The sequence below is a fragment of the Salvia splendens genome, chromosome 12 (assembly GCF_004379255.2).
Source record: "Salvia splendens isolate huo1 chromosome 12, SspV2, whole genome shotgun sequence".
Taxonomy (NCBI): domain Eukaryota; kingdom Viridiplantae; phylum Streptophyta; class Magnoliopsida; order Lamiales; family Lamiaceae; genus Salvia; species Salvia splendens.
Window position 1 is genome coordinate 17,810,495 of NC_056043.1, and position 144,179 is coordinate 17,954,673.

Genomic DNA, 144,179 nt, shown 5'->3' on the forward strand with positions numbered 1-144,179 from the left:
TGGATTTATGAAATTGACCTCTTTCTTCGTAGAGTAAATCTGCCGGCGAAGGTCTATTATAATAAGGTTTACTGTTGTTAAATTTTTTTCCTTTGAAAATTTTATTTATTTTGAGAGGGGAGTTATTAGAATCTTTGAAAATATCTTCTAATTTTTCAACAAAATTATCTTCCTTTTCAGAGGAAGAGTAACTTGATTGCTCAGTACTTGACTCATGGTTTTTATGAATAACATTTGTAGTTGACTTACTTGATTCACCAAGATTTTCAGAGAGTTTTTTAAGAATGTTCTATGTTTTTGAATTAAAAGAAATATTCTTATTTTTTAAAATTTCATTACTTTTGAAAAAAGGTTTGGAAGTATCATTAAGGATACTTTGTCTGTTAGCAGGAAAGTTATTTGAAAAAATAGTATTTAATTGATTTGCAATAGTATGAAGAATCTGGTTTGCATAATTATTTTGTTGAATGATTTTTCGGAATTCTCTATTTTCTTCAGGGTCATTTACTTTAGTTCGTTTGAAAGGGTCAGCAATAATTTCCCCTTTGGAAGTTTATATTTTTAAGGATTGAAGAGGGGGATGAATTGCTGTAAAAATATCATTATTTTCAGAAGAACACCATTTTGTCATAAGGTTTGAGCCGACTTTAATAGCCGGTTTTTTAAAACAATTATACCATCCTTCCGAGGATAGGTATATTGCAATGAAATCATAGAAAAGGAAATTTGTTTTAATTCTCATCATTTCTTTCATCCACTCATTTTTTATTTTATCTTTAACTTCATCTTTTAACTTATTGAACCATTTTTCTTTTTCTTTGTAGACTGGGTTGTTTAATTCTTCGTTCAAATAAACCATATCAGGTTTAAATTCTTTATTACAAGTTATGACCATAGTACTTCTAGTAGGTGAGTAAGGATCACCTATATTTTCTTCCCTAGTTAAATTTGGTTGAGGTATGGGGGTTTTGAAAGTCCAATTTCTTTCTGAAGTGCTAGGCATATCAGAACAGGAGGCTCTACTACTTTCATAGATAAAACTCCTGATGTTACTGGAATTTGAGAAAGAATTTGTTCTATCAAATTTGACTATTATAGTTCCATCAGGTTCTTCAATGATATCTGATGGTTCAGTTTTCTCTAAGTTTCTAGGGGCTTGTGGTCCTTTTATGATAAACTGACTTGGAATTGTAATCTCATTCCATTTAAGTCTTTTAGGAGTATAGGTGGTAGGTTGTTCAGCATCAACCTGTAAGAGGATGGTTTCTCCTTTTGAGAAAGGATTCCTGCTGAATTTAGGATTTAAGTTTGAAGACATAAGTCTAAGATAGACCCTAAACATGATTGCAAAATTTTTACATTCATGAAACTCATCTCCTTGTATTTGGACATCAAGGATGAGACTCTCAAGAATCATGGGATCTGTAAGGTCTACAGAGAAATTAGGAGAACAATTAAAGTATATAGGGCCATTACATATGTTGGTTTGAACCATCGCTAAAATAGATGTTTTATATTTTTTGAGTCTTCCATCTCTTAGAGTAATATATATGGGAGAATCAACTCCTATGTGAACCAAGGGTTTGACAACAATTTGAGCAAGACCAAAATGGGCATATCTATACTTCTGTTCCCTGTATCTCTTTATAGATTCTCTATTAAGGAGGGGAAACTTTCTGATTGTTGCAATATGCTTCTAGTCTCTTCATGAGTTCTTATAGAAAAGGCAGTTTTAAAATCAATGAGACCTATATCATAGAAATTTTCTACTTTTTCTTTAGGAATAGTCCAATTTGAATAATCAATAGGGGCATGTATCTCACTACTTGAGACAATATTTTTGTCATTCTTATTCTTAGTACTGGATCTTAACAGATTTCTAAATCTACTGGCCATATATAAAAAGAGATAAAGACTTGGATTAGGAATTGGTTTAGATGGAGAAACTGGTCGCAGGGGAACACTATGCGTGGAACACCTAGACATAAGGCTTGCCAACCGTCTTATAAGCTTACCAGACCTGAATTCCAACGTTTCTCTTACCAAACTTATTCTTAAGATCACTCTTATCATCTCTGTTTTAAATATTAAGCTAGTTGAATTCAAAAAGCTACTAACATCCATTACCGCCATCGAAATGGCTCTGATACCATTTGAGCTTGAGTTTTGATTAATTTTGATTAGATCAAGAAATCCTATGATGTTCACCTTGTTGTTAGAACACGTATTGGCAACAGCCGTGTTGTGTAATAACGTATTGGTTTTCACCATATGATCTATGATAAAGTTTTGATAAATTATTCCATTATTAAAAGACATATGAAGAAGAGATAATATATGCAGTATGAAAGTAGTTTGCATAATGAAAGAAAGTGATATTAAAAAGTAATATGAAAACTCACTTTGGATTAAAACTTGGAAGGTAAAAGAGGGAAGGAGGGAGAAGAGCAATGGTTCTGAGATCAGTAACCGGTGTCCTTCTCTTCCTAGAAAACCTCTTATTTATAGCCAACAACCCTGGCTACATAGGAGTACAGTATCTTACAGAAACGTAAGCAATGACATAAAACACAATAATTTACATAGTGGAACAACTATTACAAACAGTTATTTACAAAAGAGTGGCTACGTGGTTATTTCTTCTGAAGTAGCCGTCATTCTTGACTTTTGAGGACAGAGCTTTTGAAGAAGGTGGCTCATGAAGCAATCATGCAGCCAATATGAAGTTAATTCGCTGAATCTTGTTTTTACAATACTTGATGTATTGACAACGTCTCCATTCTTCATTATTATGGTAGAAATCCATATGATGACTTCTTCTCATTCGGTATTTGTACATTTCTTCCAAACATCTTTCTTCATTAAGAATTGCTGCCTGGAGCCATCTGAGTTCTGATCTAAAATCGAATCTTTGAAAAGGATGCATTGGTCAGGCTGCAGTAATAATGGAGATAATTTTGAGAGTTCTTTTCATCCTTTTAATTCTATTGACTCTATGAAAAATGTCATCAATGGTTTCTCTAAGAAATGGAAAATCCACTTCTTCCGGAGGGACTTCAAGAATAATCTTTGTAATCTCTGAAAGGGAGATGACCATTTCGGTATCAATCTTGATATTTTCAATGAGAAACCTAGAATAGGCTTCAGTATTCTTCTTTCTAAAGAAACCTGTCATCAAAAATCAAAGCGGTCCTTACCCCAATAGGATCAGAAGAGACCGATTCTTCATATTTGGATTTTGAAGAGACAGACTTTTGAGCCATAAAATCGAAGAAATCTCTCTTGATATGTTCTGGAAGATTTTCCAGAAAATTATTTGGCTCTGCAATACTGGCCTTCTTTGTTCTTTCTGCCTTGCTTTTCTCTTTCTTGTCCTTTTGGAAAATCACCTTTTCACCAGTGGTAAAAAATTGTTTGACAGCAGATTCAGCTCCAATATGATTTTGGAACTTAGCCCACCATTTAACTTTATAGACCCTTGTCAAGGAGAAAGGAGTAGGACCTGGAAAGATTTTATCAAAATTGAAATCCCAGGAAAAAATCAAAGGGACTTTGAACTCCGCATGGAACATGATGAATTTTTGGAAATTTTTTAGAGTAGAATATTCAGCAAAAGTATGAAACCCTTGTTGAACATCAGAGGGAAGAATTTGGATTGAAGATCCCATTTTCCTCCACCAATCAGAGAACCAAACATGGAACTATTTTTCACAATTATGATGAAAGCTTATGAACCAAGAGTGATTATAATATCTCAATAAGAAAGCTCTGAACCAAGCATTCTTATAATCGATATAATTGTACCCTTGAGCAGGGTGGTTAAAATTTTTGAATTCATTGAGGCCACCAAAAGTGGTTGTGGTAAGGACTCTTTTGATAATACATTTTAAATACTCAATTTCTTTGGATCTATTGTAAATATAAGTTATTTCAACTGAGTCAGAGTCAATTAGAATAAACTCATAGTACTTCTGATCTTTTAAACAATCATCAGATTCCCAGAGTTGGGAAGTATTTGAAAACCGGTTCCTTATGAAATCAATTTGAGAGGGTTTGGCAGGAAACTCAGAGAAAGGAGTCGTCCCACAATCTTCATGCCAGTCTTTAGAGAAGTACTTGAACTGATCAGGCATGTTAGGTATTTGAATATTGGTGGATTTTGGATTGTTTGAGGTAAGAACAGTTTTATAAGGTATTTCAAGGGCGTTTTGAAGAGGGGAAAACCTGTTAGAGAGAATTTGATTGGGTTTTTGAGGAATCGTCGGGGTCGAGGAAGAGATCAGGGCTTTTGAGGCTGCTTTTGAAGGGAAGACTTCATAGTCTTTGATACTTTGTCTTTTGGATGTCCTAGAGTCTGTCATTGTGACCTTGAACAAATTCTCTAGTCAGAAAATCAGGTAGAGAATTGTTTTCTCATCTAATGAACTCAATTTCAAAATCAAATAGGGATAAAATGGATTGCCATCTGGCAAAAATGTGTTTTGAAACAATATTTTGGACATCTTTGGTAAGGACTTCTTTTGCGGATTTGCAATCAATCCTTATTAAGAATTTTTTGTTGTAGAGGTCATCTTGGAATTTTTGAATGCATAAAACAATGGATAAGATTTCTTTTTTAATAACGGAATAATTTATTTGTGCATTATTCCAGATACCCGAATGGTACCTGACAAGGTTTTCTTTTGAATCTATTCTTTGTTTTAAAATTCCTCCATAACCAATGTTTGAAGCGTCTGTTTCAATGATCAATAAGGCTTCTGGATTGGGGATGCCAAGACATGGAAGAGTCTTGACTTGTTGTTTGATAGTTTTGACAACTTTAGTATGTTCTTCTGTCCAATCAGAGGGGTTTTTCTTAAGCCTTTGATAAAGAAATATAATCGCATTGGACACTCACTATATATACAAAATACAAAATCTACACATAAAATACGCACACAACAACGTAATACACAAACTATACACAAAGTATTAACACAAAATACACATTGAACACACTATAAATTAAACAAACGGACTCAGTACACTGAACACAAAACACACACATTATACACAAAGTATAAAAGTATAGAACATTTACATATGAGATACACAAAATATACACAAAACACATATTACACATAACACAAAATAAATACTACATGGCACATAATATACTATACACACAATATAAACAAGCCAAATTACAAATGAAACACACACTATAAAAAAAAACTACATGCACTACAAACACACAACTCAAAACATTGCAACTATACACAGACCAAATAAACTTATGCCCAAAACACACACACACACACAATACATACACTACACATACTATTCACAAAATAGACACATTATACACACTTTAGACATTTTACAAGAAAAAGCAGACAACACACTACACTAAACACACACTGACGCACTACACAAAATACACACGTACAGAAAATATACTCATAGCACACACTATAACCAAACTATAAAAAAATACAGCCACTAGACACACGTTATACACAAAATAAAAGCACAATACACACATAATTTCACACGAAAACAAACAACATATACACACACTACGTACATTGCACATAATACACACGCTATACACAATATATAAACACAAACTATATTCACAAAATACACACAATCACGTTGCACACACACATTATGCACACAATTACATTGCACACACTATACACACACTGCACTTACTACTCTAAATCCTAAACAAAATATGCATTACGCACTATATATAAGATACACAGAACACACATAGTTTACACACAATACCCACGCTATACTCAAAACACATACTTCACATACTATAAAAAAACAAACAAACAAAATAAACTATACACAGAATACGCAGACTATACACACTAAACACAAATAACACACACTAAACATTATACTCAAAATACAAACATCTACACATACAAAACACGCACCGTACATACGCTACAAAAAAACACACACTATACAGAAATATAAAGTATTATAAAATACATGTGCATAGCACACTTAAACACACATTATACAAAAAATACACGCATTAGACACACACTATACACACAATACACATTGCATAAATTATAAACAAAACAAACGGACTAAATACACTATACACAAAACAGACTCACTAGAGAAAGTATACACAAAATACACACACTACTCACAGAATACACTGCGCATACTACATACTACATACTACAAATTGTACACACTATATACATACACTATACACAAAATACAAGCATTAGCCATGCACAAAAAAAATACGCACTGCACACAATACTGAATGTGTAACACACTGCTTACATTATAAAAAAAATACAAATAGCTACACAAACATATATAACAAAAGACTAACACTATGTACAAGTATATAAATATGCACACTCTATACACAAAATATGCACACAACACATAAAAAAAACATATGTCACACACAATAAACACAGTATACACAAAATATACGCATTGGACACTCACTATATATACAAAATACAAAATATACACATAAAATACGCACACAACAACGTAATACACACGCTATACACAAAGTATTAACACAAAATACGTATTGAACACACTATAAATTAAACAAACGGACTCAATACACTGAACACAAAACACACACATTATACACAAAGTATAAAAATATAAAACATTTACATATGGGACACATAACACACGAGACACAACATACACAAAATACATGCACTGTACACAAAATATACACAAAACACATATACACATAACACAAAATATATACTACATGGCACATAATATACACACTATACACACAATATAAACAAGCCAAATTACAAATGAAACACACACACTATAAAAAAAAAAAAACTACATGCACTACAAACACACAACTCAAAACATTGCAACTATACACAGACCAAATAAACTTATGCCCAAAACACACACACACACACACACTATACATACACTACACATACTATTCACAAAATAGACACATTATACACACCTTAGACATTTTACAAGAAAAAGCAGACAACACACTACACTAAACACACACTGACGCACTACACAAAATACACACGTACAGAAAATATACTCATAGCACACACTATAACCAAACTATAAAAAAATACAGCCACTAGACACACGTTATACACAAAATAAAAGCACAATACACACACATAATTTAACACGAAAACAAACAACATATACACACACTACGTACATTGCACATAATACACACGCTATACACAATATATAAACACAAACTATATTCACAAAATACACACAATCACGTTGCACACACACATTATGCACACAATTACATTGCACACACTATACACACACTGCACTTACTACTCTAAATCCTAAACAAAATATGCATTACGCACTATATATAAGATACACAGAACACCCATAGTTTACACACAATACCCACGCTATACTCAAAACACATACTTCACATACTATAAAAAAACAAACAAACAAAATAAACTATACACAGAATACGCAAACTATACACACTAAACACAAATAACACACACTAAACATTATACTCAAAATACAAACATCTACACATACAAAACACGCACCGTACATACGCTACAAAAAAACACACACTATACAGAAATATAAAGTATTATAAAATACATGTGCATAGCACACTTAAACACACATTATACAAAAAATATACGCATTAGACACACACTATACACACAATACACATTGCATAAATTATAAACAAAACAAACGGACTAAATACACTATACACAAAACAGACTCACTAGAGAAAGTATACACAAAATACACACACTACTCACAGAATACACTGCGCATACTACATACTACATAGTACAAATTGTACACACTATATACATACACTATACACAAAATACAAGCATTAGCCATGCACAAAAAAAATACGCACTGCACACAATACTGAATGTGTAACACACTGCTTACATTATAAAAAAAATACAAATAGCTACACAAACATATATAACAAAAGACTAACACTATGTACAAGTATATAAATATGCACACTCTATACACAAAATATGCACACAACACATAAAAAAAACATGTCACACACAATAAACACAGTATACACAAAATATACGCATTGGACACTCACTATATATACAAAATACAAAATATACACATAAAATACGCACACAACAACGTAATACACACGCTATACACAAAGTATTAACACAAAATACGTATTGAACACACTATAAATTAAACAAACGGACTCAATACACTGAACACAAAACACACACATTATACACAAAGTATAAAAATATAAAACATTTACATATGGGACACATAACACACGAGACACAATATACACAAAATACATGCACTGTACACAAAATATACACAAAACACATATACACATAACACAAAATATATACTACATGGCACATAATATACACACTATACACACAATATAAACAAGCCAAATTACAAATGAAACACACACTATAAAAAAACTACATACACTACAAAAACACAACTCAAAACATTGCAACTATACACAGATCAAATAAACATATACACAAAACACACAAACACACAAAATACATACACTACACATACTATACCCAAAATAGACACATTATACACAACTTAGACATTTTACAAGAAAAAGTAGACAACACACTACACAAAACACACACTGACGCACTACACAAAATACACACGTACAGAAAATATACTCTAAGCACACACTATAACCAACTTATAAAAAAATACATACACTAGACACACGTTATACACAAAATAAAAGCACAATACACACACATAACTTAACACGAAAACAAACTGTATATACACACACTACGTACATTGCACATAATACACACGCTATACACAATATATAAACACAAACTATATTCACAAAATACACACAATCACTTTGCACACACACACTATGCACACAATTACATTGCACACACTATACACACACTGCACTTACTACTCTAAATCCTAAACAAAATATGCAATACGCACTATATACAAGATACACAGAATACCCACGCTATACTCAAAACACATATACTTCACATACTATAAAAAAACAAACAAACAAAATAAACTATACACAAAATACGCAGACTATACACACTAAACAAAAAATACACACACTAAACATTATACTCAAAATACAAACATCTACACATACAAAATACGCACCGTACGTACGCTAAAAAAACACACACTATACAAAAATATACAAGTATTATAAAATACATGTGCATAGCACACTTAAAACACATTATACAAAAAATACACGCATTAGACACACACTACACACACACTACACATTGCATAAATTATAAACAAAACAAACGGACTAATACACTATAGACAAAACAGACTCCATAGAGAAAGTATACACAAAATACACACACTACTCACAGTATACACTGCGCATACTACACACTACATAGTACAAATTGTACACACTATATACATACACTATACACAAAATACAAGCATTAGCCATGCACAAAAAAAATACGCACTGCACACAATACTGAATGTGTAACACACTGCTTACATTATAAAAAAAATACAAATAGCTACACAAACATATATAACAAAAGACTAACACTATGTACAAGTATATAAATATGCACACTCTATACCCAAAATATGCACACAACACATAAAAAAAACATATGTCACACACAATAAACACAGTATACACAAAATATACGCATTGGACACTCACTATATATACAAAATACAAAATATACACATAAAATACGCACACAACAACGTAATACACACGCTATACACAAAGTATTAACACAAAATACGCATTGAACACACTATAAATTAAACAAACGGACTCAATACACTGAACACAAAACACACACATTATACACAAAGTATAAAAATATAGAACATTTACATATGGGACACATAACACACGAGACACAATATACACAAAATACATGCACTGTACACAAAATATACACAAAACACATATACACATAACACAAAATATATACATCATGGTACATAATATACACACTATACACACTATATAAACAAGCCAAATTACAAATGAAACACACGCAGTATAAAAAAAACTACATGCACTACAAACACACAACTCAAAACATTGCAACTATACACAGACCAAATAAACTTATACACAAAACACACACACAAAATACATACACTACACATACTATACACAAAATAGACCCATTATACACACCTTAGACATTTTACAAGAAAACGCAGACACACACTGACGCACTACACAAAATACACACGTACATAAAATATACTCATAGCACACACTATAACCAAACTATAAAAAAATACAGACACTAGACACACGTTATACACAAAATAAAAGCACAATACACACACATAACTTAACACGAAAACAAACAGTATATACACACACTACGTACATTGCACATAATACACACACTATACACAATATATAAACAGAAACTATATTCACAAAATACACACAATCACGTTGCACACACACACTATGCACACAATTACATTGCACACACTATACACACACTGCACTTACTACTCTAAATCCTAAACAAAATATGCATTACGCACTATATACAAGATACACAGAATACACATAGTTTACACACAATACCCATGCTATACTCAAAACACATATACTTCACATACTATAAAAAACAAACAAACAAAATAAACTATACACAGAACACGTAGACTAACACACTAAACATAAAATACACACACTAAACATTATACTCAAAATACAAACATCTACACATACAAAATACGCACTGTACATACGCTACAAAAAAAAACACACTATACACAAATATACAAGTATTATAAAATACATGTGCATAGCACACTTAAAACACATTATACAAAAAATACACGCATTAGACACACACTATACACACAATACACATTGCATAAATTATAAACAAAACAAACGGACTAAATACACTATACACAAAACAGACTCATTAGAGAAAGTATGCACAAAATACACACTGACGCACTACACAAAATACACACGTACAAAAAATATACTCATAGCACACATTATAACCAAACTATAAAAAAATACAGACACTAGACACACGTTATACACAAAATAAAAGCACAATACACACACATAACTTAACACGAAAACAAACTGCATATACACACACTACGTACATTGCACATAATACACACGCTATACACAATCTATAAACACAAACTTCCTTAGCTTAATAAGATTTTGAATACAGGTTGAGATATTAAATTTTGTAAAAAAAAAAGAAATTCAATCCAATTCAAAACAACCAGAATCACTTGCCATAGACCTATAGCCCGAAAATTCTTAACAAGAAATAAAAGCATATCACATAGACAGTTAATACATCAGTTACCTTCTCAACCAAGCAAGGTAGAAAGATGGGTTGCCTCTGCTTCTGTCATAGTGTAGCCCTCATTTTTCAACAGATCCAGAAGCCTGGGATGAAATTTAAGTACCTTATCAAAGTTACAGAAGCTCAAAAGTTAAGAAAGGATATGAGATAGTTTAAATATGATAGATAAGAATTATCAGAACATGTATATACACCTGCTATAACATCATTAGAGAGCTAGATATTGGAGAATCAATAAAAATTTGTAATTTTAGCAAATCCACAAACAAGCAGAATAAACAAATGTTCTAATTGAGAATACTCATCAAATATGCTACCACTCATTTCCTTTTCAGTGAATTCAGTGAGCTTTAATTCAGTGAGCAAAGCACACAGGCATGCTGACAAAAAAACCGATTAATAAAATCCTATTTACCATTAATAAGCATGATGTGTTGGATTCACAAAACCTTAACACAAATTAAGAGTATATCTAAGACTTCAATCACCTCTCTTCCCATGGAGGAAGAACCTGTATATCATAAACAAATCGAAGGTTAGAAGAAAATTTCAAGTTACACAATCAAAACCAGAATTTATGTTGAAAGAACCTTCTGCAACATCTCAATGCCATCAATTTGACATCATAATGTTTGAGAAGTAAGTAAAGTCACTTACTAACATCTATAAAGAATGTAACATATGATCACATGCAAAAAAATTATATAAGCCACACAGATGCCAAAACAAGTCGAACACTAATGGTCTAACAATTTACTCAAACCCAAAAGCTGAAAAAAGTTCTAAAAAGTTGTATGAAGGCCTCCTCTGTGGTATAGAAAAGCTAATCCCACAAAATTAATAAAGAAATCTTACAAGAGAAACGAAACCTCAAAATGAAAACTGAAGATCTTGAATGCGCTCTATATGCAATTCTTCGAATTTGAATCGGCAAACAATAATCATTTCCCTGTCATCCTGCGAGAGTAACACTAAGTTAATAATCTACTTTTTTGGCATAAAAGATACGGGCACTGTTTGCAGCCTGCAGCTACCAAAATATTTGCACCTTATTGCCCTAAAAAATAAATCTGTACCAACCTTGCTGATCAAAACTCGTGACTGAATATCGATGTCTTCAATAGACAAGATGGATTCTTGCATGGATCCCTTGTTAGGTGCCAACTCTCTAAATATACAGGACATCAATTAAAATATACATTATGGTTCAGAAGAAAGATATTAACCACAGAAAACATACGAAGGTGCATTTCTACTTTCATGCCAAGATTCGCGGTAACCATGACCGTTTGGTTTTGCTGTCTTTAGGATGCTTTCTGCCGTGATGCTTAACAAAACATATCCACCAGATTCATAATTATCTGCAATGGATATGTGACACGAGAAAAATCAATAAAATGATATGGAAAAGTGAAAAAAAAATTAATATATTTTTTATTAAGAGATAAGTGAGTTAATGGAAAGTATCATAATACCTTGAAAAGCTCAATATGGCTTCAGTTGTTTGCTAATAATAGCTAAATCAGAACCTTGTATATCTCTCAAATTCTTGGATACCTATAATGGGAGAGATATAAAATAGATGTGGTGCAATCTAGCAGCTAAAAGAGTTAGCAAGCCTCAATCAAGTAATAAAAATTATGGATGTCCATACCGTTTCTTGTCCACAAACCCTCAATACATTAAAGTATGCTTCAGCCGCTTTACGAACATTTGCTGATTTATCCTAGCGTCTGTGAGAACAGCTGAAATACATGGTAGTGGTAGACACAACAAAAGATGAGGTCAACAATACTCAAAACAGAAGTTGGAAAACCAAATCGACTACAGACCATTTTATTGGGATGAGCATAGCTAAGTATCTAAGGTACTCAATGACCACTCACGCATATGTAAAGCTATTGGCTTTGAGGAATTCGGGATTTGTTAAATGATCCCAAGTATTTATAATATTGGGATTGTGAATCTCAGTTAGTTAGCGCAAGAGACTCTTAATAAACTAATAACTAATAGTATAAGAAAGCACCAATTGTGGATAAAGTAGCAACAATCAAATTTTTGTTAGTGTCGTGTAGACGCCCTTTTATAGCTCCAAATAGATCTCCTAAAACAAGAAAGAAAAGAGGGCACGTCATGTAGATAATTATTTACTCCATATACAAAATTTGAGACTAGTTTTTTCAAATTTTCGACTGACGTACCAGTTCCATCCAGCAGAACACGTTTGTTCACCTCTTCCAGTAGATTCCAAGCGGACCTAGAAGAAGATAAAGTCAGATTGATGGCATGCCCTCTTATAAATCATTCAAAGATTTGATGATTAACAAACACATACTCCATATAACAAACCTTCCAATCAGAACTCTCTAAAAGAAAGTGGGGTGATCTTTTTTATTGATATCTTCACATGGAAGACAATCCATGCCACCAGTCACCGCAGATGATGTAGAATAAGTTACTTTAACAACCTTCTTTGGAGTGCAGATGCCTGCAATACTGTATTTGTAAATTTGAATTGAAGAACAAACTTATATTGGGAAAACTGACAGTTTTACACCAAAAAGAATTTACCTCGTAGTAAAGCAGGTTTAATGCAGAAATACCTTTACATCTACCAGAAAAGCAAAAAACAGTAAATTCATGTTCACCAGATGCAGTTAATTCCTGGATGCAGCACCTGAACATTTTTCTCATTCCAGCCAGGAATAACACAGTAAAAGGATCAACATCTCAACAGATGGATCCAAATTCGTTTGTTATTCAATCTGGTCTTCAAAGACATAATAGCTGAAACAAAAAACTTAGTAGCAAGATAACAATTTTGAAAAAGCAGCCCAATCTGCCAATGCAATTCATACAAAAGAATCACAGTAAGCGCAATACTCTAACATCAAAGAACCAAAGACAACATGTATATAATAGTAATATCTAGCATTTTTAGAAAAGACCAATAAATAAAGGAGTATATAAATATTCACCAGATGAAGCAAAGAAAATATCAAGAAAAATAAAAATAAAAAGGCATGATATGAGGATTAATCTACTACTTAGGTACTATTTCGCTTCAAACAATGGCAAAGGAATGGATAAAGGTTTATCTTGAAAGCAAAAGAAAAATTCAAAACAAGCAGATTTCTTGACTCCATAAACTTGTAAATAATGGATGGACAAATAATAACTAAGACAGAACATTACCATGTACTTAAGTTGCTAAATCTATAAAATATTTAAGTATATTAACTAACCAGAAAATAGAAAAACAAACAATTTCTTAAACAGGAGCATATTAACTAACCAGAAAATAATTCCTCAAGAAATACAAAGGAAGGATAAAATTATATTGAAAAATGATCATCTATGAAATGATCAAAAGACACCAATTGACTTACAAAAAAAGTGGGCTACAATGAACCCACGATGCAAAACCATAAATTAGGGGGGGCATACAAAAACTAAGAGTGAAGCACCTACATAGATCTCCAAAAGTTAAAACAACTATCAATCGATTAAGTAAGACTATGCAAATGCTTTCAAACAATGTCGTCAAACTATGCAACATAACATTCTTACAGAAGGAAGATTCACTACATCAATAATATAAGAACAATACATAATTAAAAGAAAAAATAAACAAGATAAAACAGATCAAGATATAATACATTCGTGAGCTTGATCAAACATTTAACAACCAAATCGCAGAATTTCTGGTTTCTGATTGCTAGAGACTCATTTGATGCTGGAGAAGGCCATCTTAATGGATCCAAAGGTCTTAACAGATTTATAAGAACAACAAATGATGAATTACGCTATGCATTATCCTGCACGTGCAATCCGGCCCCACAACAACAATTATATTCACAAGAGAGGAGAAAAACTAGCAATGCTTGCCTCATAAGTTTTATAGTGATAGTTACCAGAACCTTTAACATCAGAGCATTAAAAGCTCTCAAAAGTTGACTTCCATCATCCATCCGTGGAACCCTATCATCCAAAAGCCATAGCAACAGTTTCGTGTAAGATGAGACTAGTACTCTCCTTATCTCCTTATGCAAGCCTCTTGTTCTAAAAAGTCTGCAACAAAAGCAATACCAACTTCAGACCTCAATTAACACACAAATAATAAAAATCATGACATGACTCTTCAATTTTAGGCGCTATAAGTTTTTTAGGTCAAAATAATAATTGCCTTATTCACCGGGCATGAAACTAGTTAATCAGCATCATTCTGTATTTCTTCCATTGTGCTGCCCTTGGGGTCAGCAGTTGCTTAAGCCAATTCATTGCACACAACTTTCATCCCTTCAACAACATATTGGCAAAAAACAAAAATAAGTTTCTCAAAAGATAGCTATAATTGCCCAAATAATGTAGAAATGACATTGGACAAACAAAACAGAATCAGAGATATTGTCAGTAGAAAAATTATGAAGAAAAATTAGAAAAATAGATAAATAAAGTTCCAATTCAAGCAATAAGAACATTACTAATACAATTTTGAAGAACAAATAATTATATGAGATCATGTGAACATACAAAATGTAAAGGCTATGCAAAGGTCTTAACAAATACGCAATTTTTAAAACATTTTTAAACATCACTAACCAACATCAACCACTTAGCAATGCAGTCTTGTTAGATCTTTAAAATAAAAGGTCAATCAAAGTTACAGAAGATCAAGAGTCGAGAAAGGATACGAGATAGTTTAAATATGATAGATAAGAATTATAAGGACATATGTATTCACTGGCTGTAACATCATTATAGAGATAGATATTGGAGACTCAATAACAATTTGTAATTTTAGCAATTCTAGAAACAAACTGAATAAACAAATGTCCTAATAACAAGTGTCCTGAGAACACTCATAAAATATGCAACCACTCATTTCTTTTTAAAAAATATCATTTGATAAATTCACACAGCCAAGCACATGGGCATGCTAACTAAAAAAACAAACAAATTAATAAAATCCTATTCACCTTTAATAAGCATGATGTGTTGAATTCACAAAACCTCAACACAAACCACTTTAAAAGTATATCTAAGACTTCAATCACCTCCCTTCCCATGGAGGAAGAGCCTGTATATCATAAACAAATCGAAGGTAAAAGAAAATTGCAAGTTACATAATCAAAACTAGAATTTATGTTGAAATCACCTTTTGCAACATCTCAATGCCATCAACTTGATTTTTGAAGTCAGCACTTAGAGCCTCCGATGCAGATCCTCTCGAAAGTATTTCATGACATCATTCTTTTTGAAGTAAGCATAGTCCCTTACTAAAAATCTATAAAGAATGTAGCATATCATCACATACATAATTATTACATAAGCCACACAAATGCTAAAACAAGTCAACACTGATGGTCTGCTACTATTTACCCAAACCCAAAAGCTGATAAAAATTTGCAAAAGCTGTATGAAGACCTCCTCCGTGGTATGGAAAATCTAATCTGATAAAATTAATAAATAAAATCTTAAAAGAGAGCAGAAACCTCAAGATCTTGAATTTCCTCTACACGCAATTCATCTAATTTGAATCTGCGAACAATAATTCTTTCTCTGCCATCCTGCGAGAGTAACACTAAGTCAATAATCTACTATGCCGCCTTAAAAGCTACAACATTGTGTGCAGCGTTATCAAAATAATTGCACCTTGTTGCCCGATAAAATAAATGTGAACCAACCTTGTTGTGACTGAATGTTGATGTCTTGAAAAGACAAGATAGATTCTTGCTTGAATCCCTTGTTAGGCACAACTCTCTAAATAAACAGGACATCAATTAACAAATACATTATGGTTTAGAAGAAATATATTAACCACAAAAAACATACTGAAGGTGCATTTCTGCTTCCATGTTGAGATTCGCGGTCGCCATTTCCATTAGATTTTGCTGTCTTTAGGCTGCTTTCCAACGTGATGCTTGACGAAACAAATTCACCAGATTCATAATTATTCTGCAATGGATATGTGGCACAAGAAAAATCAACATAATGATATGAAAAAGTAGAAAAACAATATAAATTTTTTATTAGGAGATGAGTGATTTAATGGAAAGTAGCATGAAAAGCTCCATATGGCTTCAGTCGTTTGCTAATATCAGCTAAAGCATAATCTTGTATATCTCTCAAATTTTCGGATACCTGTAAGGCGAGAGATATAAGATAGGTCTAGCACCATCTAGCAGCTAAAAGAGTTAGCAAACCTCAATAAAGTAATAAAAATTTTGGATGTTCATACCGTTTCATGTCCACAAACCCTCAATATTTCATTAAATCATGCTTCAGCCTCTTTATGAACATCTGTTGATTTATCCTAGAAAGGTAACCAAGAAATATCCTGAGACATAAAGTTGGCACAAACAGCTACCTGAAGAATATCAACTTTGAATAACAAAATGCCGTAATAGCAGATGTAGTGGGTTTGATTAGCTTGATTGCATCATGAAACTCAGCTAATCCAGCAAGTTGTCTTGATAGCCAATCAAATTTCGCCCCTCTGCGCCTACTTTAGCCTGTGAGAATAGCTGAAATATATGGTAGCAGAAGACAACAACAAACGATGAGGTCAGGGATACTCAAAGCAGAAGTTCGAAAAACACTATTTTACAAATCGACTACAGACCATTTTATTGGGATGGGCAGCACAAGGCCAAGTGTCTAAGGTACTCAATGTAAACTCACGCATATGCTTTCTGTTGTCGCCAAGGCATTTCAAAACATCTGAAAGAATGCCCTGCATGGGCCACATTCATGTAAATGATCAAGTTTTCACAAGAGCTATGTACATGACAGAAGAGTTTCAATATTGTGATTTAAAGGTATAACTATTGGCTTTGAGGAATTCTGGATTTAATAAATGATCCCAAGCATTTATAATATTGGGATTGTAAATCTCAGTTAGTTAGCGCAAGTGACTCTTAATAAACCTATAAGTAATAGTATAAGAGAGTACCTAGCTTAATTTCTGCTGTCCCATTGTGGTCCCAAGAGCACCAATTGTGGACAAAGTAGCAATTATCAAATTTTTGCTACTATTGTGTAGACGCCCTTTTAGAGCTCCAAATAGATCTCCTAAAACAAGAAAGATAAGATGGCACATCATGTAGATAATTATATACTCCATATACAAAATTTATCAAATTTTCCCTTTTAGAGCTCCAAATAGATCTAATAAAACAAGAAAGATAAGATGGCACATCATGTAGATAATTATATACTCCATATACAAAATTTATCAAATTTTCCACTGAACATACCAGTTCCAGTTCACCTCTTTCAGAATTTGGTTACATTTTTAATAGATTCCAAGTGGACCTAGACAGAAGATAAAGTCAGATTGACGGCATGCCCTCTTAAATCATAAACATATTTGATGATTAACAAACATAAACTCCATATTACAAATCTTCCAATCAGAACTCACTAATCCTTTTAACAAAGTGGGGGGGATCTTTTAAACAGTATCTTCACGTGGAAGTCCATCCAGGCCACCAGTCACCACAGATGATGTAGAATAAGTTACTTTAACAACCTTCTTTGGAGCTGCAGATGCCTGCAAAGAGTAATATTTGTAAATTTGAATTGAAGAACAAGCTTATATTGGGAAAAATGGCAGTTGCACTACATAATTAAAATTTAAGAAAAAAAACTAGATATAATACCTTTGGAGCTTGATCAAACATTTTAACAACCAAATCAGAGAAATGAAGATAGACGTCTTGATGGATCCAGATTTCCTAACAGATTTATAAGCACAAGAATTGATGATGTACGTTCTGTGTTATCCTGCACGTGCAATCCAGCCACACAATAGCAATTATATGCGCAAGAAGAGAGGAGAAAAAACAAGCCAAGCTTGCCTCATAAGTTTACAGAGATAGTTACCAGAATCTTTAACATCAAAACATTCAAAGCTGTTAAAATTTGACTTCCATCATCCATCTCCGGAACCCTATCATCCAAAAGCCAGAGTAACAGTTACGTGATGAGACTATGAGAGGACTCTCCTTAAATGCATAAGCAAGCCTCTTGTTCTGAAAAGTCTGCAACAAAAGCAATAACCACTTCAGACCTCAATTGACACCCAAATAATCAAAACCATGACATGACACTTTAATTTTAGACATTATTACTTAAAACATCAGACTAATTACCTATATCATAGTATTCAGGACATATTTACAAGATCTTGAAAGGCACCAGTGAGGCGGAAGTCAAAAGTCTTCTCAACTTGCATGAAAAGATACCAATTGTGCGGACCTCACAGAAACAATGCCTAAGTGGTATGTCAAAAATAGCATAACAATGTCTTATTCGCCATGCGTGAAACTACCCTATCAGCATCTTTCACTATGTCAAACTAAAATCACAACTCTTATTTACACAGTTAACTCTAACAGCTGTTGGGTGTCAGATCTATTCCAATCCTAATTAGAAAAGGAAACAAAACATAAAGATGGCATTTGTTCAATTTATACATCAACGATCAGTCCATAGAATGAAGCAAGTTCGGCTAGTTCAGTAACATCCTCTTTCCTCTCCCACCATTTTGAAGCTTTCTGAAAATAAAATACAAAAATTACGAATAAAAGCCTTCAATAAATTATATTTTGAATATTTTTAATAGGTAAAAGACAAAGATAGGCCACTTACCACCGCTTACTAAAATCCTGACTTCTCCATCGACTTTAATATATCAACTTGATCAATAAGGTCCTGGGGAGCTGATAGGGAAGATTTCTTAGACTCATAAAAGGCAGCCAGAAATCTAAGTCTCTAAGGTAAAACAACACGAAGGTAAAATATCAGTATCATTTACAAAGGCAGCTTCAATTCATTAAAGCTTAAGATGGTTGGTCAGAATCAGTGATGCACATAAATTGCGGTTCACACAAAACCTAGAACCTAATCAAGGAATGGGTTAGGCAAGGGGGTAGACAGATTCGACAAAAGTAAAAGACAACATTGTATTACCTCGACCTTTGGCTACGTGGTGACTTGACAACATTGGCAAGATGTACACTCAAGCCAAGTATCTAAGGTACTCAATGTACACTCATGCACATACGTTTTGTTGTCACCAAGGCATTTCAAGACATCTGAAAAATCTGAAAGAATCCCTTGCACAAGCCACATTCGTGTAAATGAACAAGCCTTCACAGGAGCTATGTACATGAAAGAAGAGTTACAATATTGGGATTTAAAGATACAACTATTGGCTTTGAGGAATTCCGGATTTAATAAATGATCCCAAGTATTTATATCATTGAGATTGTAAATCTCAGTTAGTAAGCGCAAGTGAATCTTAATAAACCTATAACCTATAGTATAAAAGGGTACCTAGCTTGACTTCTCAACTGGATGTCCCATTGTAGTCCGAAGAGCACCAACTGTGGACAAAGAAGCAATTATCAAATTTTAGAACAGTCGTGTAGACGCCCTTATAGGGCTCCAAACAGATCTCCTAAAATAAGAAAGATAAAAGGGCATATCATGTAGATAATGATATACTCCATATACAAATTTTGATAGTTATTTCAAATTTTCTACTGAACGTACCAGTTCCAGTTCTCCTCTTCCAGAATTTTGGTTACATTTTCAATAGATTCCAAGTGGACCTAGACAGAAGATAAAGTCAGATTGACGGCATGCCCTGTTAAATCATAAACAAATTTGATGATTAACAAACATATACTCCATATTACAAACCTTCCAAACAGAACTCTATAAGCCTTTTAAAAAGTGGGGGTGACTTTTTCACTTATATCTTCACGTGGAAGTCCATCTATGCCACCAGTTAAGTTACTTTAACAACCTTCTTTGGAGTTGCAGATTCCTGCAAAGAGTAATACTTGGAAATTTGTATTGAAGAACAAGCTCATATTGGAAAAATGACAGTATCACAACATCAATAGAATAAGAATACTACATAACTAAAATTTATAAAAAAAAACAAGATATAATACCTTTAGAGCATGATCAAACATTTAAAAACCAAATCAGAGAACTTTAGGTTTTAGGTTTCTGATCTGAAGATGGACATCTTGATGGATCTAGAGGTCTTAACAGATTTATAGGCACAGGAAATGATGACGTGTATTCTGCGTTATCCTGCACGTGCAATCCGGCCACACAATAGCAATTATATTCACAAGAAGAGAGGAGAAAAAACAAGCAATGCTTGCCTCTCATAAGTTTACAGTGATAGTTACCAGAATCTTTAACATCAGAACATTCAAAGCAGTTGCGATTTGACTTCCATCATCCATCTCCGGAAGCCTATCATCCAAAAGCCAGAGAAACAGTTCCTTGATGAGACTATTAGAGTACACTCCTTAACTGCATAAGCAAGGCTCTTGTTCTGAAAAGTCTGTGACAAAAGCAATAACCACTTCAGGCTCAATTGACACCCACATAATCAAAATCATGACATGAACCTTCAATTTTAGGCATTATTAGTTAAAAGGTCAGACTAATTACCTAGCAACGTTGCCCAGTGCTTGAATAGCTTTAAATGCATCAGCAATAATTTTTTCCTTTTTTCCTTTTTTTGCTTTTTTCATTTTTTTCTTTTTTTCCTTTTTTTCCTTTTTTTTTATTTTTTCTAGGAAGGGTTCTCTTGCCAAGGTTGCCCATCGCTTGAATAGCTTCAGCTGCAACAACAATATTTTTTTCTTTTTTTCCTTTTTTTTCCTGCAGTAACATTTACATTCGTGATTCCCTGCAAAAATCAAAATGTTGTGCAGGCAACACCAATTACATTTTCACAATATTAACACCAAAAATATATTCTGCAAAAAGTCAAGAAAAACCTTAATTGAGTTGTGGACTTGTGGTCAAGGAAACCCATAGCATACCTTCTTTAATGTATGACAAACTTTCTGAAAAAATCGTCAAGAGAATTCTTTTTGGTTGAAGCAAGTTCGGCAAGTTCAGCAACAACCCCTTTCCTCTCCCACCATTTTGAAGCTTTCTGAAAATAAAATACAAAAATTATGAATAAAAGCCTTCAATAAATTATTTTTTGAATATTTTTAATAGGTAAAAGACAAAGATAGGCCACTTACCACCGCTTACTAAAATCCTGACTTCTCCATCGACTTTAATATATCAACTTGATCAATAAGGTCCTGGGGAGCTGATAGGGAAGATTTCTTAGACTCATAAAAGGCAGCCAGAAATCTAAGTCTCTAAGGTAAAACAACACGAAGGTAAAATATCAGTATCATTTACAAAGGCAGCTTCAATTCATTAAAGCTTAAGATGGTTGGTCAGAATCAGTGATGCACATAAATTGCGGTTCACACAAAACCTAGAACCTAATCAAGGAATGGGTTAGGCAAGGGGGTAGACAGATTCGACAAAAGTAAAAGACAACATTGTATTACCTCGACCTTTGGCTACGTGGTGACTTGACAACATTGGCAAGATGTACACTCAAGCAAAGTATCTAAGGTACTCAATGTACACTCATGCACATACGTTTTGTTGTCACCAAGGCATTTCAAGACATCTGAAAAATCTGAAAGAATCCCTTGCACAAGCCACATTCGTGTAAATGAACAAGCCTTCACAGGAGCTATGTACATGAAAGAAGAGTTACAATATTGGGATTTAAAGATACAACTATTGGCTTTGAGGAATTCCGGATTTAATAAATGATCCCAAGCATTTATATCATTGAGATTGTAAATCTCAGTTAGTAAGCGCAAGTGAATCTTAATAAACCTATAACCTATAGTATAAAAGGGTACCTAGCTTGACTTCTCAACTGGATGTCCCATTGTAGTCCGAAGAGCACCAACTGTGGACAAAGTAGCAATTATCAAATTTTAGAACTGTCGTGTAGACGCCCTTATAGGGCTCCAAACAGATCTCCTAAAATAAGAAAGATAAAAGGGCATATCATGTAGATAATGATATACTCCATATACAAATTTTGATAGTTATTTCAAATTTTCTACTGAACGTACCAGTTCCAGTTCTCCTCTTCCAGAATTTTGGTTACATTTTCAATAGATTCCAAGTGGACCTAGACAGAAGATAAAGTCAGATTGACGGCATGCCCTGTTAAATCATAAACAAATTTGATGATTAACAAACATATACTCCATATTACAAACCTTCCAAACAGAACTCTATAAGCCTTTTAAAAAGTGGGGGTGACTTTTTCACTTATATCTTCACGTGGAAGTCCATCTATGCCACCAGTTAAGTTACTTTAACAACCTTCTTTGGAGTTGCAGATTCCTGCAAAGAGTAATACTTGGAAATTTGTATTGAAGAACAAGCTCATATTGGAAAAATGACAGTATCACAACATCAATAGAATAAGAATACTACATAACTAAAATTTATAAAAAAAACAAGATATAATACCTTTAGAGCATGATCAAACATTTAAAAACCAAATCAGAGAACTTTAGGTTTTAGGTTTCTGATCTGAAGATGGACATCTTGATGGATCCAGAGGTCTTAACAGATTTATAGGCACAGGAAATGATGACGTGTATTCTGCGTTATCCTGCACGTGCAATCCGGCCACACAATAGCAATTATATTCACAAGAAGAGAGGAGAAAAAACAAGCAATGCTTGCCTCTCATAAGTTTACAGTGATAGTTACCAGAATCTTTAACATCAGAACATTCAAAGCAGTTGCGATTTGACTTCCATCATCCATCTCCGGATGCCCTATCATCCAAAAGCCAGAGAAACAGTTCCTTGATGAGACTATTAGAGTACACTCCTTAACTGCATAAGCAAGGCTCTTGTTCTGAAAAGTCTGTGACAAAAGCAATAACCACTTCAGGCTCAATTGACACCCACATAATCAAAATCATGACATGAACCTTCAATTTTAGGCATTATTAGTTAAAAGGTCAGACTAATTACCTAGCAACGTTGCCCAGTGCTTGAATAGCTTTAAATGCATCAGCAATTATTTTTTCCTTTTTTTCCTTTTTTTGCTTTTTTCATTTTTTTCTTTTTTCCCTTTTTTTCCTTTTTTTATTTTTTCTAGGAAGGGTTCTCTTGCCAAGGTTGCCCATCGCTTGAATAGCTTCAGCTGCAACAACAATATTTTTTTCTTTTTTTCCTTTTTTTTCCTGCAGTAACATTTACATTCGTGATTCCCTGCAAAAATCAAAATGTTGTGCAGGCAACACCAATTACATTTTCACAATATTAACACCAAAAATATATTCTGCGAAAAGTCAAGAAAAACCTTAATTGAGTTGTGGACTTGTGGTCAAGGAAACCCATAGCATACCTTCTTTAATGTATGACAAACTTTCTGAAAAAATCGTCAAGAGAAATCTTTTTGGTTGAAGCAAGTTCGGCAAGTTCAGCAACAACCCCTTTCCTCTCCCACCATTTTGAAGCTTTCTGAAAATAAAATACAAAAATTATGAATAAAAGCCTTCAATAAATTATTTTTTGAATATTTTTAATAGGTAAAAGACAAAGATAGGCCACTTACCACCGCTTCCCAAAATCCAGAGTTCTCCAGCGGCTTTAATATATCAACTTGATCGATAAGGTCCTGAGGAGCTGATAGGGAAGATATCTTAGACTCATAAAAGGCAGCCAGAAATCTAAGCCTCTAAGGTAAAACAACACGAGGGAAAAATATCAGTATCATTTACAAAGGCAGCTTCAATTCATTAAAGCTTAAGATGGGTGGTCAGAATCGATGATGCACATAAATTGTGGTTCACACAAAACCTAGAACCTAACAAGGAATGGGTTAGGCAAGGGGGTAGACAGATTCGACAAAAGTAAAAGACAGCATTGTATTACCTCGACCTTTGGCTACGTGGTGACTGGATAAAATTGGCCAGATGTACACTCAAGCCAAGTATCTAAGGTACTCAATGTACACTCATGCATATGCTTTTTGTTGTCACCAAGGCTTTTCAAGACATCTGAAAAATCTGAATGAATCCCTTGCACGAGCCACATTCGTGTAAATGATCATGCCTTCGCAGGAGCTATGTACATGAAAGAAGAGTTTCAATATTGGGATTTAAAGATACAACTATTGGCTTTGAGGAATTCCGGATTTAATAAACGATCCCAAGCATTTATATTATTGAGATTGTAAATCTCAATTAGTAAGCGCAAGTGAATCTTAATAAACCTATAACCTATAGTATAAAAGAGTACCTAGCTTGACTTCTCAACTGGATGTCCCATTGTAGTCCGAAGAGCACCAACTGTGGACAAAGTAGCAATTATCAAATTTTAGAACTGTCGAGTAGAGGCACTTATAAAGCTCGAAATAGATCTCCTAAAACAAGAAAGATAAAAGGGCACATCATGTAGATAATAATATACTCCATATACAAAATTTGATAGTTATATCAAATTTTCTACTGAACGTACCGTTACAGTTCTCCTCTTCCAGAGTTTTGGTTACATTTTCAATAGATTCCAAGTGGACCTAGACAGAAGATAAAGTCAGATTGACGGCATGCCCTCTTAAATCATAAACAAATTTGATGATTAACAAACATACACTCCATATTACAAACCTTCTAAACAGAACTCTATAAGCCTTTTAACAAAGTGGGGGTGACCTTTTCACTTATATCTTCACGTGGAAGTCCATCTACGCCACCAGTTAAGTTACTTTTACAACCTTCTTTGGAGTTGCAGATTCCTGCAAAGAGTAATACTTGTAAATTTGAATTGAAGAATAAGCTCATATTGGAAAAATGACAGTATCACAACATCAATAGAATAACACTACATAACTAAAATTTATAAAAAAAACAAGATATAATACCTTTAGAGCATGATCAAACATTTAAAAACCAAATCAGAGAACTTTAGGTTTTAGGTTTCTGATCTGAAGATGGACATCTTGATGGATCCAGAGGTCTTAACAGATTTATAGGCACAGGAAATGATGACGTGTATTCTGCGTTATCCTGCACGTGCAATCCGGCCACACAATAGCAATTATATTCACAAGAAGAGAGGAGAAAAAACAAGCAATGCTTGCCTCTCATAAGTTTACAGTGATAGTTACCAGAATCTTTAACATCAGAACATTCAAAGCAGTTGCGATTTGACTTCCATCATCCATCTCCGGATGCCCATCATCCAAAAGCCAGAGAAACAGTTCCTTGATGAGACTATTAGAGTACACTCCTTAACTGCATAAGCAAGGCTCTTGTTCTGAAAAGTCTGTGACAAAAGCAATAACCACTTCAGGCTCAATTGACACCCACATAATCAAAATCATGACATGAACCTTCAATTTTAGGCATTATTAGTTAAAAGGTCAGACTAATTACCTAGCAACGTTGCCCAGTGCTTGAATAGCTTTAAATGCATCAGCAATTATTTTTTCCTTTTTTCCTTTTTTCGCTTTTTTCATTTTTTTCTTTTTTTCCTTTTTTTCCTTTTTTTTTATTTTTTCTAGGAAGGGTTCTCTTGCCAAGGTTGCCCATCGCTTGAATAGCTTCAGCTGCAACAACAATATTTTTTTCTTTTTTTCCTTTTTTTTCCTGCAGTAACATTTACATTCGTGATTCCCTGCAAAAATCAAAATGTTGTGCAGGCAACACCAATTACATTTTCACAATATTAACACCAAAAATATATTCTGCGAAAAGTCAAGAAAAACCTTAATTGAGTTGTGGACTTGTGGTCAAGGAAACCCATAGCATACCTTCTTTAATGTATGACAAACTTTCTGAAAAAATCGTCAAGAGAAATCTTTTTGGTTGAAGCAAGTTCGGCAAGTTCAGCAACAACCCCTTTCCTCTCCCACCATTTTGAAGCTTTCTGAAAATAAAATACAAAAATTATGAATAAAAGCCTTCAATAAATTATTTTTTGAATATTTTTAATAGGTAAAAGACAAAGATAGGCCACTTACCACCGCTTCCCAAAATCCAGACTTCTCCAACGGCTTTAATATATCAACTTGATCGATAAGGTCCTGAGGAGCTGATAGGGAAGATATCTTAGACTCATAAAAGGCAGCCAGAAATCTAAGCCTCTAAGGTAAAACAACACGAGGGTAAAATATCAGTATCATTTACAAAGGCAGCTTCAATTCATTAAAGCTTAAGACGGTTGGTCAGAATCGATGATGCACATAAATTGTGGTTCACACAAAACCTAGAACCTAACAAGGAATGGGTTAGGCAAGGGGGTAGACAGATTCGACAAAAGTAAAAGAGAGCATTGTATTACCTCGACCTTTGGCTACGTGGTGACTGGATAACATTGGCCAGATGTACACTCAAGCCAAGTATCTAAGGTACTCAATGTACACTCATGCACTATGCTTTTTGTTGTCACCAAGGCTTTTCAAGACATCTGAAAAATCGGAATGAATCCCTTGCACGAGCCACATTCATGTAAATGATCAAGCCTTCACAGGAGCTATGTACATGAAAGAAGAGTTTCAATATTGGGATTTAAAGATACAACTATTGGCTTTGAGGAATTCCGGATTTAATAAACGATCCCAAGCATTTATATTATTGAGATTGTAAATCTCAATTAGTAAGCGCAAGTGAATCTTAATAAACCTATAACCTATAGTATAAAAGAGTACCTAGCTTGACTTCTCAACTGGATGTCCCATTGTAGTCCGAAGAGCACCAACTGTGGACAAAGTAGCAATTATCAAATTTTAGAACTGTCGTGTAGAGGCACTTATAAAGCTCGAAATAGATCTCCTAAAACAAGAAAGATAAAAGGGCACATCATGTAGATAATAATATAGTCCATATACAAAATTTGATAGTTATATCAAATTTTCTACTGAACATACCGTTACAGTTCTCCTCTTCCAGAGTTTTGGTTACATTTTCAATAGATTCCAAGTGGACCTAGACAGAAGATAAAGTCAGATTGACGGCATGCCCTCTTAAATCATAAACAAATTTGAAGATTAACAAACATATACTCCATATTACAAACCTTCTAAACAGAACTCTATAAGCCTTTTAACAAAGTGGGGGTGACCTTTTCACTTATATCTTCACGTGGAAGTCCATCTACGCCACCGGTTAAGTTACTTTTACAACCTTCTTTGGAGTTGCAGATTCCTGCAAAGAGTAATACTTGTAAATTTGAATTGAAGAATAAGCTCATATTGGAAAAATGACAGTATCACAACATCAATAGAATAACACTACATAACTAAAATTTATAAAAAAAAAACAAGATATAATACCTTTAGAGCATGATCAAACATTTAAAAACCCAATCAGAGAACTTTAGGTTTTAGGTTTCTGATCTGAAGATGGACATCTTGATGGATCCAGAGGTCTTAACAGATTTATAGGCACAGGAAATGATGACGTATATTCTGCGTTATCCTGCACGTGCAATCCGGTCACACAATAGCAATTATATTCACAAGAAGAGAGGAGAAAAAACAAGCAATGCTTGCCTCTCATAAGTTTACAGTTACCAGAATCTTTAACATCAGAACATTCAAAGCAGTTAAAATTTGACTTCCATCATCCATCTCCGGAAGCCTATCATCCAAAAGCCAGAGAAACAGTTCCTTGATGAGACTATCAGAGTACACTCCTTAACTGCATAAGCAAGGCTCTTGTTCTGAAAAGTCTGTGACAAAAGCAATAACCATTTCATGCTCAATTGACACAAAAATAATCAAAATCATGACATGAACCTTCAATTTTAGGCATTATTAGTTAAAGGTCAGACTAATTACCTAGCAACGTTGCCCAGTTCTTGAATAGCTTTAAATGCATCAGCAATTATTTTTTACTTTTTTTTTCCTTTTTTTGCTTTTTTCATTTTCTTCTTTTTTTCCTTTTTTTAGGAAGGGTTCTCATGCCAAGATTGCCCAACTCTTGAATAGCTTCAGCTACAACAACAATGTTTTTTTTATTTTTTTTCTTTATTTTTCCATCAGTAACATTTACATTCGTGATTACCTGCAAAAATCAAAATGTTGTGCAGGCAACACCAATTAGATTTTCACAATATTAACACCAAAAATATATTCTGCGAAAAGTCAAGAAAAACCTTAATTGAGTTGTGGACTTGTGGTCAAGGAAACCCATAGCATACCTTCTTTAATGTATGACAAACTTTCTGAAAAAATCTCCAAGAGAAATCTTTTTGGTTGAAGCAAGTTCGGCTAGTTCAGCAACAACCTCTTTCCTCTCCCACCATTTTGAAGCTTTCTGAAAATAAAATACAAAAATTATGAATAAAAGCCTTCAATAAATTATTTTTTGAATATTTTTAATAGGTTAAAGACAAAGATAGGCCACTTAACACCGCTTCCCAAAATCCAGACTTCTCCAACGGCTTTAATATATCAACTTGATCGATAAGGTCCTGAGGAGCTGATAGGGAAGATATCTTAGACTCATAAAAGTCAGCCAGAAATCTAAGTCTCTAAGATAAAACAACACGAAGGTAAAATATCAGTATCATTTACAAAGGCAGCTTCAATTCATTAAAGCTTAAGATGGTTGGTCAGAATCAGTGATGCACATAAATTGCGGTTCACACAAAACCTAGAACCTAATCAAGGAATGGGTTAGGCAAGGGGGTAGACAGATTCGACAAAAGTAAAAGACAGCATTGTATTACCTCGACCTTTGGCTACGTGGTGACTTGACAACATTGGCCAGATGTACACTCAAGCCAGGTATCTAAGGTACTCAATGTACACTCATGCATATGCGTTTTGTTGTCACCAAGGCATTTCAAGACATCTGAAAAATCTGAATGAATCCCTTGCACGAGCCACATTCGTGTAAATGATCAAGCCTTCACAGGAGCTATGTACATGAAAGAAGAGTTACAATATTGGGATTTAAAGATACAACTATTGGCTTTGAGGAATTCTGGATTTAATAAATGATCCCAAGCATTTATATCATTGAGATTGTAAATCTTAGTTAGTAAGCGCAAGTGAATCTTAATAAACCTATAACCTATAGTATAAAGGGTACCTAGCTTGACTTCTCAACTGGATGTCCCATTGTAGATCGAAGAGCACCAACTGTGGACAAAGTAGCAATTATCAAATTTTAGAACTGTCGTGTAGACGCACTTATAGAGCTCCAAACAGATCTCCTAAAATAAGAAAGATAAAAGGGCACATCATGTAGATAATGATATAGTCCATATACAAAATTTGATAGTTATTTCAAATTTTCTACTGAACGTACCAGTTCCAGTTCTCCTCTTCCAGAATTTTGGTTACATTTTCAATAGATTCCAAGTGGACCTAGACAGAAGATAAAGTCAGATTGGCGGCATGCCCTGTTAAATCATAAACAAATTTGATGATTAACAAACATATACTCCATATTACAAACCTTCCAATCAGAACTCTATAAGCCTTTTAACAAAGTGGGGTGACTTTTTCACTTATATCTTCACGTGGAAGTCCATCTATGCCACCAGTTAAGTTACTTTAACAACCTTCTTTGGAGTTGCAGATTCCTGCAAAGAGTAATACTTGTAAATTTGTATTGAAGAACAAGCTCATATTGGAAAAATGACAGTATCACAACATCAATAGAATAAGAATACTACATAACTAAAATTTATAATAAAAAAACAAGATATAATACCTTTAGAGCATGATCAAACATTTAAAAACCAAATCAGAGAACTTTAGGTTTTAGGTTTCTGATCTGAAGATGGACATCTTGATGGATCCAGAGGTCTTAACAGATTTATAGGCACAGGAAATGATGACGTGTATTCTGCGTTATCCTGCACGTGCAATCCGGCCACACAATAGCAATTATATTCACAAGAAGAGAGGAGAAAAAACAAGCAATGCTTGCCTCTCATAAGTTTACAGTGATAGCTACCAGAATCTTTAACATCAGAACATTCAAAGCAGTTGCGATTTGACTTTCATCATCCATCTCCGGAAGCCTATCATCCAAAAGCCAGAGAAACAGTTCCTTGATGAGACTATCAGAGTACACTCCTTAACTGCATAAGCAAGGCTCTTGTTCTGAAAAGTCTGTGACAAAAGCAATAACCACTTCAGGCTCAATTGACACCCAAATAATCAAAACCATGACATGACTCTTCAATTTTAGGCGTTATTAGTTAAAAGGTCAAACTAATTAAATACATCATAGTATCCGGGACATATACACAAGATCTTGAAGAGGCACAAGTGAGGCTGAAGTTAAAGTCTTCACAATCTGGTAGAAATGATAACAATTGCAAGGATATCATGGAAACAATGCCGAAGAGGTATGCCAAAAATAGCATAACAATTGTCTTATTCTCCGTGGATGAAACTAGCCTATCAGCATCTTTCACTATGTCAAACAAAAGACAAACTTATTAAACCAGTTAACTTTAGCTGTTGTTGGGTGGCGGATCTATTTCAATCCCAATTAGAAAAGGAAATAATCGCAAAACATAAAGATGACATTTGTACAATTTTTACATTAACAATCAGCCCCATGAATGACAAAGTCAAATAAGTACTCAAAAACACGTCTATTATAATTTTTATGGGCATAGAAATTTAAAAAATAATGTAACACAGTTTTGGACTAACCGGTTTAAAGGCAATAAGAAGCGACAACTGGCCAAAAAATGGGCTCTCGGAACCCTAGCAAGGTTGCCCAGTGCATGAATAGCTTTATATGCTACAACAAATTTTTTTCTTTTTTCCCTTTTTTTTCTTTTTTTCTTTTTTTTCTTTTTTTCTTTTTTTCCTTTTTTTCTTTTTTTTACTAGGATTCTCAGTCCCATAGGAAGGTTGCCCAGCTCTAGAATAGCATCAGCTGCAACAACAATGTTTTTTTCTTTTTTTTTCCTTTCTTCAGTAACATTTACATTCGTGATAACCTGCAAAAATCAAAATGTTGGGCAGGCAACACCAATTACATTTTCAAGATATTATCACCAACAATATATTCTGCGAAAAGTCAAGAAAAACCTTAATTGAGTAGTGGGCTTGTGGTCAAGAAATGCCATAGCATACCTTCTTTAATGTATGACAAACTTTCTGAAAAAGTCTCCAAGAGAAATCTTTTTGGTGGAAGGAAGTTCGGTTAGTTCAGCAACAACTTCTTTCCTCTCACGCCATTTTGAAGCTTTCTGAAAATAAAATGCAAAAGATATGAATAAAAGGCTACAATAAATTATTTTTTGATTATTTTTCATAGGTAAAGAACAAAGATAGGCCACTTACCACCGCTTCCCAAAATCCGGACTTCTCCAAAGGCTTTAATATATCAACTGGATCGATAAGGTCCTGAGGAGCTGATAGGGAAGATATCTTAGACTCGTAAAAGACAGCCAGCCAGAAATCTAAGCCTCTAAAGTAAAACAACCCGAAGGTAAAATAGCAGTATCATTTACAAAGCCAGCTTCAATTCATTAGAGCTTAAGATGGTTGGGCCAGAAACAGTGATGCACATAAATTGCGGTTCACACAATCTAGAACCTAATCAAGGAATGGGTTAGCCAACGGGGTAGACAGATTCTACAAAAGTAAGAGACATCATTGTATTACCTTGACCTTTGGCTACGTGGTGACTTAACAACATTGGCCATTGTAAAAGAGTACCTAGCCTGACTTCTCAACTGGATATCCCATTATAGTCCCAAGAGTACCAATTATGGACAAAGTAGCACTTATCAAATTTTAGAACTGTCGTGTAGACGCCCTTATAGAGCTCCAAATAGATCTCCTAAAACAAGAACGATAAGAGGGCACATCAGTAGTTAATAATATACTCCATATACAAAATTTGATAGTTATTTCAAATTTTCCACTAAACCTACCAGTTCCAGTTCACCTCTTCTAGAATTTTGGTTACATTTTCAATAGACTCCAAGTGGACCTAGACAGAAGATAAAGTCAGTATGCCCTCTTAAATCATAAACAAATTTGATGATTAACAAACATATACTCCATATTACAAACCTTCCAATCAGGACTCTATAAGTCTTTTAACAAAGTGGGGGTGATCTTTTCACGTATATCTTCACGTGGAAGTCCATCTATGCCACCAGTCACTACAGATGATGTAGAATAAGTTACTTTAACAACCTTCTTTGGAGTTGCAGATTCCTGCAAAGAGTAATACTTGTAAATTTGAATTGAAGAACAAGCTCATATTGGGAAAAATGACAGTATCACAACAACAATAGAATAATAACACTACATAATTAAAATTTATAAAAAAACAAAATATAACACCGTTGGAGCATGATCAAACATTTAAAGATTTCTGATCTGAAGATGGACATCTTGATGGATCCAGAGGTCTTTACAGATTTATAAGCCCAGGAAATGATGGCGTATATTCTGCGTTATCCTGCACGTGCAATCCGGCCACACAATAGCAATTATATTCACAAGAGGAGAGGAGAAAAAACAAGCCATGCTTGCCTCTCATAAGTTTACAGTGATACTTACCAGAATTTTTAACATCAGAACATTCAAAGCAGTTAAAATTTGACTTCCATCATCCATCTCCGAAAGCCTATCATCCAAAAGCCAGAGTAACAGTTCCTTGATGAGAAGAGTACATTCCTTAACTGCATAAGCAAGGCTCTTGCTCTGAAAAGTCTGTGACAAAAGCAATAACCACTTCAGGCTTAATTTACACCCAAATAATCAAAATCATGACATGACTCTTCAATTTTAGGCGTTATTAGTTAATAGGTCAGACTAATTACCTAGCAATGTTGCCCAATGCTTGAATAGCTTTTTACGCAGTAGCAATTATTTTTTTTCTCTTTTTCCCTTTTTTTTCCTTTTTTTCCTTTTTTCTCTTTTTTTAGAAGGGTTCTCAGGCCCTTAGGAAGGTTGCCCAGCGCTTGAGTAGCTTCAACTGCAACAACAATGTTTTTTCCTTTTTCTTCCTTCCTTCAGTAACATTTACATTCGTGATAACCTGCAGAAATCAAAATGTTTTGCAGACAACACCATTAACATTTTCACGATATTATCACCAACAATATATTCTGCGAAAAGTCAAGAAAAACCTTAATTGAGTTGTGGGCTTGTGGTCAAGAAAAACCATAGCATACCTTCTTTAATGTACGACAAACATTCTGAAAAAAACTCCAAGAGAAATCTTTTTGGTGGAAGCAAGTTCGGTTAGTTCAGCAACAGCTTCTTTCCTCTCACGCCATTCTGAAGCTTTCTGAAAATAAAATGCAAACGCCACATTAAATTATTTTTTGAATATTTTTCATAGGTAAAGGACAGGGATAGGCCACTTACCACCGCTTCCCAAAATCCAGACTTCTCCTAAGTAGGCTTTAATATATCAACTGGATCGACAAGGTCCTGAGGTGCTGATAGGGAAGACATCTTAGACTCATAAAAGAAAACCAGAAATCTAAGCCTCTAAGGTAAAACAACAAGAAGGTATAATAGCAGTATCATTTACAAAGTTCTGGACTAACCGGTTTACAGGTAAATAAGAAGCGACAACTGGCCAAAAAATGGGCTCTCGGATCCCCAGCAAAGTTGCCCAGTGCTTGAATAGCTTTAAATGCATCAACAATTATTTTTTCCTTTTTTTTCTTTTTTTGCTTTTTTCATTTTTTTTTCCTTTTTTTTCTTTTTGTTCTTTTTTTTCTTTTTTTTAGGAAGGGTTCTCATGCCCTTAGGAAGGTTGCCCAGCACTTGAATAGCTTCAGCTGCAACAACAATGTTTTTTTCTTTTTTTTTCCTTTTTTTCCTTCCTTCAGTAACATTTACATGCGTGATAACCTGCAAAAATCAAAATGTTGTGCAGATAACAACAATTACATTTTCACAATATTAACACCAACAATATTTTTGCGAAAAGTCAAGAAAAACCTTAATTGAGTTGTGGACTTGTGGTCAAGGAAACCCATAGCATACCTTCTTTAATGTATGACAAACTTTCTGAAAAAATCTCCAAGAGAAATCTTTTTGGTTGAAGCAAGTTCGGCTAGTTCAGCAACAGCCTCTTTCCTCTCCCACCATTTTGAAGCTTTCTGAAAATAAAATACAAAAATTATGAATAAATGGCTACGTTAAATTATTTTTTGAATATTTTTAATAGGTATAGAACAAAGATAGGCCATTTAACACCCTTTCCTAAAATCCAGACTTCTCCAAAGGCTTTAATATATCAACTGGATCAATAAGGTCCTGAGGTGCTGATAGGGAAGATATCTTAGACTCGTAAAAGACAGCCATAAATCTAAGCCTCAAGGTAAAACAACACGAAGGTATAATAGCAATATCATTTACAAAGCCATCTCCAATTTATAAGCTTAAGATGGTTGGGCTAGAGCAGTGCTGCACATAAAATTGCGGTTAACGCAAAACCTAGAACCTAATTAAGGATTGGGCTAGGCTAGGGGGTGGACAAATTTTGAAAAAGTAAGTGACATCATTAAATTGGCCTGATCCTAGGCTACGTGGGGAGTTGACAACATTGGCCAGAAACATTGTTCAAATGCCAAACAAAGACTTAAGCAGAGTACACATACCATCAGCTACACTCTTAAGTGGGTACAGAACCCACAGCCTAAGGAACAGGTTCTGGTCTTGGCTCCTTAACCTGCTCAGACCTGCCAAATGGAATATGCAAGATATATTGATCTCAATCATAAGAAAATTTAATTTATACATGTTGCATTATAAATAGAGACTGAGAGCTGCATGTGTCAAATAACAACTATAGCATAGAAGATCAGCATCCACAAGTTGCATAAATATTGAGACATTAAACCGAAAGAACATAGATTCGTATAGAATCAGACTGAACTAAGACTGAAGCACCTGCATAGATCATAGATCTCCAACAGTTAAAACAATAACTATCAAATCGACTATGTAAGACTATGCAAATAGTGATCATCAAACTATGCAACATAAAATTCATACAAAAGGAAGATCCACAACATCACAATATGATAAAAACACTACATAATTAAAAAAGATAAAACAAGATAAAACAGATCAAGATATAATACCTTAGTGAGCATGATCAAACATTTAACAACCAAATCAGAGAACTTCTGGTTTCTGATTTCAAGAGTTCATTTGATGGAGATGGCCATCTTGATGGATCCAGGTCTTGACAGATATATAAACACAGGAAATGATGAAATACATTCTACGTTATCCTGCACGTGCAATCCAGCCACCCAACGGCAATTATATTCGCAAGAAGAAAGGAGAAAAACTAGAAATGCTTGCCTTATAAGTTTACAGTGATAGTTACCAGAATCTTTAACATCAGAACATTCGAAGCTCTTAAAAGTTGACTTCCATCATCCACCATTGGGGATTACTATCATCCAAAAGCTGGAGCAATAGTTCCATGATGAGACTATCAAGAGTACTCTCCTTAACTGCATAAGCAAGCCTCTTGTTCTTAAAAGTCTGCAACAAAAGCAATAACAACTTCAGACCTCAATTTTAGGCGTTATTAGTTAAAAGGTCAGATTAGTTACCAGCATCATAGTATTCATGACATATTTACAAGATCTTGAAGAGGCACCAGTGAGGCTGAAGTCAAAAGTCTTCACAACCTGCTAGAAATGATAACAATTGTGAGGATCTCATGGAAACAATGCCGAAGAGGTATGTCAAAAATAGCAGAACAATTGTCTTATTAGTCAGGCATGAAACTAGTCTATCAGCATCTTTCACTATGTCAAACTCCTAGATTAAGATGTGATTCGAAGACTACCGATTCACAATAATATTCAGAAATTATCACACTATTCGGTTCTTTGGACAACGTTTTTCAGAAGCATCAATGAACAAATCTGAGCAGATATTTCAAGGACATACCTATCTTTTGAAAAAGCATATTCTATGATTTCCAAAGCTTCATTTCCCAACACCAGTGTAAGCCCGTGGCATTGTAGTCTATCTGTGTGGATTTCAGGAAGGCCATAGTTCTCCATGAGAGAAAAACAATATAAATTAGTAGAAAGTTAACACATCTATAAATTATTAAGAGATAATGGGTTCAGGAAAAATAGCAAATCAGTTTGGATAGTGGTGTTGATTATAGACAATTAGTAATCAGTACATAAAAGTTTGAATACCGATTGAAAGTTGGGATCAACTTTGCTCAGCTGGATCAAACATGTGGGCATTAAAAACTAATTACCATAACCAAAAAGGAAAGGAACAATGAAGTCATTAATGATCTTTCCCTTCAAGTTTATGAATATATAAATCATCTCAACAGTTTACAATGAATGTCTTGCCTTGACAGACAACAACTTGGAACAGATTTGAGTCCAAAGACATTCTTTCCATCATTTAAGTATATTCTAGAGTATACACATATAACAGCAAGTTCAACAAATACAAGTTGTTCATAACCGCTAAAAGAAATTTTAGATGTAGCATGCCCTCCATGGGAAATGAGCCTTAGAGTGAACAAAATCATGATGGATAAATTAACCTAGGACTCTAGTCAGTAATAAAAGCAATACCTAAATATGTAGACACTCTTGCAAACTAGAAAAAAAACCCTATATATACCAACACAGAAACAAATCACGATACTTCCATTCAATTTACAATTCAATTAGGGAGAAAGATGAGAAGAAAAAGGAGAAAAGACCACGATGGGAGGGCGGACGGGGACGGGTTCGCGCAGTTGGCGGCGGAGGCAAGGCCGCGAGTCAGCAGCCACGCGACGCTGCCCACGAATCCGGACCAGCGACCTGCTGCAGGAGACGACGGCGTCTGATGATGGCGAGTAGCAGCCGCGGCGGGGACCAAACTCCGAGACAGCCACATCCTCGGCTTTCTTCTCCGGGCAAGCAGGCCGGCGGCGTGAAATCTGCCAGGGCTATGACTCTTGGTGTGGGGAAAACACGAGTCGATTCTGCCGATTGAGATATGGATATGGAGATGGAGATGCCCGTTGGGGGAGGGGAGATGGAGAGGGATATTTTTAATTTAATTTAGGGTTTCTAGGCAATTTTAATTTATGGAGTACTACTCTTATTTGGGTTTATTTGTATTTTATGGAGTACTACTCTTATTTGGGTTTATTTGTATTGGAATTTTAGTTTATGGAATGTAAATTGGGCTTTATTTGTTTTGTAATTGTGTTCGATTTTATGATTTGGAAGCATTTATAAAAATATATACTAGAGTTCTAAATTTGGTGGTATGGGTAATCATTATATTTGTTTTAAAAATTAGGTTTTAATCTGGACTATTTTTTATTTGACTTTGTATAAATATATTTCAATTTAAATTCTTCTTTGTAATTAAATTTATATATTATTACTTTGCATTTTATTTGAGTCAAAATTAGAATTATGCTAAAGAGCTTAATTTGTTCTAACTGAACATTTATTCATCATTACAATACTTCTTTTTGTAAGCTAAATGAGAACACAAATATCTAATTTTTTAATTTTCATCTTATATTTATTCAACTAAAATATTTAATATTTCATCAATTCCATAAAAATAAAGATACCATTTTTTTATCCAGACACAAATAAAAATATTTCATTTTCATTTATAGAAAATTCTCTCCGACTCATTATCTATATATCAATTTATTTACTTATTTACATCTTATTTAACTTGATGAATTCAATAACAAATTGATGAATTCAATAACAAAGTAGGAATTTTTCTAGGCCTAAAAAAACAAAATTGAAGGATTATTGTTGAATTAGTAGGCAACCAATTCTATATAAGTGAATTTGTAAATCTGAAAAAATCTATATTCACACTTATACAGACGTCATATGCTCTATATGACATAAAATATGAATATGACTAAAAGATGGTTTCAAACTTTCGATATGTGTTGTAATGAACATAACTTAAAATGCTGGATTATATTTGTGTATATTATTATTATGTTTTGTTTTTATGAGGAATAGAATAGATGTGGCAAAAATGAAACCTAATAAGTATGCCTAAACATCCGAGGTCCGGCCCAATTGCTTCGAAATTCTCTCAATATATTTAGGCCCAGCCCCGCATATATGCAACAACAATTTTGCCTTATACAAATAATGAAAAATAAGTAAATTCACAAATATTACGACACACTAATGTTGTTTTTATAATAAACATGAAATTAAATTAAAGAATATATATATATATATATATATCAATTTTGTAAAGGTTGAATTATAATAAAAATAAAATATTAGTATAAAGCAACATTTACATAAATTAGTATTATTTATTGTGATAAATAATACTCACTCCGTCCCATAATAAGAGTCACATTTTGTCAGTCCGTCCAACAGTAAGAGTCACATTTGAGATAAAATCATATAGGCGTCATTCTAGCTATTACAATCAAAGAAAAAAAACTATAATAAGTGGAACAGAAATCACAATGAAAATAATAAAACAAACCGAGCTATGATTAGTCGAGTCGGGAAATCCCTCTTTCCGCAAGACAAATTGTGTCGCGGCTACTGTGCTCGAATTGACGTATTGTTTCAAAGATAAAACTCTCTTAGCATATAGTAACACCTCAAACCCGCTAGGCATCGACAAAATTGATTGAGCTCCGAAAATCTAGCAATACAATGCTTCTGAAATACTGTCACGACCGCACTTCCTAAGGATAGAAAGCACGGTGGATCGCGACTAGTGGGGGAATTAAGAAGCGGGGAAGAAGGGGTAGCAATCAAGGAAGTACGACATATAGATCAAAAGACGAAGTTCCATTATCAAATCAAAGTTTCAAATCACGAAGTAACATAGTGTGAATGACATAGTTCAACAACTTAAAGAAAAAGTAAATAATCTTAAGACTTAGAGTAGCGGAAGCAATTGAGAGTTTGACTACTACTATGTATGAGGACACAGTAGTAATCGGAACATTAATAAAAATCTTGGCTCATTGCTCAACATCCTCCGCCTCCCGTCCTCGCTCAACCTGCACATAGGGAAAACATAAGCAGGGGCTGAGTACTTGATGCACCCAGTGAACTCATACCCGAAATACATTTATCGTTTAAGTTATGTCAAGCCATCATTGAGTAAAACTCGGGTTTTACTTTAAAAGGCCGAGAAACACTAAAATCATTCCTTAAAATAGTCTCCACGCAGACAAACATCATCATCCATCATATACCATATCTGAACCATCATGTGAAACGAGAATGTGGCCACAAACTCGATCACTGGACCGGTCGACCTAGAGGACGGCTCACGATCCCCATCAGTGCACTAGCCTAAGTAGGGCTTAGCCCCTACTTAGACCCGAATTCGTTAACCATCAAAGTCTAGTAGAACTTTATTCTAGTATACAAATCAGATAGGCAATTCAAAAACATAAAATACGGCATGACATAATATTTAAAACCACCCTTATTTCACCATAAACATATCATTTCAAATAAAAGAGATTAAGTAATAAACCCCACCTCAAAAGCTTAGAGTTTTCCTTAGTAGCTTCTCGTTCCGACCTTAGCGGCTGTGCGAACCACCTTTTCAGAAAATACATAAAGTACCCATCAAATCTCGGTAACGAAGATATTTAGAATGCATGCACTCTAAGTAAAATCTTTAAATTCATTTTCTCAGTTTTTCGTGCATTTTCGATTATTCGGCGACCGCCCAAGGCGTCGCGTGCGACGCCGGTCGGCCGCTTACGCTCGTTCTTTCCTCCGTTGGCTCTTCGTATTTTCCATGACGTCGAAAAAAAAAATTCTAAAATTTAATTAAGCACATAATTAATTTATCGCAATTATTTCTCTTCGTAAATATTTTTTTTACTTCGCACTTAGGGTAGTATTATCCGCCTTTCGAAATATTCCGGGATTTAATTAAATAATTTTCCGCGGTTTAATTTAATTGACGGCCCAAAGTTTTATTTACTTAGCCCACCTTATTCCTCCAATTAAATTTAGGAAGCCCCAAATAAAATTAAAGAGTCCCAACTAAAATAGCCTCCCAATAAAAACAAGGCCCACAAAAAAAAAAGAACAAAAGAGGCCCAACTATCACTCTACCCTCTCCACACCTCTCTCTCCCTATCTTTCTCAATTAATTAATTAGGAGCCCAATTCTTTCCAAACAAATGGGAGCAAGCCCAAGAAGCTTTTCTTCTTCTTCCTCTCCCTCATGGCCGACGCCCTCTTCAAGTGGAGACCCTCCAATCTCCAACTTCTTCACCTTCCACCTCCCACAATTAATTCTACAAAATCAAGAGTCACCCATGTTATAACTTATGTTCATTCATCTTTCCTCTACTTTTCTACTTCAACATTTCAAGAAAGAAAAAAAAATTGAGAGAGAGGGCCGAGAGATATAGTGAGAGCCGAAAGAGAAGGAAGTAGGAACTTCTATCATTCTTGCTCCTCCACCACCAAGTTCAATCCTTCTTCAGGTATAATCTCTTTTCAATCCCCAAAACATGAATTTTTAGTACATATATATTTCCTACATCATTTCACAATTCACCTTCCACAAGTAATTCCAACAATTTAACAATCAACATAATCGAACACTCGCTGTATGTAATCGAAAGTCCGAAAGAACATAACTTGGTAATAAAAACATACCTCGCGGGACGTTCGGGTTAAGTACGGGGCTGCCCGGAGGGAATCGGGGCTTTTTCGGGTCGGCGGTGGGGACGCCCCTGGGCTATCCGACCACCGACGGCTCGCTGTAGACGTCAGCGGTGGCTGGTGAAGCCGGCTAGAGCAGAGGAGCTCGATGGCAACATCAGCGTCACGTCTTCCCGGCGAAACGGTAGTAGCGTCGCGTCTTCCCGGCGAGACAGCGGTGGCGTCGCGTCTTCCCTGCAGCAGTGGCCTCGTGTTGCCGACGGCGAGCGGTCGGCTGAAGTGGAGCTTGTCGGAGTTTAGTTGAAAGGCGATGAGATTCGTTGGAGAAGGCAGCACCAGCAGCAACGGACGGCGACAGTAGTGACGGAGGAACGGCGGCGTGGAAGGAATTGAAGAGACACCGGCGGATTTGGATGAAATCCACTGGTTTACGTTGGCGAGAGAGAGAGAGAAGGAAGAGAAAGATAGGGAGAGAGAGAGAGGTGTGGAGAGGGTAGAGTGATAGTTGGGCCTCTTTTGTTCTTTTTTTTTGTGGGTCTTGTTTTTATTGGGGAGCTATTTTAGTTGGGCCTCTTTAATTTTATTTGGGGCTTCCTAAATTTAATTGGAGGAATAAGGTGGGCTAAGTAAATAAAATTTTGGGTTGTCAATTAGATTAAACCGCGGGAAAATATTTAATTAAATCCCGGAATATTTCGAAAGGCGGATAATACTACCCTAAGTGCGAAGTAAAAAAATATTTACGAAGAGAAATAATTGCGATAAATTAAATATGTGCTTGATTAAATTTTAGAAATTTTTTTTTCGACGTCATGGAAAATACGATGAGCCAACGGAGGAAAGAACGAGCGTAAGCGGTCGACCGGCGTCGCACGCGACGCATTGGGCGGCCGCCGAATAATCGAAAACGCACGAAAAACCGAGAAAACGAATTAAAAGATTTTACTTAGTGTGCATGCATTCTAAATATCTTCGTTACCGAGATTTGATGGGTACTTTATGTATTTTCCGAAAAGGTGGTTCGCACAGCCGCTAAGGTCGGAACGAGAAGCTACTAAGGAAAACTCTAAGCTTTTGAGGTGGGCTTTATTACTTAATCTCTTTTATTTGAAATGATATGTTTATGGTGAAATAAGGGTGGTTTTAAATATTATGTCATGCCGTATTTTATGTTTTTGAATTGCCTATCTGATTTGTCTACTGGAATAAAGTTCTACTAGACTTTGATGGTTAACGAATTCGGGTCTAACTAGGTGCTAAGCCCTACTTAGGCTAGTGCACTGATGGGGATCGTGAGCCATCCTCTAGGTCGGCCGGTCCAGTGATCGAGTTTGTGGCCACATTCTCGTTTCACATGATGGTTCAGATATGGTATATGATGGAGAATGATGTTTGTCTTGTTAGGGTTTTGTATATTATAGAAATCACCTTTCGAGTGATTGGATACTGTAAAACTCTACTTGTTATTTTCCAATGAATAAAACAGATTATTTTTGTCATAATGTTGTTATGTTTTACATTTAATGGTTGTTAATTGCATATTTAAATGTGTAAGAACGTAACAAAGTCTAAGTCTTTGTTCTAGTAGACCGGTTGTGGGCGTCGTCCACTTTAAGGTATCACGGTCAGTTCTGAACAAAGAAAAAGAAGAATTTCACAACCCAGATAGGCCTAGACTACCTATCGTGAAAGGTTGCAATGTCAGTCCGATTATTTCTAAGCCTTATTGAAATAAGATGATGTTGGTGTGGTATAGCACTGAATGGATCTAACAGCAAGACGAGTCTTTATGCTATCTACTGAAAGACGAGGTCTTGATAATAATTTTTTAATCAATGTACGTTAGCATTGAGCATACGATATTGAGTATCTACTACTTTGACTTACCAAAGGTGCGGGTTTTTCGTAACCCAACGATCCAGGTATATTGGGTAGTGGTGATCATTATCTAGCGGTGCTAGGATTGCTATTACGTTGAATCGTGCGCGAGGAGAGTCTCGTTTGATAACATCCACAAGAGGAGCTCGAAACAAGGTTTTATTATTCAGAACCTAGCTAGTTGGAGTTTGATTACTCTATGAATAATAAATAAGAGTTTCTTGCTAAGTCCATTCTTGGAGATTAAATATGTTGATTAATTAAGTCCATAGCAGACATTAATTAATTAATGGATGTTTCTATCTTAAGCGCGGGAAATGAATTGAACGCAAATAAATGAAACCCGGAATACTTGTAATTTCGGATTTGGAAAGGCAGTGCAATATTACTTCTGTAGTGGCTACTTGTAATATTCCAATATAAGCTTATATTAAATTGTGGGTTCAATTTAATTAGTAAAAAGCTAATTGGGTGAGGCCTGATCCAATTCTTCCTTAGATCACTGACTGGGCCCAATTTGTGACTTAATATAAATAGGAGAATAAAGGAGACAGAAAACAACTTTTACATAAAAATTTCGTCCCCTCTAGAGAGAGAGTTCGAAATTTGTGCCTCCTCTGTGAGCAGTTTATGTCTTCCATTATTCGATTCCTAGTACGTTGGTGAGATTTGCCCACACAAATATCAGCGTATAGTCCGGGACACCAGTCAGAAGATCCGAGGTCTTGTATTGAAGATCTTCACGTGGAGACGGAGCAAGCCATCATCGATTCTTGATTGAATCAACGAGGTAAATTGGATAATTCCGTAGTAAGCATGTTTTAGGGATTTTATATGCTAAAGCATGTTTTAATTCAAGTTATGAGCATGATACATGTGATAATTGCACGAATAGAATTTGTCTGAATAATCTGCTAAATAGATCAAATTCATGTGATCAAATATTTCTGCACACTTCCGCTGCCAACCCCTTCAATTGGTATCAGAGCCAGTCTTTGGCTCTGATTATTTGGATTTAAATTTCGCGAAATTCATGTATGCATGTCCAATTTGATTGCGAAGCATGTTCTTGGTGTTTTGTTTAATTTATTATGCATGATGAACTCAAGAACTCTCGAATCAAAGAACTTGAATTGCTCGATCGTACAAGACGTGCAATCTGTCGGCGCTTGCGCCGAGACGGATCGAACCACGCGCGATCGAGGTAGGGATGTCGAGACAGTGGGAGCCGGGGACTCTCGATCACGGGGCGACGCACGGACGAGCGAGGGCTCGTGCGTGTCGCAGGCCGAGATCGCACGCCCCAGACCGGCATGGATGCTGGCGTGGTGCGGAAAGACCGAGACGGGCGCTCGCCGCTGGCTGAGTCGCGGTGACACCCAATGGCTAGACGGGCCGAGACGCTGGCGCACCACCTGCGCGCCGGTGGCCGAGACGCTGCGTGCGTCGTGTTCCGACGACGAACTCGCCGAATCTTCGTCGTTCATCGTTCGTGCGAACCTCGTACGATGAGATAACGATGAAGGATTATTTTAATGATTATTTAATTATTTAATTAAAAGATATCATTAAAATATTATTATTTAATGGAAATAAAATCTTCAAGGAAGATTGCCTAGATTTAAGAATATTTTTATTATTATCTATATCTATGGAAATAAATAATATTATTTTGATTCCTAGATGATATGGATGAAAATAATTTAATAGTTTCCTAATATTAATCTAGATTTAAGGAATATTTTTATTATTTTCTATATTTATGGAAATAAATAATATTATTTTGATTCCTAGATGATATGGATAAGAATAATTTAATAGTTTCCTAATATTTATATATCTAAGATCCAAATAAGGATAGATATGTATGAATACATTAAATAATAAAATATCTCTTCCTAATCTTGAACAAGGAAATAATTTGAATTTATTTTTCATGTCTTATTAAGGATTAAATAATTTAATAGTTTCATGTCGCGTCTTCCCTGCAGCAGCGGCCTCGTGTTACCGACGGCGAGCGGCCGACTGAAGTGGACCTTGTCGGAGTTGAGTTGAAAGGCGACGGGATTCGTTGGAGAAGCCGGCACCAGCAGCAACGGACGGCGACAGTAGTGACGGAGGAACGGCGGCGTGGAAGGAATTGAAGAGACACCAGCGGATTTGGATGAAATCCGCTGGTTTACGTCGGCGAGAGAGAGAGAGAAGGAAGAGAAAGATAGGGAGAGAGAGGTGTGGAGAGGGTAGAGTGATAGTTGAGCCTCTTTTGTTCTTTTTTTTTTTGTGGGCCTTATTTTTGTTGGGAGGCTATTTTAGTTGGGCCTCTTTAATTTTATTTGGGGCTTCCTAAATTTAATTGGAGGAATAAGGTGGGCTAAGTAAATAAAACTTTGGGCCGTCAATTAAATTAAACCGCGGGAAATTATTTAATTAAATCCCGGAATATTTCGAAAGGCGGATAATACTACCCTAAGTGCGAAGTAAAAAAAATATTTACGAAGAGAAATAATTGCGACAAATTAATTATGTGCTTGATTAAATTTTAGAATTTTTTTTTTCGACGTCATGGAAAATACGAGGAGCCAACGGAGGAAAGAACGAGCCGAATAATAAAAAACGCACGAAAAACCGAGAAAATGAATTAAAAGATTTTACTTAGAGTGCATGCATTCTAAATATCTTCGTTACCGAGATTTGATGGGTACTTTATGTATTTTCCGAAAAGGTGGTTCGCACAGCCGCTAAGGTCGGAATGAGAAGCTACTAAGGAAAACTCTAAGCTTTTGAGGTGGGCTTTATTACTTAATCTCTTTTATTTGAAATGATATGTTTATGGTGAAATAAGGGTGGTTTTAAATATTATGTCATGCCGTATTTTATGTTTTTGAATTGCCTATCTGATTTGTATACTAGAATAAAGTTCTACTAGACTTTGATGGTTAACGAATTCGGGTCTAAGTAGGGGCTAAGCCCTACTTAGGCTAGTGCACTGATGGGGATCGTGAGTCGTCCTCTAGGTCGACCGGTCCAGTGATCGAGTTTGTGGCCACATTCTCGTTTCACATGATGGTTCAGATATGGTATATGATGGAGGATGATGTTTGTCTGCGCGGACACTATTTTAAGGAATGATTTTAGTGTTTCTTTGCCTTTTAAAGTAAAACCCGAGTTTCACTCAATGATGGCTTGACATAACTTAAACGATAAATGTATTTCGGGCATGAGTTCACTGGGTGCATCAAGTACTCAGCCCCTGCATATGTTTTCCCTATGTGCAGGTTGAGCGAGGACGGGAGGCGGAGGATGTTGAGCAATGAGACAAGATTTTTATTCAATAAATGTTCCGGTTACTACTGTGTCCTTATACATAGTAGTAGTCAAACTCTCAATTGCTTCCGCTACTCTAAGTCTTAAGATTATTTACTTTTTCTTTAAGTTGTTGAACTATGTCATTCACACTATGTTACTTCGTGATTTGAAACTTTTATTTGATAATGGAATTTCGTCTTTTGATCTATATGTCGTACTTCCTTGATTGCTACCCCTTCTTTCCCGCTTCTTAATTCCCCCACTAGTCGCGATCCACCGTGCTTTCTATCCTTAGGAAGTGCCGTCGCGACAAATACACACTAAAATGTAGAGAGATTGAGAGATAAAAGAGTATACTTTTGTTGGTGGGTAATCCATCCACAACTCAATGCTTTTTATAGCCACAAAATAAGGACATGGAAGGTCAAGAAATTAACACACTACAAAACCACAAAATTAAGACAATGAAGGTTACTTAGTGAAAAGCCAAAGGACTCCCATGATCACCTTCCACTACTCACGCCATACTGGTACATGTAATTTCTTTGCATACTGTTACATGTAATTTGATGTGGGGAATTGATCTACATGATTGTGATGAAACATTAGTGATGGATTATATCAACATTATCACACATTTAACCCAATAATACTAAAAGAAATTATAAAGGAAAACAGAACACGGACATAATATTAAATTAATCAAAGATTTCATTTCTCTAATTACTACATAAATAAATAGAAATTTTTTCATTTTTCAAAATTTATTACAAATTTATATTGGCAATCTTGTTATTTTCTCCAACCGTGCTATGCACGACCCATTTTATTTTTCTCAAAATATGAAATATTTATTTAAAATAAGAAGCCCTATCATTAAATGGATCTAAAATTATAAGTATAAATACATAGACAATAATACATTTGAGTAAGCAAAATGTCTATTATTCTTTATTGTCACAAATTTTAAGACTCTTCCATACTACGTTGTTTAAAATGCGTTCCAATGGCATTAAAAATAAAAACAATGATATAATTATATAAAATAATTTCAGCATCATTAAATTATTTCTTACAGACTTTAAATGGCATTGAAAATAGAATTTTGTTTTAGTAATTAGACATTGCGAATAAACTAAATAAAATAAAAAATAACATAATTAATTAAGATTTTTAAAAAAGTATATAGTACTCTATAATAACAATATGGTAAACAATTATAGATATAAAATTGTTATAAATTTTAAAATTAAACCAACATGAAAATATTTATTAATTACATACTTCAATACTACAACTAAAAAGTATAATGATGACAATAATATCGTCATAAAAAAGATAAAATAATGTACAATACAAATAAAAAACATATACATATAAACATTAGAATAATAGTTCGTAAGATATGAAAAAATTATTATTTTCATCCTTAATCTCCAAATTCATGATTTATGTATATGTGTGAAAACAAATGTGATAGTTTATTATCTTCTTCATCTTTGCCTCCTTTCATCATTTCGTTGCTTTAGGTGTTTTCTTTGCATGAAAACAATGGAGTGATTGGTAAAAAAAGAACTATTATAGCATTGGCCAAAACTCGTCTTTTATATATGTATAGATATAGACTTATAGAAAAATTAGATAGACAAAATAACATTGGATATTTTTGTGTGAAAACCTTATTTTACTATCTCCAGAAGGGAGTAAAAGAAAACCTAGTAGCAACCCTCGCATTCTCCACATCACTCCCATCATCTCCATCATCTCCAAGGCCCAAAAGTTCAAGCTATAATAGCAATCATGAAAATGAACATTATAGCTTGAAGACATTCTATAGCATTTAAACATCACACAAAACAAAAAACCTAAAGAATGTATAATTACCACTTCTCCTAATGAGATTTAAGATATTGTTTATCAAAAGCTATAATTTAAGATTGCACTGGTAAGACACTTCCTAGTCAAGCTTCATTTCATTGCAATATAGTGACCCTATTCTCTTAAAACCCAAACCTTGAAACCTAAATCCTAAACCCTTAACTTTAAAATATACTACTCATCATGACCAACAAATGAGACAAATATCAATAAAATTCTCTCTCCGTCCTAGTTCAATTTTACATTATTGATCGCTTATTCTATTTTGGGGGGTTTTAGATCTGTATTCGATGTCTTACACTGGGTCGGACTACTTGATAATCCTTACTGATAGTAGATGTTTTTTTACCTGAATCTTGGCTGTAAATCCATTGATATGCTTATATCAAGAAAATGTTTTACAATAGAGCTATGTGAACGGTAAACAAAAAAAAATCTTGCTTGCATTCATCCAAGCATCTATTCACCCAATGATATTATTTATTGGAGCCGAAGTAGTGTTTTTACAAAAGATAATGTAGCAAAATCAATGTTTAGGCTATATCAAACACAAATATCTCAAACCTTTTCTTTTCTCTTCTCTTCATCACCTTCTTTTCTTTCTTGTCCTCAACAACAACAAATATATTAACATAAAAATAATAGAAAATTGAATGCATAAACTGATAGAAATAGAGATTAGTAAACTAAAGAAAAAAATCTCCAAACACAAAACAGTTGAGAGAGCGATATGATGGCTCAAAACAAACTTTAATAGTAATAGACAAAGGGGAAAAACATCATATAGAAACTGATTCATGTTAATATCGTTATAGAGTAATGAAAAACATATAGCTGAGTGAGTGGATTATAAACAATCAAATCTCCTATATTTATAGTCCAAAAATAGAATTATAGGAGACTCTTTCAAAACCTTCCACTTTCTCCACTAACAATTTGAATTTATAATCCTTATAACTTCCCTGATATTAAAATCCACAAATCCGACAAATAGGTTAATATTAAATTTAAAAAAATTAAATGACAGCCTCATTGTAATTCAAGTAACGCACACTTTGCACAAATGTTGGGCATTAAATGCATAATAATTATTGAGCATTCAATTATTTACTATATTAATCATGTGTATAATATTTTGGTAAAATAAAATGAGAGCGACTTTGAGCTCTATCTCACAATTTATTTTACACTAGTATTACACATGTGTGATGCACAGATTAAGATATTTTTAAAATATTGATTTTAGATTGAAAAATCTATTAAATGAAATTAGGAACAATATAATATAAAAATTAAGACAAAAAAAATTATTTCTCTCTGTTCATTATTAGGAGTTTTGGTTTACCATTTTAGTATGTCCGTAACAATATTATTATATGGGTCTAAAATTGTAAATTTGTTATAAACATATACAATAACACACTTGATCAAAGTAGTAAACTTTATTAGTGTATAAACATTACTTATTCTTAACAAATCTATTTTATAAAATATTATTATTTAGTTTACTGATTTTAAATTATAGCATGTGTCATTTTATTTTATTTCTCTGAAATAGTAATATTTATGTCACGCCCGTATTTTCTAAGGATAGAAAACAAGGTTGATCGTGACTGGGGGAGGATTAAAGAAGCGGGGAAGAAAGGGGAAAAACATACACATTTGACCAAAATCTTAATAACTGAATTAACCTTGAAAACGTCATAATATTTTCCTAACAATAATACCAACTCTAAGGAAATAAACAGTGGACAGTAAACAATTTTCAAACGAGTTAGAGTCTGCACGAATAAACAATTCTAAAGAAAAGGACTCTTAGCGGAATCGTTCAAGACACGGAAAATGCCGAGTATGAAGACACGACAAATCCAACAATTATTAATCATGACAAAACAATCCATGAACTCTGCTCAACATCCTCCACGTCCATCGCCGCTCAATCTGCACATTAAGAAAAACAATATGTAGGGCTGAGTACTTGATGCACTCAGTGGACACATGCCAAAACATAGTTTGTCAAGCCATAAACAAGTGATCTTGGGGGTTTTAATTAAAAGAAACCCAAGTACACCAAAAACATAAATTTCACAAGTTCGGTCGGCCGACCATTTTCCATCCACATTCATAATCACCATATCTGAACATACATGACAAGGAACGTGGCCACGAACCAAGTCACTAGACCGGCCAACTCCAAAGAGATAGCACACGATCTACGGGGTGTACACTAGTCCGAGCAGGGTTTGCGGCCCTACTGGGACCCGAATTCGATTTAACATACATGGCATAGCCACTTCAGATAGGTTCATTCAAAAACAAAACATGGCAAGACAAACACTTTCCACCTCCTTTCACATAAAGAGTATTTAGGACATAGTCCTTATTTAAAAAGAAAGCCCACCTCAAACGCTTACTCCTCAATCACTTTCTGTTCCCACCGCAAACAACGTGCACAAGCTCACCCTTTTCGAAATAACATGATATGCAAAAAATCAGACTTTGCGAAATAATAATAATAAAAATGCATGCATCCTAAGTGTGTGCTCAATTTATCCTTGTTCACATATAGTGAAACTTCATATATTAACCCTCAGTCCAACAACGGATCTGGAATTAGCAAACAAATTAAATACAGCGGTCCCAACCAATACTCATTTCTTTCAATTTTTACTAATCTGTAATAGGCCAAAAGATTCAATTCCAATACCATAACTCAATTAATATATAAACTAGTTCAGCCTCCAGTTAAACAAACAATGAAGAAAAAGTCAGTAGCTAAAAAAATGCTCCCAGTCACCATACATGTACTCCCTTCACATGTATATGCACTAGCATAACCCCTAACTCCTCACTGATTTTGAAAACACAAGAGTAAATCTAAAATAGATTTTTAAAAAAAACAAAAAAAAAGAAGACACGTACTGCCCTTCCATCTCATGATGAATAATATCTACTAAAAGAATTTTAACATAATGTTCTCATCCAAACATATACGTACCTACACTATAAAAAGGGAAAGAGAGAAATAGTACTATTTAAACTATACTCCACATGTATCCCTTTTCTCAATTAAATTCTAATTAGCCCATAGCCCATTGCATATCATGGCCCAACAAAAGCATTAATAAAATACCTAACACTTAAACTAAAGAAAAAAAAGAAGCAGTAGCTAAAATATTTCCTGCCACCACACGTTTAATTATCCAAACTTAATTGGTCAAAAAGAATAAGAATCTGTAACTTTAATATACTCCCTGCTTTAAACCCGTTAAAGAATACAAAAAAAGAAAAGAAAAGAAAAGGGTTGTAACTTAATTTACTGCCAACCATCACGGCATCTCTCTCTACCTCAAATCCATCTCTGTTCTTCCTCCATCTCTCTCTACTGCCATTCTTCCACAGTTCACCAATACATCGAGCTCATTGTCAAAATTTCTTCACAGAAGCACCAATTTCGTACCTCTCTCCCCCCTTTTCCCCAAATTTTAAACCTTTTATTTCAATTTTTTCTAATACATTTGATTCAAATATTTTTGGGCAGGCAAGTAAATTTTAAGAATTTAGATTGAAGGGGAAAGTAAGAGGGCAATTTTCACTAGTACTAAAGATTGAAACTTTATCAAGAAGAATCATTCCACTGTTTCAAAAATTCCATCTGGTGGACTATCGTGAGTGTATGGAACTATAATATGGAATTGAAAAAAAAGGGATACCTTTGGGAAGAAGAAAGTTTGCACCACAGAAGGTAATCACAGCTCTCCCAGTTTCTCTTTTACACTGTGATGTTTGAGATTTTTGGTTATGGAATCAACAAGTGTTGGAGATTTTCGTATTCAATGGAAGGAGAAGAAATTATCTTGACGGAAGAGGAGAAAACTGTAGTAGGTTTTTCTCACAGATTTTACTTAGATGTGAAAGACGTGAATGTGGGATATTAGACTAATGGATATTGATTTATTTGGTTGTTGGAGAGATTTTAGGAGTGGAGGTCATCAATCAATCAATTATTCACATCCTCTTACCATAGTGCGACGAAAGTGTGGCCACACTATTCGCCCACGAGACCGGCCGACTTGCAAGGACGGCTCCCGATCCCACTAGTGTACACAGCCTGATAGGGTTTGCGGCCCTACTCAGACCCGAATTCGTTTATCATAGCCCTATAGCCTAATGGAGCGAACTCACAAACTAGGCATCAAGCATAATCTCAACATAGCTCTATAGCCTAACGGAGCAAGCTCAAAAGAACTAGGCGTCAAGCACAATCTCAACATAGCCCTATAGCCTAACGGAGCAAGCTCAAACGAACTAGGCATCAGGCAACAATCTCAACATCAAAACAATCATGGCATGACATAACACTTTAAACCACCCTTATAGCTCCACAATCATATTTTTGAAACATAAAAGAGTTTAGTAAAAGAAAGCCCACCTCGCTTGCTTAGACAACACAATACACAACTCAAAAGCAACCCCTCGTTCCTTATGCTCACGTACGCACAACAACCCTTGTCAACACCACAACACAATCAGCCTTCCATCAATACAATTTAACATGCATGCCTTATCGTTCCTTTCATCGTTCTCTTAAATTACCCATCCCAAACATTCATCAAATAAGGAAAATATGCCATAATATTTCTCAACGTGTCACACATAATCACGTCATAGGATACATTCCTTAATCATACATGCATCATATAATTCACCCAAACTTGGCAACAAGTGATATTTCAACATAACAACAAATCTGGCAGAACTGCGCGGTTGGTTTGTAAAAATCACCAAAAGTCCATACGACCTTATATGAAACTAAGATTTGGTCACAACAAAGAAAACACATTCAAGTTCATACAGTTAAAATTCCACACCAAAAGCACGTCATTTGGTCAGTCAAAACAATAATGTAACTCTCTGGTCGGAACACAAAAATTCTGGCAGCACTGTGCAGTTCTATTGAAAAATTTACCAAATATTCATCTGATGTCCAATGAGGCTAAAATTTTCACACAACACAGAAGACACTTCAAATTTCATGCAGTTCAAAATTCACATCAAAAAGAGGCCATTTGGTTGGTCAAATTGAACACGAAACTTTCTGGGCGAGAATACAAGTTTCTGGCAGAATTGTGCAGTCGACTTCAAAAATTTATTAAAACCTCATCTTTCGTCAAGAGGGGCTGAAATTTACACACAACACAGAAAAAACTTTGAAGTCTACTCAGTTAAAAATTTGAACCAAAATAAGATCGTTTGGTCAGTCAAATACACGTCGGAATCCACTATCCGAACACCACAGTTTTCAGGTTTCACAATTTCGAAATTAGGGTTTCTTCCTCATTCATCCAAACACAAATTTTCATGCTCCCCACACACAAACATGCTTCAAAAGGTTTTCACAATCATGTTCTCATATAATCACACATCATTCACCAATGAATCATTCAAACTTCACACATATTCATTCAAAATCGCATATTCACAAATCTCCTCATACAAAACACAAATTCCCACCGATTAATTATGCGATCTATGATTCCTACACTCACTATAAGCATGAGGGAATCAAGAACAAGGATTCAATGGAAATGATGAGAAAGAGAATTCAAATATACCTTTCTTGTTCAAAAACAATCGGTAGGAAAGATAATTGATGCGATTCTTCGATGAATCTTGAATTTCCAACTCCAAATTGATGCAAGAACAAATGATTGGTGAAGAATTGGTGGAGAAGGAGAGGAAGAGAGGAAAAAAACGTGTGGGAGAGAGAGAGGGAAGCGTGAGAATGAGGAAAATAGGGTTAGGGTTTTTTTTTGTTCTATTTATTCAAGGATTACTCCCCCACTTAAATAAAACTAATTAAAATTGGTGGAATAAAAAGAATAGGGAATAGGCGTGTACTTTTGAAGGAAATTGAGGTTGTGGGATTTTATTGACTAATTAAATAGAGATATGGTTCAAATCAAATTTATTTGGAGAGAAAGAATCCCACAAAATAGAAACAAAATAATTCAAGAATCTCCAAGTAGAAAAGAAGGGTGGGGGCAAAAATTATAAGTATTTCCACAAGGAAATAATTTAAATCCCAATTTAAATAGGCTAAGGAAAGATTTGGCAAGGTATGGTAGGATTTAATTTGGATAAATATCCCAAAATAATTAATTAAATCCAAGAAAGAAAGTATTATTTTCAATAAATAGGAGGGCTGAAAATTTCAAATAAAATGGCTAGAATGATTATGCATGATCCCACTTAATTTAATTCACACATTGGAAGCTTAATCATATTAACTCACATAACCCACAACAACTAATTTCACATAATTAACTCAATTACATAGAAATTAAATTTCATAAAAGCATTTCCCATTCAAGATCCACATCAATAAAATAAAATAAGTCACAAATTTTCGGGATGTTACAGCAGACCATCTTTGATGGTAAAATAGGCATATTTCCATTCACACAGCAAGTTCCAGCCATAAGGAAGTCAAAGAATAGGCCAAGAGCCTATCCCATCAGTTAACAAAGAAGCCATGAGAGAATGTCTCCTTAATCAGGTATGTACATTTATTTATTTCACATTACTATCGTACATTAGTAATGTCATCACTTAGTCATCAAAGCATTCAATCACAAATCATGCACAGATTATTCCAACAATCAAGGCTAAGTGGCCAGCCAATGCAAGCAAGGAGATATACATCCAACAAGATAATGCCAAACCCCACCTGAAATCCTCTGACTTACAATTTGAGGCTATTGCAAGTACAAATGGTTTTAAATTCCATCTAATTAGCCAACCAGTCAACTCCCCAGATACTAATGTGCTGGACCTTGGCTTTTTTAGGGCCATACAGTCACTACAAGATGACAAACTAGCCACCAATATAGATGAATTGTTGGCAAATGTTTGGAGTTCTTTTGAGGAACTCACACCACAAACTCTGAACAAGGTTTTCCTAACATTGGAAAGCTGTTTAAGCAAGATCCTAGAAGTCCATGGGGGCAACAACTACAAAATACCCCACTTGAACAAAGATAAGTTGAGTAGGACAGTGGGGCTTCCTACCTCACTTGAGGTTGAAGAGAATCTGGTAAGGGAAAGCTTGGAGTATCTACTACTCCCTGAGAATGATGTGGGTGGCTCATATCACATAGGGCATCTAAGCAATGTGTTAGGGTTGTAGATAGGGCACTTGGGTCATGGGGTTTATAGTATAAGCATCAAAATAGGTTGGTGTTTAGGATGTAAATTTGTTTTTTGGTTTGTAGCCTTTATTTTGGGTTAGGGTATATAGGCTGCATTATAGTGTATACGCATAATAGCAACCAAACCATCAAAGGGGTGGCTCTAAGCATAATAATCTAACCAAGGCAGTGTATACACATAATAGCATGCATCTCTCAGAAAAATTTCATCACAGAGGACCAATCACACAAAATTAGAGCCTCCAAACCATCAAAGGGGTGGCTCTAAGCATAATAATCCAACCAAGGCATTGTATACACATAATAGCATGCATCTCTCAGAAAAATTTCATCACAGAGGACCAATCACACAAAATCAGAGCCTCCAAACCGTTATACAAAAAATCAAAACCTCCAACATAGTCAAGGCAGCAATATTCCTCAATCAATTCCATAGAAACAACCTCCAAACCCTATACAGGGGGGTGGCTTACCTCAGAAAAAATACTCATAGATTAGAGGAAATCTTTCATGCTAGGCAACAAGATCAACAACATTGCTTTCTCATTCTCGGTGTACTCCACCTTTGATGAAGACGGTGGTTGAGCTTCAGAGTCCGCAAAGGAGTGGGGCGGTGGTTGGGTTTCAGATCCGTCGAAGACCCCAGCTGGTGGAAGAAATTCAGATTCTTGGATGACCTCAGATGGTGGAGGTGTTTCAGACCCATCAACGCCACCAAACGGTCGTCGATTTCCTGATCGGTGGTACCAATCGACCGCTCATTTGCTTTCCCACCGGTCAAGGACCTCCGGTGGTGTTTCAGGGACGATTAGGGTTTCTGGTGGTGCCTCGAAAGATGGCAACGATTCAAACTCCAGCGTTGCAACCCATTCATCGGCCATGAGAAGGCAACGGTGATGGAGTAACGGCGGGTTTAGAGAGGCGATTAATCGGAGGAGACGATTAGGTTTCGTTCCAGATCGAAGAAACACAGTCGGGAAGGTAGAGAGAGAGATGAAAGTCAAATGAGGGTAGGGTTAGGTGGGTTGGGGGGGTTGGGGTTAATTAAATGGTTGGTTTTTATTTTGGTTTATTTTAATGTAGATAATGGCATTTTTATGTAATTTTGATGAAGAATGGGGTAAAATTGTATGACCGAATATGGAAAATTCTAAATGTGACTCTTAAACAGGGACGAACTTTTATGGCAAAAAGTGACTCTTAATCTGGGACGGAGGGAGTATAGTTCCTTTCATCTCTCTCCCTAGTTCCTCCTCTCTCTTCCACATTTTTGCCAAAATGTATGTGCAGATTCTCTCCTCTCTCTTCCACATTTTTTTGAGTTTTAATTATTAATAAACTTTTTTCTCCTCCATCACTATCTTCAATGGGTTAAAAAGCAAGTACTACACATAATATTATAAAATAAATTTAAACTTGTAACTTAAAATACTTACAAATGATAATTATGATATTGCTATTGTTATGTATTTTTTTTTCATACACTATGAAAATTAAATTAAGTTTATAAATTAAAATACATTATAAAATTCAATTCAACTTATAAATTAATAATATGCAAAATTCTAAATTCTAATTATGTTATAGTCATATATATAATGTTTGTATGTTTTCTTCACTTATAAAGTCTAATTACGATAGGAGATTTTTTCAATATTTTCTTTATTTTGTTTAATTTATAACTTTAATTATATTTTATATAGTAATATAATAAAAAAATAACTGCATATAATTTTGCGTTTCATTAAATGATATAAATGCGATACCGAATGAAAGATCTAATAAAAATTTTTAGAAAAATTGACTTTTTATTATAAAGACTTTGAAAACTTTTATTATCTTGGTATATATGCAAATTCATTGAATAAAAATTTCTGGACTTTAATAAAGTTAAATACAGTAAATAGTTTTAAAATATAAGTAAATTTAATTTAAAAATTATTCTCTTCATTTTTTTAAATCGATTGTTTGATTCATTTTTTATCATCTATATTGAATTTTATTAATGTTATAAATGCAATACCAAATGAAAGTTCTAATTAAAATTAAAAAAAATTTGGACTTTTTATTATAGTTTACTTTGAAACCTTTATTATATATCTTGGTATAAAAGCATAATTCATTAAATAAATATTTGTGGACCTTAATAGCAAGTTAAATATATATAAAAAATCATAAATATAGGTAAGTTTAATTTTAAATTATTCTATTTATTTTTTAAAAATCGATTATTTGATTCATTTGTTTATCAACTACATTGAATTTCATTAATGTTATAAGTGCAATATACCAAATGAAAGTTCAAATTAAATTCAAAGTTCTTTGGACCTTTTATTATAGTTTACTTTGTGAAACCTTTTATTATCTTGGTATATATGCATAATTCATCGAATAAATATTTGTGAATTTTAATAAAGTTAAATATAATAAAAATTCATAAACTATAAGTAAATTTTATTTTAGAATTATTCTCTTTAATCTTTTTAAATTGATTGTTTGATTCATTTCTTTATCATCTATACTGAATTTCATTAATGTTATAAATGCAATACCAAATGAAATTTCTAATAAAATTCAAAGATTTTTTGGACTTTTTATAGTAGTTTACTTTGAAACCTTTTATTATGTTGATATATATGCATAATTTGTCAAATTAATTATTGTGGACTTTATTAAAGTTAAATATCAAATAAAAAGTAAAAAATAGTAAATTTAATTTAAAAAATATTCTTTTATTTTTTAAAAATTGATTGTTTGATTCATTTCTTTATCTTCTACATTAATTTCATTATGGTGTATAAATGTCAGCGCTACTAATAACAATTATTGCATGCAATATCTATTTTCAATTATGTATCCTTCTGGGGCAAAATTATATACCTATAAATCTAATATATTTTATAGAGTAATAAAATAAATAACATATTAATATTCAATTAGCAGTAGTGTCTATTGGTCGTGACAACTAGAATTTAACTACAATATAGATAACATTGAAAGTAAAAAATATATAATAAGAATAAGATATTTAAACATATAACTCATAATGTTTATCAAATCTGATCTGATACAAATATATTATTAGGTAGCATGTACCGTAAATAAAATATAAACATGTAGTATATTAGGTTGAACATACATATTATTCCGCTAATATTATATATAAATATTTAAATAATAATAATTTCAACTATTTTTTATTATAATTATGCTAAAATAAATAAAATACCAATAAAATTAATTTGATTAAAAATAAAGTTCCAAAAAAATATACTCCTATATAAATAAATTAATGAGTAAATGTTAAGGTCTTATAAATATTTTAAATGTTTATTTTGGTACACATAGAATAAAGTGCAATATAGAATACAAAAATACTAGGATAAATAAACACACATAAAATAAAAAAAAATATCTAGGGAATAAATATAATAAAATAATAACCCATTTAATTTTAATTAATTATGTTAACTGCAAGATATGAATTAATTGATATTTATGTCAATTGTTATGCAAAATTTTATATCGTCTAAACGAAATATATGAAAATCTTATTTCTTATTCTCATCATATTTATATACTCCATTTTTTAAGTAATTAAATATTATTAAAATTAATAATTGAAAAATCAAAGTGAATAAATTAAATATGATTCAAAGCTAATTCTTTAAATTTTAGTGAGTTATGGCTTGTCATATGACATTTTTTATCGATTTAAATCAATTGTTTGTTGTGAGCCAAAAATACAGCTGCACCCCTAAAAATAACAGTCTTCAAACCGATTCATATGATTAGTCATGTGATGTTTTCTACATATTTCAGAGGAGAGGTGCATGTTTGAAACAACTAGGCACTACTTGATTTTATTTATTTTTTTCAAAATTTTTGTGTGTTTATGCAGTGTGTATCCTTATTTTTTGTAAGGAAAAGATTTAATTTAGATATTTGACAGTAATTTGAGAGCACTATGTAAATCTTCTTCTTGCATGCAAAGTGTTCGACGAATCGTTTCTGTCGTTTTGATTTGAAGATTTAGATCAAATAAGAATTTTCTATTCATTAAAAACTTAATAGTTTTAAAATGAAAGATTTGAGTACTTTGTGAGAGTATATTCCAAGCCGACCCTTTTCTTGCAATTTCACACTGCTCGGTGTATCTTTTTATAATTGAGTGAACTGCACCAAATACCCCTAACTTTTCCACTTGTTATACCAGTGACCCCTAACAAAAAAAAAATAGCACCAGAGGGGCCTAACAAAAAAATACAATCACAAATGAAGTTTTTTCGGACGATAACACCCTCAGGCCCTTAAAGAGCATTCTTGTCAAATTACCCAAATCTGCCGATGCCGCCCTGCATTGAACCTGCAACATCCGTGTTTGACTGACAACTACAACTGATAGGACTTAAACCACCACCACCACCACCACCACCACCACCACCACTACCACTACCACTACCACTACCACTACCACTACCACTACCACTACCACTACTACTACTACTACTACTACTACTACTACTACTACTACTACTACTACTACTATTATTATCAATATTGGAAGAAACGACTCAAGAATTTTGGTAGAATATTTTTAGCACAACAATGGTCATGAATCTTGAGAAATGGAAGGCGACCCGCCACTGTTGCCATGAAATTATACGTTTTCAAAACAGACGACTTTGGTGGTTTAGCAATTCTTTAATGAATAGCAAACTAAGAAATAAAGCCTATTTTCCACTTTTGCCCTTTGATTTGACTCATTTACAGAACCTCACTCTACGCCCCTTATTCCTTTCTCTCTTATCCAAAATCCTCCATCAAACACAAATATAAAATCTGGAGCTCCATACCCATCTTCAATATCCCTCAATTTTCTTCTTTCATTGTGTGAGCTTCGGGTATTAAAATAACTTTTTTTCATCAATTTTTCTCTTCTATAGCGTGAGAATTAATGAGTGTTCGTCCTCTACCCAAATTGCTACTCCCCCTCACTCTAGAGTTCCGTTGACGGTCCTCTTCAGATAAACATTTTCCTCTGAATAACCAGTTAATTTGTAGCTCAATTTGTTCGTTGCTATTGTCCATTACCATCACCCATGACATTAGTGGACTGCGACATATTCACCTTCACACCAAGGTCAGACTTGTAAACCAGTACAAGAAACAAAAGAACGCATAATGGATGCATCCAAAAACAGGGGAAACAATACGGGGGGTAATTCGATGCTCCGACGAAAACAAATTATCAGTTTATGATCGATCAGCTGTAGCCTACGTCTGTAGGGGAGGAATGGTGTGCATTTAAAACAATTTTGGGTTTGCCATGTCTTACATGATTCGGGGGTAGCGGTGGAATTTGTAATATATGGTATGACTTAATTATCATACAAGTTGCAGATGGGTTCAACACCAAATGCATGCAGACACATACATGTTGGTGGGTCCCTCAGATTCAAATCATTTAAGATTTATTTCATGCAAAACCAAATATCCATAACCGAACACGCCCTTTTATATCCCTATTTTCCATTGTTCAAACCAAACACCTGAAAATCAAACCCACGATAGGAATTGTGTAAGAATAAAATATATATTCCATTACTTAATCATGGAATTAGAGATAATGCAGCCCTATCTTATCAAATACTACCAAGGCAACCAAACGAGGTTTTAATGAGATGAAAGTTGATAAAAACTTATTATATTAATTATTTGATTGTTAAAAAAATAAAAAGATTTTACAAAGTGAATAAGCATGACTAATTATTAATATCTTGAAAATAAAATAAATAGGAGTGTAGGCGTTAAATAATTTTTATTTGAATAAATAAAATAAAATGTTAAGAAAGTAAGAATTTTTAAAAATAATTTGTATGAATTGAGTGCTTAATAGAAAACAAAAATCTGTTAATTTTATTTTTGAAAATCAAATTCAAATTAAATTCATATACTACAAACTTAAATCCCTACCCCCAAATATGCGTTTCCACTTCCATCCATTTCAAACATTTTGAAAACTGTGCAACGGTCTCCAACCCTACTGTACCACTCCCATCCATCTCTCCGGCGAAACTCGCTGATTCTCTCTCACTCTCTTCTCACAATTCCCAAATTAGGATGCATCTCTCTTTCGCCCAAAAATCAAATTCTCATCTCCAGCATCTCACCGCCTCCAACTTCTCTCTCTCTCTCTCGCCCAATTTCTTACTCCCGGCGTCGTCACCGCGTGGAGTCCAGTCACTACCGGCACTCCGTCTCCCTCTCTTTTCTGCCCATAACCCGTAGCAAGAATGTCTGGGTAAGAAACTCTAAAATTTTGTTCATCTGTTGAATTTCCTTTGTATATGAAGGTGTTTCCATGACTAAAACGAATGCAAAGATATTTTTCTTCGATTTGTTGTATTAATTATTTGATTCTCAGAGAAAAACTGTAAAGTTGGAATTTTGTATATCAGTTGATTTTCCTTGGTATTTCATGGTGATATGATTGCTAAAGACATTTGTTAGATTGTGACTTATTTTAAAAGAAAAGAAACGAGGATAGATGTTAATGAGGACTTGCTGAATGCTTATTCATTGAACCCCTACTGAATTAGATTGGTTCATTTGCAGAGAAGCTGTTATTGTGAAGACACCAGGTGAGCCTATGAATCATGACTGCTCTGCAACTTGTAATCAGGCAACATTAGGGCAGAAAGTGTACAAAGAAACATGGATGGGGTAGAATAAGTGCAAAATGGGGAGAATAGAAGAAAAAATTAGAAAAAGAAGGAAAAAAAGAGGAAAGGTCTGTGAAAAAAAAAATAAAAGTAAAGAAAAATTGGTGGAAAAAAATAGCAAGAATAAGATCTTGGAGGAAGTGACAGGGAGCTCCGTGATGGAGTAATGGGAGGGAAAGACGGCGATTTGGTGAGAAGAGAAGAAAAAAAGAGGAAGGATCTGTGGAAAAAAATAAAAGAAAAATTGATGGAAAAAAATAGCAAGAATAAGATGTTGGAGGAAGTGACGGGGAGCTTCGTGATGGAGTAATGGGAGGGTAAGACGACGATTGGGTGAGGCTTCAACTTGAAGCACTCTGGAAGAGAAATCAAGACCAGAAAATGAGAATGCAAACTTGACTAGGGAAAACGAGGACCGGCATCAACTAGTGGGGTACCCTCGCTTAACATATCCAAAACGCATGAAAAGAAGGCTGCAAAATCTTCTTTCATGGTATATTGTCTCGTGAAGCTGCTTCTATCCTAGTTTTTTCTGGATGCAATGATTCTTTCAGTACATCATATGATAGAATGTGATGCACTATTTACGCCTATATATTGAATATTGATTATTGGTATTGGTTTTGTGATTACTGCAGGCTCCAGGGCAAGTCCCAAGTAGTGCAGGATGAACTTTCCAGGCTTGGTGAAAAGTTTATTCATAGTTCTGAGGGTACAAGAGCTTTAGCTCGGAAACTTTACCGTGAACTTGACGATAAATTCCTCCAGCATGGTCTGAACTCAGGGAATGGCAGAAGAAGACATGCGATTTAAGCTATACAGTTCTAGAAGGTTAGTTTCTTTTCAAGCATCCATCCACTGGATTTTGATGCTTTCGGATATTGTAATTCTTAGCCACGGAGAATTCACATGGGGTGATTACGGAATACTCACTAGATCCTGCCCTATTAAGCTAATTCTTCAATATCTATACGAACATTCATTTCCTTGTTTAAAAGATTTGTGCATCTTATGCTTTTATTTTTGTGATCATGATGTGCCTCGTTTAATTTGGAATTATAGTGCTCAAAGCATGGAAAGAATAGAAGAGCTTCTCGGAGGACCAGAATGCCAAGCGAAGGATAGAGCGTATCCAGAAACAGTCCTCTATTTTTTCCAAGCTTACTAGACAACTCTGTATTCATGATAATCTGGCAGCCGCTGCATCCACCTATTCTAATGAAGGTGACCTGTTTTACTATTATAAAAGTGTCTATTCTTACAAGTTTATATAGTTATCTATATACACATGGTTTATTTATTTTTGTATATGAGAATTCTTTTATAAGCGTGTAACGTTTTCCTCTCTACATCAATAGAAAGTCCAACCACTGCTGGCCAATATTCCGGGGAGGATGGAGATCTGCGTTTGATGCTGCTGCCAACGGTCCAAGCCCAATCGTTTGCCGACCTGTTCCTCCATCATCTGGCTCTGTTTATATATTCCAAGGTAGATGCAAATTTTGACAAATCGATTCTTGCAATTCTTGTCGGATGTTTCATTAGTTTCTCGAGCTCACATCGAGCTCTAATTCTCCATGGTTTGCTCTTTTGAGGATCGATCAATATAGACATTTTTGTGTGTAGATGTCCGGTTTATGTTGTGCTTCTGTTAGTTGTCTTCGCAACTGCTGAAGTTCTTGTGTGTTGGTTGAACTCCCATGGAAAACATATTATCGTGATGGCTATACATATTGAATTTCTAAATTTATTGGAAATAATCGTACAATTTTTCTGACTTGATCCTTATCGTTTTCTTCGTAAAGATGTTCATGACATCCTTATATTAATATATTGCTATTTTTCTATTTTGAATTGAGGATGCCATAACGAATGACATTTTTGTGTTATCTTATGATGATAGTGAAATACGAAATATAAAGGAGAAACTGCATTCACTCTCCATATTTTGAGTTTTTCGTACTACTAAGTATTGATAATTTGGCATTTTTTCTTATAAGAATAAAAATAATTGGCAGGGGATTGAGCACCTCCTATCAACAATGTTAGGTAATGAGCTAGTTACTTATCGTAGGCTGAATTTGTTTGCATCATGGACATTAGATTCCTATGTTTTAAGTAATGATGTCTTTCCTCATTATGTTGATTTGACCATTACACATGAGTTCATCTAGAAGGATCGTTTTCACTATACAATTGATAACTTGCGGAAGCTTGTTTTTTAGAAAAGCAAAAGGAAGAAGGGTGCCATGTCTCTTGATTGATTCTTTAAGCAAACTTATAGCTGATACGTGCAAGTCTTCGGAGGGGAGAAGTTGACACATTAAAAATTCAGCAACTCTCTGCTCTCTCTGAGAAACTGAACCAATGATTAAAAGGAGAAACTGCATTCACTCTCCATATTTTGAGTTTTTCGTACTACTAAGGAATTTGATAAATTTGGCATTTTTTCTTATAAGAATAACAAATAATTGGCAGGGGATTGAGCACACTCTCCTATCAACAATCATTATGTTGATTTGACCATTACACATGAGTTCATCTAGAAGGATCGTTTTCACTATACAATTGATAACTTGCGGAAGCTTGTTTTAGAAAGCAAAAGGAAGAAGGGGTGCACATGTCTCTTGACTTGATTCTATTTAAGCAAAGCCTTATAGCTGATACGTGCAAGTCTTCGGAGGAGGAGAGTTGACACATTAAAAATTCAGCAACTCTATGCCTCTCTCTGAGAAACTGAACCAATGATTAATAATTTTTGCTTTGCAGGATTCTGAGAATGCCCACATACACCACTCAGAGCTGTTTACATACAGAGGAAAATGGCCAAAGGGGATGCTCAGAAGCTCTAGTTTCACTGTTCCAATATTTGAGCCACATCCTCCGTAGTACTTCATCAAAGTAATTCAGATTCATGGATGCATTCAGAGTGGTTCTGTACTATGTCCTTCCATGCTCCCTGAGGTGATTTTGAGATTCACTGATATTTATGTTTTGAACACTATGAAGGGTTTTGCTCATAAAGTTTTCTTATGTTCCTTCAGGCTGATACAACTCATATGGAACTCCTTGACTTGGAACCACTTCCGTGACTGCACTTGCAAATGGAACTTATGAAGAATTGTACAGATTCACGCATTTTAACCCCATACAGACGGAGGTTTGGATGAAACTTGCCAGTCCGCCTTGTTTCAATGCAATTTTCTCAATAGCATGAACTCATGTGTTTTATTTATTCTGACAAGAGTTATTATAATCATGACAGGCTTTTGATGTACTGTATCACACGGACCAGAATGGGGAGAAAAGAAGAAAAAAAAAGAAAAAAGAAGAAAAAAAAGAAAAAAGAAGAAAAAAAGAAGAAAAGAAGAAAAAAAGAAAAAGAAAAATGAAGAAAAGATGAGACACATCTGAGGAAAAAAAAAGAAAAGAAAAGAAAAAAAATGGTGGAATAGATCTAGAAAAGGAAAAAACAGAGCAGAATCAAAGGAAGATTTCCAAGAAAATGTGAAAAAAAATAGCCGGAGTAAGTTATTGGAGGAAGAAACGGGGAGCTTCATGATGGAGTAATGGGAGGAAAACACGACGGTTTAGTGAGGCTTCAACTTGAAGCATTTCTGGAAGAGAAATCAAGACCTGAAAATGAGAATTCAAACTTGAATAGGGAAAACAAGTACGTGCATCAACTAGTGGAGTACCCTCGCTCAACAGATCCAAAATAGCATGGAAATTAGGCTGCCAAATCTTCTTTCAGGGTATGTTGTCTCGTGAAGTTGCTTCTGTTCTAGTTTTGTCTGGACGCATTGATTCTTTTTGTACGTCATATGCTAGAGTATGATCCACTATTCACCCCTATATTTAATATTGATTATTGATATTGATCGTGTGACAACTGTAGAATCCAGGGCAGGATGAACTTTCCAGGCTTGGTGAACAGATGGTTCATAGTTTCGAGGGTAAAAGAGCTTTAGCTCGGGTACTTTGCCATGAACTTCACGACAAGTTCCTCCAGCATGGTCTGAACTCAGGGATTGGACAAAGAAGACATGCTATTTAAGCTATACAGTTCTATATGGTTTGTTTCTTTCCATGCATCCAGCCTATCGTGTGTGATGCTTTCGGCAGTTTGTAATTCTTAACCACCGCGAATGCACATGGGGAGATTACGGAATACTCACTAGAGCATTCCCTATTAAGCTAGTTCTTCAATATATATGTGAACATTCATCTCCTTGTTTAAAAGATTTGTGCATATTATGCTTTTATTTTTTTGATCATGATGTGCCTCGTTTAATTCGAAATTATAGTGCTCAAAGCATGGAAAGAATAGAAGAGCTTCTCCAGGAGGACCAGAATGTCAAGCGGAGGAAAGAGCGTATCCAGAAACAGTCCTCTATTCTTTCCAAGCTTACTACACAACTCTGTATTAATGATAATCTGGCAGCCGCTGCATCCACCTATTCCAATGATGGTGACCTGTTTTATGATTATAAAAGTGTCTATTCTTACAAGTTTGTATAGCTATCTATATATATACATGGTATGAGAATTCTTTTGTAAGCGTGTAATGTTTTCCTCTATACATCAGTAGAAAGTTCAACCATTGCTGGCCCATCTTCCCGGGAGGTCTGGAGATGCTACGTTTGATGCTGCTGCCAGCGGTCCAAACCTATCATATGGGGATTCTCGATCAAATTGTCTCAGTCGCCGGAACAGTGATCCTTTTCATAATGGTGATATAAACCCTGGCTGCCGACGAACACCCTAGCATTTGCCACTTGCTCCTCCATCATCTAAATCTGTTTATATATTCTAAGGTAGATGGAAATTTTGACAAATCAATTCTTGCAATTCTTGTCGGATGTTTCATCAGTTTCTCAAGCTCGCATCGAGCTCTAAATCGTAGGCTGCATTGGTTTGCATCATGGACATTTGATTCCTATGTTTTAAGAAATGAAGTCTTTCCTGATTAGGTTTATTTGACCATTACACTTGAGAAAATGGCCAAAGGGGATGCTCAGAAGCTCTACTTCACTGTTCCAATATTTGAGACACATCCTCCCTAGTACTTCATCCACGCAATTTCAGATTCATGGATGCATTCAGAGTGTTTCTATACTATGTCCTTCCGGAACCTCATGCTCCCTGAGGTGATTTTGAGATTCACTGATATTTATGTTTTGAACACCATGAAGAGTTTTAATCTTAAAGTTTTCTTATGTTCCTTCAGGCTCTTACAACTTATATGGAACTCCTTGACTTGAAACCACTTCCTGTGACTGCACTTGCAAATGGAACTTATGAAAAATTGTACAGATACATACATTTTAACCCCATACAGACGAAGGTTTGGATGAAACTTGCCAGTCTCCCTTGTTGTTTCCCTGCAGTTTTCTCAATAAAGCATGAACTCTTGGGTTTTATTTATTCTGACTAGAGTTATTGTAATCATGACAGGCTTTTGATGTGCTATATCACACGGACCAAAATGGGGAGAAAAGAAGATAAAAACAGATAAAGAAGAAAAAAAGGAAAAAAAGCAAAAAAAAGAAGAGGAGACAGATCTGTGGAAAAAAAAAGAAAAGAAAAGAAAAAATTGGGGGAACAGATCTAGAAAAAGGAAAAAACAGTGCAGAATTAAAGAAAGAGTTCCAAGACGAGAATAAGCTGTTGGAGGAAGAGATGGGGAGCTTCGTGATGGAGTAATGGGAGGAAAAGACAACGATTAGCGGGGCTTCAACTTGAAGCACTTCTGGAAGAGAAATCAAGATCGCAAAATAAGAATGCCAAATCTTCTTTCAGGGTATGCTGACTCGTGAAGCTGCTTCTGTCCAAGTTTTGTCTGGACGCATTGATACTTTCAGTACATCATATGCTAGAGTATGATGCACAATTTACACCTATAATGAATATTGATTATTGGTATTGATTGTGTGATTACTGCAGGCTCCAGGGCAAGTCCCAAGTAGCATGTTGAATATGCTAGACTATGATTGTAATCTGGCAACACTATGGCAGAAAGAGTAGAAAGAAACATGGTAAGGGGTAGAACAAGAGCAAAATGGGGAGAAAAGAAGAAAAAAACATAAAAAAGAAAAAAAAGAGAAGGCAGATCTGTGGAAAAAAAAGAAAAGAAAAATTTGTGGAACAGATCTAGAAAAGGAAAAAACAGAGCAGAATCAAAGGAAGATTTCCAAGAAAATGTGAAAAAAAATAGCCGGAGTAAGTTATTGGAGGAAGAAACGGTGAGCTTCATGATGGAGTAATGGGAGGAAAACACGACGGTTTAGTGAGGCTTCAACTTGAAGCATTTCTGGAAGAGAAATCAAGACCAGAAAATGAGAATTCAAACTTGAATAGGGAAAACAAGTACGTGCATCAACTAGTGGAGTACCCTCGCTCAACAGATCCAAAATAGCATGGATATTAGGCTGCCAAATCTTCTTTCAGGGTATGTTGTCTCGTGAAGTTGCTTCTGTTCTAGTTTTGTTTGGACGCATTGATTCTTTTTGTACGTCATATGCTAGAGTATGATCCACTATTCACCCCTATATTTAATATTGATTATTGATATTGATCGTGTGACAACTGCAGAATCCAGGGCAGGATGAACTTTCCAGGCTTGGTGAACAGATGGTTCATAGTTCCGAGGGTAAAAGAGCTTTAGCTCGGATACTTTGCCATGAACTTCACGACAAGTTCCTCCAGCATGGTCTGAACTCAGGGATTGGACAAAGAAGACATGCTATTTAAGCTATACAGTTCTATAAGGTTTGTTTCTTTCCATGCATCCAGCCTATCGTGTGTGATGCTTTCGGCAGTTTGTAATTCTTAACCACCGCGAATGCACATGGGGAGATTACGGAATACTCACTAGAGCATTCCCTATTAAGCTAGTTCTTCAATATATATGTGAACATTCATCTCCTTGTTTAAAAGATTTGTGCATATTATGCTTTTATTTTTTTGATCATGATGTGCCTCGTTTAATTCGAAATTATAGTGCTCAAAGCATGGAAAGAATAGAAGAGCTTCTCCAGGAGGACCAGAATGTCAAGCGGAGGAAAGAGCGTATCCAGAAACAGTCCTCTATTCTTTCCAAGCTTACTACACAACTCTGTATTAATGATAATCTGGCAGCCGCTGCATCCACCTATTCCAATGAAGGTGACCTGTTTTATGATTATAAAAGTGTCTATTCTTACAAGTTTGTATAGCTATCTATATATATACATGGTATGAGAATTCTTTTGTAAGCGTGTAATGTTTTCCTCTATACATCAGTAGAAAGTTCAACCATTGCTGGCCCATCTTCCCGGGAGGTCTGGAGATGCTACGTTTGATGCTGCTGCCAGCGGTCCAAACCTATCATATGGGGATTCTAGATCAAATTGTCTCAGTCGCCGGAACAGTGATCCTTTTCATAATGGTGATATAACCCTGGTGCCGACGAACACCCTAGCATTTGCCATTGCTCCTCCATCATCTGCAAATCTGTTTATATATTCTAAGGTAGATGGAAATTTTGACAAATCAATTCTTGCAATTCTTGTCGGATGTTTCATCAGTTTCTCAAGCTCGCATCGAGCTCTAAATCGTAGGCTGCATTGGTTTGCATCATGGACATTTGATTCCTATGTTTTAAGAAATGATGTCTTTCCTGATTAGGTTATTTTAATGTTTTCCTCTATACATCAGTAGAAAGTTCAACCATTGCTGGCCCATCTTCCCGGGAGGTCTGGAGATGCTACGTTTGATGCTGCTGCCAGCGGTCCAAACCTATCATATGGGGATTCTAGATCAAATTGTCTCAGTCGCCGGAACAGTGATCCTTTCATAATGGTGATTATAATCCTGGTGCCGACGAACACCCTAGCATTTGCCACTTGCTCCTCCATCATCTGCATCTGTTTATATATTCTAAGGTAGATGGAAATTTTGACAAATCAATTCTTGCAATTCTTGTCGGATGTTTCATCAGTTTCTCAAGCTCGCATCGAGCTCTAAATCGTAGGCTGCATTGGTTTGCATCATGGACATTTGATTCCTATGTTTTAAGAAATGAAGTCTTTCCTGATTAGGTTTATTTGACCATTACACTTGAGAAAATGGCCAAAGGGGATGCTCAGAAGCTCTACTTCACTGTTCCAATATTTGAGACACATCCTCCCTAGTACTTCATCCACGCAATTTCAGATTCATGGATGCATTCAGAGTGTTTCTATACTATGTCCTTCCGGAACCTCATGCTCCCTGAGGTGATTTTGAGATTCACTGATATTTATGTTTTGAACACCATGAAGAGTTTTAATCTTAAAGTTTTCTTATGTTCCTTCAGGCTCTTACAACTTATATGGAACTCCTTGACTTGAAACCACTTCCTGTGACTGCACTTGCAAATGGAACTTATGAAAAATTGTACAGATACATACATTTTAACCCCATACAGACGAAGGTTTGGATGAAACTTGCCAGTCTCCCTTGTTGTTTCCCTGCAGTTTTCTCAATAAAGCATGAACTCTTGGGTTTTATTTATTCTGACTAGAGTTATTGTAATCATGACAGGCTTTTGATGTGCTATATCACACGGACCAAAATGGGGAGAAAAGAAGATAAAAACAGATAAAGAAGAAAAAAAGGAAAAAAAGCAAAAAAAAGAAGAGGAGACAGATCTGTGGAAAAAAAAGAAAAGAAAAGAAAAAATTGGGGGAACAGATCTAGAAAAAGGAAAAAACAGTGCAGAATTAAAGAAAGAGTTCCAAGACGAGAATAAGCTGTTGGAGGAAGAGATGGGGAGCTTCGTGATGGAGTAATGGGAGGAAAAGACAACGATTAGCGGGGCTTCAACTTGAAGCACTTCTGGAAGAGAAATCAAGATCGCAAAATAAGAATGCCAAATCTTCTTTCAGGGTATGCTGACTCGTGAAGCTGCTTCTGTCCAAGTTTTGTCTGGACGCATTGATACTTTCAGTACATCATATGCTAGAGTATGATGCACAATTTACACCTATAATGAATATTGATTATTGGTATTGATTGTGTGATTACTGCAGGCTCCAGGGCAAGTCCCAAGTAGCATGTTGAATATGCTAGACTATGATTGTAATCTGGCAACACTATGGCAGAAAGAGTAGAAAGAAACATGGTAAGGGGTAGAACAAGAGCAAAATGGGGAGAAAAGAAGAAAAAAACATAAAAAAGAAAAAAAAGAGAAGGCAGATCTGTGGAAAAAAAAAGAAAAGAAAAATTTGTGGAACAGATCTAGAAAAGGAAAAAACAGAGCAGAATCAAAGGAAGATTTCCAAGAAAATGTGAAAAAAAATAGCCGGAGTAAGTTATTGGAGGAAGAAACGGGGAGCTTCATGATGGAGTAATGGGAGGAAAACATGACGGTTTAGTGAGGCTTCAACTTGAAGCATTTCTGGAAGAGAAATCAAGACCTGAAAATGAGAATTCAAACTTGAATAGGGAAAACAAGTACGTGCATCAACTAGTGGAGTACCCTCGCTCAACAGATCCAAAATAGCATGGAAATTAGGCTGCCAAATCTTCTTTCAGGGTATGTTGTCTCGTGAAGTTGCTTCTGTTCTAGTTTTGTTTGGACGCATTGATTCTTTTTGTACGTCATATGCTAGAGTATGATCCACTATTCACCTCTATATTTAAAATTGATTATTGATATTGATCGTGTGACAACTGCAGAATCCAGGGCAGGATGAACTTTCCTAGCTTGGTGAACAGATGGTTCATAGTTCCGAGGGTAAAAGAGCTTTAGCTCGGGTACTTTGCCATGAACTTCACGACAAGTTCCTCCAGCATGGTCTGAACTCAGGGATTGGACAAAGAAGACATGCTATTTAAGCTATACAGTTCTATAAGGTTTGTTTCTTTCCATGCATCCAGCCTATCGTGTGTGATGCTTTCGGCAGTTTGTAATTCTTAACCACCGCGAATGCACATGGGGAGATTACGGAATACTCACTAGAGCATTCCCTATTAAGCTAGTTCTTCAATATATATGTGAACATTCATCTCCTTGTTTAAAAGATTTGTGCATATTATGCTTTTACTTTTTTGATCATGATGTGCCTCGTTTAATTCAAAATTATAGTGCTCAAAGCATGGAAAGAATAGAAGAGCTTCTCCAGGAGGACCAGAATGTCAAGCGGAGGAAAGAGCGTATCCAGAAACAGTCCTCTATTCTTTCCAAGCTTACTACACAACTCTGTATTAATGATAATCTGGCAGCCGCTGCATCCACCTATTCCAATGAAGGTGACCTGTTTTATGATTATAAAAGTGTCTATTCTTACAAGTTTGTATAGCTATCTATATATATACATGGTATGAGAATTCTTTTGTAAGCGTGTAATGTTTTCCTCTATACATCAGTAGAAAGTTCAACCATTGCTGGCCCATCTTCCCGGGAGGTCTGGAGATGCTACGTTTGATGCTGCTGCCAGCGGTCCAAACCTATCATATGGGGATTCTAGATCAAATTGTCTCAGTCGCCGGAACAGTGATCCTTTTCATAATGGTGATATAATCACTGGCTGCCGACGAACACCCTAGCATTTGCCACTTCCTCCTCCATCATCTAAATCTGTTTATATATTCTAAGGTAGATGGAAATTTTGACAAATCAATTCTTGCAATTCTTGTCGGATGTTTCATCAGTTTCTCAAGCTCGCATCGAGCTCTAAATCGTAGGCTGCATTGATTTGCATCATGGACATTTGATTCCTATGTTTTAAGAAATGAAGTCTTTCCTGATTAGGTTTGTTTGACCATTACACTTGAGAAAATGGCCAAAGGGGATGCTCAGAAGCTCTACTTCACTGTTCCAATATTTGAGACACATCCTCCCTAGTACTTCATCCACGCAATTTCAGATTCATGGAAGCATTCAGAGTGTTTCTATACTATGTCCTTCCGGAACCTCATGCTCCCTGAGGTGATTTTGAGATTCACTGATATTTATGTTTTGAACACCATGAAGAGTTTTAATCTTAAAGTTTTCTTATGTTCCTTCAGGCTCTTACAACTTATATGGAACTCCTTGACTTGAAACCACTTCCTGTGACTGCACTTGCAAATGGAACTTATGAAGAATTGTACAGATACATACATTTTAACCCCATACAGACGAAGGTTTGGATGAAACTTGCCAGTCTCCCTTGTTGTTTCCCTGCAGTTTTCTCAATAAAGCATGAACTCTTGGGTTTTATTTATTCTGACTAGAGTTATTGTAATCATGACAGGCTTTTGATGTGCTATATCACACGGACCAAAATGGTGAGAAAAGAAGATAAAAACAGATAAAGAAGAAAAAAAGAAAAAAGAAAAAAAAAGAAGAGGAGACAGATCTGTGGAAAAAAAAGAAAAGAAAAGAAAAAATTGGGGGAACAGATCTAGAAAAAGGAAAAAACAGTGCAGAATTAAAGAAAGAGTTCCAAGACGAGAATAAGCTGTTGGAGGAAGAGATGGGGAGCTTCGTGATGGAGTAATGGGAGGAAAAGACAACGATTAGCGGGGCTTCAACTTGAAGCACTTCTGGAAGAGAAATCAAGATCGCAAAATAAGAATGCCAAATCTTCTTTCAGGGTATGCTGTCTCGTGAAGCTGCTTCTGTTTAAGTTTTGTCTGGACGCATTGATACTTTCAGTACATCATATGCTAGAGTAAGATGCACAATTTACACCTATAATGAATATTGATTATTGGTATTGATTGTGTGATTACTGCAGGCTCCAGGGCAAGTCCCAAGTAGCATGTTGAATATGCTAGACTATGATTGTAATCTGGCAACACTATGGCAGAAAGAGTAGAAAGAAACATGGTAAGGGGTAGAACAAGAGCAAAATGGGGAGAAAAGAAGAAAAAAACATAAACAAGAAAAAAAAGAGAAGGCAGATCTGTGGAAAAAAAAAGAAAAGAAAAATTTGTGGAACAGATCTAGGAAAGGAAAAAACAGAGCAGAATCAAAGGAAGATTTCCAAGAAAATGTGAAAAAAAATAGCCGGAGTAAGTTATTGGAGGAAGAAACGTGGAGCTTCATGATGAGTAATGGGAGGAAAACACGACGGTTTAGTGAGGCTTCAACTTGAAGCATTTCTGGAAGAGAAATCAAGACCTGAAAATGAGAATTCAAACTTGAATAGGGAAAACAAGTACGTGCATCAACTAGTGGAGTACCCTCGCTCAACAGATCCGAAATAGCATGGAAATTAGGCTGCCTAATCTTCTTTCAGGGTATGTTGTCTCGTGAAGTTGCTTCTGTTCTAGTTTTGTCTGGACGCATTGATTCTTTTTGTACGTCATATGCTAGAGTATGATCCACTATTTACCCCTATATTTAATATTGATTATTGATATTGATCGTGTGACAACTGCAGAATCCAGGACATGATGAACTTTCCAGGCTTGGTGAACAGATGGTTCATAGTTCCTAGGGTAAAAGAGCTTTAGCTCGGGTACTTTGCCATGAACTTCACGACAAGTTCCTCCAGCATGGTCTGAACTCAGGGATTGGACAAAGAAGACATGCTATTTAAGCTATACAGTTCTATAAGGTTTGTTTCTTTCCATGCATCCAGCCTATCGTGTGTGATGCTTTCAGCAGTTTGTAATTCTTAACCACCGCGAATGCACATGGGGAGATTACGGAATACTCACTAGAGCATTCCCTATTAAGCTAGTTCTTCAATATATATGTGAACATTCATCTCCTTGTTTAAAAGATTTGTGCATATTATGCTTTTATTTTTTTGATCATGATGTGCCTCGTTTAATTCGAAATTATAGTGCTCAAAGCATGGAAAGAATAGAAGAGCTTCTCCAGGAGGACCAGAATGTCAAGCGAAGGAAAGAGCGTATCCACAAACAGTCCTCTATTCTTTCCAAGCTTACTACACAACTCTGTATTAATGATAATCTGGCAGCCGCTGCATCCACCTATTCCAATGAAGGTGACCTGTTTTATGATTATAAAAGTGTCTATTCTTACAAGTTTGTATAGCTATCTATATATATACATAGTATGAGAATTCTTTTGTAAGCGTGTAATGTTTTCCTCTATACATCAGTAGAAAGTTCAACCATTGCTGGCCCATCTTCCCGGGAGGTCTGGAGATGCTACGTTTGATGCTGCTGCCAGCGGTCCAAACCTATCATATGGGGATTCTAGATCAAATTGTCTCAGTCGCCGGAACAGTGATCCTTTTCATAATGGTGATATAAACCCTGGCTGCCGACGAACACCCTAGCATTCGCCACTTGCTCCTCCATCATCTAAATGTGTTTATATATTCTAAGGTAGATGGAAATTTTGACAAACCAATTCTTGCAATTCTTGTCGGATGTTTCATCAGTTTCTCAAGCTCGCATCGAGCTCTAAATCGTAGGCTGCATTGGTTTGCATCATGGACATTTGATTCCTATGTTTTAAGAAATGATGTCTTTCCCGATTAGGTTTATTTGACCATTACACTTGGGAAAATGGCCAAAGGGGATGCTCAGAAGCTCTACTTCACTGTTCCAATATTTGAGCCACATCCTCCCTAGTACTTCATCCACGCAATTTCAGATTCATGGATGCATTCAGAGTGTTTCTATACTATGTCCTTCCGGAACCTCATGCTCCCTGAGGTGATTTTGAGATTCACTGATATTTATGTTTTGAACACCATGAAGAGTTTTAATCTTAAAGTTTTCTTATGTTCCATCAGGCTCTTACAACTTATATGGAGCTCCTTGACTTGAAACCATTTCCTGTGACTGCACTTGCAAATGGAACTTATGAAGAATTGTACAGATACATACATTTTAACCCCATACAGACGAAGGTTTGGATGAAACTTGCCAGTCTCCATTTTTGTTTTCCTGCAGTTTTCTCAATATAGCATGAACTCTTGGGTTTTATTTATTCTGACTAGAGTTATTGTAATCATGACAGGCTTTTGATGTGCTATATCACACGGACCAAAATGGGGAGAAAAGAAGATAAAACAGATAAAGAAGAAAAAAAGCAAAAAAGCAAAAAAAAGAAGAGGAGACAGATCTGTGGAAAAAAAAGAAAAGAAAAGAAAAAATTGGGGGAACAGATCTAGAAAAAGGAAAAAACAGTGCAGAATTAAAGAAAGAGTTCCAAGACGAGAATAAGCTGTTGGAGGAAGAGATGGGGAGCTTCGTGATGGAGTAATGGGAGGAAAAGACAACGATTAGCGGGGCTTCAACTTGAAGCACTTCTGGAAGAGAAATCAAGATCGCAAAATAAGAATGCCAAATCTTCTTTCAGGGTATGCTGTCTCGTGAAGCTGCTTCTGTCCAAGTTTTGTCTGGACGCATTGATACTTTCAGTACATCATATGCTAGAGTATGATGCACAATTTACACCTATAATGAATATTGATTATTGGTATTGATTGTGTGATTACTGCAGGCTCCAGGGCAAGTCCCAAGTAGCATGTTGAATATGCTAGACTATGATTGTAATCTGGCTACACTATGGCAGAAAGAGTAGAAAGAAACATGGTAAGGGGTAGAACAAGAGCAAAATGGGGAGAAAAGAAGAAAAAAACATAAACAAGAAAAAAAAGAGAAGGCAGATCTGTGGAAAAAAAAAGAAAAGAAAAATTTGTGGAACAGATCTAGAAAAGGAAAAAACATAGCAGAATCAAAGGAAGATTTCCAAGAAAATGTGAAAAAAATAGCCGGAGTAAGTTATTGGAGGAAGAAACGGGGAGCTTCATGATGGAGTAATGGGAGGAAAACACGACGGTTTAGTGAGGCTTCAACTTGAAGCATCTCTGGAAGAGAAATCAAGACCTGAAAATGAGAATTCAAACTTGAATAGGGAAAACAAGTACGTGCATCAACTAGTGGAGTACCCTCGCTCAACAGATCCAAAATAGCATGGAAATTAGGCTGCCAAATCTTCTTTCAGGGTATGTTGTCTCGTGAAGTTGCTTCTGTTCTAGTTTTGTCTGGACGCATTGATTCTTTCTGTACGTCATATGCTAGAGTATGATCCACTATTTACCCCTATATTTAATATTGATTATTAATATTGATCGTGTGACAACTGCAGAATCCAGGACAGGATGAACTTTCCAGGCTTGGTGAATAGATGGTTCATAGTTCCGAGGGTAAAAGAGCTTTAGCTCGGGTACTTTGCCATGAACTTCACGACAAGTTCCTCCAGCATGGTCTGAACTCAGGGATTGGACAAAGAAGACATGCTATTTAAGCTATACAGTTCTATAAGGTTTGTTTCTTTCCATGCATCCAGCCTATCGTGTGTGATGCTTTCGGCAGTTTGTAATTCTTAACCACTGCGAATGCACATGGGGAGATTACGGAATGCTCACTAGAGCATTCCCTATTAAGCTAGTTCTTAAATATATATGTGAACATTCATCTCCTTGTTTAAAAGATTTGTGCATATTATGCTTTTATTTTTTTGATCATGATGTGCCTCGTTTAATTCGAAATTATAGTGGTCAAAGCATGGAAAGAATAGAAGAGCTTCTCCAGGAGGACCAGAATGTCAAGCGGAGGAAAGAGCGTATCCAGAAACAGTCCTCTATTCTTTCCAAGCTTACTACACAACTCTGTATTAATGATAATCTGGCAGCCGCTGCATCCACCTATTCCAATGAAGGTGACCTGTTTTATGATTATAAAAGTGTCTATTCTTACAAGTTTGTATAGCTATCTATATATATATATGGTATGAGAATTCTTTTGTAAGCGTGTAATGTTTTCCTCTATACATCAGTAGAAAGTTCAACCATTGCTGGCCCATCTTCCCGGGAGGTCTGGAGATGCTACGTTTGATGCTGCTGCCAGCGGTCCAAACCTATCATATGGGGATTCTAGATCAAATTGTCTCAGTCGCCGGAACAGTGATCCTTTTCATAATGGTGATATAAACCCTGGCTGCCGACGAACACCCTAGCATTTGCCACTTGCTCCTCCATCATCTAAATCTGTTTATATATTCTAAGGTAGATGGAAATTTTGACAAATCAATTCTTGCAATTCTTGTCGGATGTTTCATCAGTTTCTCAAGCTCGCATCGAGCTCTAAATCGTAGGCTGCATTGGTATGCATCATGGACATTTGATTCCTATGTTTTAAGAAATGATGTCTTTCCCGATTAGGTTTATTTGACCATTACACTTGAGAAAATGGCCAAAGGGGATGCTCAGAAGCTCTACTTCACTGTTCCAATATTTGACACACATCCTCCCTAGTACTTCATCCACGCAATTTCAGATTCATAGATGCATTCAGAGTGTTTCTATACTATGTCCTTCTGGAACCTCATGCTCCCTGAGGTGATTTTGAGATTTACTGATATTTATGTTTTGAACACCATGAAGAGTTTTCATCTTAAAGTTTTCTTATGTTCCTTCAGGCTCTTACAACTTATATGGAACTCCTTGACTTGAAACCACTTCCTGTGACTGCACTTGCAAATGGAACTTATGAAGAATTGTACAGATACATACATTTTAACCCCATACAGACGAAGGTTTGGATGAAACTTGCCAGTCTCCCTTGTTGTTTCCCTGCAGTTTTCTCAATAAAGCATGAACTCTTGGATTTTATTTATTCTGACTAGAGTTATTGTAATCATGACAGGCTTTTGATGTGCTATATCACACGGACCAAAATGGGGAGAAAAGAAGATAAAAACAGATATAGAAGAAAAAATGAAAAAAGAAAAAAAAAGAAGAGAAGATAGATCTGTGGAAAAAAAAGAAAAGAAAAGAAAAAATTGGGGGAACAGATCTTGAAAAAGGAAAAAACAGTGCAGAATTAAAGAAAGAGTTCCAAGACGAGAATAAGCTGTTGGAGGAAGAGATGGGGAGCTTCGTGATGGAGTAATGGGAGGAAAAGACAACGATTAGCGGGGCTTCAACTTGAAGTACTTCTGGAAGAGAAATCAAGATCGCAAAATGAGAATGCCAAATCTTCTTTCAGGGTATGCTGTCTCGTGAAGCTGCTTCTGTCCAAGTTTTGTCTGGACGCATTGATACTTTCAGTACATCATATGCAAGAGTATGATGCACAATTTACACCTATAATGAATATTGATTATTGGTATTGATTGTGTGATTACTGCAGGCTCCAGGGCAAGTCCCAAGTAGCATGTTGAATATGCTAGACTATGATTGTAATCTGGCAACACTATGGCAGAAAGAGTAGAAAGAAACATGGTAAGGGGTAGAACAAGAGCAAAATGGGGAGAAAAGAAGAAAAAAACATAAAAAAGAAAAAAAAGAGAAGGCAGATCTGTGGAAAAAAAAAAGAAAAGAAAAATTTGTGGAACAGATCTAGAAAAGGAAAAAACAGAGCAGAATCAAAGGAAGATTTCCAAGAAAATGTGAAAAAAAAATAGCCGGAGTAAGTTATTGGAGGAAGAAACGGGGAGCTTCATGATGGAGTAATGGGAGGAAAGCACGACGGTTTAGTGAGGCTTCAACTTGAAGCATTTCTGGAAGAGAAATCAAGACCTGAAAATGAGAATTCAAACTTGAATAGGGAAAACAAGTACGTGCATCAACTAGTGGAGTACCCTCGCTCAACAGATCCAAAATAGCATGGAAATTAGGCTGCCAAATCTTCTTTCAGGGTATGTTGTCTCGTGAAGTTGCTTCTGTTCTAGTTTTGTCTGGACGCATTGATTCTTTCTGTACGTCATATGCTAGAGTATGATCCACTATTTACCCCTATATTTAATATTGATTATTGATATTGATCGTGTGACAACTGCAGAATCCAGGACAGGATGAACTTTCCAGGCTTGGTGAATAGATTGTTCATAGTTCCGAGGGTAAAAGAGCTTTAGCTCGGGTACTTTGCCATGAACTTCACGACAAGTTCCTCCAGCATGGTCTGAACTCAGGGATTGGACAAAGAAGACATGCTATTTAAGCTATACAGTTCTATAAGGTTTGTTTCTTTCCATGCATCCAGCCTATCGTGTGTGATGCTTTCGGCAGTTTGTAATTCTTAACCACTGCGAATGCACATGGGGAGATTACGGAATGCTCACTAGAGCATTCCCTATTAAGCTAGTTCTTAAATATATATGTGAACATTCATCTCCTTGTTTAAAAGATTTGTGCATATTATGCTTTTATTTTTTTGATCATGATGTGCCTCGTTTAATTCGAAATTATAGTGGTCAAAGCATGGAAAGAATAGAAGAGCTTCTCCAGGAGGACCAGAATGTCAAGCGGAGGAAAGAGCGTATCCAGAAACAGTCCTCTATTCTTTCCAAGCTTACTACACAACTCTGTATTAATGATAATCTGGCAGCCGCTGCATCCACCTATTCCAATGAAGGTGACCTGTTTTATGATTATAAAAGTGTCTATTCTTACAAGTTTGTATAGCTATCTATATATATACATGGTATGAGAATTCTTTTGTAAGCGTGTAATGTTTTCCTCTATACATCAGTAGAAAGTTCAACCATTGCTGGCCCATCTTCCCGGGAGGTCTGGAGATGCTACGTTTGATGCTGCAGTCAGCGGTCCAAACCTATCATATGGGGATTCTAGATCAAATTGTCTCAGTCGCCGGAACAGTGATCCTTTTCATAATGGTGATATAAACCCTGGCTGCCGACGAACACCCTAGCATTCGCCACTTGCTCCTCCATCATCTAAATGTGTTTATATATTCTAAGGTAGATGGAAATTTTGACAAACCAATTCTTGCAATTCTTGTCGGATGTTTCATCAGTTTCTCAAGCTCGCATCGAGCTCTAAATCGTAGGCTGCATTGGTTTGCATCATGGACATTTGATTCCTATGTTTTAAGAAATGATGTCTTTCCCGATTAGGTTTATTTGACCATTACACTTGGGAAAATGGCCAAAGGGGATGCTCAGAAGCTCTACTTCACTGTTCCAATATTTGAGCCACATCCTCCCTAGTACTTCATCCACGCAATTTCAGATTCATGGATGCATTCAGAGTGTTTCTATACTATGTCCTTCCGGAACCTCATGCTCCCTGAGGTGATTTTGAGATTCACTGATATTTATGTTTTGAACACCATGAAGAGTTTTAATCTTAAAGTTTTCTTATGTTCCATCAGGCTCTTACAACTTATATGGAGCTCCTTGACTTGAAACCATTTCCTGTGACTGCACTTGCAAATGGAACTTATGAAGAATTGTACAGATACATACATTTTAACCCCATACAGACGAAGGTTTGGATGAAACTTGCCAGTCTCCCTTTTTGTTTTCCTGCAGTTTTCTCAATATAGCATGAACTCTTGGGTTTTATTTATTCTGACTAGAGTTATTGTAATCATGACAGGCTTTTGATGTGCTATATCACACGGACCAAAATGGGGAGAAAAGAAGATAAAACAGATAAAGAAGAAAAAAAGCAAAAATGCAAAAAAAAAGAAGAGGAGACAGATCTGTGGAAAAAAAAGAAAAGAAAAGAAAAAATTGGGGGAACAGATCTAGAAAAAGGAAAAAACAGTGCAGAATTAAAGAAAGAGTTCCAAGACGAGAATAAGCTGTTGGAGGAAGAGATGGGGAGCTTCGTGATGGAGTAATGGGAGGAAAAGACAACGATTAGCGGGGCTTCAACTTGAAGCACTTCTGGAAGAGAAATCAAGATCGCAAAATAAGAATGCCAAATCTTCTTTCAGGGTATGCTGTCTCGTGAAGCTGCTTCTGTCCAAGTTTTGTCTGGACGCATTGATACTTTCAGTACATCATATGCTAGAGTATGATGCACAATTTACACCTATAATGAATATTGATTATTGGTATTGATTGTGTGATTACTGCAGGCTCCAGGGCAAGTCCCAAGTAGCATGTTGAATATGCTAGACTATGATTGTAATCTGGCTACACTATGGCAGAAAGAGTAGAAAGAAACATGGTAAGGGGTAGAACAAGAGCAAAATGGGGAGAAAAGAAGAAAAAAACATAAACAAGAAAAAAAAGAGAAGGCAGATCTGTGGAAAAAAAAAGAAAAGAAAAATTTGTGGAACAGATCTAGAAAAGGAAAAAACATAGCAGAATCAAAGGAAGATTTCCAAGAAAATGTGAAAAAAAATAGCCGGAGTAAGTTATTGGAGGAAGAAACGGGGAGCTTCATGATGGAGTAATGGGAGGAAAACACGACGGTTTAGTGAGGCTTCAACTTGAAGCATCTCTGGAAGAGAAATCAAGACCTGAAAATGAGAATTCAAACTTGAATAGGGAAAACAAGTACGTGCATCAACTTGTGGAGTACCCTCGCTCAACAGATCCAAAATAGCATGGAAATTAGGCTGCCAAATCTTCTTTCAGGGTATGTTGTCTCGTGAAGTTGCTTCTGTTCTAGTTTTGTCTGGACGCATTGATTCTTTCTGTACGTCATATGCTAGAGTATGATCCACTATTTACCCCTATATTTAATATTGATTATTGATATTGATCGTGTGACAACTGCAGAATCCAGGACAGGATGAACTTTCCAGGCTTGGTGAATAGATGGTTCATAGTTCCGAGGGTAAAAGAGCTTTTGTAACGCCCCACTTTTCGAACCCTAATTTTTCGAACCCTAAGATGTTGTACTTATTGCTTTGATTGCCGAATTAAATGACGGATTTATTATGTGATTGAAATGGTGACCTAATTTTGATTTGATCGAGTCAAATTCGTTGATTTTATGAAGTGGCTTAAATTAATTAATGTGGAATGAAATATATCATGGTGAATTATATTATTTCGGGGAGTGAGATTTAATTAGGATCATAAATAATTACCTTGCCCTTTTATGAAGGGAATTTTCGACCACTATTATTATTTGGAGAGGAATTTATTTTTCTTGGATTTAATTATTTGTTTTGGGATAATTATCCAAATTAAATCCTAAAGCCTAATTATCTTATTTATTTCTTGATAAAAATCGGCCCCTATTGTTTTGTTTAGGGAGATTTCGAAATCTCCTAGCTTGTGGAAGAAGAAATTATTCACTAATTATTTTGATCCCTCAATTATTTCCTTCCATGTTTTAATTGGAATATCCTAGCAAATCTTTCCCTACTTTATTTATCAATATTTGGAAATTATTCCTTGTGGGAGGAATTGAATAACACGCCTATTTTCATATTATTTGGGAGGGTTTTTATTGATTTTCTTGCTCCGTATTATTTTATTCTGCTCCGTGAAAATACTAAATTAAATCAATGGCTAATTAAATAGCCATGATTTACAAAATATCCTCCTTATTTCTCCATCAATGACACGCCATTTCCTCCCCCAAAATCTTCCCAAATATCTCAATCATTTATTTCAATTATTCTCCCAAATCTTCAATTAATTGTGGGATATTTCTTAATCCTATAAACAAAGGATCAACCCCTAAACCTAACACACAAATCACACGCCCACTTCTTCAAACCACACGCCCCACCCCCTTTTTCATCTCTTCTCCCACTTGTTATCCATTTCACTCAAGATCCTATCAATTTTCCAAGAGATTGTTGAAGAACCAAGGTTTTAATTGCTTCCTACCAATTATTTCGTCCAAGAAAAGGTAAATTCAAACCCATATTCTTCAATCCTCTCCATCTAGACTTTCTTTGACTCCCTCATGCATGTAGAGAGTGTAGGGAATGAAGATCTAAGGGTTTAATCGGTGGGAATGTGAAATCATATGTGTGAGTGCGTTTTGATTGCAATTGCTTGTTGATTTATTGAATCCTCGGTGATTGATGTGCGATTTCATGAAAATATGTGTTTAAGGACTCTTTTGAGCATGATTGTATATCAAAACCATGAAAAGATTGATTTTGAATGAGTAGGGATAAACCCTAATTCGAATTGCTATCAGTATGAAAATCTGTGATTTCCGAACAGTGTGTTCTGATGTATTTTTGACCAACCAAACGAACTCCGATTTGACCGATTCTTCTTCCTGTGTAAACTTCGTGATGTCTTCTATATTGTGTGTGAATTTCGACCCATTTGGCTAAACGATGAATTTATGGTGAATTTTTAAAGTTGACTGCGCGATTCTGCCAAAAACGTGTTTTCTCGACCAGTAGGTTACGCCTTTGGTTTGCCCGACTTAAAAGTGGTATTTTGACATGAAATTTAAACTGAATGTTATTTGATGAGTCTACTGCCTTGTCATAAAGTTTTAACCCCATCGGAGGTCGGATGATTTTTAAATAATTTTTACAAAAAAGTTGCGCAGAGCTGCCAGATCTCTACTTTGGTTAAACAACTATATTTGTATGCTTGAATGACATACATGAGTTTACATATGTGATGAGGTGATGTGATATGCAAAGATGGGTGATATGATGTGATTCCTATTGTTGATTGGGAAAGGGGAGTGATCTAGGACATGCATGATTTTAGTCCATGTTAGTGACTAATCGGGGACACATTATCCAAAGGTGAAATTTTGTGCGAGACGCGTGATACCAAAGGAAAAGCGAAACTTGAAAACTAAAGGATCGAGGTGGGCTCTCTTCCTTTTTAAATAAGGACCATGTCCTAATGTTTTATCAATGAGAATAAATGTGACTTCATGCCTTGTTTTGGTTTTTACGTGCCTATCTGATGTGGTTTTTGCCACTATTTATAAATCGAATTCGGGTCCCCGTAGGGCAGCAAACCCTACTTGGATTAGTGTACACCTATGGTAGACTGTGTGCTAGCGTACGGGCTGGCCGGTCTAGTGACCTGGTTTGCGGCCGCATTCCTTGTCATGTATTGGCAGATATGGTTAACGTCTATGGGAAAAATGACTGATCAGTCGATGTTTGAAATGGAAAAATGATTTTGAGTGCCTCGGGCCTTTCTAAAGAAAAACCCCGACGGTTACTTACGTACGGCATGATATCATAAACTGTATTTACAATGTTTTCGGCATGAGCCACTGAGTATTATTTCATAGTACTCAGCCCTGCATATGTTTTCCCTATATGTAGGTTGAGCGGCGACGGGCGGTTGGCGGTGTTGAGCAGGAACTAATAATGAACTGTGGTTGTTTTGGTTTTGAAATTCCGAGTGTCGTTGTGTCTTCACACATGACGTCACTCTTCTCTTGGATGCTTCCGCTGTGATATTTTTCTTAGAATACTTTTCATTTAAATTCTGAAACTATTTTATGATGGGATGTTTGAAACTCGTTACACTTTTTGAATAAATGCTAAACCCTAGTCTTTATTCATTAAACCCTAATACTCTTGGTCGCATTATTTATTAGACTTAGTTTTTAGTCAAACTTTTATTGAAAACCCTAGTCTTCTATGCCGTTCATCTAAACCCCTTTAAGTCGCGATCGCCCGCTTTTATTAACCCTAAGGGGCGGTCGTGACAGCTTTAGCTCGGGTACTTTGCCATGAACTTCACGACAAGTTCCTCCAGCATGGTCTGAACTCAGGGATTGGACAAAGAAGACATGCTATTTAAGCTATACAGTTCTATAAGGTTTGTTTCTTTCCATGCATCCAGCCTATCGTGTGTGATGCTTTCGGCAGTTTGTAATTCTTAACCACTGCGAATGCACATGGGGAGATTACGGAATGCTCACTAGAGCATTCCCTATTAAGCTAGTTCTTAAATATATATGTGAACATTCATCTCCTTGTTTAAAAGATTTGTGCATATTATGCTTTTATTTTTTTGATCATGATGTGCCTCGTTTAATTCGAAATTATAGTGGTCAAAGCATGGAAAGAATAGAAGAGCTTCTCCAGGAGGACCAGAATGTCAAGCGGAGGAAAGAGCGTATCCAGAAACAGTCCTCTATTCTTTCCAAGCTTACTACACAACTCTGTATTAATGATAATCTGGCAGCCGCTGCATCCACCTATTCCAATGAAGGTGACCTGTTTTATGATTATAAAAGTGTCTATTCTTACAAGTTTGTATAGCTATCTATATATATATATGGTATGAGAATTCTTTTGTAAGCGTGTAATGTTTTCCTCTATACATCAGTAGAAAGTTCAACCATTGCTGGCCCATCTTCCCGGGAGGTCTGGAGATGCTACGTTTGATGCTGCTGCCAGCGGTCCAAACCTATCATATGGGGATTCTAGATCAAATTGTCTCAGTCGCCGGAACAGTGATCCTTTTCATAATGGTGATATAAACCCTGGCTGCCGACGAACACCCTAGCATTTGCCACTTGCTCCTCCATCATCTAAATCTGTTTATATATTCTAAGGTAGATGGAAATTTTGACAAATCAATTCTTGCAATTCTTGTCGGATGTTTCATCAGTTTCTCAAGCTCGCATCGAGCTCTAAATCGTAGGCTGCATTGGTATGCATCATGGACATTTGATTCCTATGTTTTAAGAAATGATGTATTTCCCGATTAGGTTTATTTGCCATTACACTTGAGAAAATGGCCAAAGGGGATGCTCAGAAGCTCTACTTCACTGTTCCAATATTTGAGACACATCCTCCCTAGTACTTCATCCACGCAATTTCAGATTCATAGATGCATTCAGAGTGTTTCTATACTATGTCCTTCTGGAACCTCATGCTCCCTGAGGTGATTTTGAGATTTACTGATATTTATGTTTTGAACACCATGAAGAGTTTTCATCTTAAAGTTTTCTTATGTTCCTTCAGGCTCTTACAACTTATATGGAACTCCTTGACTTGAAACCACTTCCTGTGACTGCACTTGCAAATGGAACTTATGAAGAATTGTACAGATACATACATTTTAACCCCATACAGACGAAGGTTTGGATGAAACTTGCCAGTCTCCCTTGTTGTTTCCCTGCAGTTTTCTCAATAAAGCATGAACTCTTGGATTTTATTTATTCTGACTAGAGTTATTGTAATCATGACAGGCTTTTGATGTGCTATATCACACGGACCAAAATGGGGAGAAAAGAAGATAAAAACAGATATAGAAGAAAAAATGAAAAAAGAAAAAAAAAGAAGAGAAGATAGATCTGTGGAAAAAAAAGAAAAGAAAAGAAAAAATTGGGGGAACAGATCTTGAAAAAGGAAAAAACAGTGCAGAATTAAAGAAAGAGTTCCAAGACGAGAATAAGCTGTTGGAGGAAGAGATGGGGAGCTTCGTGATGGAGTAATGGGAGGAAAAGACAACGATTAGCGGGGCTTCAACTTGAAGTACTTCTGGAAGAGAAATCAAGATCGCAAAATGAGAATGCCAAATCTTCTTTCAGGGTATGCTGTCTCGTGAAGCTGCTTCTGTCCAAGTTTTGTCTGGACGCATTGATACTTTCAGTACATCATATGCAAGAGTATGATGCACAATTTACACCTATAATGAATATTGATTATTGGTATTGATTGTGTGATTACTGCAGGCTCCAGGGCAAGTCCCAAGTAGCATGTTGAATATGCTAGACTATGATTGTAATCTGGCAACACTATGGCAGAAAGAGTAGAAAGAAACATGGTAAGGGGTAGAACAAGAGCAAAATGGGGAGAAAAGAAGAAAAAAACATAAAAAAGAAAAAAAAGAGAAGGCAGATCTGTGGAAAAAAAAAAGAAAAGAAAAATTTGTGGAACAGATCTAGAAAAGGAAAAAACAGAGCAGAATCAAAGGAAGATTTCCAAGAAAATGTGAAAAAAAAATAGCCGGAGTAAGTTATTTGAGGAAGAAATGGGGAGCTTCATGATGGAGTAATGGGAGGAAAGCACGACGGTTTAGTGAGGCTTCAACTTGAAGCATTTCTGGAAGAGAAATCAAGACCTGAAAATGAGAATTCAAACTTGAATAGGGAAAACAAGCACGTGCATCAACTAGTGGAGTACCCTCGCTCAACAGATCCAAAATAGCATGGAAATTAGGCTGCCAAATCTTCTTTCAGGGTATGTTGTCTCGTGAAGTTGCTTCTGTTCTAGTTTTGTCTGGACGCATTGATTCTTTATGTACGTCATATGCTAGAGTATGATCCACTATTTACCCCAATATTTAATATTGATTATTGATATTGATCGTGTGACAACTGCAGAATCCAGGACAGGATGAACTTTCCAGGCTTGGTGAATAGATTGTTCATAGTTCCGAGGGTAAAAGAGCTTTAGCTCGGGTACTTTGCCATGAACTTCACGACAAGTTCCTCCAGCATGGTCTGAACTCAGGGATTGGACAAAGAAGACATGCTATTTAAGCTATACAGTTCTATAAGGTTTGTTTCTTTCCATGCATCCAGCCTATCGTGTGTGATGCTTTCGGCAGTTTGTAATTCTTAACCACTGCGAATGCACATGGGGAGATTACGGAATGCTCACTAGAGCATTCCCTATTAAGCTAGTTCTTAAATATATATGTGAACATTCATCTCCTTGTTTAAAAGATTTGTGCATATTATGCTTTTATTTTTTTATCATGATGTGCCTCGTTTAATTCGAAATTATAGTGGTCAAAGCATGGAAAGAATAGAAGAGCTTCTCCAGGAGGACCAGAATGTCAAGCGGAGGAAAGAGCGTATCCAGAAACAGTCCTCTATTCTTTCCAAGCTTACTACACAACTCTGTATTAATGATAATCTGGCAGCCGCTGCATCCACCTATTCCAATGAAGGTGACCTGTTTTATGATTATAAAAGTGTCTATTCTTACAAGTTTGTATAGCTATCTATATATATACATGGTATGAGAATTCTTTTGTAAGCGTGTAATGTTTTCCTCTATACATCAGTAGAAAGTTCAACCATTGCTGGCCCATCTTCCCGGGAGGTCTGGAGATGCTACGTTTGATGCTGCTGTCAGCGGTCCAAACCTATCATATGGGGATTCTAGATCAAATTGTCTCAGTCGCCGGAACAGTGATCCTTTTCATAATGGTGATATAATCCCTGGCTGCCGACGAACACCCTAGCATTTGCCACTTGCTCCTCCATCATCAAAATCTGTTTATATATTCTAAGGTAGATGGAAATTTTGACAAATCAATTCTTGCAATTCTTGTCGGATGTTTCATCAGTTTCTCAAGCTCGCATCGAGCTCTAAATCGTAGGCTGCATTGGTATGCATCATGGACATTTGATTCCTATGTTTTAAGAAATGATGTCTTTCCCGATTAGGTTTATTTGACCATTACACTTGAGAAAATGGCCAAAGGGGATGCTCAGAAGCTCTACTTCACTGTTCCAATATTTGAGACACATCCTCCCTAGTACTTCATCCACGCAATTTCAGATTCATGGATGCATTCAGAGTGTTTCTATACTATGTCCTTCCGGAACCTCATGCTCCCTGAGGTGATTTTGAGATTCACTGATATTTATGTTTTGAACACCATGAAGAGTTTTCATCTTAAAGTTTTCTTATGTTCCTTCAGGCTCTTACAACTTATATGGAACTCCTTGACTTGAAACCACTTCCTGTGACTGCACTAGCAAATGGAACTTATGAAGAATTGTACAGATACATACATTTTAACCCCATACAGACGAAGGTTTGGATGAAACTTGCCAGTCACCCTTGTTGTTTCCCTGCAGTTTTCTCAATAAAGCATGAACTCTTGGGTTTTATTTATTCTGACTAGAGTTATTGTAATCATGACAGGCTTTTGATGTGCTATATCACACGGACCAAAATGGGGAGAAAAGAAGATAAAAACAGATAAAGAAGAAAAAATGAAAAAAGAAAAAAAAAGAAGAGGAGATAGATCTGTGGAAAAAAAAGAAAAGAAAAGAAAAAATTGGGGGAACAGATCTTGAAAAAGGAAAAAACAGTGCAGAATTAAAGAAAGAGTTCCAAGACGAGAATAAGCTGTTGGAGGAAGAGATGTGGAGCTTCGTGATGGAGTAATGGGAGGAAAAGACAACGATTAGCGGGGCTTCAACTTGAAGTACTTCTGGAAGAGAAATCAAGATCGCAAAATGAGAATGCCAAATCTTCTTTCAGGGTATGCTGTCTCGTGAAGCTGCTTCTGTCCAAGTTTTGTCTGGACGCATTGATACTTTCAGTACATCATATGCAAGAGTATGATGCACAATTTACACCTATAATGAATATTGATTATTGGTATTGATTGTGTGATTACTGCAGGCTCCAGGGCAAGTCCCAAGTAGCATGTTGAATATGCTAGACTATGATTGTAATCTGGCAACACTATGGCAGAAGGAGTAGAAAGAAACATGGTAAGGGGTAGAACAAGAGCAAAATGGGGAGAAAAGAAGAAAAAAACATAAAAAAGAAAAAAAAGAGAAGGCAGATCTGTGGAAAAAAAAAAGAAAAGAAAAATTTGTGGAACAGATCTAGAAAAGGAAAAAACAGAGCAGAATCAAAGGAAGATTTCCAAGAAAATGTGAAAAAAAAATAGCCGGAGTAAGTTATTGGAGGAAGAAACGGGGAGCTTCATGATGGAGTAATGGGAGGAAAGCACGACGGTTTAGTGAGGCTTCAACTTGAAGCATTTCTGGAAGAGAAATCAAGACCTGAAAATGAGAATTCAAACTTGAATAGGGAAAACAAGTACGTGCATCAACTAGTGGAGTACCCTCGCTCAACAGATCCAAAATAGCATGGAAATTAGGCTGCCAAATCTTCTTTCAGGGTATGTTGTCTCGTGAAGTTGCTTCTGTTCTAGTTTTGTCTGGACGCATTGATTCTTTATGTACGTCATATGCTAGAGTATGATCCACTATTTACCCCTATATTTAATATTGATTATTGATATTGATCGTGTGACAACTGCAGAATCCAGGACAGGATGAACTTTCCAGGCTTGGTGAATAGATTGTTCATAGTTCCGAGGGTAAAAGAGCTTTAGCTCGGGTACTTTGCCATGAACTTCACGACAAGTTCCTCCAGCATGGTCTGAACTCAGGGATTGGACAAAGAAGACATGCTATTTAAGCTATACAGTTCAATAAGGTTTGTTTCGTTCCATGCATCCAGCCTATCGTGTGTGATGCTTTCGGCGGTTTGTAATTCTTAACCACTGCGAATGCACATGGGGAGATTACGGAATGCTCACTAGAGCATTCCCTATTAAGCTAGTTCTTAAATATATATGTGAACATTCATCTCCTTGTTTAAAAGATTTGTGCATATTATGCTTTTATTTTTTTGATCATGATGTGCCTCGTTTAATTCGAAATTATAGTGGTCAAAGCATGGAAAGAATAGAAGAGCTTCTCCAGGAGGACCAGAATGTCAAGCGGAGGAAAGAGCGTATCCAGAAACAGTCCTCTATTCTTTCCAAGCTTACTACACAACTCTGTATTAATGATAATCTGGCAGCCGCTGCATCCATCTATTCCAATGAAGGTGACCTGTTTTATGATTATAAAAGTGTCTATTCTTACAAGTTTGTATAGCTATCTATATATATACATGGTATGAGAATTCTTTTGTAAGCGTGTAATGTTTTCCTCTATACATCAGTAGAAAGTTCAACCATTGCTGGCCCATCTTCCCGGGAGGTCTGGAGATGCTACGTTTGATGCTGCTGCCAGCGGTCCAAACCTATCATATGGGGATTCTAGATCAAATTGTCTCAGTCACCGGAACAGTGATCCTTTTCATAATGGTGATATAAACCCTGGCTGCCGACGAACACCCTAGCATTTGCCACTTGCTCCTCCATCATCTAAATCTGTTTATATATTCTAAGGTAGATGGAAATTTTGACAAATCAATTCTTGCAATTCTTGTCGGATGTTTCATTAGTTTCTCAAGCTCGCATCGAGCTCTAAATCGTAGGCTGCATTGGTATGCATCATGGACATTTGATTCCTATGTTTTAAGAAATGATGTCTTTCCCGATTAGGTTTATTTGACCATTACACTTGAGAAAATGGCCAAAGGGGATGCTCAGAAGCTCTACTTCACTGTTCCAATATTTGAGACACATCCTCCCTAGTACTTCATCCACGCAATTTCAGATTCATGGATGCATTCAGAGTGTTTCTATACTATGTCCTTCCGGAACCTCATGCTCCCTGAGGTGATTTTGAGATTCACTGATATTTATGTTTTGAACACCATGAAGAGTTTTCATCTTAAAGTTTTCTTATGTTCCTTCAGGCTCTTACAACTTATATGGAACTCCTTGACTTGAAACCACTTCCTGTGACTGCACTTGCAAATGGAACTTATGAAGAATTGTACAGATACATACATTTTAACCCCATACAGACGAAGGTTTGGATGAAACTTGCCAGTCACCCTTGTTGTTTCCCTGCAGTTTTCTCAATAAAGCATGAACTCTTGGGTTTTACTTATTCTGACTAGAGTTATTGTAATCATGACAGGCTTTTGATGTGCTATATCACACGGACCAAAATGGGGAGAAAAGAAGATAAAAACAGATAAAGAAGAAAAAATGAAAAAAGAAAAAAAAAGAAGAGGAGATAGATCTGTGGAAAAAAAAGAAAAGAAAAGAAAAAATTGGGGGAACAGATCTTGAAAAAGGAAAAAACAGTGCAGAATTAAAGAAAGAGTTCCAAGACGAGAATAAGCTGTTGGAGGAAGAGATGTGGAGCTTCGTGATGGAGTAATGGGAGGAAAAGACAACGATTAGCGGGGCTTCAACTTGAAGTACTTCTGGAAGAGAAATCAAGATCGCAAAATGAGAATGCCAAATCTTCTTTCAGGGTATGCTGTCTCGTGAAGCTGCTTCTGTCCAAGTTTTGTCTGGACGCATTGATACTTTCAGTACATCATATGCAAGAGTATGATGCACAATTTACACCTATAATGAATATTGATTATTGGTATTGATTGTGTGATTACTGCAGGCTCCAGGGCAAGTCCCAAGTAGCATGTTGAATATGCTAGACTATGATTGTAATCTGGCAACACTATGGCAGAAAGAGTAGAAAGAAACATGGTAAGGGGTAGAACAAGAGCAAAATGGGGAGAAAAGAAGAAAAAAACATAAAAAAGAAAAAAAAAAGAAGGCAGATCTGTGGAAAAAAAAAGAAAAGAAAAATTTGTGGAACAGATCTAGAAAAGGAAAAAACAGAGCAGAATCAAAGGAAGATTTCCAAGAAAATGTGAAAAAAAAATAGCCGGAGTAAGTTATTGGAGGAAGAAACGGGGAGCTTCATGATGGAGTAATGGGAGGAAAGCACGACGGTTTAGTGAGGCTTCAACTTGAAGCATTTCTGGAAGAGAAATCAAGACCTGAAAATGAGAATTCAAACTTGAATAGGGAAAACAAGTACGTGCATCAACTAGTGGAGTACCCTCGCTCAACAGATCCAAAATAGCATGGAAATTAGGCTGCCAAATCTTCTTTCAGGGTATGTTGTCTCGTGAAGTTGCTTCTGTTCTAGTTTTGTCTGGACGCATTGATTCTTTCTGTACGTCATATGCTAGAGTATGATCCACTATTTACCCCTATATTTAATATTGATTATTGATATTGATCGTGTGACTACTGCAGAATCCAGGGCAGGATGAACTTTCTAGGCTTGGTGAACAGATGGTTCATAGTTCCGAGGGTAAAAGAGCTTTAGCTCGGGTACTTTGCCATGAACTTCACGACAAGTTCCTCCAGCATGGTCTGAACTCAGGGATTGGACAAAGAAGACATGCTATTTAAGCTATACAGTTCTTTAAGGTTTGTTTCTTTCCATGCATCCAGCCTATCGTGTGTGATGCTTTCGGCAGTTTGTAATTCTTAACCACCGCGAATGCACATGGGGAGATTACGGAATACTCACTAGAGCATTCCCTATTAAGCTAGTTCTTCAATATATATGTGAACATTCATCTCCTTGTTTAAAAGATTTGTGCATATTATGCTTTTATTTTTTTGATCATGATGTGCCTCGTTTAATTCGAAATTATAGTGGTCAAAGCATGGAAAGAATAGAAGAGCTTCTCCAGGAGGACCAGAATGTCAAGCGGAGGAAAGAGCGTATCCAGAAACAGTCCTCTATTCTTTCCAAGCTTACTACACAACTCTGTATTAATGATAATCTGGCAGCCGCTGCATCCACCTATTCCAATGAAGGTGACCTGTTTTATGATTATAAAAGTGTCTATTCTTACAAGTTTGTATAGCTATCTATATATATACATGGTATGAGAATTCTTTTGTAAGCGTGTAATGTTTTCCTCTATACATCAGTAGAAAGTTCAACCATTGCTGGCCCATCTTCCCGGGAGCTCTGGAGATGCTACGTTTGATACTGCTGCCAGCGGTCCAAACCTATCATATGGGGATTCTAGATCAAATTGTCTCAGTCGCCGGAACAGTGATCCTTTTCATAATGGTGATATAAACCCTGGCTGCCGACGAACACCCTAGCATTTGCCACCTGCTCCTCCATCATCTGCATCTGTTTATATATTCTAAGGTAGATGGAAATTTTGACAAATCAATTCTTGCAATTCTTGTCGGATGTTTCATCAGTTTCTCAAGCTCGCATCGAGCTCTAAATCGTAGGCTGCATTGGTTTGCATCATGGACATTTGATTCCTATGTTTTAAGAAATGATGTCTTTCCCGATTAGGTTTATTTGACCATTACACTTGAGAAAATGGCCAAAGGGGATGCTCAGAAGCTCTACTTCACTGTTCGAATATTTGAGACACATCCTCCCTAGTACTTCATCCACGCAATTTCAGATTCATGGATGCATTCAGAGTGTTTCTATACTATGTCCTTCCGGAACCTCATGCTCCCTGAGGTGATTTTGAGATTCACTGATATTTATGTTTTGAACACCATGAACAGTTTTAATCTTAAAGTTTTCTTATGTTCCATCAGGCTCTTACAACTTATATGGAGCTCCTTGACTTGAAACCATTTCCTGTGACTGCACTTGCAAATGGAACTTATGAAGAATTGTACAGATACATACATTTTAACCCCATACAGAAGAAGGTTTGGATGAAACTTGCCAGTCTCCCTTTTTGTTTTCCTGCAGTTTTCTCAATATAGCATGAACTCTTAGGTTTTATTTATTCTGACTAGAGTTATTGTAATCATGACAGGCTTTTGATGTGCTATATCACACGGACCAAAATGGGGAGAAAAGAAGATAAAAACAGATAAAGAAGAAGAAAAGCAAAAAAGCGAAAAAAAGAAGAGGAGACAGATCTGTGGAAAAAAAAGAAAAGAAAAGAAAAAATTGGGGGAACAGATCTAGAAAAAGGAAAAAACCGTGCAGAATTAAAGAAAGAGTTCCAAGACGAGAATAAGCTGTTGGAGGAAGAGATGGGGAGCTTCGTGATGGAGTAATGGGAGGAAAAGACAACGATTAGCGGGGCTTCAACTTGAAGCACTTCTGGAAGAGAAATCAAGATCGCAAAATAAGAATGCCAAATCTTCTTTCAGGGTATGCTGTCTCGTGAAGCTGCTTCTGTCCAAGTTTTGTCTGGACGCATTGATACTTTCAGTACATCATATGCTAGAGTATGATGCACAATTTACACCTATAATGAATATTGATTATTGGTATTGATTGTGTGATTACTGCAGGCTCCAGGGCAAGTCCCAAGTAGCATGTTGAATATGCTAGATTATGATTGTAATCTGGCAACACTATGGCAGAAAGAGTAGAAAGAAACATGGTAAGGGGTAGAACAAGAGCAAAATGGGGAGAAAAGAAGAAAAAAATATAAAAAAGAAAAAAAACAGAAATAAGAAGAAAAAAAAGAGAAGGCAGATCTGTGGAAAAAAAAGAAAAGAAAAATTTGTGGAACAGATCTAGAAAAGGGAAAAACAGAGAGCAGAATCAAAGGAAGATTTCCAAGAAAATGTGAAAACAATAGCCAGAGTAAGCTATTGGAGGAAAAAATGGGAAGTTTCATGATGGAGTAATGGGAGGAAAGCATGACGATTTGGTTAGGCTTCAACTTGAAGCACTTCTGGAAGGGAAATCAAGAGCTGAAAATGAGAATTCAAAGTTGAATAGGGAAAACAAATACCTGCATCAACTAGTGGAGTACCCTCGCTCAACAGATCCGAAATAGCATGGAAATTAGGCTGCCAAATCTTCTTTCAGGGTAAGTTGTCTAGTGAAGTTGCTTTTGTTCTAGTTTTGTCTGGACGCATTGATTCTTTCTATACGTCATATGCTAGAGTATGATCCACTATTTACCACTATATTGAATGTTGATTATTGATATTGATATTGATCGTGTGACTACTGCAGACTCCAGGACAAGATGAACTTTCCAGGCTTGGTGAACAGATGGTTCATAGTTCCGAGGGTAAAAGAGCTTTAGCTCGGGTACTTTGCCATGAACTTCACGACAAGTTCCTCCAGCATGGTCTGAACTCAGGGAATGGACAAACGAAGACATGCTATTTAAGCTTTACAGTTCTATAAGGTTTGTTTCTTTTCATGCATCCAGCTAATTGTGTGTGATGCTTTCGGCAGTTTGTAATTCTTTACCATGTCGAATTCACATGTGGTGATTACGGAATACTCACTCGATTCTGCCCTATTAAGCTAGTTCTTCAATATATATATGAACATTCATCTCCTTGTTTAAAATATTTGTACATCTTATGCTTTTATTTTGTGATCATGATGTGCCTCGTTTAATTCGGAATTATAGTGCTCAAAGCATGGCAAGAATGGAAGTGCTTCTCTAGGAGGACCATAATGTCAAGCGGAGGAAAGAGCGTATCCAGAAACAGTGCTCTATTCTTTCCAAGCTTATTACACATCTCTATATTTATTTTAATCTGGCATCCGCTGCATTCACCTATTCTAATGCAGGTAACCTGTTTTACTATTATAAAAGTGTCTATTCTTTTAAGTTTGTATAGCTATCTATATATATACATGGTATGAGAATTTTTTTTGTAAGCGTGTAATGTTTTCCTCTATACATCAGTAGAAAGTCCATCCGTTGCTGGCCCATCTTCCCGGGAGGTCTGGAGATGCTGCGTTTGATGCTGCTGCCAGCGGTCCAAACCCATCATATGTGGATTCTAGATCAATGGGCCCCAGCCGCTGGAACAGTGATCCTTTTCAAAATGGTAATATAAACCATGGCTGCCGACGAACACCCTTGCGTTTGCCACCTGCTCCTCCATCATCTGCGTCTGTTTATACATTCTAAGGTAGATGGAATTTTGACAAATCAATTCTTGCAATTCTTGAGGGATGTTTCATCAGTTTCTCGAGCTCGCATCGAGCCCTAAATCTTCTCCTTGGTTTGGTCTTTCGAGGACCAATCAATATAGACATTTTTGTGTGTAGATGTCCGGTTTATGTTGTACTTATGTTAGTTGTCTTCGCAGCTGCTGAAGTTCTTGTGTATTGGTAGAACTCTCATGGAAAATATATTATCGTGAAGGCTATATATATGTAATTTCTTAATTTATTGGAAATAATAGTATAATTTTTCTGACTTGATTCTTATCGTTTTCTTTGTAAAGATGTTCATGACATACTTATATCAATATATTTTTATTTTTCTATTTATGATGCCATAACGAATGGAATTTTTTTGTTATGTTCTGCTGATAGTGAAATACGAAATATAAAGGAGAAACTACATACTGTCTCCATAGTTCAAGTTTTGATACTAGTAAATATTAATGATTTGGAATTTTTTTCTTTTAAGAATAAAAATATTTGGCAGGGGTTTGAGCCCCTCATATCATGAATGTTAGTTAATGAGCTAATTACTTATCGTAGGCTGCATTGGTTTGCATCATGGACATTAGATTACTATGTTTTAAGCTGCATTGGTTTGATAGAGATATTTCTGCAGATGAAAAAATACATAATTCTGCAGAAGAAAACGTACATAATACCGTTGTTATTATGCAATTTAATTGAACTTTTCTAATTGCTTGCTGACCTAGATATTGGCAATGCTTGAAGAAAGAGGGGAGGACTTGGATCGCCTATATGAGATGGAGGACAAAGGCATTGGAGCTATAATTCGCTGTACACCTGGTCGAAAGGTATTGCTCGTTAGACTTTCGTATTTTGAAACATGTACCAGATTTTGTTTCACTTTAGATCTTTTAACCTTGGAATATTCTGTGACTTCCGTTATACTTTTCACTGAAGTTGGTGAACCAGTTACTGGGATATTTCGTAATGGTTCAGTTTGTTGCTATAGTGAGTCCAATAACAAGAACTATTCTAAAGATAAATGGCAAGTTGGTTATGCTTCTGTAGTTCTAGAAGCTAATGAACGGTTATGAGCTAGTAAAGCGTCATACTAAGCAATGATGTCTTTCCTGATTAGATTGATTAGACATTACACATGAGTTCATCTAGAAGGGTCGTTTTCATGGTATGCCCTGCGCTGGTGGATTTTGGTTGAGGTGCTTCTCTGCTCATTTGGTTCTCTAGTGTCCTTAGAAATTTTAAATGCTAGTGGTTTCTCACTATACAATTGATAACTTGCGGAAGCTTGTTTTTAGAAAAACAAAAGGAAGGAGGATGTTGTGTGTCTTGATTGATTCTATTTAAGCAAACCTTATAGCTGATAGGTGTAAGTCTTAGGAGCGGAGAAGTTGACATATTAAAAATTCAGCAACTCTTTGCTCTCTCTGAGAAACTGAACCAATGATTAATAATTTTGCTTTGCAGGATTCTGAGAATGCCCACATACACCACTCAGAGCTGTTTACATTAACAGAGAAAATGGCCAAAGGGGATGCTCAGAAGCTCTAGTTCACTGTTCCAATATTTGAGCCACATCCTCCGTAGTACTTCATCCCTACTATGTACTTTTTTTTTTCATTCAAACACCTTCACGGTGGAGGGTTCGTGGGTCCCTCATCCCTATATATCCAGAAATCAGAGTACAAACGTGGCCACACCCAAAAGTGGTGTGCCAAAACAAAATCAAAATCATAATCAAGAGTAGTAAGCGGTCCATCCCGGATATCGGGTGGACCTCATCATACTCCCCAACAACAACAAAAGGATCATAACTACAGCTCAAAATTCTACGAAACGGTACACCCCTCGGTATGACCATCTAGTCGTGATTGTCACCCCGGACTCTAATATTAGGCACTCCAATTTCTTCCATGCGGATCATGGCCTTGAGGAGCCGTGGTGCTGTGGAGTCATTGAACTGGCAAAATTCTGGTCTTTCCATTCCCAACTTAGCGAGAAAGTCCGCCGCCATGTTGCCTTCACGGTGGATAAAGGATGCGCGAAAGTTAGTATGGCACTTGAGGGCCCTAAGGCGGGCAATATCATGACGAGCATGGGCCGGTCCCCAAGCTGTGCCATTGATAAGCTTGATCACCTGCTCTGAGTCCAGTTCGAGCCACATTGTTTGCATGAAGTTTCTCGCCAAGGCAAGGCCAAGGTGCGCGGCCTTAAGCTCCGCCTCCAGGGCCGATTGGGCGTCAAGGGGAGTGGCGAAGGCGAGGATCATTTTCCCCAGGTGGTTGCGGATCAATCCACCCCCTGCCACCTTGCCCGTAGCTTCCGAGAAGGCTCCATCTGTGTTGATCTTGAGAGTTGCCTGATCTGGGGGTTGCCATTTGACCGACATGGCTAGGGGTCTCGGCAATCTTGGCTCGGCCTCGCTTGGAATACTCATCTTCAGTCTCACGCCCTTCCAATGTTTCGGTTTGATTCGCCCTGCGGCCATGCTATTCCGGATAAAAGTTTGCATTTGCCACACCACATTAAATGGCTTGAACTGTGTCATTTGATGCCGGCTCCTATTGCGTTCAGCCCAAAGGAACCACATGATGAGGTATGGCATGGAACGGCTGAGATGCTTCTTGCTTGCTTGTTGTGTTCTCCGTGTCCAGACCACCAGCCTATCTGGGATCGTATCATTAATCCGCAATGATGGGGTCGAACCCTCAAACCAGTCATCAAATTCTGTCCAAACACTGATTGCTCCAACCCCTTGGGCGAAAAGGTGCTGCAGGGACTCAACGCCTGGCCTCCGTGGGCAACATTGGCACTTCGATGCCAACTCCATCTTCCGCCATTGGAGTTTTGTATCCACGGGAATTCGGTTGGAGAGCAGCCTCCATGAGAAAATGGAGATAGAGGTGGTAAGGCCGGCCTTCCAAATATCCTCTAAGCCCCGGACAATGGGTTGGCTAGTTCGGACAGTTGCCCATGTTGTAGCGAGGGAGAAGTCCCCGAGGGGCGAGATAGTCCATCTCGGGATATCTGGGCCTTCTGGTACAATTGGCGTGGCTAGGATTTGCCCGATAATATGAAGTGGAAGACCATCCCGATCATGAAGCATCCGAATCTTAGGCTCATCCCAAGTTCCTTCCCGGATGAAATCTCGGACCAGGGTATTCGGATGTCCCCTGTCATCGAGTGCGTGATCTCTCAGGGTGGATTCTCCAAGCCACTTATCGTCCCAAAAGAAGATTTTGCCATTCCCCACCACCCAACGAATATGGGGTTGTGCATGGGCGCGAGCTCTAATGAGCCTCTTCCAGGTAGCGCTATGTCTTCCCGAAGGCCTAACGGTGAGCGGAGATGCTTTATTGCAATACTTGGACAGCATGTAGTTCGCCCACAGAGAATTCTGCTCCCGGAATCTCCACCAAAGTTTGATGTTGAAAGCTCAGAGGACCTCTTTAAATTTGCGGACTCCAAGTCCCCCTTCTGCCGTCGGGAGGCAGATTTGGTCCCAACCAATCCAATGGGTCTTTTTCTTATCATTAGAAGACCCCAAAAAGAACCTAGCCAACTGCTGGTCTAGGAGCTTAAGTGCACCGGCTGTCGGTTCAATGGCTTGGAAAATGTGGAGTGGGACCGCTTCAAGTGTACTCTTAATAAGCGCAAGTCTCCCCCCAAAGGAGAGGTGTCTGTGAGCCCAGCCGGAAACTCGTGTAGAAATTTTCTCCCGGAGGAACATAAACATGTACGTTTTCTTAATGCCCCGGTAGATTGGTACACCCAAGTACAAAAAAGGAAACGTACCTCGTTGGAATCCCCCGTCCCTCTGTATTGAAGTGGCCCAATCCTCATTGCATTCGGCGATGTAGAAGTTGCTTTTGGCAATATTAATTTGTTGGCCCGATGCCTCTGCGTAATCTTCAAGGCATGCTTTAAGACGCCGGAGGGACTCCTGGGCTGCTTGTGTAAAAATGATAATATCGTCCGCATAGGCGAGATGGCTAACCTCCATGCAGTGGCGGGAGGCCTTGAAGGCCATGTCCCGATGACCCAAAATAAGTTGATCGAGCGCCCGTGAGAGGTAGTCAGCCCCAATCACAAAGAGGGCCGGGGATAGGGGATCTCCCTGTCTAAGCCCTCGTGTAGATTTGAAGAAGCCGGAGGGTGCTCCATTGACCATCACCGAGAACCAACAGGAGCCAATACATCTGTCAATCAAGGCGAGCCAAGAATCCGGGAAGCCCATCAGTTTGAGGATCTTGAGAAGGAAGGGCCATTGAACACGATCGTAAGCTTTGGCCATATCAATCTTAATGGCCACGTTCGGGGCGGGGGCACACCGGGGTAGCTCATGGAACAGCTCTTGGGCAAGGAGAACGTTATCATTCAAGAGTCGCCCCTTAACGAATCCACTTTGATTCGGGGCAATAACTCGCGGGAGAATGCTTGCGAGCCTTTTTGTGAGAATCTTGGTGATTACTTTGTTGATGACATTGCAAAGGCTTATGGGTCTATAATCTCCCCACGTCTCCGGAACCTGTTTCTTGGGAATAAGGACAATACTCGTAGCCGTGATGCTCCGGGGAAGGTACGCCCCGAGGAAGACCTGTCGCACCGCCTCACCAACATCCGATCCCACAATGTTCCAGCACGATTGGTAGAAGGTGGCCGTGAAGCCATCCGGTCCCGGCGCGCTGTTCCCAGAGATATCAAAAACGGCCCGTTTAACTTCCTCATCGGTCGGGGGCTTAGCAAGGTCATTCAAGGCTTCCGAGGGGGGAAGTGGATGGATCAAGTTCGGATCGGGCTCAGCAAGGGTCGGGGGAATGGGTGCCAACAGGTTTTGGTAAAAGTCAACGGCCGATGCCTTGATCTCTTCGGGCTCGCTAACTTCATGCCCGTTAACCATGATTTTATGGATATGTAGTCGGATCTTCTTTTGCTTGACCCAACTATGATAGAATCTCGTATTCAGGTCTCCCTCTGCGAGCGACCGAATACCCGCTTTCTGGCGCCAGAAGTCCTCCTCCATTTTTAGGAGGAGAATGTAGTTAGCGATGAGTTTATTCACAAGGATTCTGTTCTCTGATGACGGGTTTGCCTCAAAATCAGATTGTGCCTCGGCCACACTCTCTTCCATGTTTCGCAAATTGAGGTGGATATTCCCAAAAGTCTCTTTGTTCCATTGCTTAAGGGCCTTTTCACTCTTGCAAGCTTGATCTGAAAGGACCTCATGCTCCCTAAGGTGATATTGAGATTCACTGATATTTATGTTTTGAACACTATGAAGGGTTTTAATCTTAAAGTTTTCTTATGTTCCTTCAGGCTCATACAACTCATGTGGAACTCCTTGATTTGAAACCACTTCCCATGACTGCACTTGCAAATGGAACTTATGAAGAATTGTACAGATTCACACATTTTAACCCCATACAGACGGAGGTTTGGATGAAACTTGCCAGTCCCCCTTGTTTCCCTGCAATTTTCTCAATATAGCATGGACTCTTGTGTTTTATTTATTCTGACAACAGTTGTTGTAATCATGACAAGCTTTTGATGTATTGTATCACACGGACCAAATTGGGAGAAAAGAAGAAAAAAAAGAAAAAGAAGAATGAAAAAAAAGATGAGACAAACTTGTGGAAAAAAAAAAGAAAAGAGAAGAAAAAAATTGGTGGAACAGATCTAGAAAAAGGAAAAAAACAGAGAGTAGAATCAAAGAAAGAGTTCCAAGAAAATGTGAAGAAAAAAATAGCCAGAGTAATCTATTGGAGGATGAAATGGGGAGCTTCATGATGGAGTAATGAGAGGAAAACAAGGCTGTTTAGTGAGCTTCAACTTGAAGCACTTCTGGAACAGAAATCAAGACCTGAAAATGAGAATTCAAACATGAATAGGGAAAACAAGTACCTGCATCAACTAGTGGAGTACCCTCGCTCAACAGATCCGAAATAGCATGGAAATTAGGCTGCCAAATCTTCTTTCAGGGTATGTTGTCTCATGAAGTTGCTTCTGTTCTTGTTTTGTCTGGACGCATTGATCCTCTGTATGTCATATGCTAGAGTATGATGCACTATTTACCCCTATGGCCTATATTGAATATTGATTATTGATATTGATCATGTGACTACTGCAGACCTCAGGGCAAGTCCCAAGTAGTGCAGGATGAACTTTCCAGGCTTGGTGAACAGATGGTTCATAGTTCCGAGGGTAAAAGAGCTTTAGCTCGGGAACTTTGCTATGAACTTGACGACAAGTTCCTCCAGCATGGTCTGAACTCAGGGATTGGACAAACGAAGACATGTTATTTAAGCTATACAGTTCTATAAGGTTTGTTTCTTTTCATGCATCCACCCAATCGTGTATGATACTTTCGGCAGTTTGTAATTCTTAACCACATCGAATTCACATGGAGAGATTACGGAATACTCACTAGATCCTGCCCGATTAAGTTAGTTCTTCAATATATATGTGAACATTCATCTCCTTGTTTAAAAGATTTGTGCATCTTACGCTTTTATATTTTTGATCATGATGTGCATCGTTTAATTCGAAATTATAGTGCTCAGAGCATGGCAAGAATAGGAGAGCTTCTCCAGGAGGACCAGAATGTCAAGCGGAGGAAAGAGCGTATCCAGAAACAGTCCTCTATTTTTTCCAAGCTTACTACACTAATCTGGCAGCCCCTGCATCCACCTATTCTAATGAAGGTCTCCTGTTTTACGATTATAAAAGTGTCTATTCTTACAAGTTTGTATAGCTATCTATATATATACATGGTATGAGAATTCTTTTGTAAGCGTGTAATGTTTTCCTCTATACATCAGTAGAAAGTCCAACTGTTGCTGGCCCATCTTCCCGGGATGTCTGGAGATGCCTCATTAGATGCTGATGCTGCTGCCAGCGGTCCAAACCTATCATATGGGGATTCTAGATCAATTGACCCCAGTCGCCGGAACAGTGATCCTTTTCAGAATGGTGAAATAAACCCTAGCTGCCAACGAACACCATAGCGTTTGCCTTCTGCTCCTCCATCATCTGCCTCTGTTTATACATTCTAAGGTAGATGGAAATTTTGACAAATCAATTCTTGCAATTCTTGTCGGATGTTTCATCAGTTTCTCGTGCTCGCATCGAGCTCTAAATCGTAGGCTGCATTGGTTAGCAATGATGTCTTTCCTGATTAGGTTTATTTAACCATTGCACTAGAGTTCATCTAGAAGGATCGTTTTCATGGTAAACCCTGCGCTGGTGGATTTTGTTTGAGGTGCTTACTATGCTCATTTGGTTCTAGTGTCCTTAGAAATTTTAAATGCGAATGGTTTCTCACTATACAATTGATAACTTGTAGAAGCTTGTTTTTAAAAAAGCAAAAGGAAGGAGGGTATCATGTCTCTTGATTGATTCTATTTAAGCAAACCTTATAGCTGATAGGTGCAAGTCTTAGGAGGGGAGAAGTTGACACATTAAAAATTCAACAACTCTCTGCTCTCTCTGAGAAACTGAACCAATGATTAATAATTTTGCTTTGCAGGATTCTGACAATGCCCATATATACCACTAAGAGCTGTTAACATTAACTGAAAAAATGGCCAAAGGGGAGCCTCGGAGGCTCTACTTCACTGTTCCAATATTTGAGCCACATCTTCCTAGTACTTCATCCAAGTAATTTCAGATTCGTGGATGCATTCAGAGTGTTTCTATACTATGTCCTTTCGGAACCTCATGCTCCCTGAGGTGATTTTGAGATTCACTGATATTTATGTTTTGAACACCATGAAGGGTTTTAATCTTAAAGGTTTTTTATGTTCCTTCAGGCTCATACAAGTCATATGGAACTCATTGACTTGAACCTACTTCCCGTGGCTGCACTTGCAAATGGAAATTATGAAGAATTGTACAGATTCATACATTTTAACCCCATATAGACGGAGGTTTGGATGAAATTTGCCGGCCCCCCTTGTTGTTTCCCTGCAATTTTCTCAATAGCATGAACTCTTGTGTTTTATTTATTCTGACTAGAGTTATTGTAATCATGACATGCTTTTGATGTGCTATATCACACGGACCAAAATGTGGAGAAAAGAAGAAAAAAACAGAAAAAGAAGCAAAAAAGAAAAAAGAAAAAAAAGAAGAGGAGACATATCTGTGTAAAAAAAAAAGAAAAGAAAAAATTGGGGGAACAGATCTAGAAAAAGGAAAAAACAGTGCAGAATTAAAGAAAGAGCTCCAAGACCAGAATAAGCTGTTGGAGGAAGAGACGGGGAGCTTCGTGATGGAGTAATGGGAGGAAAAGACGACGATTGGTGGGGCTTCAACTTGAAGCACTTCTGGAAGAAAAATCAAGACCGGAAAATGAGAATGCCAAATCTTCTTTCAGGGTATGTTGTCTCGTGAAGCTGCTTCTGTCCAAGTTTTGTCTAGATGCATTGATGCTTTCAGTACATCATATCCTAGAGTATGATGCACTATTTATGCCTGTATTGAATAATGATTATTGGTATTGATTGTGTGATTACTGCAGGCTCCAGGGCAAGTTCCAAGTAGCATACTGAATATGCTAGAGTATGATTGTAATCTAGCAACACTATGGCAGAAAGAGTAGAAAGAAACATGGTAAGGGGTAGAATAAGAGCAAAACGGGGAGAAAAGAAGAAAATAACATAAAAAAATGGGAAAAAACAGAAAAAAGAAGATAAAAGAGAGGAGGCAGATCTGTGGAACAGATATAGAAAAGGAAAAAAAAGAGAGCAGAATCAAAGAAAGATTTCCAAGAAAATGTGATGAAAAAAATAGCCAGAGTAAGCTATTGGAGGAAGAAATGGGGAGCTTCACGATGGAGTAATGGGAGGAAAACGAGACGGTTTGGTGAGGCCTCAACTTGAAGCACTTCTGGAAGAAAAATCAAGACCTGAAAATGAGAATTCAAACTTGAATAGGGAAAACAAGTACCTGCATCAACTAGTGGAGTACCCTCGCTCAACAGATCCGAAATAGTGTGGAAATTAGGCTGCCAAATCTTCTTTCATGGTATGTTGTCTCGTGAAGATGCTTTTGTTCTAGTTTTGTCTGGAAGCATTGATTCTCTTTACGTCGTATGCTAGTGTATGATGCACTTTTTACCCCTATAGCCAATATTAAATATTGATTATTGATATTGATCGTGTGACTACTGCAGATTCCAGGGCAAGTCCCAAGTAGTGCAGGATGAACTTTCCAGGCTTGGTGAACAGATGGTTCATAGTTCCAAGGGTAAAAGAACTTTAGCTCGGGAACTTTGCTATGAACTTGATGACAAGTTCCTCCAGCATGGTCTGAACTCAGGGATTGGACAAACGAAGACATGTTATTTAAGCTATGCAGTTCTATAAGGTTTGTTTCTTTTCATGCATCCAGCCAATCGTGTGTGATGCTTTCGGCAGTTTGTAATTCTTAACCACGGCGAATTCACATGGAAATATTACGGAATACTCACTAGATCCTGCCCTATTAAGCTAGTTCTTCAATATATATGTGAACATTCATCTCCTTGTTTAAAAGATTTGGGCATCTTACGCTTTTATATTTTTGATCATGATGTGCCTCGTTTAATTCGAAATTATAGTGCTCAGAGCATGGCAAGAATAGGAGAGCTTCTCCAGGAGGACCATAATGTCAAGCGGAGGAAAGAGCGTATCCAGAAACAGTCCTCTATTCTTTCCAAGCTTGCTACGCTAATCTGGCAGCCCCTGCATCCACCTATTCTAATGAAGGTGTCCTGTTTTATGATTATAAATTTGTCTATTCTTACAAGTTTGTATAGCTATCTATATATATACATGGTATGAGAATTCTTTTGTAAGTGTGTAATGTTTTCCTCTATACATCAGTAGAAAGTCCAATCGTTGCTGGCCCATCTTCCCAGGAGGTCCAGAGCTGCATTTGATGCTGCTGCCAGCGGTCCAAACCCATCATATGTGGATTAACAGAGATAATGGCCAAAAGGGGAGCCTCAGAAGCTCTACTTCACTGTTCCAATATTTGAGCCACATCCCTAGTACTTCATCCAAGTAATTTCAGATTCATGGATGCATTCAGAGTGTTTCTATACTATGTCCTTCCCGAACCTCATGCTCCCTGAGGTGATTTTGAGATTCACTAATATTTATGTTTTGAGCAACACTATGAAGGGTTTTAATCTAAAAGTTTTCTTATGTTCCTCCAAGCTCATATTGGAACTCATTGACTTGATACCACTTCCTGTGACTGCACTTGCAAATGGAACTTATGAAGAATTGTACAGATTCATACATTTTAACCCCATACAGACGGAGGTTGGGATGAAACTTGCCAGTCCCCCTTGTTGTTTCCCTGCAATTTTCTCAATATAGCATGGACTCTTGTGTTCTATTTATTCTGACTACAGTTATTGTAATCATGACAGGCTTTTGATGTGCTATATCACACAGACCAAAATGGGGAGAAAAGAAGAAAAAAAGCAAAAATAGCAGAATCAAAGAAAGAGTTTCAAGACCAGAATAAGCTGTTGGAGGAAGAGACGGGGAGCTTCGTGATGGAGTAATGGGAGGAAAAGAAGACGATTGGTGGTGCTTCAACTTGAAGCACTTGTGGAAGAGAAATCAAGACCGAAAAATGAGATCGCCAAATCTTCTTTCAGGGTATGTTGCCTCGTGAAGATGCTTCTGTCCTAGTTTAGTCTGGATGCAATGATTTTTTCAGTACATCATATGATAGAATGTGATGCACTATTTACGCTTATATTGAATATTAATTAGTGGTATTGATTTTGTGATTACTGCAGGCTCCAGGGCAAGTCCCATGTAGTACAGGATGAACTTTCCAGGCTTGGTGAAAAGATGATTCATATTTCTGAGGGTACAAGAGCTTTAGCTCGGAAACTTTGCCGTGAACTTGAGGATAAATTCCTCCAGCATGGTCTGAAACTCAGGGAATGGCTGAAGAAGACATGCTATTTAAGTTATACAGTTCTAGAAGGTTAGTTTCTTTTCAAGCATCCATCCACTGGCTTTTGATGCTTTCGGATATTGTAATTCTTAGCCACGGAGAATTCTCATGGGGTGATTACGGAATACTCACTAGATCCTGCCATATTAAGCTAATTCTTCAATATATATACGAACATTCATCTCCTTGTTTAAAAGATTTGTGCATCTTATGCTTTTATTTTTGTGATCATGATGTGCCTTGTTTAATTCAGAATTATAGTGGTCAAAGCATGGCAACAATAGAAGAGCTTCTCGGAGGACCGGAATGTCAAGCGAAGGAAAGAGTGTATCCAGAAATAGTCCTCTATTCTTTCCAAGCTTACTAGACAACTCTGTATTCATGATAATCTGGCAGCCGCTGCATCCACCTATTCTAATGAAGGTGAGATGTTTTACTATTATAAAAGTGTCTATTCTTACAAGTTTATACGGCTATCTATCTATATACATGGTTTTATTTATTTTGGTATATGAGAATTCTTTTGTAAGCGTGTAATGTTTTCCTCTCTACATCAATAGAAAGTCAAACCACTGCTGGCCCATCTTCCGTGGAGGTCTGGAGATCTGCGTTTGATGCTGCTTCCAACGGTCCAAACCCATCATATGGGGATTCTAGATCAAATGGCCCCAGCCGCCGGAACAGAGATCCTTCTCAAACTAGTGATATAAATCTTGGCTGCCGACGCACCCCCAATCGTTTGCCACCTGTTCCTCCATCATCTGGCTCTGTTTATAGATTCTAAGGTAGATGGAAATTTTGACAAGTCAATTTTTTCAATTTTTTTCAGATGTTTCATAGGTTTCTCGAGCTCTCATCTCTAAAACTTCTCCATGGTTTGCCTTTTCAAGGATGGACCGACAAAGACATTTTTGTGGATAGATGTATGATTTATGTTATGCTTCTATCAGTTGTGTTCGCAGCTTCTGAAGTTCTTGTGTATTGGTAGAACTCTCATGGAAAAAATATTATCGTAAAGGCTATATATATGTAATTTCTAAATTTATTTGAAATAATTGTACAATTTTTCTGATTTGATACTTATTGTTTTCTTCGTAAAGATGTTTATGACCTCCTTATTAATATATTGCTATTTTTCTATTTTAAATTGAGGATGCTATGACGAATGGCATTTTTTTGTTATGTTCTTATAATAGTGAAATACGAAATATAAAGGAGAAACTGCATTCTCCATATTTCGAGTTTTCATACTACTAAATGTTTATAACTTGACGATTTCTTCTTATAAGAATAAATATAATTGGCAGGGGCTTGATCCCCTCCTATCGTGAATGTTAAGTAATGAGCTAATTACTTGTCTTAAGCTGCATCGGTTTGATATAGATATTTCTATAGAAGTAAACATACATATTGTTTATTTTTATTATTACGTAATTTAGCTGAACTTTTCTAATTGCTTTCTGCCCTAGATATTGAGAATGCTTGAAGATAGAGGGTGGACTTGGATCGCCTATATGAGATGGAGAAGGACTTTGGAGATTTAATTCGCTATACACCTGGTCAAAAGGTATTGCTCATTGGATTTTTGTATTTTGAAACTTGCACCAGATTTTATTTCACTTTAGATCTTTTAAGCTTGGAATATTCCGTGACTTCCATTTAACTTTTCACTAAAGTTGGTGAAGCAATACCTGGGATATTTCGGAATGGTTCAGTTTGTTGCTTCAGTAAGACCAATAACAATAACTGTTCTAAAGGAAAATAGTAAGTTGGTGATGCTTCTATATTTCTTGAAGCTAATGAACTGTTATGAGCCACATCCTCCCTAGTACTTCATCCACGCAATTTCAGATTCATGGATGCATTCTGAGTCTTTCTACACTATGTCCTTCCAAACCTCATGCTCCCAGGGGTGATTGATATTTATGTTTTGAACACTATGAAGGGTATTAATCCTAAAGCTTTCTTATGTTCCTTCAGGCTCATACAACTCATACAGAACTCCTTGACTTGAAACCACTTCGCGTGACTGCTCTTGCAAATGGAACTTATGAAGCGTTGTACAAATTCACACATTCTAACCCAATACTGACGGAGGTTTGGATGAAACTTGCCAGTCCCCCTTGTTGTTTCCCTGCAATTTTCTCAATATACCATCAACTCTTGTGTTTTATTTATTCTGACACGAGCTATTGTAATCATGACAGGCTTTTCATGTGCTATATATCACATAGACCAAAATGTTCTTCTCAGAGCTCCAACCAGAAGTGGTAAATCCATATCAGCCCAGCTTGCCATGCTCCATCTATTTAATACGCAGTCTGATATGAAGGTAGTTTTCTCACCCATTAGGTATCGTGTGTTAACTATAAAGCATAGAAGTTTGAGATATCTTCTTTCATGGCATGTTATATGGAAAAGGGTGTATGAATGCCTAGTAAACTAATGGACATATTTCTCAGACTATGCTTATTGTTTATTAGGCTTGGAATTTTGGAACTTGCCATGATGTACTACAACATATAAGATATTTTATTGAAGTTTTCCAGATTTGATTACTTGAACGTGATCAGGGATTAGTCTATACTCTATAGAGGTTAGTTTTACATGAATGACTTAGTCTCGACAGCATTAAGCACAGAAACGTGTGAGGTCCTTAAAGGTGGCTGTATATTGTACGAGTCAAGAAATGAGCTGAATTAATTGTTTTCTTGCCAACAATAAATCAAATGAATTAAAATATGTAAGTTAGAAATGCATATGGGATCGGAGCTAATGGGAGGATGAGACGGGGATCTTCGTGATGGAGTAATGGGACGGGGATCTTCGTGATGGAGTAATGGGAGGAAAGACGACGATTTGGTGAGGATTCCACATGAAGCACTTCTGCAAGAGAAATCAAGACCGGAAAAAGAGAATGCAAACTTGACTAGGGAAAACAGTACTTGCGTCAACTTGTGGAGTACTCTCGCTAACAGATATGAAATCGCATGAAATAAGACTACTAAATCTTCTTTCAGGGTATGTTGTCTCGTGAAGCTGCTTCTGTCCTAGTTTTGTCTGGACGCATTGATTCATTCAGTACATAATATGCTAGAGTACGATGCTCTATTTACGCCTATATTGAATATTAACTATTGATAATGATATTGATCTTGTGACTATTGCAGGCTCATGGGCAAGTCCCATGTAGTGCAGGATGAACTTTCCGGGCTTGGTGAATAGATGGTTCATAGTTCCGAGGGTAAAAGAGCTTTAGCTCTGGAACTTTGCCGTGAACTTGACGACAAGTTCCTCCAGCATGGTCTGAACTCAGGGAAATGACAATATGCACATCAGGTATACACATGCACACATGTATATATATATATTATATATATATATATATATATAATATATATATATATATATTATACTTAATTACATCTCTGAGGTGGAGCGATGTCCTATGGAACACTTAATTATTCGAACTTCTGGCCTATCACACTTCATCTTGATTGTCATTAAATTTATTTGAGCTCTATATTGCTGACATTATGTTTTGAATCTGTATTGCCTTACCTGACCAGGGGTCTGACTGGAAGTGTTTTCTAGCTTTGAAGGCCATTTCCCCTACAGGATCTAGCAACTACCTCTAGATAGACATATTGACATCACTAACTAAAGGTATTTTATAGCTAGGATAAGAATCTTTATGCCTTAAAGATGAGGTAAACAAGAGTGTTGGTTCTTTTACCTATTGTGCTTGTAGATGTATTTGATTATACTATTTACTTTTTACCTTTTGTAGGTACACTAGGTTCTTGTTGATACTGTCTCCACTTCTGCAAATGCCACACCAGGCTTTGGAAGATATCATCCTTATAAAGCAAGGTGGATGGGGTGCTTTTACTTCATTTACTGTTGACGTTATGTCTTGTTTATTTTGTTAGATCTTCATAGGGAATTATTTTGTGAAACTTATGCAGGTTATAGCAATTACCACAACTGTTTTGGAAGGATTCAAGAATGAAGCTAAAAATATGCTAGTTGCATTTGATGACATGGAATGTGCATATGTTCCACCTCAACATTTCATATGTTTAGTGCAGAGGGGGGAGTACTGCAACTGATTTAGTTCTACTTTCCCCGCATTTGAATCTATGCTCTTTTAAATCTATTGTCTTTGATTTTTTGCAGGATTGATAGACAACAACGCGAAGTGGTGAAGACATTTTAATCACAAGTCATGAGCAGCTTTTGACAAGTCAGCTTCCCATTGAGAGCTAGGTATGTCATTTTTTGCCTCTAGTTTCCACATATACACTTGGCTGTTTGCAATCCAACTAGACAAACGAGTGATTCTGTTTGTCAATCTATTTGTAGCAAACTCGTTTTTGTTCAGTATCAGGTTCTTGATTAAATACATCAACTTTCTTACCATGAGTTAAGTCAGGTTTGTGCTAGAGAATAATTGTTATCAATTATGTTAACCACATTTTGATAATTTACTGGCTGTACTTATCTTTCCGTTCACTATGTAATTTACGTTTTGAGTAAAGTAAGAGATGATTCATGAATGGCTGTAGTGATCCAAATCAATTCATCTTGGCATGCAAGAATAGAGATGATATAATACAGTTCAAGTAAGAACAATGGAATCACATTAGGTTGATGACAATAAAGTTCACATGAGGTTTAGACATTCATCTACTTGCATTAGTTATCTGCTGGTCCTATAGTTAGAAAGTATTTCTCTTATTCTTTTAAAATATTGAAACATCTTTTTGATTTGAGAAACACATTGTTTTTTCGGGCACTCTATTGTCATTGACCATGATTTGTGAACATCATGGTCAAGTGACCACTAGGAGTTAAACTAATGCCTGAAATTGGCTGTGACAGAAATTATGTGTACACAATTTGGGTAGCTACTCTCATATAATCTGGGTTGCTTGCTGAGAGTTATGCAATGCCAAACTTGAATATTATCCTCAAATTTGATGATGTATTACTTTTTTGTAATGTTGCAGGTTTTATACAACAACTAATATTGAAAACCAAGTGGTTGTCGATAAGAGGCTTTATACTACGGCTTCAGAGGTCTAAACTAGTAACTGAAATTCTATTTACTATTTTTCAGTTATATGTTTTATTTGCTTTAGTGCACTTTCTAGTTGCCATGGTAGACGACTAAAGAACTCGTCTTAAAAGTATATTTCTTTCCAAAGCAAATTTTTGACTAAAGATGCTCTGTGTTTTAAAATTGCAGACTATGCAATGGAGCCTAGATAGACAACTAAAGAAATTGTCCTGAAGGTATATTTCTTTCCAATGCAAATTGTTTACTAAAGAAGTTGTGTATTTTGTGTATATGTGTATTTTATGTACGTCCGTATGCATTGCGTGTATTTTGTATAGAATGTTTGTACAGTTTATGGTGTGTATTGTGGAAATAGTGTGTGTTTTGTGTATGTGTGTGTATAATGTGGAATATGTTGTGTGTGAGTTTTGTGGATAGTGTATGCCTGTATGTGCAGTGAGTATACCTGTATGTGCAGTGTGCGTAGTGCTTATATTATGTATGAAGAGAACCGTAAGTATTTTGTGTTTTTAGTATATTGTGTGCTATTTGTTTATATAGTGTGTGAACGTGTGTATTTTGTGAGTGGTGTACTATGCGTAGTGTGCGTAGTGAATTGTGTTTATTTTGTGTATAGTGTTTTTATAATTTGTATTTTGCGCATTGTGTGCGATGTGTAGAGGATGTGTACGTGTGTGTATTTTGTGTTGTGTACAGCGCTAGTGTGCGTATTTAGTGCTCCCTCCGTCCCAAGATAAGCGGGGCGTTTCTTTTTCGCACTCGTTTTGAGAAAATAATATAAAATAGTTAGAACGGAGAAAAATTAAAGTAAAAGATAGAATAATGTAGATACGAGTCTTATCTACATTATTCTATCTTTTACTTTAATTTTTCTCTACATTAACTATTTTAAATTATTTTGTGTTGTGTCCAATGTTTGTATTTTGTGTATGGTGTGCGTATTTAGTATATAATATATTAGTACAAAATTTTTGCATATATTATGTTTATATAGTGTGTTATAAGTATTTTCTATTGTATAGTGTGTGCTCTTTTATATGTTTGGTGCATGTATTTAGTATGCATATTTAGTGTGTAGTGTGTAGTGTGTGCTACGTGTTTTGTGTATTATTACGTGTTTATAGTTTGTTTGGTGTGTAACTGGTGTGTTTTGTGTATAATATGTGCAGTGTGTATATTGTGTAATATGTGATGTGTGTGTATTTTTCCTACGTATATTTATTGTTTATAGTGTGTGCATTGTGTGTATTTGGTGTACAATATGTGTATATGTGTATGTATATAATGTATGTATTTTATGTAAAGTGTGTGCTGTATTAGTGAACTGCGTGTTGCATATGTAGCATATGTTCGCAGTGCTAGTATTTTGGGTATATTGTGTTTATATAGTGTGTTATAAGTATTTTCTATTGTATAGTGTGTGCTCTTTTATATGTTTGGTATGTGTATTTAGTGTGTAGTGTGTGCTACGTGTTTTGTGTATTATTACGTGTTTATAGTTTGTTTGGTGTGTAACTGGTGTGTTTTGTGTATAATATGTTCGTAGTGTATATTGTGTATATCTGTAATGTGTAATTTACCTACGCTTGTATTTTTTGTTTATAGTATTGCGGTGTGTGTATTGGATTGTGGATAGTGCGTGTAGCGCAATGTTTGTATTTTGTGTATTATGTGAATTGTATGTAGTGTGTAGTGTTTATAGTTTGTTTAGTGTGTAATTGGTGTGTTTTGTGTAGAACATGTGCAGTGTGTATATTGTGAAACATGTGATGTATGTGTATTTTTCCTACGTATATTTATTGTTTATAGTGTGTGCGGGGTGTGTATTGTGTACATATTCCGTGTATGGTGTTGTAGCGCAATGTTTGTAATTTGTGTAGTGTGTGTACTGTGTGCAATGAATGTAATGTGTAGTGTGTGAATTATTTGTATTTTGTGTATAAAGTGTGCATTGTGTACAGTATGTATATGTGTAGGTGTATATAATGTGTGTATTTTATTTAAAGTGTGTGTTGTTTGAGTGAACTGCGTGTTGCGTATGTAGCATGTGTTTGCAGTGCTAGTATTTAGTGTATATGTGTGTGTAATTGGTATATTTTGTGTCTGTAATATGTGTATTTTACCTATGCGTGTATTTTTTGTTTATAGTATTGCGATGTGTGTATTGTATTGTGGATAGTGCGTATTTTGTGTAGTTTGTGTATTGTGTGAATTGTATGTAGTGTGTAGTGTACAATGTATTTGTATTTTGTATATAATGTGTGCATTGTGTGTATTTTGTGTATAATGTGTATGTGTATTTAGATTATAATCTGTGTGTATTTTGATTATAATGTGTGTGTATTGTGTATTTTGTGTACTATGTGTTTGTGTGTGTATTTTGATTATAATCTGTGTATAGTGTGTATTTTGTGTACAATATATTTTGTAGTGTATAAAGTTAGTGTGTTTATAAGGTGAGCAGTGTGTATTTTCTGGACATGTGTGTTTTATGTAGTGTGTATTTTATATATGTGCGTGTTTCGTGCGTGTATTTTTTGTATATCGTGTGCTATTTGTTTATATAGCGTGTGCAACGTGTGTATTGGTTTTATACCGTGTATTTTATGTGTAGAGTACTATGCGTGTGTAGTGTATTGTGTGTATTTTGTGTCGTGTCCCGTGTTTGTATTTTGTGTATACTGTGCGTATTTAGTATAATACAGTCCAGCACATATATATTTTGCGTATATTGTGTTTATAGTATGTGTTATAAGTATTATCTATTTTATAGTGTGTGCTCTTTTTTTATGTTTGGTGCATGTATTTAGTATGCGTATTTTATGTGTAGTGTGTAGTGTGTGCTATGTGTTTTGTGTATATTTTGTGTATTATTACGTGTTTAAAGTTTGTTTAGCGTGTAATTGTTGTGTTTTCTGTATAATATGCGCAGTGTTTATATTGTGTAATATGTGATGTCGATATTTTTCCTACAGGTATTTATTATGTGCTACGTGTTTTGTGTATATTTTGTGTATTATTACATGTTTGTAGTTTGTTTAGCGTGTAATTGGTGTGTTTTCTATATAATATGAGAAGTGTTTATATTGTGTAATATGTGATGTCTGTATTTTTCCTACGTGTATTTATTATTTATAGTGTGTGCGGTTTGTGCATTGTATATATATTGGGTATAGTGTTGTAGCGCAATGTTTGTATTTTGTAAAGTGTGTGTATTGTGTGCAATGAATTTAATGTGTAGTGTGTGAATTATGTGTATTTTGTGTATATTTTGTGTACAATATGTGTATATTTTGTGTACAATATGTGTATATGTGTAGGTATATAATGTGCGTATTTTATGTAAACTGTGTGTTGTGTGAGTGAACTGCGTGTTGCGTACGTAGCATGTGTTTGCAGTGCTAGTATTTAGTGTCTACGTGTGTGTAATTAGTATATTTTGCGTCTGTAATATGTTTATTTCACTTACGTGTGTATTTTTGGTCATAGTATTGCGATGTGTGTATTGTATTGTGGATAATGCGTGTAACGCAATGTTTGTATTTTGTGTAGTTTGTGTTTTGTGTGAATTGTATGTAGTGTGTAGTGTGTAGTGTGTAATGATTATATTTGTATTTTGTATATAATATGTGCATTGTGTGTATTTTATGTACAGGGTGTGTTTTAGGTAATTTGTGCAGTGTGTGTATTTTGTATATGTGTGTATTCCGTGCATGTATTTTTTCTATATCGTTTGCTACTTGTTTATATAGCATGTGCAACGTGTGTATTGGTTTTATACTGTGTATTTTATGAGTAGTATACTATGCGTGTGTAGTGTATTGTGTTTATTTTGTGTATAGTGTGTTTAAATTTTGTATTTTGTGCATTATGTGCAGTGTGTGTAGGATGTGTATGTGTGTGTATTTTGTGTTTTGTCCTGTGTTTATATTTTGTGTATAGTGCGCGTATTTAGTATATAATACATGTCCAGCACATATATATTTCGCGTATATTGTGTTTATAGTGTGTGTTATAAGTATTTTCTGTTGTATAGTGTGTGCTCTTTTGTATGTTTGGTGCATGTATTTAGTATATGTATTATGTGTGTAGTGTGTAGTGTGTGCTACGTGTTTTGTGTATATTTTGTGTATTATTACATGTTTATAGTTTGTTTAGTGTGTAATTGGTGTGTTTTGTGTAGTGTGCAGTGTGTATATTGTGTAATATGTGATGTATGTGTATTTTTCCTACGTGTATTTATTGTTTATAGTGTGTGCTTTGTGTGTATTCTGTGTACAATATATGTGTATGTATATAATGTGTGTATTTTATGTAAAGTGTGTGCTGTGTGAGTGAACTGTCTGTTGCGTATGTAACTTATATTCACAGTGCTAGTATTTAGTGTATATGTGTGTGTAACTGTAATATTTTGCGTATGATCTGTAATGTGTAATTTACCTACGCGTGTATTTTTTGTTTATAGTATTGTGGTGTGTGTATTGTATTGTGGATAGTGCGTGTAGCGCAATGTTTGTATTTTGTGTAGTTTGTGTATTGTGTGAATTGTATGTAGTGTGTAGTGGTTATAGTTTGTTTAGTGTGTAATTGGTGTGTTTTGTGTAGAACATGTGCAGTGTGTATATTGCGTAACATGTGATGTATGTGTATTTTTCCTACGTATATTTATTGTTTATAGTGTGTGCGGTGTGTGTATTGTGTGCATATTCTGTGTATAGTGTTGTAGCGCAATGTTTGTAATTTGTGTAGTGTGTGGTACTGTGTGCAATGAATGTAATGTGTAGTGTGAATTATTTGTATTTTGTGTATAAAGTGTGCATTGTGTGTTTGTGTACAATATGTATATGTGTAGGTATATAATGTGTGTATTTTATGTAAAGTGTGTGCTGTTTGAGTGAACTGTGTGTTGCGTATGTAGCATGTGTTTGCAGTGCTAGTATTTAGTGTATATGTGTGTGTAATAGGTATATTTTATGTCTGTAATATGTGTATTTTACCTACGCGTATATTTTTTGTTTATAGTATTGCGATGTGTTTATTGTATTGTGGATAGTGCGTGTAGCACAATGTTAGTACTTTGTGTAGTTTGTGTATTGTGTGAATTGTATGTAGTGTGTAGTGTACAATGTATTTGTATTTTGTATATAATGTGTGCACTGTGTGTATATTGTGTATTAATGTGTATGTGTGTGTATTTAGATTATAATCTGTGTGTATTTTGATTATAATGTATGTGTATTGTGTATAGTGTGTATTTTGTGTACTGTGTGTTTGTGTGTGTATTTTGATTATAATTTGTGTATAGTGTGTATTTTGTGTACAATATATTTTGTAGTGTATAAAGTTAGTGTGTTTATAAGGTGTGCAGTGTGTATTTTCTGGACATGTGTGTTTTATGTAGTGTGTATTTTGTATATGTGCATGTTTCGTGCGTGAATTTTTTTAATATCGTGTGCTATTTGTTTATATAGCGTGTGCAACATGTGTATTGGTTTTATGCCATGTATTTTATGTGTAGAGTACTATGCGTGTGTAGTGTATTGTGTTTATTTTGTGTCTAGGATGTGCATGTGTGTGTATTTTGTGTCGTGTCCCGTGTTTGTATTTTGTGTATACTGTGCGTATTTAGTATAATACAGTCCAGCACATATATATTTTGCGTATATTGTGTTTATAGTATGTGTTATAAGTATTTTCTATTTTATAGTGTGTGCTCTTTTTGTATGTTTGGTGCATGTATTTAGTATGTGTATTTTATGTGTAGTGTGTAGTGTGTGCTACGTATTTTGTGTATATTTTGTGTATTATTACGTGTTTATAGTATGTTTAGCGTGTAATTGGTGTGTTTTCTGTATAATATGTGCAGTGTTTATATTTTGTAATATGTGATGTCCATATTTTTCCTACATGTATTTATTATGTGCTACGTGTTTTGTGTATATTTTGTGTATTATTACGTGTTTGTAGTTTGTTTAGCGTGTAATTGGTGTGTTTTCTATATAATATGAGAAGTGTTTATATTGTGTAATATGTGATGTCTGTATTTTTCCTACGTGTATTTATTATTTATAGTGTATGCGGTTTGTGTATTGTATATATATTGGGTATAGTGTTGTAGCGCAATGTTTGTATTTTGTAAAGTGTGTGTATTGTGTGCAATGAATTTAATGTGTAGTGTGTGAATTATGTGTATTTTGTGTATAAAGTGTGCATTGTGTGTATTTTGTGTACAATATGTGTATATGTGTAGGTATATAATGTGCGTATTTTATGTAAACTGTGTGTTGTGTGAGTGAACTGCGTGTTGCGTACGTAGCATGTGTTTGCAGTGCTAGTATTTAGTGTCTACGTGTGTGTAATTAGTATATTTTGCGTCTGTAATACGTGTATTTCACTTACGTGTGTATTTTTGGTCATAGTATTGCGATGTGTGTATTGTATTGTGGATAATGCGTGTAACGCAATGTTTGTATTTTGTGTAGTTTGTGTATTGTGTGAATTGTATGTAGTGTGTAGTGTGTAGTGTGTAATGATTATATTTGTATTTTGTATATAATATGTGCATTATGTGTATTTTATGTACAGGGTGTGTTTTATGTCATTTGTGCAGTGTGTGTATTTTGTATATGTGTGTGTTCCGTGCATGTATTTTTTCTATATCGTGTGCTACTTGTTTATATAGCATGTGCAACGTGTGTATTGGTTTTATACTGTGTATTTTATATAGCATGTGCAACGTGTGTATTGGTTTTACTCTTGGTTGTTTTCCGCTGCGATACTTCTTTTACTTATTAGTTGTTGGGCCGAACTTAAATTTGTCCGGTTATTATTTTCTTGTGATTCTGTTGGATAATGTTAAACTCTTAATCGTTTCCTTTGAGTATTAATTGTCGGCCCAACTCATTATTTAAACCTGAGTCCTCTTCTTGTTTTATACTTAATTGTTCATTTAGTATGTCGGTCAAACCTCCTTGATGAAACCCTAGCTTATTTTCCTGGTTATATTTAAGTCCGTTTAAGTCGCGGTCGCCGCATTTATTATACCCTAAAAGGGAGGTCATGACATAGGCACTGTTTGATTCTCATGATAGTCCCAAATAAGGCCAAAATGTAGAGTACTTCTTACGTTTGGTTGTCATGTTAGACAATCTGCTTTGACCTAGGAAAAAGTACACAACCCGCAAAAAATCATGTTTGTAATCTCTCCAACTACGTTCAACCCTAACCCACCTTCTGCCCGCGATAGCCAATAACTCTTGTTTCTCGTTTGTCCTATTAATTGCTGGTGACGCTTATACCCCTCATCTCCTTCTCTCTCCAGCCGTATTACTCACTCCCATCATTTTCACATACTCAACTGTCGGTGTCGGCGTACAAGAGTGGTAAGCGAAAAGTTTGACAGTAGCAATTCGTCGACGGTGACAATCAACTTGGCCATGGAATCCTTGAGCTTCTTCGAGACCTCGCCGGCGGTGTAGACGGGATTGACGTTGGTGGCGACGGCATCGATGGCAATAATCCTAAAGAAACAGAACTGGATGGTATTGGGAGAGAAAATGTGGGCGACATCGTCACGGCCAAGAGCAAGCTAATTGCTTGCGGCTATGTCCGTGGAAGATTTTCGTTGTGGTTAATGGGCTGAATTGCTTGCAGCTAATTCCCTATGTTTGAACCTAGGTGATTCGGTCAATTAAGGTGCAAGCAGTAGGAGTATAAGACTATCGCATTTGATATTGAGATGTATTTAGTAATGAATTGAGTCTTTGTATTGCATTGAGGCAGTGATTTTTCTATAATTGGTTGATGGAATTAGGCGCAAGTTTAAGCAAAAGGGTATTTCATCTATAAAACCAGTTTATGATTTTAATTACTTTTAATTAAATTAATATATTGCATATTTGTCCTTTCAAGATAAATAACGTGTGTGCATTTTGTCTAATCTCTCTCATCTTTCTTCCTCATTTTTTCCTAAAAACCGCAGTTTTCTTTTCTCTCTCTTCTACATTTTGGCTAAACATGTACTCCCTCCGTCCCGGATTATGAGTCACTTATTGTTATGGCTCGGGTTTTAAGAAAGAGTTGAAGTGTGTAATAAATGAAGTGAGATGGTGGAGTGTGTAATAAATGAAGTGAGTTGGTTGAAGGTGGGACCCCTTTTGACTTTTTGAATTTAAAAGATGTTTATTGTTGACTTGTAAGACAAATTCATTAAATTAAATAAACTTAAGGTATTTAATGTTTCAATATGATTAAGCGTTTTTAATGTAAATTTGATTAATCTCTATTCCTTAAATTTTTTAATCTTGCTGCCAACATTTAACAAAAAAAATTAAGCCAACTTAAAGGGGAAGAGGCCATCGGCCAACATTTCTCAAACAAATGTAAAGCGGGAACCAATTTGTTCATTAAATCAAAATCCAAATTTAGGAGGGAATTAGTACAATCCATGGTGGGAAAAATCAAATGCTAAGCTACATCTATAAATACATTCACTCCACCATTACTATCAAAGACTTCTATTCCACCTACCAAAAAAGAAAGCAAACATATTTATAGCTAATTTACCCTCAGAAAATTCTCATCATAGGGCAATGGAGATGGAACAAGAGTCCAGGAAGAGATAGAGCAGGAGCTGTTTGAAGAGGAAGATCAGTTTCAAGAGGCAGAGCAGTTTCCAAAGGAAGAGCCTCTTTAAGAGGTAGAGTTTGGGCAAGGGCCGAGGGCCTCTCTGAGTTTGAGCAGCCAAGAGAAGAACCTTATTGTGCAGTTCCTTCAACAGCAATGTCGTGCTGGAGCACTTCCACATGGTTCATTGAAAGATGCAGCCAAAAAATTCAAAGTGCATCCAAGGACAGTCAGCCGCTTATGGATGATAGCCAATCATCAAATTGAACAAGGAGAACCTGTTGTCATGAAAGGCAAAGCATCAAGTTATAGTAAGACAAAAGGTAAAGTAAATCTTGATGAAGACAAGTTTAGACACTTGTCTATGCTTGAGAGACCCTCAATAAGAAAACTTGCTATTAAGATAGAAGTTAGCAAGTCCACAGCTGGCAGATGGGCGAAGGATAACAAGATAAGACCACATACAAATGCCATCAAGCATGCACTCACTGATGCAAACAAAATTTCAAGAATGAGATGGAGTCTTACTCATATTCAGCCAACCAAAGCTGAAGGTAAGCTTCTCTATCATGCAATGCACAACATTGTTCATATCGATGAGAAATGGTTCTACATGACAAAGGCTTCGGACAGATACTACCTGTTGTCGAATGAGGATGAGCCTTACAGGTCTTGTAAGTCAAAAAGATTCATCACTAAAGTGATGTTCATGTGTGTTGTCAGTAGGCCAATGTTTGGCAGTGATGGGCAGATGTCACGACCGCCCTCACTAAGGATAGTAAAAATGGGGAAATCGTGACTAGGGAAGGGACTAAGGAGCGGGGAAGAAAAGGGGGACGCAATGAAAGACAACAATAAAGGACGAGATTGAATATGAAAACCCAATTAACTTCAAAAAGAAATATTTTGGTCTATCGAATAGTTAAACAACAGATTAATGTCTCAAGGTAAATAATTTCATAACGTAGTGTGGGGAAAAATGAAAGACTTTATCAAGAACGATTCGAAACAAGGCAGTGGAAATTTAAGTATTAAAGGAGAGTCATAGGATGACGCCCATGTATGAAGACACGACGCATCCGGGAATTCCTAAAGCTCACTCAACATCCATCGCAACATCCAGCTCAACCTGCAAAATTTTAAAAAGAAATGCAGGGCTGAGTACTTGTTGTACTCAATGGGCTCATGCCGAAAATATTTTATAACAGTTATGTCATCCAAACCAGTGAACTCGAGTTTTACATGTAGTTAAGAAATATCATCGAGAATACAAAAACATTTTCATAGTCTGGCCAGACAAAACAATCTCCCCACTTTCTCATCAATCAATCAATCAATCATTCACATCCTCTTACCATAGTGCGACGAAAGTGTGGCCACACTATTCGCCCATGAGACCGGCCGACTTGCAAGGACGGCTCCCGATCCCACCTGTGTACACAGCCTGATAGGGTTTGCGGCCCTACTCAGACCCGAATTCGTTTATCATAGCCCTATAGCCTAATGGAGCGAACTCACAAACTAGGCATCAAGCACAATCTCAACATAGCTCTATAACCTAACGGAGCAAGCTCAAACGAACTAGGCATCAAGCACAATCTCAACATAGCCCTATAGCCTAACGGAGCAAGCTCAAACGAACTGGGCATCAGACAACAATCTCAACATCAAAACAATCATGGCATGACATAACACTTTAAACCACCCTTATAGCTCCACAATCATATTTTTGAAACATAAAAGAGTTTAGTAAAAGAAAGCCCACCTCGCTTGCTTAGACAACACAATACGCAACTCAAAAGCAACCCTCATTCCTTATGCTCACGTACGCACAACAACCCTTGTCAACACCACAACACAATCAGCCTTCCATCAATACAATTTAACATGCATGCCTTATCGTTCCTTTCATCATTCTCTTAAATTACCCATCCCAAACATTCATCAAATAAGAAAAACATGCATTAATATTTCTCAACGTGTCACACATAATCACGTCATAGGATACATTCCTTAATCATACATGCATCATATAATTCACCCAAACTTGGCAACAAGTGATATTTCAACATAACAACAAATCTGGCAAAACTGCGCGGTTGGTTTGTAAAAATCACCAAAAATCCATACGACCTCATATGAAACTAAGATTTGGTCACAACACAGAAGACACATTCAAGTTCATCCAGTTAAAATTCCACACCAAAAGCACGTCATTTGGTCAGTCAAAACAATAATGTAACTCTCTGGTCGGAACACAAAAATTCTGGCAGCACTGTGCAGTTCTATTGAAAAATTTACCAAATATTCATCTGATGTACAATGAGGCTAAAATTTTCACACAACACAGAAGACACTTTCAAAATTCACATCAAAAAGAGGCCATTTGGTTGGTCAAATAGAACACGAAACTTTCTGGCCGAGAATACAAGTTTCTGGCAGAATTGCGCAGTCGACTTCAAAAATTTATTAAAACCTCATCTTTCGTCAAGAGAGGCTGAAATTTACACACAACACAGAAAACACCTTGAAGTTTACTCAGTTAAAAATTTGCACCAAAATAAGATCGTTTGTTCAGTCAAATACACGTCGGAATCCACTGTCCGAACACCACAGTTTTCAGGTTTCACAATTTCGAAATTAGGATTTCTTCCTCATTCATCCAAACACAATTTTTCATGCTCCCCACACACAAACATGCTTCAAAAGGTTTTCACAATCATGTTCTCATATAATCACACATCATTCACCAATGAATCATTCAAACATCACACATATTCATTCAAAATCGCATATTCACAAATCTCCTCATACAAAACACAAATTCCCACCGATTAATTATGCGATCTATGATTCCTACACTCACTATATGTATGAGGGAATCAAGAACAAGGATTCAATGGAAAAGATGAGAAAGAGAATTCAAATATACCTTTCTTGTTCAAAAACAATCGGTAGGAAAGATAATTGATGCGATTCTTCGATGAATCTTGAATTTCCAACTCCAAATTGATGCAAGAACAAATGATTGGTGAAGAATTGGTGGAGAAGGAGAGGAAGAGAGGAAAAAAACGTGTGGGAGAGAGAGAGGGAGAGAGGGAGGCATGAGAATGAGGAAAATAGGGTTAGGGTTTTTTTTGTTCTATTTATTCAAGAATTAGTCCCCCACTTAAATAAAACAAATTAAAATTGGTGGAAGAAAAAGAATAGGGAATAGGCGTGTACTTTTGAAGGAAATTGAGGTTGTGGGATTTTTTTGACTAATTAAATAGAGATATGGTTCAAATCAAATTTATTTGGAGAGAAAGAATCCCACAAAATAGAAACAAAATAATTCAAGAATCTCCAAGTAGAAAACAAGGGAGGGGGCAAAAATTATAAGTATTTCCACAAGGAAATCATTTAAATCCCAATTTGAATAGGCTAAGGAAAGATTTGGCAAGGTATGGTAGGATTTAATTTGGATAAATATCCCAAAATAATTAATTAAATCCAAGAAAGAAAGTATTATTTTCAATAAATAGGAGGGCCGAAAATTTCAAATAAAATGGCTAGAATGATTATGCATGATCCCACTTAATTTAATTCACACATTGGAAGCTTAACCACATTAACTCACATAACCCACAACAACTAATTTCACATAATTAACTCAATTACATAGAAATTAAATTTCATAAAAGCATTTCCCATTCAACATCCACATCAATAAAATAAAATAAGTCACAAATTTTCGGGATGTTACAGCAGACCATCTTTGATGGTAAAATAGGCATATTTCCATTCACACAGCAAGTTCCAGTCATAAGGAAGTCAAAGAATAGGCCAAGAGCCTATCCCATCAGTTAACAAAGAAGCCATGAGAGAATGTCTCCTTAATCAGGTATGTACATTTATTTGTTTCATATTACTATCATACATTAGTAATGTCATCACTTAGTCATCAAAGCATTCAATCACAAATCATGCACAGATTATTCCAACAATAAAGGCTAAGTGGCCAGCCAATGCAAGCAAGGAGATATACATCCAACAAGATAATGCCAAACCCCACCTAAAATCCTCTGACTTACAATTTGAGGCTATTGCAAGTACAGATGGTTTTAAATTCCATCTAATTAGCCAACCAGCCAACTCCCCAGATACTAATGTGCTGGACCTTGGCTTTTTTAGGGCCATACAGTCACTACAAGATGACAAACTAGCCACCAATATAGATGAATTGTTGGCAAATGTTTGGAGTTCTTTTGAGGAACTCACACCACAAACTCTGAACAAGGTTTTCCTAACATTGGAAAGCTGTTTAAGCAAGATCCTAGAAGTCCATGGGGGCAACAACTACAAAATACCCCACTTGAACAAAGATAGGTTGAGTAGGACAGTGGGGCTTCCTACCTCACTTGAGGTTGAAGAGAATCTGGTAAGGGAAAGCTTGGAGTATCTACTACTCCCTGAGAATGATGTGGGTGGCTCATATCACATAGGGCATCTAAGCAATGTGTTAGGGTTGTAGATAGGGCACTTGGGTCATGGGGTTTACAGTATAAGCATCAAAATAGGTTGGTGTTTAGGATGTAAACTTATTTTTTGGTTTGTAGCCTTTATTTTGGGTTATGGTATATAGGCTGCATTATAGTGTATACACATAATAGAAACCAAACCATCAAAGGGGTGGCTCTAGCATAATAATCCAACCAAGGCAGTGTATACACATAATAGCATGCATCTCTCAGAAAAATTTCATCACGGAGGACTAATCACACAAAATCAGAGCCTCCAAACCATCAAAGGGGTGACTCTAAGCATAATAATCCAACCAAGGCATTGTATGCACATAATAGCATGCATTTCTCAAAAAAATTTCATCACAGAGGACCAATCACACAAAATCAGAGCCTCCAAACCGTCATACAAAAAATCAAAACCTCCAACATAGCCAAGGCAGCAATATTCCTCAATCAATTCCATAGAAACAGCCTCCAAACCCTATACAGGGGGTGGCTTACCTCAGAAAAAATACTCACAGATTAGAGGAAATCTTTCATGCTAGGCAACAAGATCAACAACATTGCTTTCTCATTCTCGGTGTACTCCACCTTTGATGAAGACAGTGGTTGAGCTTCAGAGTCCGCAAAGGAGTGGGACGATGGTTGGGTTTCAGATCCGTCAAAGACCCCAGCCGGTGGAAGAAATTCAGATTCTTGGATGACCTCAGACGGTGGAGGTGTTTCAGACCCATCAACGCCACCAAACGGTCGTCGATTTCCTGATCGGTGGTACCAATCGACCGCTTGTTCGCTTTCCCACCGGTCAAGGACCTCCAGTGGTGTTTCAGGGACGATTAGGGTTTCTGGTGGTGCCTCGAAAGATGGCAACGATTCAAACTCCGGCGTTGCAACCCATTCATCGGCCATGAGAAGGCAACGGTGATGGAGTAACGGCGGGTTTAGAGAGGCGATTAATCGGAGGCGACGATTAGGTTTCGTTCCAGATCGAAGAAACACAGTCGGGAAGGTAGAGAGAGAGATGAAAGTCAAATGAGGGTAGGGTTAGGTGGGTTAGGGGGGTTGGGGTTAATTAAATGTTTGGTTTTTATTTTGGTTTATTTTAATGTAGATAATGGCATTTTTATGTAATTTTGATGAAGAATGGGGTAAAATTGTATGACCAAATATGGAAAATTCTAAATGTGACTCTTAAACAGGGACGAACTTTTATGGCAAAAAGTTACTCTTAATCTGGGACGGAGGGAGTATAGTTCCTTTCATCTCTCCCCCTAGTTCCTCCTCTCTCTTCCACATTTTTGCCAAAATGTATGTGCAGGTTCTCTCCTCTCTCTTCCACATTTTTTTGAGTTTTAATTATTAATAAACTTTTTTCTCCTCCACCACTATCTTCAATGGGTTAAAAAGCAAGTACTACACATAACATTATAAAATAAATTTAAACTTGTAACTTAAAATACTTACAAATGATAATTATGATATTGCTATTGTTATGTATTTTTTTTCATACACTATGAAAATTAAATTAAGTTTATAAATTAAAATACATTAAAAAAATCAATTCAACTTATAAATTAATAATATGCAAAATTCTAAATTCTTATTATGTTATAGTCATATATATAATGTTTGTATGTTTTCTTTACTTATAAAGTCTAATTACGATAGGAGATTTTTTCAATATTTTCTTTATTTTGTTTAGTTTATAACTTTAATTATATTTTATATAGTAATATAATAAAAAAATAACTGCATATAATTTTGCGTTTCATTAAATGTTATAAATGCGATACCAAATGAAAGATCTAATAAAAATTTTTAGAAAAATTGACTTTTTATTATAACGACTTTGAAAACTTTTATTATCTTGGTATATATGCAAATTCATTGAATAAAAATTTCTGGACTTTAATAAAGTTAAATACAGTAAATAGTTTTAAAATATAAGTAAATTTAATTTAAAAATTATTCTCTTCATTTTTTTAAATCGATTGTTTGATTCATTTTTTATCATCTATATTGAATTTTATTAATGTTATAAATGCAATACCAAATGAAAGTTCTAATTAAAATAAAAAAAATTGGACTTTTTATTATAGTTTACTTTGAAACCTTTATTATATATCTTGGTATAAATGCATAATTCATTAAATAAATATTTGTGGACCTTAATAGCAAGTTAAATATATATAAAAAATAATAAATATAGGTAAGTTTAATTTTAAATTATTCTATTTATTTTTTAAAAATCGATTATTTGATTCATTTGTTTATCAACTACATTGAATTTCATTAATGTTATAAATGCAATACCAAATCAAAGTTCAAATTAAATTCAAAGTTCTTTGGACCTTTTATTATAGTTTACTTTGTGAAACCTTTTATTATCTTGGTATATATGCATAATTCATCAAATAAATATTTGGGAATTTTAATAAAGTTAAATATAATAAAAATTCATAAACTATAAGTAAATTTTATTTTAGAATTATTCTCTTTAATCTTTTTAAATTGATTGTTTGATTCATTTCTTTACCATCTATACTCAATTTCATTAATGTTATAAATGCAATACCAAATGAAATTTCTAATAAAATTCAAAGAGTTTTTGGACTTTTTATAGTAGTTTACTTTGAAACCTTTTATTATGTTGATATATATGCATAATTTGTCAAATTAATATTTGTGGACTTTATTAATGTTAAATATAAAATAAAAAGTAAAAAAATAGTAAATTTAATTTAAAAAATATTCTTTTATTTTTAAAAATTGATTGTTTGATTCATTTCTTTATCTTCTACATTAATTTCATTATGGTGTATAAATGTCAGCGCTACTAATAACAATTATTGCATGCAATATCTATTTTCAATTATGTATCCTTCTGGGCAAAATTATATACCTATAAATCTAATATATTTTATAGAGTAATAAAATAAATAACATATTAATATTCAATTAGCAGTAGTGTCTATTGGTCGTGACAACTAGAATTTAACTACAATATAGATAACATTGAAAGTAAAAAATATATAATAAGAATAAGATATTTAAACATATAACTCATAATGTTTATCAAATCTGATCTGATACAAATATATTATTAGGTAGCATGTACCGTAAATAAAATAGCTGTGGTGGAGAATGCCGACAGAAGGAATTAATCGGTGAATGAGTCAAGAGAATGGGAGTAAGACACACCGCGTTGGGGGAGATGAGAGTGGGAGGAAGATAAAACGTTGAGCGGGAAGACTGAAAGGGTGACTTTTGATTTTACCCTAATGCAGTCTCCCTTGATTGACGCTATTTTTTGTGTTTACGCTAAATTCATTTTTACCCAATTACACTCATTTACAGAATGACTAAGATGCCCTTTGGCTGAACAATTTAATTCACAGGATGAATTTCGAATTTAAGATGTAGGAGCTCTAATCTCAGCCACTAAATTAAAATCCATTGACTAATATTTGTGTAGATGGAACGCCAACGCTACACACACTGTAGGCCACTCCGTGCTGGTGCAGATTCCGAGGCATTCGTATGCTATTATCGGACTTACAGACGCTGCCACGGGGATACACTAGCTGAGTTCTTGGACCACTATGGGAAGCTGTTGGATGAGGCTAACAGGTATGGAGTGAAGCCTTACGAGTGAAGCTGCGGGATTGGATCACAGCCACCGCCCAGCTGTACATTTCATCTCAGCCTCCCACTTACGAGTCAGTGGAAGACATGCCCGGCTTTCTGAGCGTGGTTTCGGCGGAATGTTTCCAATTCAGGAACGGCCCCCCGCCGGATACGCAGGTACCTGAAAGTGAGAGATTCCGCAGTCTGCCGCCATTGGCCCTCATGCAGGGCGCAGACAGGATCTTTAAGGAGGGACAGTCGTCCCAAGCTCCCGCACGCCGGAGGGGCCGAGTGATGAGCCCGAGCCGACGGAGAGTGGCACGGGTGACAGGGATGAGGATGAGGACCCGGAGGAGGAGGGTTCCGGGGACGATGAGACCAGCGAGGAGAATTCCGAGGAGGATCCGGAAGAGTGCATGATGGGAGATGACGACTCCGATGAGGAGGAGTGAAGTGATGGTCGGGTGTTGTGTGTGATCGGTGGTGCTTGTGTAAAAGTAAACTCTCAGTTTCAGAGGATTCGCTAGAACACAGGGTCTAGGAGATCATGAACTCTCAGAATTTAGTCGTTGTCACAACAACCCCGCTTCAAAACCTCAACCCTCTATACTATTGGCTAGTATAGAGAAGTCTGGATCGAACTCACGAGGACAAAAGGGTTTGGAATGCATTAAGAGAACTTTGGAGGGTTCGGCTGCTGCCACGCAACGAGAGGGTTGAGTTTTAACTACTAGACCCGGGAAATTAAATCTATTCTATCCTAACTACTAGATCTAGAGAATTGAAAGTGCTTTAAACAATAATGCGATTATGATATAAAAAAGAACATGCGATCATCCTCCACATTTCCTGGCTCAAGCAAATAAGTTTCCTAAAACAGCTAAACACAGAGCATGAAAAAGTAAATGACAAAACAGATTACCCTAACTGGCCATTGACAGAAAAGCTGCAACTAACGAACCAATGCAGACTCACCTTTAACTACCCACGACTTCATCTTCTTCAGCAAACAAACACGAAATGAACAAACAAAACATAGAAACAAAGCATACTTCAAATTAAACAACAAACGAGATGATTAAATTAAAAACTACCAGATCTAATCTACTTTTTTTTTCCAAAAGCACCACGAGGGTGGAGGGTTAAGGCGGACCCACACCTGTGCATTAAAAAAGGGGCAATTGAAACAACAACCATAAACACCGAGCCGTCCAAAAGTGACGACTCGTCACAACCAATTAGAGTACAACGAGGGCCTCTCTAACAACTAGAGTGGTCATCTATATACTCTTAGGGCACCTATTACAATTACTATGATGCAGCCTGTGCATCAACAAAATCCTGAGTCGATATCCTAACTAAGTCCCGCGATAGGAATACCTCCACAAGGGACGCATCCTCCTGGGTCAAGGGACGCATCCTCCTGGGTCAAGGTCCTCAATGAATCCTTCCATCTCCCGCTCGGGAGGCCTACATTCTACACTCATTGAGCCAGTGCCCGGCTCGTTCACGCCTGGTTTATCTCTCTCAAATGTCACCGTAGCAACATTCTCCTTCAAATGCCATTATCAATGTGTTAAGCTTTGAGGAGCACGTCGCCCTCATGAATCGCTTTGAGGAGCACGTCGCCCTCATGAACCAACTTTCCTCTTTCTCGACACCAATTGGAATCCATCATCATCCACACTTGGTTGACACTTGATAGCCACTATTGTCTTCGACGATTCTTCAACCGTTGATCCCTCCATGTTCCTCATTTGGTTGGTTCCTTCTTTGGCCTTGATCGAATGCCCATTACATGATGAAGTCCCTGCCCATGTGTCCACCTTTGGGCGCCACTCTTGGCGCGTGATCTTGGAGACATGGCTCGAGTAAAATGCCTTGGTCGGTACTCGACGATCTCTACCACCACCCCGGTCCTTCCTTCCCGAAGCATGTCAATCTTCTCTCACGTGCCCAACATGTTTACATTCTCCGGGTAAGGCGTGCCCACCCTCTTTGATTTTGGGCGTGCAATCAATGGGAAGGTACACTCCGGCGAGTATATGGGTTGCCTCGTTTGTGACAAGGTCGTGCCCTCCCCCTCCGGTCGCTCACCTCCGGATTTCACCATGCTATCGGGAGCCACCACATGTCACCACCGGCCGAAAGATTGTTGCCTTGGCCGGGAGACTGCGCGCCACCTCGGGAGGTTCATCGACGGGGAGACCGCCTAGGTTGTCGTTGACCACAAAGTTTAGAGAGAGAAGTTAGAGAGAAGTTAGAGAGAAGGGAGAGCAATTTTTGGTTTTTTATGGAGGATCCCGACTTGTCAGATCTAATCTACTGGGCCAAGAAAATCAGCAATAACAGAGAATTCCATGCAGATCCAAAGTACGTCTTCAGATTCAAGCATTTAAAGGAAATCTATACTAGTTCCAACAGATTCAACATCAACCAAACCAGATCCACAACATTCTTTTTTTATATATATATAAACACCTTTACGGTGGAGGGTTCGTGGGTCCCTCATCCCTATATTTCATCATCAAAAGAGGTTACAATCAAGGATTACACGGGCCAAACAATCTAGAGCTAAGAGTACAAAAATAAAACAAACACACTAGGGCAAAATCATCAAAGAGCACGGTGGGGACAAGCCTGGTCGGGTTCGACACCTACGTACTCTCCGACCTACAATCAACTCCCGACCGTTGTATCCTTTCTTGCGGAAGGCCCCTTCAACACTTGCACTACTCTCGGACGTCACTACTCATTCGGAGGTTGGGGATTCCCATAACGTCCAATCGAACAATGGCTTTGAGCAATCTTGGGGCGTTGTCTGCGGTCATTCGGCTCAAGGCGGTTTGCTCAAGGCCCATCTTGGCTAGGAAATCGGCCGCTTTGTTGCCCTCCCTGTGGATAAAGGAGGACCGGATGGTGTATTGCTTCTTGAGCATGTGTAGTCGGACCATTACTTGGCAAGTGTGTACCGGGCCCCATGCTGCCCCTTTGAATAGATCGATGGCTTGTTTAGCATTCGATTCAATCCAAATTGGTTTCTTAAACTCCTTGGATATTTCCAAACCGTGATAGATGGCTGTAAGTTCGGCCTCTAAGGCCGATTGTGTGACGATGGGAGTGGCGAAGGCTGCAAGCATCTTCCCTTGATGGTCCCGAACTATGCCCCCTCCTTCTCCTTGTTTTGTTGTGGTCGAGAAGGCTCCATCCGTGTTGAGTTTAATCCACGATGGGATCGGTGGGTGCCATTTGATCAGCATAGCAACCGGTATTGGCCTTCCTGTCTCAGCACGGCTCGGTATTTCCATTCTAGGTCTTATCCCGATCATTCTTATGCCCCCATTCTCCATACTATTCCGGATGAACATTTGGACTTGCCAAATCACATTGGTAGGTTTAAATTGTACCTGTTCATGACGGCTTCGGTTACGTTCTGCCCATATGAACCACCCATATGAACCAAAAGATGAGATATGGCAGGACCCGGCTAATATGTTTCATGCCCGGTTGGTACGATCTTCGAGACCACACTTCCAGCCGTTCCGGAATAGTATCATTGATCCGGATGTGTGGGGGCGAACCTTCAAACTATCCATCAAATTCTCTCCATACTATGGTTGCCCCCCAGCCTTGGATGAAGAGGTGTTGGAGGGACTCCGTGTTCGGCCTTTGAGGGCAGCATTGGCATTTTGATGCCATTTCAATATTTCGCCATTGAAGTTTGTAGTCGACCGGAATTCGGTTTGAAAGAAGCCTCCAGTTGAAGATTGCAATTGACTTCGTGAGGCCGGCCAACCAAATCTCCTCAAGACCTTGAATTCTCGATCCTCTTGTTCGGAATGTCTCCCAAGTTGTGGCCACCGAGAAGTCCCCTAGCTGAGAGAGGGACCATCTCGGGATGTCCAACTCCCCAACCACAATTGGCGTGTCTAATATTTGTGTGATCACCCTCTGTGGCAACCCGGCCTGGTATTGTAGTAGCCTGAGTTTAGCTTCATCCCAAGTGCCATCCCTTATGAAGTCCGCCACCCTTGTTTGCGCTGCCCCTCTGTCATCGAGACTATGGTTCCTGAGACGGGTGTTTCCAAGCCAAATATCATCCTAAAAATAGATCTCACCCTGACCTACCACCCATTTAATGTGGGGATTCGCCTGATCACGTACTCTCAAGAGTCTTTTCCACGTCGGGCTATGTCTTCCCATAATTCTAGCCACCAAAGGTGACTCTTTGAAACAATACTTAGCTTTCATGTACCGGGCCCATAGAGAACTCTGTTCCCGAAATCTCCACCATAACTTGATATTGAAGGTTCGGAGGACCTCTTTGAATTTGCGTATACCGAGCCCACCCTCGGCAGTTGGCCGGCAGATTTGATCCCACCCGATCCAATGTGTCCTCTTTTTATCATTTGTAGCACCCCAGAAGAATCGGGCCAATTGTTGGTCGAGGCCTTTGAGAGACTCGGCCGTTGGTTCTATTGCCTGAAAAATATGAATTGGCACCACCTCAAGTGTGCTCTTGATAAGGGTGAGCCTTCCACCGAAAGATAGGTGTCGGTGGGCCCACCCAGAAATTCATGCTGCAATCTTTTCCCGAAGGAACATAAACATGTCCGTCCTTTTGACTCCTCTATAGATAGGTACGCCTAGGTAAAGGAAAGGGAAGATACCTTGTGAGAAACCGCCCTCAGATTGGATAAGGCTAGTGCTCCTTTCATGGCATTCGGCAATGTAAAAATTGCTCTTTGATAGGTTGATTTGTTGTCCTGAAACGTTAGCATACTCATCGAGACAAGTGCGGAGCCGCCTGAGAGGTGTGGGTGCCGCTTGAGTGAAAATGATGATATCGTCGGCATACGCTAGGTGGCTGATCTCCATGCACCTTCGAGTGGCTTTAAAGGTCATATCTCTTTGCCCCAGGATCAGCTTGTCAAGGGCTCTTGATAAGTAATCCACCGCTAGAACAAAAAGAGATGGCGATATGGGATCTCCTTGTCTAAGCCCTCATGATGATTTAAAGAATCCCGCGGGGGCACCATTGATTAGCACCGAGAACCAACATGATCCAACACATCTATCAATCATGGAAACCTAAGGACTAGGGAATCCCATACGAAGTAATACCTTAAGGAGAAAAGGCCACTGGACTCGGTCGTATGCTTTAGCCATATCGATTTTAACCGCCACATTCGGACCTTGCGCCCCTTTTGCTAACTAATGGAGCATCTCTTGGGCAAGGAGGACATTGTCATTAAGAAGTCGGCCCTTAACAAACCCACTCTGATTTGGCGAGATGACACGGGGCAAGATAGGCGAGAGCCTCGTGGAGAGGATCTTAGTGATTATTTTATTGGTGACGTTACATAGGCTGATGGGCCGGTAGTCACCCCATGAGACCGACGATGATTTCTTGGGAATGAGCACAATACTAGTCGCCGTGATGCTCCGAGGGAGGTAGGCTCCCTGAAAGAATTGACAAATTGCAGCATGGACATCCGTGTTAATAATTCCCCAACAGGCTTGGAAAAACGTTGCCGAGAAGCCGTCCGACCCAGGTGCACTATCACCCGAGATGCCGAACACTCCCTTTCTCACGTCCTCCATCTCTGGTTTCTCGATCAATGTGCTCATTTCCTCCAAGGGAGGGAGTTGCTGTATGATGTTGAGGTCCGACTCTCTAAGCAAAAGAGGATCTGGGGCGAGGAGCTCTTGGAAGAATTGTACCGCCGAGTTCTTGATCTCCACGTCATCTGATACTTCACGTCCCCCAACATTAATCTTATGGATGCGCATTCGAATCCTTTTTTGCTTGACCCAACTTTGATAGAATCTCATGTTCTTGTCCCCCTCCGCAAGCCATCGAAGCGTGGCCTTTTGGCGCCAAAAGTCTTCCTCCATTCTTAGGAGGCAAATGTACTCGGCAATGCTTTTGTTGATTTCCGTTCTATTCTCGGGTGTAGGCCTCTCCTCAAAATCAGCTTGGGCACTCACAATCCTCCCTTCCATGTCTCGGATGTTTGCGTGAATATTGCCAAAAACCTCTTTATTCCAACTCTTAAGGGCTTTCTTGACGCAAGCGAGTTTGATTTGGAGGTTAAGGAGTCCCTCCGCCTCCGTTGGTCTATCCCAATCCTCACGCACCAGATCGATAAATCCCGCATGCCGGGTCCACATATTTTGGAATCGGAAGGGTCTGCCCCCGGCATGCACACTCGGCAACCTGCACCGCACCAGTACTGGGCCATGGTCCAAGGCGACCCGTGGAAGGTTCGTGACCCTCGCACTCTCAAATATCCGGGTCCATGATTCGCTTAGAAGGACCCCTATCTAGCCTCTCAAAAAGGCCGTTCTTTGCCCACGTGTAGTCCGAGCCATCACATCCTGGATCGAGCAACCGGCAGTCTTCAATGCCTCGGCGAAGTCGATCATCTCTGCTTGCCGATTGGTGTCGCTACCCGACCTGTCTCAAATGGAAAGAATGGTATTGAAATCCCCTCCAATGGACCAAGGCATCCCCTCGACGATAGTTGATATTTCTCTCATTTTGTCCCAAAGAGGAATCCGTTCCCCTCTAGAACACTTTGCATACACGGCCGAGACCAAGATGGGGCATGGAAGACGAGGGCACATGAACCGCCCATGGAACACCTGATCCGAATCGTCCTCAACCTCAAAATCAGCCCCTTCCTCCACAAAAATCCAAATCTTCCCATTGGCATTCGAAGCCTTAAAAGATAAATCCACCGCCTTTGAATATTTCTCCGGGTTGAGGGTCGTGAGAGGTTCCATTATTGCAAGAAAAATTACATTGTGAGATTGAATTATTCTTTTTAGGACGTTTTGGGTGGCCGCATTTGCGATTCCCCTAACGTTCCAAAACAAGAAATTAACTGACATGTTAACAAGTAGGATCCGTACCCGGGGGGTGTGAAGGCACTCCTTGGAATTTGATGATTTGAAGATTATTTCCTCCTTGGCATGGCTCGGCTTCCATAAGGATGGAGCTCATCCCCTCTGCTTCGTCGTGGTCTAGCTTGTTCACTTCCCACTCCTCATGCTCCCCATTGACATTCTCTCCAAATTTTCCGAAGGCCATGAGGGAGTAGTATCGGTTGGAGCTCATGTGGTTTTCTATCTCTTGAGATTTCTCGGGATCAAATCTTTTATAGGAACCCGTAGCACGCCCTTGTCCTTCTTCATGCGCCGGGTCTTCTTGTCTCGTGGTGTCCACTCCTTGCGGAGCACTATCTAGTCCGCCTCCAAGAGAAGAAGATCTAGTGATCCGGGATCTAGGCTGATTAGGGCCTCGGACCAGGTCCATGCCCTGTCCACTAGGTGAATCTCCCATAATATCCGGGCCCTTCCATCCCCCTCCCTTGCTTTCTTTTGCCTTCCCGTTCGCCCGATGATGGCCCTCCTTGGCTTTATTCTTCCCTTGCTGTTTCCACTCTGAGGTTGTCTCAGTTTGATTCAATTCAAAGTCTTTAGCTTTCCCTTCCCGACCCCCTTGTTGTGGCTGTTTCGGTTGGACTATGTTGTAGTTCCGTCTCGGAGGCCTTTCGGATGGGTTGGCCACGTAACATACTTCACTCTTATGGCCTACATGCCTACACCCCCGGCAATACGATGGGATTTTATCCCATTTCACCTGTTGCACCAACTCGCGGCAACAAATGTCCAAAATGATTTCGTCGGGAGGCGGCTTAGTAATGTCAATTTCCACGCAAATCCGAGCAAAAGATAGCCTAGATTTGTTAGCCGTGGCTCGATCCACTTGGATTGGGTTCCCAAGGAGTTTTCCAATAGCAAATAGGGCGGCTTGATAAAAAAGGTGAATAGGTAGGCCTATTAGGTTGCCCCATATTGCCGCAATTGGGGACTCACAATAAGCGTCGAAATCCGGTGTCCATTTGAAGACTCTCATCGGGTGGCGATCTACGAACCAAACCGGCGTGCCTTTAGGTCCGCTAAGGAGTCGAGCGTAGTCCGCAATATCCTCGAATTGCACAAGAATATGTTTTGCATTAATATATTTCCAAGTGTAACCATGACAAAACTCGATATTCTCAAGAGCCTTTTGAATTTGATGCGAAGCCGGAATAGAGTGTGAGAACTTACCGACAATGGCGTGGCCTAGTGTTGTCGCTAGTTTTTGGATCTCGGCCCCGCTGAAGTAGATAGTTGGTTTGCCATTGGACGTTGTCGCGTATCCAATGTTTTGGATTTGCTCCGGGACGAATGCTTGTAGTCCATCTAGTTTCGGAGCAAGCCGAACCATGTCGGCCATAGTGGTATGTTTGTTGGGACTTTTCATGGTAGCATTACTCCCTTGGGAGTAGTTAATTTTCGCCGAGTTCTTGTTGTGGTCTTCATTCTCTTTGGATCCATTTTTGTGGACATTCCCACCTTGCGGCCTTCCTTTTGGGGTCTCCACCTCCATCGCCTCATCAACCTCAAGTGGTGTCTCCTTTTCTTGTTCGGATTGATTGGGGACGTTAGTGATTACCCCCGAACCCGTGCTCGCCTTTTCGGCCCGATGGTTTTGATCGCTAGCCTTCGTCCTCGGCATGACCGAGGTCGAGTCATGATGCATCGCTCCTATCTCAAAGGTGGCGCGTAACCTTCTCGTCCTTCCTCTCTCGAGAGGTGGAAATTCCTCATACGATGGACCATTAGGTATCAACAACTTGGTTGAGGGAGGATCCGAGTTCCATTTGAGCAAGTTGGCCAACTCCGACATTGTTGGGTCGCCGTCCGGTGGGCCGTCGGCGAGGAGGGGCTGCCCCGCCCAAGTATCCATCTAGTTTTGGATTTGCTCCGGGACGAATGCTTGTAGTCCATCTAGTTTCGGAGCAAGCCGAACCATGTCGGCCATAGTGGTATGTTTGTTGGGACTTTTCATGGTAGCATTACTCCCTTGGGGGTAGTTAATTTTCACCGAGTTCTTGTTGTGGTCTTCATTCTCTTTGGATCCATTTTTGTGGACATTCCCACCTTGCGGCCTTCCTTTCGGGGTCTCCACCTCCATCGCCTCATCAACCTCAAGTGGTGTCTCCTTTTCTTGTTCGGATTGATTGGGGACGTTAGTGATTACCCCCGAACCCGTGCTCGCCTTTTCGGCCCGATGGTTTTGATCGCTAGCCTTCGTCCTCGGCATGACCGAGGTCGAGTCATGATGCATCGCTCCTATCTCAAAGGTGGCGCGTAACCTTCTCGTCCTTCCTCTCTCGAGAGGTGGAAATTCCTCATATGATGGACCATTAGGTATCAACAACTTGGTTGAGGGAGGATCCGAGTTCCATTTGAGCAAGTTGGCCAACTCCGACATTGTTGGGTCGCCGTCCAAGGGGCCGTCGGCGAGGAGCGGCTGCCCCGCCCAAGTATCCATCTAGTTTTGGATTTGCTCCGGGACGAATGCTTGTAGTCCATCTAGTTTCGGAGCAAGCCGAACCATGTCGGCCATAGTGGTATGTTTGTTGGGACTTTTCATGGTAGCATTACTCCCTTGGGGGTAGTTAATTTTCGCCGAGTTCTTGTTGTGGTCTTCATTCTCTTTGGATCCATTTTTGTGGACATTCCCACCTTGCGGCCTTCCTTTCGGGGTCTCCACCTCCATCGCCTCATCAACCTCAAGTGGTGTCTCCTTTTCTTGTTCGGATTGATTGGGGACGTTAGTGATTACCCCCGAACCCGTGCTCGCCTTTTCGGCCCGATGGTTTTGATCGCTAGCCTTCGTCCTCGGCATGACCGAGGTCGAGTCATGATGCATCGCTCCTATCTCAAAGGTGGCGCGTAACCTTCTCGTCCTTCCTCTCTCGAGAGGTGGAAATTCCTCATATGATGGACCATTAGGTATCAACAACTTGGTTGAGGGAGGATCCGAGTTCCATTTGAGCAAGTTGGCCAACTCCGACATTGTTGGGTCGCCGTCCGGTGGGCCGTCGGCGAGGAGCGGCTGCCACGCCCAAGTATCCATCTAGTTTTGGATTTGCTCCGGGACGAATGCTTGTAGTCCATCTAGTTTCGGAGCAAGCCGAACCATGTCGGCCATAGTGGTATGTTTGTTGGGACTTTTCATGGTAGCATTACTCCCTTGGGGGTAGTTAATTTTCGCCGAGTTCTTGTTGTGGTCTTCATTCTCTTTGGATCCATTTTTGTGGACATTCCCACCTTGCGGCCTTCCTTTCGGGGTCTCCACCTCCATCGCCTCATCAACCTCAAGTGGTGTCTCCTTTTCTTGTTCGGATTGATTGGGGACGTTAGTGACTACCCCCGAACCCGTGCTCGCCTTTTCGGCCCGAAGGTTTTGATCGCTAGCCTTCGTCCTCGGCATGACCGAGGTCGAGTCATGATGCATCGCTCCTATCTCAAAGGTGGCGCGTAACCTTCTCGTCCTTCCTCTCTCGAGAGGTGGAAATTCCTCATATGATGGACCATTAGGTATCAACAACTTGGTTGAGGGAGGATCCGAGTTCCATTTGAGCAAGTTGGCCAACTCCGACATTGTTGGGTCGCCGTCCGGTGGGCCGTCGGCGAGGAGGGGCTGCCCCGCCCAAGTATCCATCTAGTTTTGGATTTGCTCCGGGACGAATGCTTGTAGTCCATCTAGTTTCGGAGCAAGCCGAACCATGTCGGCGATAGTGGTATGTTTGTTGGGACTTTTCATGGTAGCATTACTCCCTTGGGGGTAGTTAATTTTCGCCGAGTTCTTGTTGTGGTCTTCATTCTCTTTGGATCCATTTTTGTGGACATTCCCACCTTGCGGCCTTCCTTTCGGGGTCTCCACCTCCATCGCCTCATCAACCTCAAGTGGTGTCTCCTTTTCTTGTTCGGATTGATTGGGGACGTTAGTGATTACCCCCGAACCCGTGCTCGCCTTTTCGGCCCGATGGTTTTGATCGCTAGCCTTCGTCCTCGGCATGACCGAGGTCGAGTCATGATGCATCGCTCCTATCTCAAAGGTGGCGCGTAACCTTCTCGTCCTTCCTCTCTCGAGAGGTGGAAATTCCTCATATGATGGACCATTAGGTATCAACAACTTGGTTGAGGGAGGATCCGAGTTCCATTTGAGCAAGTTGGCCAACTCCGACATTGTTGGGTCGCCGTCCGGTGGGCCGTCGGCGAGGAGCGGCTGCCCCGCCCAAGTATCCATCTAGTTTTGGATTTGCTCCGGGACGAATGCTTGTAGTCCATCTAGTTTCGGAGCAAGCCGAACCATGTCGGCCATAGTGGTATGTTTGTTGGGACTTTTCATGGTAGCATTACTCCCTTGGGGGTAGTTAATTTTCGCCGAGTTCTTGTTGTGGTCTTCATTCTCTTTGGATCCATTTTTGTGGACATTCCCACCTTGCAGCCTTCCTTTCGGGGTCTCCACCTCCATCGCCTCATCAACCTCAAGTGGTGTCTCCTTTTCTTGTTCGGATTGATTGGGGACGTTAGTGACTACCCCCGAACCCGTGCTCGCCTTTTCGGCCCGAAGGTTTTGATCGCTAGCCTTCGTCCTCGGCATGACCGAGGTCGAGTCATGATGCATCGCTCCTATCTCAAAGGTGGCGCGTAACCTTCTCGTCCTTCCTCTCTCGAGAGGTGGAAATTCCTCATATGTTGGACCATTAGGTATCAACAACTTGGTTGAGGGAGGATCCGAGTTCCATTTGAGCAAGTTGGCCAACTCCGACATTGTTGGGTCGCCGTCCGGTGGGCCGTCGGCGAGGAGGGGCTGCCCCGCCCAAGTATCCATCTAGTTTTGGATTTGCTCCGGGACAAATGCTTGTAGTCCATCTAGTTTCGGAGCAAGCCGAACCATGTCGGCGATAGTGGTATGTTTGTTGGGACTTTTCATGGTAGCATTACTCCCTTGGGGGTAGTTAATTTTCGCCGAGTTCTTGTTGTGGTCTTCATTCTCTTTGGATCCATTTTTGTGGACATTCCCACCTTGCGGCCTTCCTTTCGGGGTCTCCACCTCCATCGCCTCATCAACCTCAAGTGGTGTCTCCTTTTCTTGTTCGGATTGATTGGGGACGTTAGTGATTACCCCCGAACCCGTGCTCGCCTTTTCGGCCCGATGGTTTTGATCGCTAGCCTTCGTCCTCGGAATGACCGAGGTCGAGTCATGATGCATCGCTCCTATCTCAAAGGTGGCGCGTAACCTTCTCGTCCTTCCTCTCTCGAGAGGTGGAAATTCCTCATATGATGGACCATTAGGTATCAACAACTTGGTTGAGGGAGGATCCGAGTTCCATTTGAGCAAGTTGGCCAACTCCGACATTGTTGGGTCGCCGTCCGGTGGGCCGTCGGCGAGGAGCGGCTGCCCCGCCCAAGTATCCATCTAGTTTTGGATTTGCTCCGGGACGAATGCTTGTAGTCCATCTAGTTTCGGAGCAAGCCGAACCATGTCGGCCATAGTGGTATGTTTGTTGGGACTTTTCATGGTAGCATTACTCCCTTGGGGGTAGTTAATTTTCGCCGAGTTCTTGTTGTGGTCTTCATTCTCTTTGGATCCATTTTTGTGGACATTCCCACCTTGCGGCCTTCCTTTCGGGGTCTCCACCTCCATCGCCTCATCAACCTCAAGTGGTGTCTCCTTTTCTTGTTCGGATTGATTGGGGACGTTAGTGATTACCCCCGAACCCGTGCTCGCCTTTTCGGCCCGATGGTTTTGATCGCTAGCCTTCGTCCTCGGCATGACCGAGGTCGAGTCATGATGCATCGCTCCTATCTCAAAGGTGGCGCGTAACCTTCTCGTCCTTCCTCTCTCGAGAGGTGGAAATTCCTCATATGATGGACCATTAGGTATCAACAACTTGGTTGAGGGAGGATCCGAGTTCCATTTGAGCAAGTTGGCCAACTCCGACATTGTTGGGTCGCCGTCCGGTGGGCCGTCGGCGAGGAGCGGCTGCCACGCCCAAGTATCCATCTAGTTTTGGATTTGCTCCGGGACGAATGCTTGTAGTCCATCTAGTTTCGGAGCAAGCCGAACCATGTCGGCCATAGTGGTATGTTTGTTGGGACTTTTCATGGTAGCATTACTCCCTTGGGGGTAGTTAATTTTCGCCGAGTTCTTGTTGTGGTCTTCATTCTCTTTGGATCCATTTTTGTGGACATTCCCACCTTGCGGCCTTCCTTTCGGGGTCTCCACCTCCATCGCCTCATCAACCTCAAGTGGTGTCTCCTTTTCTTGTTCGGATTGATTGGGGACGTTAGTGACTACCCCCGAACCCGTGCTCGCCTTTTCGGCCCGAAGGTTTTGATCGCTAGCCTTCGTCCTCGGCATGACCGAGGTCGAGTCATGATGCATCGCTCCTATCTCAAAGGTGGCGCGTAACCTTCTCGTCCTTCCTCTCTCGAGAGGTGGAAATTCCTCATATGATGGACCATTAGGTATCAACAACTTGGTTGAGGGAGGATCCGAGTTCCATTTGAGCAAGTTGGCCAA

General features: G+C 37.3%; 2 protein-coding genes and 15 long non-coding RNA genes across 45 annotated transcripts; 14 read left to right on the forward strand and 3 right to left on the reverse strand.

Annotated features, from left to right (window-relative positions):
• Positions 1–2,378: 2,378 nt before the first annotated feature.
• Positions 2,379–38,335, reverse strand: LOC121757282. 29 transcript variants are annotated; one of them, XR_006041216.1, is made up of 76 exons: positions 37,966–38,333; positions 37,179–37,288; positions 36,836–36,913; positions 36,604–36,764; positions 36,353–36,505; positions 35,867–35,947; positions 35,250–35,365; positions 34,805–35,114; positions 34,620–34,693; positions 34,424–34,539; positions 34,070–34,287; positions 33,807–33,959; positions 33,607–33,705; positions 33,312–33,458; positions 33,170–33,228; positions 32,898–33,075; positions 32,574–32,644; positions 32,364–32,479; positions 31,935–32,227; positions 31,225–31,382; positions 30,979–31,123; positions 30,721–30,847; positions 30,571–30,629; positions 30,352–30,475; positions 29,987–30,177; positions 29,667–29,736; positions 29,456–29,571; positions 29,094–29,319; positions 28,827–28,984; positions 28,587–28,731; positions 28,331–28,458; positions 28,182–28,239; positions 27,963–28,012; positions 27,596–27,787; positions 27,276–27,346; positions 27,066–27,181; positions 26,689–26,929; positions 26,421–26,578; positions 26,175–26,319; positions 25,921–26,048; positions 25,772–25,829; positions 25,553–25,602; positions 22,775–22,965; positions 22,454–22,524; positions 22,244–22,359; positions 21,867–22,107; positions 21,599–21,756; positions 21,353–21,497; positions 21,096–21,222; positions 20,946–21,004; positions 20,727–20,776; positions 20,361–20,551; positions 20,040–20,110; positions 19,541–19,945; positions 19,272–19,429; positions 19,049–19,172; positions 18,811–18,939; positions 18,644–18,701; positions 18,340–18,458; positions 18,010–18,120; positions 17,220–17,911; positions 17,072–17,147; positions 16,880–16,954; positions 16,543–16,671; positions 16,364–16,464; positions 15,580–15,683; positions 13,734–15,455; positions 13,586–13,641; positions 13,039–13,488; positions 12,860–12,941; positions 12,625–12,745; positions 12,465–12,552; positions 12,240–12,341; positions 11,800–11,895; positions 11,385–11,487; positions 2,379–3,502 (listed from the first exon to the last, which is right to left on the reverse strand). It is a non-coding gene; the product is annotated as an uncharacterized LOC121757282 (long non-coding RNA). The 29 variants fall into 29 exon arrangements; XR_006041232.1 differs by having other exon boundaries at positions 11,385–12,341; positions 17,220–17,342; positions 17,755–17,911; positions 37,966–38,334; XR_006041224.1 differs by having other exon boundaries at positions 11,385–12,341; positions 17,220–17,342; positions 17,626–17,911; positions 37,966–38,334.
• Positions 38,336–50,628: 12,293 nt separating this feature from the next.
• Positions 50,629–52,901, reverse strand: LOC121757359. The gene is made up of 3 exons (XR_006041249.1): positions 52,681–52,901; positions 51,369–51,430; positions 50,629–50,908 (listed from the first exon to the last, which is right to left on the reverse strand). It is a non-coding gene; the product is annotated as an uncharacterized LOC121757359 (long non-coding RNA).
• Positions 52,902–67,645: 14,744 nt separating this feature from the next.
• On the forward strand, positions 67,646–68,159 carry LOC121758581. The gene is made up of 3 exons (XR_006041520.1): positions 67,646–67,720; positions 67,877–68,053; positions 68,134–68,159. It is a non-coding gene; the product is annotated as an uncharacterized LOC121758581 (long non-coding RNA).
• Positions 68,160–72,276: 4,117 nt separating this feature from the next.
• On the forward strand, positions 72,277–73,418 carry LOC121757639 (dynamin-2A-like). Its single transcript, XM_042153155.1, has 5 exons — positions 72,277–72,380; positions 72,606–72,663; positions 72,736–72,782; positions 73,015–73,178; positions 73,296–73,418. The coding sequence occupies exons 1-5, from the start codon at positions 72,277–72,279 to the stop codon at positions 73,352–73,354; spliced, it is 432 nt and encodes a 143-aa protein (XP_042009089.1). The 3' UTR covers positions 73,355–73,418.
• Positions 73,419–78,086: 4,668 nt separating this feature from the next.
• Positions 78,087–78,880, forward strand: LOC121758573. Its single transcript, XR_006041514.1, has 3 exons — positions 78,087–78,168; positions 78,401–78,564; positions 78,682–78,880. It is a non-coding gene; the product is annotated as an uncharacterized LOC121758573 (long non-coding RNA).
• A 441-nt stretch (positions 78,881–79,321) lies between these two features.
• On the forward strand, positions 79,322–79,598 carry LOC121758582. The gene is made up of 2 exons (XR_006041521.1): positions 79,322–79,440; positions 79,551–79,598. It is a non-coding gene; the product is annotated as an uncharacterized LOC121758582 (long non-coding RNA).
• A 159-nt stretch (positions 79,599–79,757) lies between these two features.
• On the forward strand, positions 79,758–81,442 carry LOC121758571. Its single transcript, XR_006041512.1, has 5 exons — positions 79,758–79,893; positions 80,037–80,544; positions 80,688–80,864; positions 81,097–81,260; positions 81,378–81,442. It is a non-coding gene; the product is annotated as an uncharacterized LOC121758571 (long non-coding RNA).
• A 2,640-nt stretch (positions 81,443–84,082) lies between these two features.
• LOC121758570 lies at positions 84,083–87,012 on the forward strand. Its single transcript, XR_006041511.1, has 5 exons — positions 84,083–84,469; positions 85,338–85,402; positions 85,875–86,376; positions 86,609–86,772; positions 86,890–87,012. It is a non-coding gene; the product is annotated as an uncharacterized LOC121758570 (long non-coding RNA).
• Positions 87,013–87,528: 516 nt separating this feature from the next.
• On the forward strand, positions 87,529–87,805 carry LOC121758583. The gene is made up of 2 exons (XR_006041522.1): positions 87,529–87,647; positions 87,758–87,805. It is a non-coding gene; the product is annotated as an uncharacterized LOC121758583 (long non-coding RNA).
• An 827-nt stretch (positions 87,806–88,632) lies between these two features.
• On the forward strand, positions 88,633–89,754 carry LOC121758575. Its single transcript, XR_006041516.1, has 4 exons — positions 88,633–88,751; positions 88,895–89,071; positions 89,303–89,466; positions 89,584–89,754. It is a non-coding gene; the product is annotated as an uncharacterized LOC121758575 (long non-coding RNA).
• A 222-nt stretch (positions 89,755–89,976) lies between these two features.
• LOC121758580 lies at positions 89,977–90,575 on the forward strand. Its single transcript, XR_006041519.1, has 3 exons — positions 89,977–90,145; positions 90,226–90,342; positions 90,453–90,575. It is a non-coding gene; the product is annotated as an uncharacterized LOC121758580 (long non-coding RNA).
• Position 90,576: 1 nt separating this feature from the next.
• On the forward strand, positions 90,577–92,156 carry LOC121758577. Its single transcript, XR_006041518.1, has 4 exons — positions 90,577–90,795; positions 90,939–91,446; positions 91,590–91,766; positions 91,999–92,156. It is a non-coding gene; the product is annotated as an uncharacterized LOC121758577 (long non-coding RNA).
• Positions 92,157–92,317: 161 nt separating this feature from the next.
• LOC121758576 lies at positions 92,318–93,196 on the forward strand. Its single transcript, XR_006041517.1, has 4 exons — positions 92,318–92,508; positions 92,665–92,841; positions 92,922–93,038; positions 93,149–93,196. It is a non-coding gene; the product is annotated as an uncharacterized LOC121758576 (long non-coding RNA).
• Positions 93,197–93,272: 76 nt separating this feature from the next.
• On the forward strand, positions 93,273–95,186 carry LOC121758572. Its single transcript, XR_006041513.1, has 5 exons — positions 93,273–93,491; positions 93,635–94,141; positions 94,285–94,461; positions 94,694–94,857; positions 94,978–95,186. It is a non-coding gene; the product is annotated as an uncharacterized LOC121758572 (long non-coding RNA).
• A 772-nt stretch (positions 95,187–95,958) lies between these two features.
• Positions 95,959–98,092, forward strand: LOC121758574. Its single transcript, XR_006041515.1, has 5 exons — positions 95,959–96,187; positions 96,331–96,857; positions 97,007–97,184; positions 97,416–97,579; positions 97,698–98,092. It is a non-coding gene; the product is annotated as an uncharacterized LOC121758574 (long non-coding RNA).
• Positions 98,093–99,809: 1,717 nt separating this feature from the next.
• On the reverse strand, positions 99,810–101,324 carry LOC121757640. Its single transcript, XM_042153156.1, has one exon. It carries the CDS (start codon positions 101,322–101,324, stop codon positions 99,810–99,812), a length of 1,515 nt encoding a protein of 504 aa, XP_042009090.1.
• A 9,061-nt stretch (positions 101,325–110,385) lies between these two features.
• On the forward strand, positions 110,386–111,224 carry LOC121758862. Its single transcript, XR_006041570.1, has 3 exons — positions 110,386–110,471; positions 110,885–111,001; positions 111,112–111,224. It is a non-coding gene; the product is annotated as an uncharacterized LOC121758862 (long non-coding RNA).
• The last annotated feature ends 32,955 nt before the right edge of the window (positions 111,225–144,179 follow it).

Bases quoted from the DNA above. Each gene is read 5' to 3' on its own strand.
- LOC121757639 (XM_042153155.1), top strand. From the start codon at position 72,277: ATGGGAGGAAAACATGACGGTTTAGTGAGGCTTCAACTTGAAGCATTT. The intron at 72,381-72,605 runs GTACGTGCATCA...TGACAACTGCAG, and splicing joins AACTTGAATAGGGAAAACAA to AATCCAGGGCAGGATGAACT. The intron at 72,783-73,014 runs GTTTGTTTCTTT...TCAAAATTATAG, and splicing joins AAGCTATACAGTTCTATAAG to TGCTCAAAGCATGGAAAGAA.
- LOC121757640 (XM_042153156.1), bottom strand. From the start codon at position 101,324: ATGCTGTCCAAGTATTGCAATAAAGCATCTCCGCTCACCGTTAGGCCT.